The 144179-nt window shown below is 32.8% G+C and overlaps 4 protein-coding genes and 1 long non-coding RNA gene across 6 annotated transcripts in view; 4 read left to right on the top strand and 1 right to left on the bottom strand.

Annotated features, from left to right (window-relative positions):
• LOC132731980 (uncharacterized) overlaps positions 1–9757 on the top strand; it is a 10585-nt gene extending 828 nt beyond the window's left edge. Inside the window, exons 2-4 of the mRNA XM_060718282.1 lie at positions 272–487; positions 5456–5525; positions 6660–9757. Of these exons, the coding sequence (XP_060574265.1) occupies positions 272–487; positions 5456–5525; positions 6660–9376 (3003 nt within the window). The 3' untranslated portion in view covers positions 9377–9757. The remainder of the gene's footprint in view (positions 1–271; positions 488–5455; positions 5526–6659) is intronic.
• Positions 9758–17328: 7571 nt separating this feature from the next.
• On the bottom strand, positions 17329–18990 carry LOC132731979 (uncharacterized). Its single transcript, XR_009625964.1, has 3 exons — positions 18875–18990; positions 18263–18376; positions 17329–17953 (listed from the first exon to the last, which is right to left on the bottom strand). It is a non-coding gene; the product is annotated as an uncharacterized LOC132731979 (long non-coding RNA).
• Positions 18991–54397: 35407 nt separating this feature from the next.
• LOC132731984 (uncharacterized) lies at positions 54398–57635 on the top strand. The gene is made up of 2 exons (XM_060718285.1): positions 54398–54749; positions 56418–57635. Exons 1-2 carry the CDS (start codon positions 54435–54437, stop codon positions 57315–57317), a joined length of 1215 nt encoding a protein of 404 aa, XP_060574268.1. The 5' UTR covers positions 54398–54434; the 3' UTR covers positions 57318–57635.
• Positions 57636–67961: 10326 nt separating this feature from the next.
• LOC132731982 (uncharacterized) lies at positions 67962–142387 on the top strand. Its single transcript, XM_060718284.1, has 6 exons — positions 67962–68559; positions 71938–72096; positions 128941–129156; positions 137700–137769; positions 138630–141329; positions 142245–142387. Exons 1-6 carry the CDS (start codon positions 67993–67995, stop codon positions 142385–142387), a joined length of 3855 nt encoding a protein of 1284 aa, XP_060574267.1. The 5' UTR covers positions 67962–67992.
• On the top strand, positions 78637–84158 carry LOC132731981 (uncharacterized). Of its 2 annotated transcripts, XR_009625965.1 has the most exons (3): positions 78637–78706; positions 79525–83003; positions 83050–84158. XR_009625965.1 is itself a non-coding variant. In XM_060718283.1 (2 exons), exon 2 carries the CDS (start codon positions 79597–79599, stop codon positions 82249–82251), a length of 2655 nt encoding a protein of 884 aa, XP_060574266.1. In that variant the 5' UTR covers positions 78637–78706; positions 79525–79596; the 3' UTR covers positions 82252–84158. The 2 variants fall into 2 exon arrangements, 1 of the variants encoding a protein (XP_060574266.1); XM_060718283.1 differs by having other exon boundaries at positions 79525–84158.
• Positions 142388–144179: the final 1792 nt, after the last annotated feature.

Genomic DNA, 144179 nt, shown 5'->3' with positions numbered 1-144179 from the left:
TTTTTACTATCAAGCACTAAGAATAGTCGAGCGTTGTTGTCCTACCGACAGCTCTTGTTAAGTTTTAGGTTAAAGAAGGAAAAAATAAAAATAGAAAAAATAGTCCATAAATCCTGCCTTGATTTGAGAAGTCATAACATTAAGTAAGAGAGTAAAGATTAAAGAAAAATTGAGATGATTTTGAAAAATAGAGTTTGACCTTATATATGATATGTTATAAATATAATAAATCACATAGCAGCTACATTTGAAAATTGTTTCTTGTTATAAGCTAAAGAAGAAGGAATTCATTATTACCACTGAAGACTTTGAAGAAATTCTGACACAAATCAAAGAAGAAATGAGAACAGAAAATGCTTCAACTAAAGAGGAATTTGAGGTGCTCAAAAGTAAATTAACTGAACTTAAAGCACAGATGTCGGAAGCTGAGAAAGAACGTACAGAGTTGAAAAGAAAAGTTACTGTTCTTGAGACAGTGCAAGAAGAGGTAGAATATTGTGTTTAATTGTTTGTTTCTATTATATATATTCCGGTACATGTATTACTGTTTGTTTATGTGTTACTGTTCAAACCAGAACAATTATATTACTGTTTTTTCAATTCTATATATACCAGTGCATTGTATTACTGTTTGTTTGTTTCCAGTTGATATACTAGTGATTTGCATTACTGTTTGTTTCCGGTTGATATACCAGTGCATTGTATTACTGTTTGTTTCCGGTTGATATACCAGTGCATTGTATTACTGTTTGTTTCCAGTTGATATACAAGTGCATTGTATTACTGTTCGTTTCTGGTTGATATATACCAGTGCATTGTATTACTGTTTGTTTCCAGTTGATATACCAGTGCATTGTATTACTGTTTGTTTCCGGTTGATATATACCAGTGCATTGTATTACTGTCTGTTTCCAGTCGATATACTGTGTTACTGTTTGTTGCCGGTTGATATACCTATGTGTTGTATTACTGTTTGTTTCTGGTTGATGTACCAGGCAGTACATGTATTACTGTTTGTTTTAGGTTGATGTACTGGTACATGTATTACTGTTTGTTTCTGGTTGATACATCAGTACATGTATTACTGTTTGTTTTAGGTTGATGTACTGGTACATGTATTACTGTTTGTTTCCGGTTGATATACCGGTACATGTATTACTGTATGTTTCTGGTTGATATACTAGTACATGTATTACTGTTTGTTTCTGGTTGATGTACTAGTACATGTATTACTGTTTGTTTCTGGTTGATATACTGGTACATGTATATCTGTTTGTTTCTGGTTGATATACTGGTACATGTTTTACTGTTTGTTTCTGGTTGATATACCAGTACATGTGATAACTTATGGATGTTTGATACACCAGTATTATTAGCTTGTCAATGCACACAATAAGGTTAGCAAACTTTGTCACTTCATGATGGCAGTTGTACCCACTTTTTAGCTCACCTGTCACAAAGTGATGGGGTGAGCTTTTTTGACCGCTTTTCGTCCGGCGTCTGTCCGTCACCCGTAAACTTTTACTTTAAATGACATCTCCTCATAAACCGCTGAGCCAAATTCATCCAAACTTCACAGGAATGTTCCTTTTTCGGTCACCTTTAAAAATTGTTCAAAGAATTGAATTCCATGCAGAACTCTGGTTAAAAAAACTTAAAATATCTTCTTTTAAAAACCCCAAATAGCTAGAGTTTAGATATAAAGGATGACACATCTTCAAGTGGGTGTTTACCAAGTTTGTTCAAATAAAAACCCTGGGCTAAAAATTGGCCCCCACCCCAGGGGTCATTGATTTTCCTTAATTGTATATGTAAAAACTTAAAAATCTTCCTTTAAAAAAAACAAAATGGCTACAGCTTAGATATTAAGCATGACACATCTTCTAGTGGGTGTCTACCAAGTTTGTTCAAATAAAAGCCTTGGGGTTAAAATTGGCGCTGCCCCAGTAGGTCATTGTTTTTCCGTTTATGTTTATAGTAAAAACTTAAAAAATCTTCTTCTTTAAAAAAACCCCAAAGAGCTTGAGGTAAGATATTTAGCATGAAACATCTCTTTATGGGTGACAACCAAGTTAACCCTTTACCTCATATATACGCAAAACAATGCACTTTCGACCCCCCCTTTTTATTATGCCTGAAATAGTGAAAAAATGTCCTATTTGGGCCCCAAACACATGTTTTCTTTTGAGAAATGTTGCTATAAAAAGTGAGCACCTTTTCGGCGCCGCCACCCATCCAAAAGATACATCAGGGGGTTGCCAGAAGGGAGATGTGCCCCCTTCTGTTTGAAGGGGGGGGGGGCGGAGTCCCCCTCATCGCCAAGAAAATTTTGGAGTTGTGAGAGGCTGAAAATGACCCCAGGTCGATCATAATGTAACGTGTAACCAACGCTGAAAAGCCTTTGACTCTATCTCAATCCCTTGAGAAGTTGCAGCACTTTGAAATAAATTTTAATGGAAAAAATCAAGGCAAAATATGGATTTTTGGCAATTTTGAGATGTCCCCTCGTTGCCATGGTAACAGGAAATTTAAGACTGAGCATGTCGTTACAAAGGCAATGGTCCAGTCCACATTTGTGCCAAGTTTGATTAGTATTGAAGTATTTTTCATAGTTTCATAGCATGAACTTGTAACAGGAGGCTTTTCAGTGAAAACGGCCATTTTTCGCAATATGCTCATGAGGGAAAGGGTTAAGGGCCTTTTGGGTTAAACTTGGCCCGCCCCGGGGGTCATTGACTTTCTTTAAATATGTATTGTAAAAAACTTAAAAAATCTTCTAATGAAAAACCCAAAGAGCTAGCGTTTAGATACTAAGCATGAAATATATTCTAGTGAGTGTCTACGAAGTTTGTTCAAATAAAAGCCCTGGAGTCAAAATCTTAGACCGCATCATAATAATTGACCTAGAGTCATACAATTGACAAAACAGTGGAGTATGGGCAAAACAGTGGAGTGTGGGGACACCCGTGTCCTATATGGACACATTTCTAGTTTTCTTTAATTTTCTGTTTAATTTTAGAAAAAGAGAAACAGGTTGAGTTTTGCCCCTGTCTGGCAGTGGCTCTTGTTGAGTTATTGCACTTTGTTATTTTTCTTACTTAATAATCTTGTCCAGAGCATAACTTGGTCAGTATAAGTTTGATTGACTCCACATTTGGTATGTAAGCTTTATTCATTGACCTGAAATGCATTTGATAAGAATCCATCCCATAGTCCTTCATTTGATCTGTCAGTGAAAAACTGTTCCATGATATTTTTATTTTTAGCTTACCTGTCACAAAGTGACAGGGTGAGCTTTTGTGATCTCTTTTCGTCCAGCGTCCGTCCGTCGTCCGTCCGTAAACATTTACTTTAAATGACATCTCCTCATAAACCACTAAGCCAATTTCATCCAAACTTCACAGGAATGTTCCTTTGGTGGTCACCTTTAAAAATTGTTCAAAGAATTTAATTCCATGCAGAACTCTGGTTGCCATGGCAACCGAAAGAAAAAAACTTTAAATATCTTCTTTTATAAAACCATAATAGCTAGAGCGAAGATATTTGGCATGAAACATCTTCCAGCGAGTGTCTACCAAGTTTGTTCAAATAAAAGCCCTTGGGTCAAAATTGGCCCCGCCCCGGGGGTCATTGATTTTCCCTATATGCATATAGTAAAAACTTAAAAAATCTTCTTTTAAAGAACCCAAAGAGCTAGAGCTAAGATATTTAGCATGAAACATGTACTAATGGGTGTCTACCAAGTTTGTTCAAATAAAAGCCCTGGAGTCAAAATTGGCCCCGCCCCGGGGTCAAAATTGGCCCCGCCCCGGGGGGTCATTGATTTTCCCTATATGCATATAGTAAAAACTTAAAAAATCTTCTTTTAAAGAACTCAAAGAGCTATGGCTAAGATATTGAGCATCAAACATGTTCTAATAGGTGTCTACCAAGTTTGTTCAAATAAAAGCCCTGGGATCAAAATTGGCCCTGCCCCAGGGGGTCATTGATTTTCCCTATATGCATATAGTAAAAACTTAAAAAATCTTCTTTTAAAAAACCAAAAGAGTTAGAGCTAAGATATGTAGCATGAAACATGTTCTAATAAGTGTATACCAAGTTTGTTCAAATAAAAGCCCTGGGGTCAAAATTGGCCCCGCCCCAGGGGGTCATTGATTTTCCCTAAAAGCATATAGTAAAAACTTAAAAAATCTTCATTTAAAGAACCAAAAGAGTTAGAGCTAAGATATGTAGCATGAAACATGTTCTAATAAGTGTATACCAAGTTTGTTCAAATAAAAGCCCTGGGGTCAAAATTGGCCCCGCCCCGGGGGGTCATTGATTTTCCCTAAAAGCATATAGTAAAAACTTAAAAAATCTTCTTTTAAAGAACTCAAAGAGCTATGGCTAAGATATTTAGCATCAAATATTGTTGAAAGGTGTCTACCAAGTTTGTTCAAATAAAAGCCCTGGGGTCAAAATTGGCACCGCCCTGGGGGTCATTGATTTTTTCGTATATGTGTTTAGCAAAAAACTTAAAAAATCTTCTTTGAAAAAACCCAAATAGCTAGAGTTAAGATATTAAGCATGAAACATCTTTTAGTGAGTCTCTACAAAGTTTGTTCAAATAAAAGACCTGGGGTCAAAATTGGCCCCGCCCCGGGGGTCATTGATTTTCTTTATATGTGTATAGCAAAAACTTAAAATCTTCTTTGAAAAAACCCAAATAGCTAGAGTTTAGATATTAAGCATGAAACATCTTCTAGTAAGTGTCTACAAAGTTTGTTCAAATAAAAGCCCTGGGGTCAAAACTGGCCTGGCCCCAGGGGTGTCATTGTTTTTAACTATATGTGTATAGTAAAAACTTTAAAAAAATCTTCTTTTAAAAAGCCCAATGAGCTAGAGCTTAGATGTTAAGCATGAAACATCTTCTTATGGGTGTCTACCAAGTTTGTGCAAATTAAAGCCCTTGGGTTAAATTGGCCCTGCAACGTTTGGGGGGGGGGGGGGTTTGGGGGCCTATATACAGGTGAGCGAACTCAGGGCCATCATGGCCCTCTTGTTGATAATATAACAGATTTATTTAACATGATGTAACATTTTTACAATCAGTTTAAATGCCACTAAGTTAAAGGTACATGTACAGTGAAAGAGCGATGGTAATAAATAACCTATATTTAAGAAGAAAATGCCTAACTGACAGCTATACTGTTGACAAGGCAAGACATTCGACTCGTGGAGTACTAGTCTATAAAGAATATAATGGGTAAAAAAATCAGGACTTTCATTTGACTTCAACACATTCAGAAAATCAACTTATCGAAGTTTGTCTCGTAGAAATTATACTGTATATTTGGAAGCTGTATGTTATACAAACCGACTGAATATACAAATACATGTATTACTTTATACAATAAACATTTTTGAAAATTTAATAAATAAAACACAATTGTTTGTATTGTATTTTATGTTGTAGGAGATAAAAAAACTCAAGGTAGAAGACTCTCCTCAACAAAAACAGTTAGAATTTCAAAAGGCCAAATCAGGTATGTTATATAGAATATGAAAAGGTTAAATTAGGTATGTTATATATAATATGAAGGGGTAAATTCAGGTATGTTATATATAATATGAAGGGGTAAATTCAGGTTTGTTATATATAATATGAAGGGGTAAAATCAGGTTTGTTACATATAATATGAAGGGTAAAGTCAGGTATGTTATATAGAATATGAAAAGGTTAAATTAGGTATGTTATATATAATATGAAGGGGTAAATTCAGGTTTGTTATATAGAATATGAAAAGGCTAAAACAGTAATGTCATATAGATAATGAAAAGGCATTTTGTTAAAAACAATACAGTCTTCGAAATAAGTGCCAGTCCAAGGCCATAGGCCACTAAATTTAGCACCGGTCCGGTGATTTAAGATTATTGCCAGGTTGGTAGTCTGAAAAAGAAAAATTTCATCAAAATAATGTGGCAGGGTTCTCAAAAAGATCAATTTTTAGCCTTTTTGCAAACAAAACCCACCAATTTCAGTCCTTAATTTACAAAACACAGCGAGGGAAGTCTAAATTGTATTTAGTAATGGAGGCCCCCATTTTTTTCTTGGATGTTTTTTGTACAGCACCGTACAGTTACGGAAATTAAGCCATTGGTTATCATGATCATTATTTAGCTATGATTTTGTGATAATTGAGTTATTAGTAATATATTTTATATGAAAGTCATTTGTTTGAAGCAAATTGTGTCATATATTACGATTTCACCATTTATTTAAATAAATTGTTTACAAATAATAGTTAAGGGACAAAAACATTTATGACCTAGTATATGACCTAGTAGGCTTACATAATTATGTAAGAATTACTTTTATCAAAACCTGTTATGTTTTTATCACCTTTATAGTAAATATGCATTTTCGTAATTCTAGATATCTTTCATAGAATCAAAAAATATGTAAGCTTTTATTTTGTTTTGCTCACAATAACAATAACATATATTTTTGTATTTAATTTATACTTTAACAAAACAACACTTACTACAAAATCATCATTTCAATGTCTTGAGATTTCTCTAGATTGTCTGTATTTCACAAATTTCTTGTGAGGGAATCTTGATATATTTAGATAATTTGTAAGCATGCCTGATTTTATGGGCTGTTTATTAAATTTCAGATTGTCGTACTCAATTGATAGAACATTATTGCAGTGATGTACTTAAGGTATCGGCAATACCTTTACAACCAGATGAGGAAAATTGTAACTTCAGTGACATTTATATAAGACCCACTATAACAAGCAAGATAGAAAAGAACAGAGGGGAGTCTGAGGAAAAAGAAATAGAGTCCATGTCAGAGATTTTCACCAAGAACGGGGAACCACAGAAATTTATTTATGTTATTGGAGATGCAGGGTCTGGTAAGAGTAGTTTCTGTAAATATTTGATCAACTGTTGGTGTATGGCACACAGTGATGGACACAATGAAGATGATGAGTTTGAAGGAGTCAAGGAAATGAACAAATTTGATTTTATGTTTTATATTTCTCTTAGACATAACATAAAGATCCGAAGTATCCAAGAAATGCTTGAAATGCGATATGATAAGATAAAAAATTTAAGTAAACTTCTGGAAAATGATTCTGAAAAGATAATTATTTTGCTTGATGGTTTAGATGAATGGTCTTTTGACAGTGAGACTAGAAATGAGTTCCAGGCAGGCCTTCCTGAACGTGACTTTACAAAGAAATACACCATTGTTACTACATCACGACCATGGAAAATTCACAGTTTGAGAGTAAGTAATAGAGAGATTCATCAATTATTGAAATTAAAAGGGTTTGATGAAACACATGAAAAAGAAATGATTAAGAAAACAATAACAGCATTGAACGAATCATTAGATCCTAATGTGTGTGAACAAAAACTTAAGGTACAGTCTCTGGTTGGCCTGAAACAGGTACCAATTATGCTGCAGCAATTGGTTTGTCTATGGTGTGATGGTAAACTCAATAAAACCTCAAGGTGTGCTATTTATACTGGTATGTTAGAACTTTATTTCACCTGGAATTTCAATAAAACTTTAGGAAAGAATACAGAATGTATGGAAAGTTCTCAGAATGTTGAACTCCCTCAGTATTTAACAGATGTAGAGATATGTAGATTAAATAGTCATCTTATATATGGTGTGTCACGCTTGGCTTATGAGACACTGTTCAATTATCCTAAGGATAAGTCCTTAACATTTGACAAATCTATGTTTGATCATTTAAAAATATCACAAGATGTGCGACAAACATGTCTGAAACTAGGGATTTTGACAGAAGATAAATGTCCTTCTTTTTCTGTATCCAAACCTAAAAGCTCATTGTTCTCTTTCATTCACAAATCAATGCAAGAATTTCTGGCTGCAGTGAATATTGGTATAAATTTCAATGCAAAAATGTGTTCATCAGATAGTACAGGAAATGTTGAATTAGTCAAAACGTTTATATGTGAGGTTTTACGGAATTGTTCAACAGTAAATGACATATTAGAGCAGTCAAATGTCATCATTATGCTATGTGGTCTAGAATCTAGATTAGCAACACATGTTTCAAAATACATATATGATACTGTGTCGGAAGACTCTCGTGTTCAGGAACACAGGAGAACAATAAGTAGTCATCATAGTTGTATTACTGATATTCAAAAGCTTATATTTGAGTCAATGGAAGAATTCAATGCAGCATGTAGTATAGGAAGTAATACTGTGTTTTATATAGGAGATTTGGTCATTGATAAATGGGGTCAGTATTGTGATATTGTTTGTTCAGGTATTGATCAACATCAAATTGTTCCTGACTCTGTTCTGTCTATTCATGTAGATGAAATCAGCACAAAAAATGTTAAATTTACAAAATATTTACCAATGTTTCATCATCTTGAAAAAATTGTAATAAGATATGGATATGAATCACAAAGTGATACTAGTAGTACACATAGTAATGAACAGTTGATTAATGAGATAAACAATTGTGTTGCTGAGACAATTAAAGTAAACACTTCAACATTAAAATCTCTGACTCTTTATGATGTCTCTAACACTGGCAAGTATAACCCGGTGTATATTAAAACAGTTGTTAGTAACCTACCTAGTATGATCAATCTTGTAGCAATAAGTATGAGTAATATAACAATGAGTCATGATGATACTAATACATTTTGTAATTTTCTTGAGGGAACCAGTCATCTTGAACAAATAGAACTTTGTTATGTTAAATATAAGTGTAGGAAGCAGCATGATGTAAATTTATCAAAACATCGACAACTTCAGTACCTTTATTTGTATCATACTGTTAGTGTGATAGATGCTGATACTACAAACCTTGAAATATTTAAATTTGGTAAATTGAAAGATAGTAATTATGAGAAAATATTTGATATTATTAGAAAATCTAACAAATTAAAAGAACTTCAATTGTATGGAAATTCTGACAATAAATCTCGATTATATCATACCAACATAACAAAGAGACTAGTCACAGTATTACTATTGTTACACAATCTCAGTAAGCTTGAGTTAGGGTGGTGTAGGTTAACTGACAATATAATACAGTCACCTTTAGAGATGAAGAGTTTAAAGAACATTAAGCTTGTTTTTGTCATAATGAGTTTGACAACATGGCAGAAGTTTGTTGATAGTCTTCCTGGTATTCCTCATACTGTAGATGTGAGTGTATTTAACTGTTATATAACAGGAGATGGTGAGGAGTTTAATGATGATAGGTTAACATTGACATCACAAGGAGGAGGGAAGGGAAATGATGCTATACAGTATGTAAAGGATCAGGATCAGTTATTTCATGTTGAACATGATTATGGTAATTTGTTTATATTTTCAACAAAAAAGTGATATAGGATGCATGAAGTGAACATAGTGAGATGATAATAATTTGGTTTTTCATTTTCGACAAAAAAACTTATCCGAAATTATCCGAATTGTTAACATAGTGAGGGAGAATACATGCAGTAAACGTATGTTAATCTTAATTATTTCATGATAAAAGACATATAAAAGTAGACTTTTCATTATCAGCAAATAAGTAATACTAAAGTTACATATTGATAAGTTAAATAATGAATGTAATGCAATATGATAGATAACAATCATTAAAAACAGTTGAACTGAAATATTAATTTCTGGTACATTGTAATAATATTGAAATTGATGAAAGTAATATTCAAATGTGTATTTCACTAAAAAATGAAAGTAATATTCAAATGTGTATTTCACTAAAAAATGAAAGTAATATTCAAATGTGTATTTTAAATAAATAATGAAAGAAATGCAGTGACATATAGGTAACTGTTTTTTTTAAAAGATCAGGGATAGTTTGTGAAAAGTATAATTTGAAAAAGTAATAGGTTCTTTGAATAATAAATACATAAATAGATAAATAGATTAGCAAGTAGATAAATTAATGAATAAGTAAAATATAATAAGTAATTTGAATGGAAATATCATAATGTACAAGGTCAGAAAAAAGTAAAAGATAAATATAACATTCAAAATACCAGTTATATTATATAATATATGATAGGACAAGGGAATGGTATATGTAATTACCGGTCATATGAGAAATATGTCAAGGGAATGGTAATATATCAATACAAGTTTATAATGATATATAGGACAAGGGAAATGGTATATTTAAAATACCAATTATAATTGATATATAGGACAAGGAATGGTATATATAAATAGCAGTTATATTATATATAGGACAACTGAATATGGTATATGTAAATACAGGTTATATGATATAAAGTACAAGGGAATGGTATATATCAATACCAGTTATATGATATATGGAACAAGTGTTTGGTATATAAAAATACCCAGTTATATGTTAAATGTGTAAAGGAAATGGTATATATCAATACCAGTAACTGTTAAAATATATAAGGGAAAATGGAATGGTATAAATTGATATCAGTTCTGTTATATGACACAAAGGAATGTTTTACAATATTTAGACGATTGAATTATTTATAAATATCAGTTATATGATATAAAGGACAAGGGGAATGGTATATATAAATACCAGTTTTATATGATATATATATGATAATTGAATGGTCTATATTAATACCAGTTATATGATATATAGATCATGGGAACAGTATATTTTATTACCTGTGTTATGATATACTAGTATAGGATTATATGCTATAGAGGAATTGTAATCTTATATATCTGAATACCTGTTAGATGATATATAGGACAAGTAAATGGTATACATAATTTATTTCATTGAGGTGAGCACCATTTACTTGTTATATTTTAGAGATTCCTTCTTTTGATTGTTTTATATTGTAGAGATTGTACAAAAGTAATAAAAATTAAAATTATGCAAAACGATAAATGTTTACAAGTTAATACTGTTAGTCAGTATTTACTCAAAGTGTAAAGTTAAAGGGACTCCACTAAGGATTATATTTTCTTGGGGTTTTTTTTACATGAAAAGAAGGGAGTTTTTTGTTTTTTTGGTTTTAAATATTGACGAGGATCTTGCCCTTTGACGAAAGTCATTCTAAAACTTGTGTGGGAAAAAATCAATTATTTGTTCTTTTTAATTTCCCAAAAAATAAGTTTAATTTATTTTAGCCCCAACTATTCAGTTAATGCTATACTTACCCAAGTGTCGCATTGGTGTCAAACTTATGTTACTTTTATGTGTGCAAGTTGGTATCTGAAGAACTACTGAAGGCAAAAAATGACATGCTTGTTCACTTTGATTATTGACTAACACAAATCCCATGTCTCTGATATTTTTTTCTCATATAAATTTATGCACCTTTTCCGACTTAAAAATTCTTGGTTAAGTTTTTACGTATATAAGTATAAGAGTGGATTAGAACTTCACAAACGTATATGAGAGTAATAGGAAGTCACTGTCCGAGCATATAGATATTCGACAGAATTATTTCCTTTTTTAAAGCTTAAACATTCTGCAATATCCATCACTGTGGATAGTTGAGGGCACTTTGCTGTCGACAGCTCTTGTTGTTCAAAATTTTGTTTAAATCTTTGTAGGTTAACTTTGTTTGAAAATAATGCTTAATGAATATCGATTTTCAATTTAATTCTGAGTAATTTTCTTAAGTATTATTTTTATATATTTTAGCTCACCTGTCTTATAGTGACATGGTGAGCTTTTGTGATCGCTTTCCGTCTGGCCAGTCTGTCCGTCAGTAAAATTTTACTTTAAACGACATATCCTCATAAACCACTAAGCCATTTTCATCCAAACTTCACAGGAACGTTCCTTTGGTAGTCAATTTTAAAAATTGTTCAAAGAAAATTTAATTCCATGCAGAACTCTGGTTGCCATGACAACAAAAATAAAAAAACTTAAAAGATCTTCTTTAAAAGCCGGAAGAGCTAGAGCTTCAATATTTTGCATGAAACATTGTCTAGTCAGTGTCTACCAAGTTTGTACAAATGAAAGCCCTGCTGTCAATATATTGGCCCCGCCCTATATACAGGTGAGTGTTTTCAGGACCACCATGGCCTTTTTGGTTTAGTATTAAGTACACAATTTGATCTCTTTTGGGATTTTCTATTTTTATTCTTTTAGACCTTAGTGGAGCTCCTTTAAAACAGAACTTTAAATGTGTATTATTTGTAAATTGTAAAGATAACCCTTAGAGGGAAAAAATAAACTGTTAATTTTGGATGTACTAGTATATACTGTTATACATATTATGTATCCTTTTATAACTTTACCCATTATATATCCTTAAATATAAAAAATATATTTACAATGAATTAACGCATGGTTGTCAGGTGCAAGTGCATATTGCAAACCCTTCAAACTTTCTTTTTTTTTGCCTCTCTGCTGTCCCATAGGGGATATATTTACCAGATCTCTGCAGTCCCTTTGGTATATATACACGTTTGCAGCAGTGCAGCGTGTGGATAGGATATATACCAGTTCTATGCTGCACGTTGAGGATATATAGCAATTCTCGGCTATTGGCCTTTTGGATATGTATCGCCCTTGAGGATATATACCACTCAGTCTGTTCTCCACTTACCCTTGGGGGAAATATACCAGTTCTCGTCTGCCCCATTGGCAAATACCAGCCCCTTCGTCATCAACATGTGTACCAGTACTTTGCTGTCCCTTGCAGAAATATACCAGTACTCGGCTGCCCTTTGAAGAAATATGCCAGTTCTCAGTGGCACCTCAGGTATATATACCAGTTTTTGGTTACACTTAGGAAATATGTACCAGTTTATGAATGCCCCTTTGCTGTTTACAATAAAATTTTAAAGTGTTATTAAATTAATTATGACATAAATATCTGTCAGTCTATAATTACTCAGCTTATTTCAATATTTCAGTAAAAAATGTTTACATTTGTTCTTCTTTATATTTTGATTTTTTCGCACATTTAAGTACCATTACTTTGAAATAAAATTACCATTAAAGGATTGCCTAGTTTTTGAAATATTTTGCACTGAGAAAATGTATATTTTAATTGAATCAGTATAAATGTGAATGGGTAACCCATGCATATAAACAAATACACTTCATTTGTGATGATTGTAGTTCAGCCCAGTACCTGTGGATACATATGATGTTAAGACTGAAAATTAAATGTTTTCAGACAGTAAAGATATAATTACATTTTATTAAAGATTAGTTAGTTTTTGATGCTTGCTGATGTTAGTATATACATGTACCAGGATTAAGATATGTTATATATAAACATATGGTACACTTGTCTGTGCCTTTATTCTGAATGAATGAATGAATGTATCAAGTGTAAATGTAAACATATTATCACATATATATACATGTTTGTTGTTTAAGTTAGTTTTTTATGCTTTCTGATTATTTGTTATATGTTAGTATATACATGTACCAGGATTAAGATATGTCATATATAAACATATGTTACACATGTCTTTGCCTTTATTCTGAATGAATGAATGTATCTAGTGCATATGTAAACATATTATCACATATATATACATGTTTGTTGTTTAAGTTAGTTTTTTATGCTTTCTGATTATTTGTTATATGTTAGTATATACATGTACCAGGATTAAGATATGTTATATATAAACATATCTTACACTTGTCTGTGCCTTTATTCTGAATGAATAAATGAATGTATCAAGTGCATATGGAAACTTATTATCACATATATATATATACATGTTTGTTGTTTAAGTGACATGCTATTGCAATGCTTTTATGAAAATAAGATAATATTTTTTAATATAAAGAAATGTTGTTTTGTGACATGTGACTATATGTACATTTTAAACTGTTATACCCGTTTGCTTTAAAGGCCCATTAAGCCTTAAAAATGCAATCACTTTAATTTTTCAAAAACTTATTGTTTGTGTCCAAAGAGTTAGTCATTGTCCATGTACCAGAGCCATCCTTTATTCGTGTTTGTTTAAAGGCCCATTAAGCTTAGAAAATGCAGAAAGTTATTTTTCAAAAGTTTTTTATTTTTGCTGTCCTTTTTTATAGGCCATATATCTAAGCCAACTTTTGTTTCTTTTGCATTTTAGCAACTAGTACAATTATGATGAATACGTTAGTATTACATATGGAAGTAAAATAACATTTTTTAACATTTTGCATCTCGAATAACTTTTTGGCAGGTGATAAAAATAGCACTTTTTCTAAATATATTATTACAACATTTTAAAACACATATTGGCCGTTTTACAAAAATAAAAATCTATTCATTTCTGAGGCGAAATGTGCCTTTAAACTTTAAATGTATACGTAGAGTAAATTCATCTGGTATATAAGTAAACATATAATTACATGAAGATGTTATTAATTGTTAACTAGATATATGAATGTTTATCTTTTTTCATGCTTAGACTTGTTATGTCTTGTGAACATATGCATCAGATATGTTTGTTTGTGATTTGGAATATAGATTTTACAATTCTAGTAAATTTGTAAATATATATATTAATTTACATGTACTAATAACAAATCTATATTGGCCATATTTATGCTTAAACAATTCTATATGAAGTTAAGATAAGTTCATGCTGTAATATTTTATGTCAATTATACATTTTATATATTAACTATGTCTGTTTAGTGAATATTGTATGATTAAATCCATCTAGTACATTTGTAAACCTTAAATTACAACCCAGCAAACACATGACGTTGTTTCAACGTTGCTCAGACGTTAGAGTCCGACGTTGGATAGACGTTGGAATTTAGTTGTATATGAAAATTTTTTAGACGTCAGAGTCCGACGTCAATCCAACGTCATAAAATGACATAAATCCAACCTCTATTCAACGTATATACAACTACTTTCCAACCTATTCCCAACGTGAATCCAACCAGTTTCCAACATGATTCCAACCAGTTACTGACGTAATACCAACTAGTTTCCAACGAAATTCCAACCAATTCCCAACATAAATCTGACCCGTTTCCATTAAATAATTCCCAAATAAAGAGAAAATACAAAACTTTCTATACTAGAAAAGTGATTTTATCATTTTTAGAAAATGATCATAAAAACAATTAAACAAAATGTAAAACACAGTTTCTGATTTATCTATTCATGTAAAAATTAATATACAGTAAATATATTTATAACATGACCAACGGTGCAGGAGTGTTGTAAACCCATTCATTATTTCACGTATTAAATGGGTCAGTAATACACTAGTGTAATAAATATGCTAATGAGCCGAATCACTATCACTACGCGCTGTCAAAAAACATAAACAAATATGGCGTCGAATGTCATTTCTGTCAACGATCAGGTTCGAATCGACGGTCACGGCCTTGGAATCGTCACTGAGATAGTTTACCGCGGGTTCACCACGAGCTACATGGTCAGGCTAGTTGACAGTAACTTTGAAGTTGAACTTGAAAGGGAGAGATTGACGATTGTGCCTACCGACGAGATGAACGCTATGTCCGAACAGACTCCACGGCCAAGGTCCAGATTTAATATTGTCTCTGACTCTGATGTTGACGCCTTTAACCACGAGCAAAGTAATAAAAACACTCTCATAAAAACTGTTAATGATTTGAAAATTCTGAAATCTTTCTTTGAAGAACCTGAGATAAACGAAAATCGTGAAATTTATGAAATTCCAGAAAATGAATTGTCCTCATTACTTTGCCGGTTTTTAGTCAGTGTCAGAAAGCAAAATGGAGACGAGTATGAGCCTTCAGTCCTGCGTGGAATGATATCTAGTTTTGATCGGCAGTTACGTCGAAAAGGTTATGAACAAACCATTGCTTTGGGCCCTGGATTTGCTAAAGTTCGAGAGACACTGTCTATGAAACAACGACAGCTTAAAAAAGATGGGAGGGGTAACTTGCCAAAAAAAAAGTGAACCGCTGTCTAACAAAGATATAGACCATTTATGGAACTCAGACCAACTTGGCACAAGAACACCGGACACTATACTTCAAACACTTTGGCTGTACAATACCATACATTTTGGACTTAGAAGTTGTCAAGAACACCGTGATATGTGCTGGGGAGATGTTTCATTAATGGCCGATGATAACGGACATGAATACTTGCAATTTTCGGAGAGACAAACCAAAACAAGGTCCGGTGAAAATCCGAGAGATGTGAGGGTAATAAAACCTAAGATGTGGGCAAATGTTGTAAATCGTGATCGATGCCCGATTGCCGTTTACAAATTGTATGCTGAAAAACGTCCAATGAATTATTCTGAATTTGACCATCCATTTTATAATGCAACTACAACTATCCACTTACCTTCACCCCGTGACACCTGGTTTAAACGAAATCCAGTCGGAATCAACAAACTAGGATCAATGATGAAGAGAATGGTCCAGCATTCTGGTTTAAATTCAAGTAAACGCCTTACTAATCACAGTGCACGAAAATACCTTGTTCAAAAATTGAACGACAGTAACATTCCTCCTAACCAAATTATGCAAATATCCGGTCATAAGAATATAGCATCCATCAACAATTATAGTCACATAAATCAGAATCAGCACAGACAAATATCCGACATCCTTCATTCCAATGTAAAAGAAAACAATCCAGCGAATCCCATTCCATATCCGTGTTCAAATTCTGCACAGTTAAACCATAACACAGCACATGTCAACACCGATTCAAGGTCCAATCTTCATGTATCCGGTGGGTTTCAGAGTATTTTCAGCGCTCCAATACATGGTGGAACATTTCATGTGCATGTTCATCAAAATGACTCCAAATTAAATCAAAATTCAGGCCACAAACGTGCACGATACATAGACAGCGATAGTGATTAAATTCGAGTTCATATGCAAGATGCCGGTTATCAAACTTTACACACATGAACAGTGACGTCATGAGTAAGATGGTGACAATGTGATATTTTTACAAATGAATGATATTAAGTCTTGTTATTGCTATAAAAACATGTTATGAATTTGACGAAATAAATGTGATATTATATGTCAGTAAGCACAATAGTTTTTCCTTAAAAAAACTGTTTTAACTAGTACTACTTTTTTTAGCGCATGAGGGTCAGAAACCGTATAACAACTTCGACCCATTTCTCCTTATATAGAAAAAGGCACAGCAATTTATTTTCTTCGTTTATCAGAGCGCTTTTCTGGTCATGTTATAAATAGAATCTTAATTTCGTATTTATGTTGTATTAAATTTATTAAACTCGTCATCTGAAAACGATAAAAACTCGGCAGAGCCTCGTTTTTATCGTTTTCAGATGACTCGTTTAATAAATTCAATACAACATAAACACTCATTCAAGATCCTCTATATTTCCAACACATTTGTATAACATAACAAAAATGACTCACTTTTAATCATTTATAGTGATAATAAAATAAAGTTTGATATTTATAAATTGTATATAAAAATAAGAGCTACATGTCTTTTCAAAATTGAAGTTCAACATTTATCAGACCTCTTTCAGTCAATACAATAATACACATTTTGTAATCCAAAATTATAACAAACAACAGTCAACAAATCATTTTCATTTAAAAGTCTACAGTATACATTAACTAATATACACTATTACAATATATGTCAATTAAAGTATTCATGTTTACAGCATGCTTAAAAAGGTTTTCTTTTAAATAACTCATAGAAAATGGAAATCATGGCAATATAAAGCTTTCTTTAGCAGTTGATTTCATCGGTAACAAATCGGATTAGTGAGGGAAAATATTCCCTTCTGTCAAAATTAAGTGTAACACACAAAACAATAAATAAATATTCACATTAAAAGAAAGTAAGTAATTTTGAATCTTTATTCTTTCAAAACTAACTTAAAAGTATTAAATTTGGAGATATACTCCTCCGTGTGAATAATTCTGGTATACTAAACGTCCACCACTGGATCCTGATTATTTTCATCTACGAAGACACTATGTCAAACTTGTTTTGAGGTTCAACTTGTTTTTTTTTCTTGAAACTGCAAAAAGGAAACAGAAATAAATAGGTGTACATATAACAACCAAAATGGTCAATTAAATTATATTAAATAGAAATATTATTACCAATAGATTACCCTAGCATATCATAAATTAAAATCAGATGTCGATTGATGATGTAGAACAATAAAAAACTGTAACTTCAAATATATGTAATTTGCAAAACAGTTACATGTAAAGGTGCAAATTTAATCATAAGACATGTCACGTAATTATTTACTTTTGATTAACAGTTAATTATGACAAAACAGAAATTACAGTAAATAACAAAATCAAAATCCATATTTTACCTTAATTTGATGCACTTATCATTCTTTTAAGTCCAAATGGTGTTTTCTGTCGACTGTTTTTCATGTATACAATCTTATCAGCTAATTGTCATCACACAAAAATTAAGTGTCAGTCTATACAAAAACAAAACCCAATGATTATTGACAAAAAGTTATAAATTTACTTTGACAGTATACTTATGTATTGATAGATCCCTATTTTGACATTTTACATGTAGATCTATTTGAATAACAATAGATTAAATCTCAAATATTGACAAGTGTTCCTTTGTTAACAAATACGTCGTGGTGAATTACCTATTGTTATCTAGTCTACTTATCTGATAAATCGAATTAGAGAGATTTAGGTCATGTAGGGATCTCGGCTTAAAATGGCAACACAAATAAAACAAAAAGTTTGACAGAATTTCATACAATTTATATATCAATTGAATCCCAAAGTACGAGTTAAATGAGGGCGAATCAGACTACATTAATTAACTGGTTTAGAACTGAGATAATTGAATGTCATGAAAATATAATCATATTCCAAATGTAACTAATAATTTTTCAGTTATTATACTATGCATGCAGTAAGTTTAATACTAATCTACCTTCAAAAATATCACTTACTTTTCACTATGCGAGTTGTCTTCTATGATGTGCATAATTAATGTCCTTACTTTGTCTTTGTTTGAATTTGAAAACAAATTGTTGTTGTAGCCTCGTTTTGAAATTCATCAAGTTTCCATTATTTTTTCAATTTATTTAATTGAAATACTAATATTGTTCCTGTTTATGGTCTAGTATAACAATTTTTGTAGTAAAAAAAAATACAATGGATGTGAAAGAAAAATGAATAACAAAATTAGAATGATTATATTGACCTGAAATTAGAGCCACCTATCGGGTTTATAAATCAGAACAAAGGGAAGTAACACATCAAGACTACTATGTTGGATTACACTGAAATCTGACATTGTATCGACGTAATTCCAACACGTTGATACGTCGTCGCAAATACAACGTTGTTTCAACGTTGTATTTAGGATTTTGACGTCGTGACATAAATCCAACTTAGATCCAACGTTGAAACAACGTCAGGTGTTTGCTGGGAAGCACTTGATAAGACATATATTTTGGCCATGTTTATACTTATAAACAATTCTATATGAAGTTAAGATAAGTTCATGCTGTAATATTTTATGTCAGTTTACTGTTATACATTTTATTTATCACATAAACCGCGGCGCAGGAGTGTAATAAAGCCATTTAATAAAAACGATATTACACTAGTGTAATAACACTTTGACGTGATGTCATTTGCGCTATATATAAACATAGCGTTAAAGCGCGCTAATGTTAGCGTTACACTATAGACGCGTCGTTGAAAAATTACTCATTTTAACAGTTTACTGTTCTTATTTTATAAATGTGATAAGGAGAATATTATATTTGTGTAGATTCAATACTAAATTTATTGAACTCGTTGAGTAAAACAATATCATGCTCGCCAGAGGCTCGCATATTAGGATTTTATTCAACTCGTTCAATAAATTTAGTATTAAACTACACTCATTCAATATCCTCTATACATTAACTATGTCTGTTTAATGAATATTGTATGATTAAATCCATCTAGTTCATTTGTAAACCTTAAATTACAAGCACTTGATAACACATATATTTTGGCCATGTTTATGTTTAATTAATTCTATATGAAGTTAAGATAAGATCATGCTTGAATATGTCAATTATACATATACATACATATAAAACATGACTGTTTTAAACTTGAAATGTTTATGGAAAACAGTATTCAGTATATGATCTTATCACATAAACCGCGGCGCAGGAGTGTAATAAAGCCATGTAATAAAAACGATATTACACTAGTGTAATAACACTTTGACATGATATATAAACATAGCGTTAAAGCGCGCTAATGTTAACGTTACACTATAAACGCGTCGTTAAAAAATTACTCATTTTGACAGTTTACTGTTCTTATTTTATGTATGTGATAAAAAGATTATTATATTCGTGTAGATTCAATACTAAATTTATTGAACTCGTTGAATAAAACAATATTATGCTCGCCAGAGGCTCGCATAATATGATTTTATTCAACTTGTTCAATAAATTTAGTATTAAACTACACTCATTCAATATCCTCTATTTATCATGGAAGCTTCATAGACAGAATTGTTATTATACTGTTTTTGTTATTAATTTAGTACTTTAAAAAAAATAGATAACATGTTTTGTAATGGTTTTGATAGCATGAATGTGTGACTTTTCTTAATAAAAAAATTTACAAAATTGATTTGTGAATCATTTGTTTTTCCTCTCTTACAGAACAAGTTGAGGGTATAGAACTTTTTAAAAATGTACTTCCCACCATTTCCATATATAGCAAAGACTTAGCTGCCAGTACATACCGGTAACGTTTGTAAAGTGACATGGTGAGCTTTAGTGATTGCTTTCCGTCCGGCGTCCGTCTGGCCGTAAACTTCTACTTAAACGACATCTCCTCATAAACCGCTAAGCCAATTACATTCAAACTTCACAGGAATGTTCCTTTGGTAGTCAACTTTAAAATTTGTTCAAAGAATTTAATTCCAGCAGAACTCTGGTTGCGATTGCAACCGAAAGAAAAAACTTAAAATGTCTTCTTTTACTAAACCGAAAAAGCTAGGGATTAAATATTTGGCATGAAACATTATCTAAACAGTGTCTACCAAGTTTGTTCAAATAAATGCCCTGGGGTCAAAATTGGCCCCGCCCGGGGGGTCTTCTTTTAAAGAACCCAAATAGCTAGAGCTTAGCAATTAAGCATGAAACATCTTCTAGTGGGTGTCTACCAAGTCTGTTCAAATAAAAGCCATGGGGTCAAAATTGGCCCCGCCCCAGGGGTTGATTGTTTTTCCCTTGATGTATATAGTAAAAACTTATAAACGCTTCTTTTCAAAAACCCTAAGAGCTAGAGCTAAGATATTTAGCATGAAACATCTTCTTATGTGTGTCTACCATTTTTGTTGAAATAAGGGCCCTGGGGTTAGAATTGGCCCCGCACCAGGGATCATTGATTTTCCTTATATGTATATAGTAAAAATTGAAAAAATCTTCTGTTAAAGAACCCAAAGAGCTTAGATATTAAGCATGAATTGTCTTCTAGTGAGTGTCTACCAAGTTTGTTCAATAAAAGCCATGGGGACAAAATTTTCTTCGTCCTGTAGGGGGCGGATCATTGTTTATCCCTATATGTGTATATAGTTAAAACTTAAATAATCTTCATTAATTATCATGAAACATCTTCAAATGGGTGTCTACCAAGTTTGTTCAAATAAAAGCCTTTGGGTTAAATATGACCCCGCCCCGGGACCCTATATACAGGTGAGCGATTTCAGGGCCATCATGGCCCTTTTGTTTTGTTATTGAGTCTGTACAAGAGGAATGGTGATAAAGTACAACATCCCTCACGCTCCATAGCACCGGCTTGAGCGGTATTAATTTTCAACACACAAAAGTGTTGGAAATCATAATCTCGAAGGATAAAACAAAACAACACTGAAATAGTACGGCTGCTACACAGAACTTGACACCTGTTGATTTGAAGTATAAAAAATCAGCAAAAAGTTTGATCTTTTGGAAGCATTTAATCCACGGATTTATATTATCCGTGATTTAATCACAACACATTTGAAATAGTAAAAAATTTTACATCCCTCACGCCTCTTGGCACCGGCTTGAGTGGTACCCAACTGGCAACATTGTTGGAATCATTTGGAATCAAGTTATACAAAGTTGGAATCAAGTTATATTATCATCACTATATAAGTGATACATGTACCTCTTTAGCCCACTCAAGGATTGTTTTATGGCAGGTCCAGTTAAATCAAATATGTAACTGTGTTTATTTTATGATACAACAGAAAAATACCTTGTCATATATATACTTATAATACCATTAGGAGAAACACTGAAATAAATTACATTATGGATTTAGGTTGTAAAGGCGATAAAAATAATCCAGGGAGACAAATACTGTTCGTATACATGTATGTATCAAAATACGAGGGAGACTAATCATGCATTTAGTTCGTGTTCATTAAAACAAATACTCCACGGAATAATAGCAGGTTTTGTTGTTTGTTTGTTTCATTTCACGCTTTTTTCTAACAATATTTCAGTCATATAGGCGGGTAGTTTCCTAACCATCGTTCCTGGATAGTTACACCAGTATTAAACTATCTTCCTCCGTGCTAAACTACCAAAGCATCTCCCGGGGATCGAATCCACGCCAGAAAAGTAACTGGATTAGAAGTCATCGACTCTAACCCCTCGACCACGGAGGCATTGTAATAGCAGGTACTAATTTCTAAAATTATAGTTTTGTGAAGGAAATGCTAATGAATTTTTATGTAGATACACGTGTATGATGATAATTATTTCAGCATGATAATGATAATTATGTATTGAACAATCAGTGGTCATAAAACGAAAGAATCGGTATGATAATGAAGATATCAGTATAATAATGAATATATCAGAATGACTATAAAAATATTGGAATGACAATGAAATATCTTCATTATCATTCTAAAATCTTCATTGTCATTCTGGTATGTTTATAATCATTCTTATATCATCATTATCATTCTGAGATTTTCATTTCATTCTAATATATTTATTAGTCCCCTACCGGTTTACCGGAGGGGACTTTAGGTTTACCCTCCGTCCGTTTGTCTGTCCGTCCGTCAGTCCATCCGAGCAAACATTTTGGGTTTAGGGGCTATATAACAGTAAAGAGAACAAAAGAGAACAATAGGTTCAATCCGTGATCAAAGGGTTTATGGGCTAGTAGCCCTTAAGAGAACAAAGAAAATAACAAAGAAAATAGCCCCTAAACCCAAAATGTTGGAACGTCCGTCTGTCCGTCCGTCAGTCCGTCCGTCCACAAAACTGGATCCCGCGATAACGCAAAAAGTACTGAAAATATTTTAATGAAACTTGATATATATGGATAGATGGCAGTATGGAGATTATGCACGTCTTTTTCTTTTCTTCCTATGTTGAAAATTCTGGTTGCTATGGCAACAAATAGACTGAAAATATGGCAAATTTTACACACAACCTGGATCCAGTGATAACACAAAAAATACTGAAAATATATTTATGAAACTTGACATATGGGTAGATGGCAGTATGGAAATTATGCACATCCTTTTCGTATCTTCCTTTGTTGAAAATTCTGGTTGCTATGGCAACAAATAGACTGAATTTCAAGATTTCTGATTCTAGTTTTTAAGTTTTTTCACTATAAGTTCTTTATTTCTTAAGGTATTTTCTTCAAACTTTAAATATAAGTTGCTTGTCATCAACCACATCATATGTGACAAGGTTTACAACTCTAGCACAAAATTTATCAGAATTACCTCCCTTGAACTTAACATTTTCATGAAAAAAAAACATTGTTTTTTTTATTAACTTTCTTTTTCTGAATGTATCTACTTCAAACTTCATATAAATGTTTCTTATTATCACTCAACATTTGTGAGTGTTCAATACTCTAGCAAGACTATTTCCAGAATTATGCCCCTTTTTGAACTTAGACTTTTTTTTGAGAAATTGGTAATTTTTACTCCAATTTCTTCAATCATGATATGATTTTTAAAATGTTATATTTTGATAACAGGGATGTTTAAAAAATAACTTTAGAGTGTCCTTCAGTCCGTCTGTCTGTACATAAAAACTGTTTCCTGTGATCACTTTTAAAGAACTTTTTCAACAAATTTACTTAAAATAAGAACCTAAGTGAATGGCCAATGGCCCTTTAGAATGTTGCTTGGGCTCTTACCGGTAGGGGACTTATGGATTGCTTGCAATACTGTGATAATTGCTTGTTGAAATTCTGATATCTTCATTATCTTACTGATATATTATCATTCTGATATATTCATTATCATTCTGAGATATTCATTGTCATTCCGATATCTTTATTATCCTTCTGATATCTTCATTATCATACCGATATCTTCATTATCATAATTACACATAATTATCATAATCACATAAACTGCGGTGCAGGAGTGTAATAAAGCCATTTAATGAAAACGATATTACACTAGTGTAATAATACTTTGACTTGACGTCATTTGCTCTATATGCTATAGCGTTAAAGAGCGCTAATTAATGTTAGCGTTACACAATAGGCGCTTTAATGAAAAATGACTCTTTGTAACAGTTTACCGTTCTTTATTTATATAAGTGATAAAAGAATATTATATTCGTGTAGATTCAATACTAAATTTATTGAACGAGTTGAATAAAACAGAGGCTCCCATAATATGAATTTATTCAACTCGTTAAATAAATTTAGTAAATAGATATCAATTCTGAGTGCATTGTTGTAGAATAATGCACGGTTTGAGTTCAAATGCGTAGTAATATAATTACAAAGCATTTGAACGAAAAAATGCACGAAGAATTAATATCTATTTCCATTCTAACACGTCAAGAAAAAATATAATTATTATTATAAAGTTGGACTCTATGTTTGGTGGTTTAATTTGTTTTCGCCTCAGAGTTTCCCATAGAAACGTTCTTTAAGAGCTGTCCCAGTTGGTTGAAAAAGGCTGTCGATAAATTTACCGTGTGTAGAAACATTTTGAGAAAAACAAATTTTGAAAACGTTGGTAAAACTTTGTTTGTTTATTTTATTTCACTCTATAATTTTTCAAGCGAAATACAAATTTTTAAAAGTGAAATAAATGTGGAACTTAACTTGTTTGCGATATTAAAATAGCGTACTCGATTTGATTGTTTTGCACGTGCTGTTTGGCGCTATATTGTGACGTCACGTAAACAACACTTTAAACGTCTGTACAGCGTTAACGACTGAATTAAAGATATTGGTGTTCGGATTCATTTACTTAGTTAGACCATTTTCTTTCATTCTAGATAGCTTTCACAACAAAATTCGACAAAAAATGTTTTTATTTATCAGATTTTTTAAACAAAATGGCGTCCTCAATGTGAAAATACACAGGGAGATAATAAGAACGGCGAGTGCATTGTTGTAGAATAATGCACGCTTCGGGCCTTCTTTGTCTATATAGAAAAAAAATCCGATAGTGTTAGAATAAATATTTGTATCTACATAAAAATCCATTCACATCAGAGTGAAAATGGTGATATTTAATGATTATAAAGACATATAATAATGACAATGAAGATATCAGAATGTGAATGAAGATATAATAATGACAATGAAGATATCAGAATGTGAATGAAGATATAAGAATGACAATGAAGTTATCAGATTGTGAATGAAGATATCAGATTGATGGTGATATTAGAATTATAATAAAGATTTGTAATACATAATCTATGGATCATAAAATTGATCATCGGAAGAAAATATTTTAATTTCTGTTGATCCAGAAGTGTACTTGAACACTCAAATGAAGGCGAAAGTTCATTCACAAGGTAATGTTTTCTTCAAAAAAACTTATAAAATTCATTTTATTTTAATATCGAAATTCAGTTCTACCCCTCTGACTTTCCTCTATATCATTTTAGGATTTCCACACAGTGTGGATATATTTTTTCCTGTGTTGGCCCTGATGTGTCAATGGGTCCTTGTGTGGCGAAAACAAAGAAATGTTAATGCCACACAAAGAACGGGCTCAAAACAGAAAGATTTACGAACACAGAACGCGGAATGATGCTAAATATTATTCAAACAAACCTTTATTTCAACATTGATTGATAATTTTCTTTAAAACATTAAATCTGCGATCAAAATTTCATCGGAGTTTCATATAAAGAAGATAAAGAGATCATGTTCAATGGCTGTAACATTTTTGTTTTAATCAAGGTGTCCATATTGCAGAGTTGTATTCAATGTGTTCTAACATGTAATTTGAAAAGTTGTAAAAACATTTCTTTATTCATATAGGTAACAAAATAACCATAAGTCCTAGGCTCCTAGTAGCCTTATATAATTTATCTATTTATCTGATTACTAAAGATTACACTCAGGTATTTTAGTATTTCATAAAAATAGGGCACATTTTACTTTGTGTGGAAAGTTTTGCTGTTTTAGTCTTTTTGTAATGGAAGATAGTTTGTCATTTCCTTGACTATAGTCACTTCAAAAATGTTATCCTGAATTTAAAAAAAAAATATTTTAGTGTCTTCTGTAAAAGTTTATATGTATAGGATATTGCCTCAGGAAAGTCATTAATAAAATATTAAAAAGAAAACTGGTCATATTATATTTCCCTTTGGAGCTGAACTTATAACAGTTTGCTGACTTGAGAAAGTTCCGTTTATCTGACTCTTTGCTGTCGATTTTCTAAATAACTGTTTATCCATCCATACTAGTAGATTTTGCCTCATTCACCTATAAGCTCCAGACCTTATTTAATTAATACCAATAAATAACTGTTTATCCATCCATACTAGTAGATTTTGCCTCATTCACCTATAAGCTCCAGACCTTATTTAATTAATACCAATAAATAACTGTTTATCCATCCATACTTGTAGATTTTGCCTCTTACACCTATAAAAGCTCCATACCTTACTTAATTAATTGATACCAAAGCTCAATTCTGAGATCCATATGTAGTCCCGGAAGTGTAAAGAATTTAATGCATAGCCTCTTATCCCTCAAAATTCCATTTTATTCATATCGCCCATCGTTTTCTTGTTTAGTGCACACGCATTGTTTTACGACACTTTTCATGGAAAGCTCGAACATACCATAATGAAGGTTCCATGATACCCGCCATATTAACGCATTTGCGGACCTTTTTAAATAATTTCTTTCCCTGTTTTCATGTTTAAATGTTGAATTTTGCTTTAGCGATGCTAGAGGGCGTGGGCGTAGCTTGCACTTACCAGTACTTTCCTTGAACAGATTCAATCAAACTGAGCCTGCAACGTTTTTTATTTTGTCGTTTTGGGATTTCTTTAGGGATTCTGATTTTCGCTATTTTAATAATGTATTATGGGTTTATTTATTAAAGATCCTGTAACACATTATTTTTATGGTTTTATAAACAAATGATGATGCTCAAATTAAGATTTATCGATATTGTAAGTTTCAAAAAACATTATTTATAATGATATTACCGAATTTAATATTTCATGTAAATAAAGGGAGGTAATTAGAATTTAGTTTTCTATTAAATTCTAAGTCAATTTTTCCAATAAGAAATGAATGCATATAATTTAATGATTACCTTAAATATGTACAAATATTTGCAATACATATTTTACATATTCTTCCATGTTTGAAAATTGACAAATTTGCATAATTACATACATATATAATTCAATGAAGAGTGGTATGCAATGTGGGGCCTCCGTGGCCGAGTGGTTGAAGTCGTTGACTTGAGATCACAGGTCCCTCACCACTGTAGGTTCGATCCTCGTTCGGGTCGAAATCTTTCATGTGAGGAAGCCATCCAGCTGGCTTACGGAAGGTCGGTGGTTCTACCCAGGTGCCCGCTCGTGCCAAAAATAATGCCCGGAGGGGCACCTGGGGTCTTCCTCCACCAATAAAGCTGGAAAAAAATCGACGAAAAATCTTGGCGGGACGCTCTAGGATGACCCGACTTGAGTGTACGGTCGCCCATATGGGCTTTCCGGCGGCGACCTTAAATAAACGCATTAAAAAAAAAAATATGCAATCTCAATTACAAAACATACAGGATCTTTAATATACACAGAGCGTAATATATAATTATCACATATACGTGATGCTATATATATAGTTCTGTCGTTTTATGACCACTGACTGTTCAATGTATATATGAGTTGCGGGAAGATAATATTTTTGTTTGTTTAGGGTTTTACGTCACATCGACACAGTATAGGTCATATCGCGACGTTCCCGCTTTACTGGTGGAGGAAGACCTCAGGTGCCCGTCCGTGCATTAAATTTCAGGCACGAACGAGCACCTGAGTAGAACCACCGACGTTCCGTGAGCTAGCTGGATAGCTTCCTCACATGAAAGAATCCAAAAACCCTGTCTGGATTCGAACCCACAGCGGTGAGGGGCAAGTGATTTGAAGTCAACGACCTTAACCACTCGGCCACGGACGCCCCAGGGAGATAATATGGACATGCGCATTACAGTACATGTATAAGATAAAAAATGTGAAATATAACACAAATAATTACTGTTATTTCTGTAACTTACCAATAAGAAGCTATACTATTTGAGGCTGAAACACAAACAATTGATACTAGTTATAACCAATTAACTCATATATACGCGTTGTTTTCACCCCTTATTCACCCAATTTCAGTGACAAAATACTCTATTTAGGCCTTAAACACTTGTTTTGAGAATGTTTTATGAAAATATGATCACATTTTTCGGCGCCGCCCCATCAAGAAAATTTTCGATTTGTAAGAGGCTAAAAATTTTCTGAGGTCGATCTTAGGTAATGTGTTACCAACGGAGAAACGCCTTTGACTTTATTTCATTCCATTGATATTTCTTATTATGTTACCATCATGAAATAAAATGTTTATTATTATTATTATTATTATTATTATTATTATTATTATTATTATTGTTACTATTATTATTATTATTAATATTATTATTATTAAATTATTATTAATATTATTATTATTTTATTAATTTTATTATTATTATTATTATTATTATTATTATTATTATTATTATTATTATTTATTATTATTATTATTATTGAGAAGTATTGCAGCACTTCGAAATCAGTTGGCAATTTTGAGATGTCCCATCGTTGCCATGGTAACAGGAAAATTAAGAGTCAGCATGCCGTTACAAAGGCTATGGTCAAGTCAACATTTGTGCCAAGTTTGATCAATAATGAGTATTGAAGCCTTTTGTATAGTTTCATAGCAATTTTAATTTGTAACAGGGGGCTTTTCAATGAAAACAGCAATGTTTTACAAAATGCCCATGAATACGGTGTATAATGGGTTAAGATGAAATACAGTTGTTTTCCTGCTCATTGACCAGTTCCGAACAATCAAGCGAGCCATTCATATAAATAATTTTGTTGTTTATTGACATTAACAAATAAATATTTTAGTCACTATTCTATTTCGGCTTCTAATATTTTTTTGTCCGATTGAGGCAAAAATGCCGAAATCTATATCGGCATTTTTTTATCGGTACATGCTATAATGTAAACTGAAGGAAAGGGACACATTTTATTTATCGATGGAAAAGTTGTTATTTGCCATACAACTTCATCCAACAATATTTGCAAAAAAGTAAACATAAAGATATGCATACCTGTTTAAACCAGGAGACCTATTTTGACCTATTCCGAACACGTACATGTATATAATATTTTTGATGACGGGATTGTTATCAGACTGAACCCAAATGAAAACGTTTCGCGTTTTATTATCAGAAATAAAATGTTCTTTAATGTTGAAATATATGAATGAGTATTTGTGAGAAAGTGTGCCAACATTTTATTTGAGGTATATGTATTAAATTATAATCATTAATTTAAAATGCGCTTACTGTAGGCCACTATAAATATAAAAGAAAGTCGTTACTTAAAATATCCTACAATGTTATTATTTTAAAACAAGTACTGTACATGTAGTGTAATATTAATATACATTTATCTCTGAAAACTGAATAATGAAATAAAATGCAGGCTATAGAGCAAAACAAAACATGGACATGGATGTCTGTGTCAGTGTTGACAGATATTATTCTTAACTAAAGATGTTTGTCAATATGGATAAAATAAAAAAAACATAGATTATCTATAAAGAGTATTTACCAGTAATGGGACTAGAATAAGTGTTGTTCAAGCATATTTGCAAAACAAAAACTTATTTTTATCTTGGACATTGTATACGATCCCTGTTTTAAACAGAACTTACCAGAAATAATGACAAAAATCAAATGCATGCAATGCAATTGCAGTTCTGCTTCATCTCACGCCAAGCATGGTGGTGCTTTAAAGATTACAATACCATATGCATGTATACCCAGAATGAATATTAAAATAATAAATCAGACTTAAAAAGTTTGGCTGTGTACTTACTTAGTTTAAAAAATAGTCAAATTTTACGTAGGTAATATTACAAATGGCATTTGTAACGTTAATTATGTGCACCGGACCTTGCTTCGGAAATGGTGAAACCAACCAGATTCAATCAAGCAGTATTCTTACTAATAAAAGAAAGATAATATACAAAATGTATTTTCCGATAATATTGTTAGGTTTGAAGTCGAATCAAATATCAACTAGCTAGCAGGTACATTTTTTAAACCAACTATTCGGAACCGGTAAAACAACAGTATCACATTTTATTAGATTTATTTTATAACAAAGTAAAATATACATTGTATTTTTTTAAACCAAAAAAAATGCTGAAGCCATTATCATACTTAATTTTATTGCATTAAGAACACATAAATTTACGGAAACGCTATATAATTTTATGTAAATCATTATATAATACATTTTATCATTGAGTTTTTTTAGTTAATATAGAAAAACAATCAAAACAAAATCTATTATTTATAAGTCCAAAGTTTTCATGCTATTTTTGCCTCATCATTTAGAAAATTAGAAATATATATAGCCATAGAGGGAAAATACATTTTACTGGTAAGTGAAGGACAATATTTAGTGTTTTGAGGCCTTTATGAATCGCGCATGCGCTGTTAAATTGAAGCAAATATCAGTATGGCGGAGCTTAGTCCCGGATAAGATTTTTCTTAAAATTTGAAGAAATTGATGTAAGTATCTTTTAAATCTTGTAGCCGTTATGTTACATATTTTATACTGAAACGAAATGATTACTTCATGAACCAGAAATAACTAATGTGCCAACACAAATTACAAAAAGTTAATAAATAAAAACGAAAGTAGATTTATGAAAAACTGGGGGAATTCCCACAGGGGGAAGACGCTGTGATCTGACATTATCCCGGGCCCCCTCCCCCCGAAGGCCCTGCTACAACCCATAAAAAATATCAATGCAAGAATGTTATAACATATAGTATAGGGATATAATGAAAATCGTCGAAACGTGTCAGAATATGTTTTTATGAATTTTTATTGTGCAAATCAACTTGCATTGATATTTTTTATGGGTTGTAGCAGGGCAATCCGGTCAACTCGTCCCCTGGTCAACTCGTCCTCTGGTCAACTCGACACCTTTTTGGTCAACTCGTCCCTAATATGGTCAACTCGTCCGCTACTTTCGATCTGTCTTTAAAATGTCTTTAAATAATTCTTTTATGTAAAATATGTAAAATTAATACTGAATTTGATTGATATCGAAATATTAATAAAATAATTACGTCTTTTTACGTTAAATTTTAATGATCTTTATCTAAGCGCACGTGCATAGCTTTGATGTCAAACTACAAAGACAGGTAAGTTTACAAACATTCAATTAATTAATGTTTTATTAATCGGAGTTTTAATGATAATTAAAACTAAAATTAGGTCCAACTCTCTGATTTTTACCGCCTCCCTGAATGGATTAAAGACTGACGACAGATTAACAGGAATTAGAAGCGCTAAAACTTTATGTCGGTGCGTATTGATCTCATTATAGAAGGATCGTGTTAATTAAATGAAAGTGTGAAAGTGAAAGTAAATATATACATGTTGTTACGTCATGGGTTTATGAACGACATAAATATATATGTGCTCTAACTATGTTTATTATCTAAACTATATTATATGATACATGTGTTTACATATCAGTGTCCGCGATGGTAGTATATTAAGATCTAGGGAACTCTCTATTATAAAGGAGCTGTACGCACCTAGAGTATCATGTTACAGTTTACTCATCATGCTACATCTTCCATCTTTTACAAAATTACTGTTATATTTAAACATAATTTTATCATAAGTATAACCGCATAGATTATTTGAATAACGCTTAAATAAATTTAAGGAAGAAAAACTTTATATTAGATGATGATTACAGTAACATGTAGTTAATAAATGTTCATTATCATGAGTCGTTTACAACATGTACTAAACATGATTAATACTGTAAATTTCTTCATTACAAACAATCACTGTCTATTTACAAGTCTGTTACAGCACGTGGCTTCACCTTTCTGCCTGCGCGAGTGAAATAATTAGCATTATCCGGAGGATTTAAAACCGCAGGCTGTTTATTGCTATCGGTACGCTCTGACCCTACGTTAATCATTCTGTCATTAACTGACATTTCAAGGCCAGAATTCAAAGCACCATGTGTCAATAAAGGCGATTCTTTAGATTTCAACAAATCTTTACGATTTCTGCGATATTGTTGTCCGTTTTCTGTTTCAACAATATAGGACCTATCGCTGTGATTTTTTATTACAACAGCGGGACTCCAGGACTTGTCTAGACGTTGAATTCTAGCGGAATCTCCAACATTTAAGGGAGACAGAGGTTTAGCATTTTTATCATAGTAATGCTTAGATTTGACCTTGGATTCTGCGATTTTTTGTTTGACTACATCAGGGGGCGGTACTCGTGGTATAAGGTTTTCCCTTACAGTGGGAAGGATAGAACGAAGTTGTCGTGATTGGACTAACTGCGCTGGACTGAAATTTCCTATATCAGCGAGAGGAGTAGAACGATATTCTAAAAATCCTATTCTCGGATCAGAATTATCATCCTTTGCCTTTTTAAGTATACGTTTGGCAACTTTAACCATCGCCTCAGCCAAGCCATTTGTTTGGTTATGATATGGACTACATTTTACATGTACAAAATCCCATGACTTTGAAAACTCCTCAAATTCTTGACTAGAAAAACATGGACCCCCATCAGTGACTATTTTCTCACATATGCCCCAATGTGACATGATATCTTTCATGTGGGAAATAACAGTTGAACTTTTTATGTTCGAAAGTTCATGAACTATGGGATACCTAGAATAGTAATCGGACATGACCATGAAATTTTTCTCATTAAGTGAGAACAAGTCACACCCTGCAATTTGAAACGGATAGTCTGGGATTTCAGAGCTGATTAATGGCTCCTTCTGTTGCGATGACCTGTATTCCAGACAAATCTGACATTGATTTACCATTTCAATTATATCATTTGAAATTCCCGGCCAAAACATTATTGACCTTGCTCTACTAAGACATTTTTGCGCACCCAGATGACTGGAATGCAGCACCTTTAACATTTCTGATCTGAGTGACTTTGGCATAACGATTTTTTCTCCTTTCATTATTAAACCATTAACCTCAGATAACTCATCCCTATAGTTCCAAAAGGCAGCAATTAACTGATGACAAGCCTTTTTGTACTTAGGCCAACCAAACTTTATTGTTTGTTGTAATGTACATAATTGTTCATCTTGTTTTGTGTGTAACCTGATTTCCTCAAGTTTTCTATCTGACACGGGTAAAGATGAGATAACCATGCAAACGTGTGCCTCAATACCCTCATTAAGTTCTGGGCTTGTTTCCGGACTGGCGTTTCTGCTAAGTCCATCTGCTAATGGGATTTTCTTACCGGACATGTGACGAAACTGAAACCTATATGGAGTTAATTTCAAGACTAAACGCTGCAACCTAGCAGGTATTGAATGCATAGGCTTTTTCAGCAATCCCTGTATAGGGAGATGGTCATTTTCTACAATGACATCACGGCCATAGCAGTACTGATGAAATTTCGTAAATCCAAAGACAATAGATAATAATTCTTTAGAAATTTGACCCATATTTCTCTGTGATTCAGTTAAGCTACGGGACGCAAATGCTATGGGACGTTTTTCCTGAAGGATTACTGCCCCTAAAAGATTTTTGAAGAAGAATCAACTTGCAATGTCAAGGATTTGTTTGGGTCATAATAAGCTAAACATGTGTCCTTACAAATGACTTCTTTCATTTTTTCAAAGGAATCACTTTGAGGCTTTTGCCACGTGAATATAGTGTCCTTATGCAATAACTCTCTCATAGGAGCGGTAATCTCTGATAAATTGTCAGAGACATAACGACTGAGATAATTAACCATGCCTAATACCACCTGTAGTTCACTTTTTGATGTGGGTGGTTTCATATCCTTAATGGCCTCAATTTTGGCGGGATCGGCCTTTAAGCCTTCTGCAGTTAACACGTGACCAAAATAACTAATCTCGGTGAGACCTACTTCCAACTTTCTGGAATTGAAACGAATGCCTTTGTTCAAAGCACGTTCAAGGACAGCTACTAAATTTCGGTCATGACTTTCCCTCGTGGAACCCCATACACAAATATCATCAACAATTGTAGCTACTCCTTCGAGACCTATCAGTGCCTCTTCAAGGGCGCGAACCAAAAAATCACCTGATACGTTTAATCCGTATGGACATCGAAGATACCTGAAGACCCCCAATGGACTGTTAAATGCAGTCAAATATGACGACTCTTCAGATAATTGTATTGACCAGTAAGCACTAGTTAAGTCCAATTTAGTGAAATACTTTGCATTACCAAAACTTATGTAATACGTCATCAAGTGTTTTGAGCGGGTAGGGTGTACGCTTAATTGCACTATTAAGCGAACGAGGGTCTAAACAAAGACGTATATCGCCATTACTTTTTTCAGTAACAACTAAATTATTACACCATTCGGTGGGTGTTGAAAATCTTAGCAATTACTCCCATTTTTTCCATTCGTGTAAGTTCCTGTTTCACTTTATCTTGTAAAGCAACTGGAATCCTACGGGGAGGATGAACAACTGGTGTAGCATTTGGGTCAACATGAATGTTACATTCCCCAGGGAGTAACCCTATGCCATCAAAAACCTGGGCATAATCCGTCAAAAGGGACTCTTTAGTAAGAAATGCCTCTTTATTTCTATGATTATAATCATTTTGTACAGAATGAGCGAATTCTATGAGCTTAAAGCCCAAGCACGACTCGCAACCTAATAGTGGTGGGGATTTCGTGTCTACGACATGAAACGTGACATTTTTTGCTTGACCTGAAACAGCATGAGAACAAGGGATAGTGATTTGCCCTTTGCTATGCAAGGAATTGCCATTGTAGGCGGTCAATTTAGATGTGGGCTTTTCAAGTGGTGCCTTGATTCCTAAACCTTGAAAGGTAGATAATGGCAAAATGTTAACCTGAGAGCCAGTGTCTAACTTCATTTGCACAGCCTTTTTACTATTTCCAATTAATATTTCTGTAAACATCTGTCCATTTTTAACTGTTACACAGTCAAGACTGTCCACATTTTCTACACAGTCAATGTATAATTCAGAACTTAAATTTGAAATTTCATTCACTGTTCTAGATTTACAAACATTGCTCCAGTGGTTCCATTTTTTACAATTGTTACATTGTGTGCCTTTTGCTGGACAACGCTGCTTGTCAGTATGTTGATTTCCACACCTATTACATTTTGTACTGTGTGAACGTTCCCCAATGCGACCTGGATTGCTTGATGTTTCTGTATATCGACCTGGATTCATCGATGAAGGGTTCCAAGACGAACGACCTTGGATGCCCGATGAACGGCTAGGCATCCGTCCCTTCGGTCTTGATACTGCATGTACCGGAGCACTTTCTTGGACGTTATTGAACATTTTTATCTGAGATGCAGCATATTCAAATTCTTGGCAAATTTTTGTTGCCTTGTCTAATTTCAGATCTTTCCCTACTTGCAAAAGCCTTTCTCTTAACTTCGAACATGACACGCCAAATATAATTCTATCTCTGATCATGTCATCTTTCATTGTTCCAAAATCACACTCTGTAGCCTTGTTTTTTATTATTGTGATGAATTGTTCCATAGTTTTTTCGCCTTGTGTGATATTATTGAATTGATAGCGGTTAAATACTGGGTTAATTATGGGAGCGATGTGTTCTCGGACTTTTTGGAAGATCTTTTTTGTTTCTTTTTTATCTGCATTAGATAAATTGGCGGCTCTATATATTTCTCTTCCCTTGGCACCCATATAAAGCAATAGCATTGTAACATGGACATCTTCTTCTTGCTCTTTCAAGGGTCCTTTAAATACTAATTCACAGTGCTCTTGAAATTTTGCGAATTCTTCTACAAGATTGGTTGATGTCCAGTCCATTTGAGGTTGCGGGATACCACTTAAATTCATTTTTTTTTATAATATTCCAGCACTTAAGGAAATGTTAATGTAATATTCCAACAAGAAGGAATTATAGTTAATTTCTGTCCTTTTTTTAAAGAATGTTTATTGCACATTTGCTAATATTCCGTCATTAGGAATGATTTACCTTTTAATATAATATTCTTTCTATTCTTTCCTTAGGAATTATAATTAAACTATTTAAAATATTCCGTCTTTAAGAATTATTATCTTTCCAGTTCTGACACCATGTTACGTCATGGGTTTATGAACGACATAAATATATATGTGCTCTAACTATGTTTATTATCTAAACTATATTATATGATACATGTGTTTACATATCAGTGTCCGCGATGGTAGTATATTAAGATCTAGGGAACTCTCTATTATAAAGGAGCTGTACGCACCTAGAGTATCATGTTACAGTTTACTCATCATGCTACACATGTATGACATAATATTGACAAAAAAGACATACTTTAAGATATTTTATCTTTGCATATAAACATGTTTTTATACATTAAATGTTATTGCTATTGATCGTCTTCGTGTTTTTTTTTTCTGTATGTAATTTAATCAGAATTATGCATATATATCCTTATTATAAGATGAAACTCCAAATATTCGCATACAAAAAGCGTCAAAATATGTCCAATTCAGTAATTTTATAATATATTATTTTAACAGTCTATAATGATTTATGAACTATATGAAAAACAAGTAGTAATAAAATATAAGGGACGAGTTGGGGACGAGTTGACTAGAGGACGAGTTGTCCAGGGGACGAGTTGACCAAAAAGGTGACGAGTTGACCAGAGGACGAGTTGACCAGAGGACGAGTTGACTCTGAATCGTAGCAGGGCCTTCGGGGGGAGGGGGCCCGGGATAATGTCAGATCACAGCGTCTTCCCCCTGTGGGAATTCCCACATTAGGCTAATACTTATAGATGTGCTTCTCATTCTCCGTTCTCATTTGTTACAATATAAAATACATGTTGTATTGAATTCAGAACTTGAAATGAACAATATGATCTCCTTTTTGTTTATTAAGCTAGTCATAATTGTATTTTTATATTGTGATATTAGTGATTTTTGACTGTTATTTTTCTGTTTGTTTGTTGTTATAACCAGTTGCATATTATATGCCTTGGTTTAATAAAAACTGAAACTGTTTCAACATTCGGAACTGCCTGGGCTATTAATATTAACCTCGGAAACAATACGGATTGAAAGTAGTTCTACCACGTGGTTTACAGATGTAAACAGAAACAGAGATAATGTAAAACGAATGTATATATTTGACATCTAATGTCTGTTCCGGTACTCATATGCTTGAAAATATGTCTGGCAACAATTTGTAATTTAAATATGCCCACTGATATTAAATTTTAAATAAATCGGACCAAATGTCAACAGGTTGGTTTTTTGTACTTTCAGTTTCTACAGCCATATTAGTAAATATATAAATAATGTATTGTTTGCTTTTGTACCTATGAATTCTCTTATTTTAGGTGGACTTTTACTACATATATTGGAAATAAACGTGTCAACAACTCCAATCATTAAATTACTATTTGTTTACATGTTTAGTTTCTTAGCGTAGGTTAGACCGGAATACCGCATCCGTTCTGTGTATTCATACTATTGTGTTCGAGGTCCTTATCCGAAGACTGATGGAAAGGGCCGAGTAGTTGCGATTGATGTTTCAAATGGAAAGGCAACACCCATTTATTAAGCATTTATAAATCATATATGTTATCTGAAATCATAATTTTGATGAATACTTTATTTAACTAATTTTATTAGGATACAGTAGATCTATGATAATTTTCCAAAAGGTGTTCAGCGAAAACGAAAGTAGAAATTATTAACCAATTATTTCGTTCTAAATTATTTCGAATTCAGACCTGAATCTAACCAGTTTCTGACCTCAATTCAACCAATACAAGGGGCAGGACGTGAAGTGGTTGCACACTTGGTTCAAGCGAGCGAATTGGTTGCAAACTTGACATTATGGCAAACACGGCGTGAGTTTTTGAAATGGGTAAACGAATTTTTGCCAGGCAAATGGGTTTCTTTGATATTTTAAAGTTCATTAGTATGTCTATTCCATAATTCAATATATATGAATATAAATAATATCAATAAATAAATTTCAAATTCAATAAATATCACATGTCAAATTTCAAAATATCTACATGATCAATTTATATCTTCAATAACTTCGTCAAAACAGAATCAAGGATGCTGAAACCTTTAACCAAGTGTGGCATATATATTGCATTATGGAACAGACATACCAATGAACTTCAAAATGAAAAAAGAAACCCACTTGCCTGGCAAAAATTCGTTCACCCCGTTTCAAAAAATCACGCCATATTTGCCATTATGTCAAGTTTGCAACCAATTCGCTCGCTTGAACCAAGTGTGCAACCACTTCACATCCTGCCCCTTGCAATATATAACAATAATGTAACTAAAATATGTCCATAATCTGACCAAATTCAGACATTCCGAAAAGTAACAGGTAAATCTGTTCTTATTTTATTAAATCTATATACAATAAAAAAGTAACATGTACATAATATAAACAATAAATACAAGTTGTGGCCTCCCATTACCAGCACGGGTTCCTAAAATGCATTCACACGTGTAAACTGTATAAAATATCCTCCATTGATTCCATCAAAGTTATTGTAGAAGTTAATATATGAATCAGGGATCATCGATCCTGGGGGGAAATTTTAGGGAGAAGGGAAACAACCCAATGTGTATGCATTAACGAATTATAGACAGGGTGGGCCGTATCAGGGCGGACCGTATGTTTGGACGGGCGGACCATATTTTTGGACAGGGTGGACCGTTTATACCGGGAATAAACTTTAACCTTTACTTAATGCAGTTTATTGATTAAAAATATTTTTTAGAATATTATTAATAACCACATTGAGTTGGATATTATGCAGGTGATAATTGACCAATATTACATGCCATTGTTTGTTAAATATAAGATGGAAAGCCGCTAAAATTGAAATTCTTTATTAAACAATATGATACAGAAAATACTTGTTATTCACATCTGATAATGTGAAACACAATACAACACAATAACGTAAAAAATTTCTTTAACGAAATGCTTGTTTGAGGGGAAGGATTGCTATTTTGTTTATAGTCTGTAGAAATACACATAGACAGTATAAGTCAAAATATATCCTTTATTGACAGTCCAAGAAATTATGTTACAAATACAATGTATAATAATAAGAATTCTCAATACATGTACATCAATATATAAAATTCTTGACAATTTATTTCAATATAATAACAATTATTTATTAAAATCAAAATTATTCACTTAGCATTATGAGAACATTTTGATAATTAAAATAGGTAACAGGTACCATGTCAACAAAATGTATATAATAAAATACTTAATTTACATTACAAAAATCAATGTTCAATCACAGTATTCATGTGTTCCAAAAATACAAGTCAAACTATGAAAAATATGTTGTAAGTAAAACATAAAGTTACATTTTAACAAGTCAGAGACTAAAGTAAGTCTACAAAATTTCATGTCCTATAGATTTTAGAAAAAGAGTTAAAATATAAAATAAAGTTTAACATGAGTTAAAATATAAAATAAAGTTTAACATACCTGTAGAAATACACATAGACAGTATAAGTCAAAATATATCCTTTATTGACAGCCCAAACCAAAATGCATGCCTGCGACAAGCTTGCTGCAAGCTTGTCACAAGCTTGCCGCAAGCTTACAGCTTAAATACAAGGTTGCTGCATGCTTGCAACAAGCTTGCGCAAGCTTGCGATGACTTTTGAAATATATTGCAAGCTTGTTTAAAATTCATGCAAGCTTGCAAAAATTTGATGTAAGCTTGCAATGCCGCAAGCTTGCAATTAGTAGACACTTAGAAAATTTTTGTACAAATCTACACTTAAAAATTTCTTGTGAAAGTAATTGAAACACTTAGAAAATTTTTGTCAAAAGTGTACACATTAAAATAAAAATTCCAAAAAATGATAGTATCAGTGATAATTAACTAGTTTAAACTAAATTACCACACTAAAGTTTATTATTAGTTATTAGTTATTTTATATATTCAGCTCAGTATTGTAAATTTACTAAGAAAATATAAAATCATCAATTATTTTAATGCAAGTTACTGTAAATGATTTGAAATTTAACACTTTATACATTTCATGTAGTTGGAAAAGGGTATCTCAGAAAAAATGTCTGTGCAAAAGAAGTAAATGAATTGATTGTTAAATACATATTATTATTTCAATAAATCTACATGAAGTTGATGTACAATGAAATAATATCCATTTAATTACAGGCTTTAAGTTTAACTATAAATTAATTAAAGTCTGTGATTCAATCATTCAGACACTATAATAATCAAGATGGGATTGCATTGCTTGCCATTTTTAAATTCTAAGAATTCATGTTTTTGGATAACAATAAATAAATAAATAAACAAAACAAAAACAGTGCATGAAATAATCTCATATTATATTCTATATTAAATTAATCATATATATTGCTTTTATTTAGGAAAATAAATACTACATCACTGGAGATTTTACGCTACACACATCAGAGCCTTGATAAAATTCATTGACCATCTGTGCATGACTAATTTACTCCCTGGTCATTCCGACAGATCAGGCTGTTCCATGTGATTATTTTGGGAGAGATAACATTATAAAATTTCATATGCAGAATGTGTCTAGATGGACATTGCAATCTTTTTGTACAAAAATTTGTAATGATTTTTTAAAATCTATATATCTATTAGCTATTTGATATTTTCTTTTACGCTCAAAAGAATGAAAGTTAAAATGATGAGTAGAATTAACCCTGCTTTACATAATGATAGACCTGTCCAGTTTTACAGTAACTGTTGTAAAATTTGAATTCTAAGATATCTGGGTCAGCAAAGAGAGCAGAGGATGTGCTTGATATTTAAGCAGTTTTGGAGATATTGTTTTGTTTTAACATTTTTAAGTGTTTTAAGTATTTGTATGATAACAATCAGAATTTCACCTGGGGACAAGGAGATATACACAGAATCAGGTATTTATAAACCTTAATTACATTAATGCAGAAACAGGTTATATATCAAATTATTAACATTTGTAACAAGAGATCAAGGTTGTTTTTTATATTTTCAACTTCATGCATTTTTTTTTTTTTTTTTTTTTTGATAACTCTTTTTAATCTATACATGTATAATCTGTAAAATATAAATTATTCAATGATTTCTTTTTAATGATTGTTTATATTGTTTAAATGGCATGTTAGTAGATCTTTTTCATTTCCTGCAAATTAAACAAATTAAATCAATTTGATTAAATAGGACTAAATGGTACAATCAGTAGTTAAGTTGTACAAGCTGAACAGGGTCAATCATAATCATTTGTTATTTACATGTATGTGTTGTGTTTTCAATGGAACAATCTAAAATTACATTATACATAAATAATTTGCAGGCTGGGACATAAGTGCTGACTGTGAGAAATAGCGGCAGTGTTTAATAATGATGTGCAGTATTAATCCTGAAAAGGTATATTATTAAATCTCAATACTTTTCTATTCCACATCTTTTCTTGAAAAAATACATACTGCAATTACTGGTAATAAATATTGTCACACAAATTTACTTAATTCTCATACAGAGAAATTCTTAAACATGTGTGCACATTGAAATAAGATATACTGCATTGCTTTAGTATTTTTTGAAAAATGCATTAGCATAGTTAATATTTAATAGTTAATACTGTTGAAACATTAGATTCGATGTTTATTAAAAGATATGTAATATAACTGCATTTATTCAAATAGAACATAGTTTCATTACTGCATCTGTATTTAATTAATTTAATTATGAATTTTATCTTTAAAGGCTCAGCACAACCATAAGAAGTTCTAGAAACACAGGCAGAGGACTAAAAATGGGACACCGATAAAAGAAATAGTAATTTAAATAATCAGAAACATTTAAAACAAATTTAAGGTTGAATAGTTTTCCCTCACTGACAGACTAAGAGCAAAATAATTGCTTAAAACAAAGTGTTGGATTCTAAGAAAACAAGAACCTTACCAAAACCTGCAGCTAGAAAAAAATTGTTTGTGTTATAGTGAATGCAGGGTGTTCTATCTGTATTTGGACTAAAGGATATGTATTAAATTTTGTGAAGGAAATATGTGATCATGTTAAACTCATAAAAATTTTACCCGCAAACATTCCTGTGCTGAATTCCATCCCAGAATTTTACATTTTAAGAACATTCAGGGATGCTGGAATTAGGCTGGATTTTTTCAATGTCATTCCATCAAGGCTGGACTATTTACCATGGTAATTGGAAGAAAACATTAGTATATGAAAAACTTAACATCAGCTTCTTTTTACAATTTATGATTAAATAAGTTTATCATGGTAATTAATGCCTTTTTTTTTTGCATGTTATATAGGATTCAGAGACTGTTATACGTAGCAGCTCCCTTTCCAAATAGGGTTTACAGTTTTTGCAAGCCTGCGATTAAGCTTGCGCAAGCTTATACCTTAAGCTTGCGCAAGCTTATACATTAAGCTTGTAGTCATACATGCACAAGCTTGCGACTTAGCCTGTGCAGGCTTGCAGATAAACCTGCGCAAGCTTGCAAAAAAGCTTGCGCAAGCTTACGATTAAGCTTGCGATTAAGCTTGGGCAAGCTTGCGATTAAGCTTGCGCAAGCTTGCGATTAAGCTTGCGCAAGCTTAAATATTAACTAGTTTGCAGTCAGATTTTTTTTAAATAACTGATCGCAAGCTTGCCGCAAGGTTCCAATTACTAGCCAGTAGCAAGCTTGCAACTTAAGCTTGCAGCAAGCTTGTGACAAGCTTGCAATGTTAGCTTGCGATTTTGGTTTGGGAGTCCAAGAAATTATGTCTGTCTAACTTAAACTGTCTCTTTTATCATGTTTATAGGTATGTTTTGGAATTGTTTGAAAAGTAGAATTAATTTATTAATGGGTTTTCACTTATAAATGTCAAAAACTAAGAAGGAAACAAAGCTGTGATATTTTACTCAGCTATTATTCTGTATTTGTTTGTATTTAATCTATAAAAAAACAGTCCATCTGTTAAACTCTATAAAAAAACAGTCCATCTGTTAAACAAAGAAAAGTGCTAAAAAGACCTAAAGTGCTTCCTAGGCTTAAGCAAAATGTGTTGATTAAACAATATCTTAAGTATGTTTGACATGTTAAGAATGATGGTTTCTATCCCAAAGTTTGAAGAAGTTATTACTGTAAAAAATACATGTTATTTTAAGGTTTAAATTTGAAAATACAAACAAGTAAACTATAGATACAAAAATGTACAAAAATATGCATTATGTAATATAAAAATATAACTCATATTTGGGGTTCCTTATAATATGATACAGAAAATACTTGTTATTCACATCTGATATTGTGAAACACAATACAACACAATAACGTAAAATTTTGATTCTTCGACAAGTTAGTTTATATTAGAATTTGTTTAATTAAGATGATGTCTGTTTAGTGAATTACATGTGATATACATGTATACATTGTATATTAATTTATTATTATTTCTTTGTTTTCATATTGTAATTAAGTAATATAAATAATCTATTTTCTTCTATACAGCGAAATTTAATGTTATGAATGGTATATATAAAAAATAGTACAATGAAGGTAATTATACCCCCGCACAACAAAGTTGTAAGGGGGGTATCCTGGAATCAGCTTGTCCGTCCGTACAGCTGTCCGGCCATCCTTTCTTTTTTTTCTTCTGCCCAATAACTTAAGATTCCTTTGACCCTTAGTCTTCATATTTGGCATGGAGGTTAGTCATGATTAGTAGATGACCCCTATTGATTTTGAGGTCAAAGGTCAAGGTCACAGGGGCCTTGACTTCAAAAAGCTTGTTTGCCCAATAACTTAAGATTCCTTTGACCTACAGTCTTCATATTTGGCATGGAGGTTAGTCATGATTAGTAGATGACCCCTATTGATTTTGAGGTCACCAGGTCAAAGGTCAAGGTCACAGGGGCCTTGACTTCAAAAAGCTTGTCCACCAATTAACTAAAGATTCCTTTGATCCACAGTCTTCATATTTGGCGTGGAAGTAAGTCATGATTAGTAGATGACCCTATTGACTTTGAGGTCACCAGGTCAAAGGTCAAGGTCACAGGGACCTTGACTTCAAAAAGCTTGTCCGTCCTATAACTTAAGATTCCTTTGACCCACAGTCTTCATGTTTGGCATGGAGGTTAGTCATGATTAGTAGATGACCCCTATTGGTTTTGAGGTCACAAGGTCAAAGGTCAAGGTCACAGGGACTTTGACTTCAAAAAGTTTGTCTGCCCAATAACTTTAGATTCCTTTGACCCACAGTCTTCATATTTGGCATGGATGTTGATCATTATGAGTAGATGACCCCTTTTGATTTTGAGGTCACTGGATCAAAGGTCAAGGTCATAGGGACCTTGACATCAAAAAGTTTGTCCACCCATTAACTTTAGATTCCTTTGACCCACAGTCTTCATATTTGGCATGGATGTTGATCATGACTATAAGGTGACCCCTATTGATTTTTAGGTCACTGGGTCAAAGGTCAAGGTCACAGGGACCTTGACAAAAAAAAAGCTTTTCTTCTCAATTGCTAAAGAATGTCCTGTCCGCAATGTATTGATTTTGACATTTTCACATTTGAAGCATGTAGAATACATAACTTAGCAATGCACTGGCTTAGTAACCTCAGATTTGGCAGGGAGGTTGTCCTTGAACTCTAAATGGCCACTGTTGATTCTGACAAAGTGGTATGTGGGGGTATTCACGCCATGATAGTGGCAGTTCAAGTTTATATTAACATTGAGGGCATAAGGAAAATATGTTTTATATATGAGATTTTCTCAAACCATTCACATTAGCTTATACAACCTATTTTATACTTATAATTGTATGGGTCAATATCTATAATAATGAATATAAAGTTAGATTAATCCACAATGTCCACCTTATGTTGTGTGCACATGATTAAAATATTAATATCATATGAAGATTTAACAAGTTTTAGATCGATGTTAATTTTTTAAATTCAAATCTGTTCAATATGAAAATGCTTATAATTATGACATGTTTAGGATAATAATGATGCCAAAATATATATAGAAAATTAAATAGCAATATTTAATTCGAAAATATACATTGTCAGCCTCGTCTCGAGTCACGGTCCGTCCTGTCCCAAAATATGGTCTGCCCCGCCCTGGTACGGTCCGTCCTATCTCACTGCCCTTCCCTGGTACGGTCCATCCTGTCTCACGGTCTGCCCTTCCCTGGTATGGTCTGTCCTGTCTCACGGTCTGCCCTTCCCTGGTACGGTCCATCCTGTCTCACGGTCTGCCCTTCCCTGGTACGGTCTGTCCTGTCTCACAGTCTGCCCTTCCCTGGTACGGTCCGTCCTGTCTCACGGTCCGCCCTTCCCTGGTACGGTCCGTCCTGTCTCACGGTCTGCCCTTCCCTGGTACGGTCCATCCTGTCTCACGGTCTGCCCTTCCCTGGTACGGTCTGTCCTGTCTCACGGTCTGCCCTATCCTACATGTACCACCGCATTATCATGCATGGCTAATTGGCTGTACATCCTTTAACTATAATATAAAAACACAATTAACAACACTTAGAACATTTCCACAGTTTATTTTTTATTAATAGTAGATCTGGCAATGGCCTCTAAACGTTGACCTGCAATATGGATAAAAACAAATAATTTATAAGATTTCTCTAAATATTTGTTTCTATATTTTCATGTAGATTTGTTGTTAATGTCACGGATTTATATTACAGGGATCGGTCAAGTTAACCATATATAAATTTCCCAAATATCTTGTCGCTCACCCGATTAAGGTACATCGATCGATGAATTTACTGCCACTAAGCGTAAATGCCTGTTCGCAACGAATACCTACTTTACAAAATACCATACAGATTTTCCATTTATTATTCGATTTTGGAAATTTAAAGTTTATTTTGAAGAAAAATGCTTGTTTAATTCAAATATCTTAATTTATTTTTTAAAGATACAGACTATCTGTCCGCAACAACAATTATAAAATTAATTTGACGAAATCTGCGTTGAATTTACCTTTTTGTGTCGCCTCTACGGAGTAGTGGCAACATATAGGGATCACTTCTCTGTCGTCTGTCTGTCCGTCTGTCTGTCCGTCACAAAACTTGTCCGGACTACTCCTCATAAACTACTGGTGCAATTTCATCCAAACTTTACAGGAATGATCAGTACCAAGTCTAGTTGTGCACTGTTCGTCTGTCACAAAATTTGTCCCATAATGAAATTGGCCATTATGAGGCGACACATGTGATTACTGATCGCTCTTGTTTATTTTAAAAGCAGATATTTGAAATTTATTATTACGGTAACATAATTAATTCAATTTCAAAATATAAAAGAAGCAGATGTAAGTTTTTCACAGATGATCAAAGATGTAATATTTAAGATTTATTGGGTTATGTAGTCAAATTTATTGACGCACAATTGTTTTACGGGTAAATGTATTGCGGGCTTAACATTTATTTGCTCAACATGTAATTTAAAAAGTAAATTTACTCATTTTTATTTAGTACAAAATATTGTTGATATTGTCAATTTTGTCATTTTCATAGAATATTTAAATTTCCTTCATCATTTATATCATCATTATTTTTTTGTAAATCTGTTTTCAAATGTCGATGCAGTGAAGTAGACAATCAGCGTAACAGTAAAGTCGTAACTCCCGTGTGGCTGTCTCGATTTCGGCCTTTTTTAATGTCACTCGTATACATGTATTTAAATTATTCTTTTTTTTTTGAATGCCTGTAGAAAGATATCTTTTCTTTACATTAAAATGATGATATTTTTTTGTGATCCAAGTCTCGGCACTTCTTTGGTAGGGAATACACATGTGTCAACATCAAAGATTGGCAGATTCTTTTGAAGAGCAGACTAGTCAATTGTCAGAGGTCATCATGTGTGTAAATTTTGCGTATGTTATTTAAGTTGGAAACATAATATCTCATTTATTTATTGATGCTACTTTGTTGGCGAGTGTTTTCGTGTATTTTCGCACAATTGAAATACAGAATACTGACAGTCTGCGATGAATTTTTGTTAAAGTTTAAAATTTTTAAAACAGGGGGCAATTGTCTGCCCTTCAGATATTTAAGAGACAAATGCTGGGTGTTTTATTTTTTTTCAGACGTACATATGTATTTTAGTAAATTACCGTATGTAATAAATTGATCATTGGTCACCCGAGAGAGCGGAATGTCCCTGCAATATTTCACAGTGATCAACGGTGACGATATTCCGCAGCAGAAATTGCACCCGATCGGGTGATAACAGAAAGTCAAAACTGTAGCAGGGACGTTTCCGTGACAATCCAACCGTAAAATAATCGCAGGGATTGACAGACTTTAGTAAATTGTTTAAGCTGTACAGTACATTTATGGAAAGTAGATTTATAATTGATATCGAGATGTGTTTCTTATTTCTTTTATGGTTTGTAAAGTTTCCTTGCTTATAATTCCAAAGAAAAAAGACACACAAATCGTCTCGAGACGATGACGTCTAACATACATGTCTTCCAAGTTCTACTTGAGATGTAGAAATGGTTGAATTGATTTTGGCTGCTCAATGAGGAACAATTAATATCTACTTCTGTATAATATGTGATGACCGTTTCTAACAGTGAAACTTAGATGAGCAATCTGGGGCCAATATGGCCCTCTATTGATAGTAGCAATGCCTTCATTGTAAGTCAAAGTTTGTGTTCACTTAACTGGGGCCAGCTTTCAGGGCATACATGTACAAGTGTTTGTGATCAGTCATAGATAATAATGGTTTTCCTTGGATTTTCACAAATTGTAGCTAAAAATAAATTTTGTTTGTTTTAGAAATCAAGATGGCACATGAGATACATTTAAAGAACAACAAATACCGGCAGTGGGTTAAGGCTGGCCTAGGCTTGGGTTATCTTAAAGAGGGACTTGCGCCATTTTGTGATGACATAGGAAGACAGCAGCACAACGATATTATAAACAAAATACAACAAACAAAGACTCCTCAACCAAACATACCATGCAGCACCTGTCAGATAACAACTCTCCAGCCAGATCATGTCCGAGTCTCAAAAGGGATATGTCCCCTCAATCAAGATAAATGTAACTGTTGCTTTCCAAATAATAAGAGACCCTGTTCAAACAATATATGTGGTGCCATCTATGACAGCATTATACAGTATCATGCATCAATGCCACCAGCACCTTTTTGGAAAAACAGTGATGTCCAACAGTGGTCGACAGAACCGTGGGAGGTTTGCAAATGTTTTATAAATGCTCCTGGGAACAAGGACAAGACATCAGCAGTCGACACTGATTGCACTGGGTTGCTTCATGTTATCATAAATAACAAGTACTTTCATAGCCATATTGGATGCAAAGTTACAGGACCAAACAATCTTTTTTCAAAGGTAACTAGATTTGTATACTATACTTATTATCCTGTCACTTGTATCAATTTCGGCCCGATAACAAGGTGCCGTATATTTTTACTGTTCTACGGCACTTGATCACGTGGTATGCATGTTTGCCGGACTACTTTTCAAGAAAAAATATAAAAACTGTCGTTAAATCTTCTGTGTGTAGAATAACGAATTTTGGAAACGTTGATAAAACTTTGTTTGTTTATTTTTTTCACTCTATAATTTTTCAAGCGAAATAAAAATTATTAAAAGTGAAATAAATGTAAAACTCGTTTGCGACATTAAAATAGCGTACTTGATTTGATTGTTTTGCACGTGCTGTTTGGCGCTACATTGTGATGTCATGTAAACAATACTTTAAATGTCTGTACAGCGTTAACGACTGAATAAAAGATATTGGTGTTCGAATTCATTTTTTTTAGTTAGACCATTTTCTTTCATTCTAGATAGTTTTCACAACAAAATTCGACAAAAAATTGTTTTTATTTATCACATTTTTCAAACAAAATGGCGCCTTTGATTTTCAATGTGAAAATACACAGGGAGATAATAAGAACGGCGAGTGCATTGTTGTAGAATAATGCACGCTTCGGGCCTTCTTTGTTTATATAGAAACATTTCCGATAGTGTGATTAAAGGTAGTTTGCCTAATAAAATTCTTTAAAAAAACGGTGATAGGATAAATAGAATAATAGATTGGTGCCGTGGATGGAGAAAGTTTATCTGGCTCTGCTCCGGAATTTATTGGGTTCGCCTTCGGCTCACCCAATAAATTCCTCCGCCTCGCCAGATTAACTTTCTCCATCCACGGCACCAACCTATAAATTCTCTATTTATGTTTATTTTAAATTTTGTAGAATATTAAGCTTTACTGTAATATTAAGTCTGTTAATAAAGTATAAAAGCAAAAGAGAATATTTTTACCTTAGTGCAGTTATTGGTTAACTCTTTATTATACCCCAAAAACGAAGTTGGCGGGTATATAGGAGTCACCCGGTGGTCGGTTGGTTGGTCGGTCCAGCGGTCCGTTGCATTTTCCTTGTCCGGAGCATAACTTGAAAACTAATGGTTGGAAGTCAATATAACTTAATACATTGGTCAAGCAAATTGAGAGAAAGTGCAGTGCACAAGAACCATAACTCCATCTTGACTAATTACAGAGTTACTGCCCCTTGTTACTTTTCCTTGTCCAGAGCATAACTTAAAAAACTACTGGTTGGAATTCAAAACAACTCCATACAATTGTCAAGCACAATAAGGGGAAGTGCAGTTCACAAGAACCATAACTGTATCTAAAGTAATTACAGAGTTATTGCCCTTTGTTACTTTTCCATTGCTTTCTTTTGTCCGGACCATAACTTGAAGACTAATGGTTGGAATTCAATATAACATCATAGAATGGTCAAGCACATTGAGAGGAAGTGCAGTGCACAAGAACCATAACACCATTTTGACAAATTACCGAGTTATTGCCCTTTGATACTTTTCGTTGTCCAGAGCATAACTTAAAACGTACTGGTTGGAATTCAAAAAAACTTGATACAATGATCAAGCACCATAAGAGGAAGTGCAGTGCACAAGAACTATAACTCTGTTCAGAGAAATTATAAGAGTTATTGCCCTTTGTTGATTTTCCATTGCTTTTTTCTTGTCCAGAGCATAACTTGAAAACTACTAGTTGGAATTCAATACTATTTCATACAATGGTCAAGTATATTGAAAGGAAGCACTGTGTACAGAAATCATAACTCTTTCTGGACTTATCTAAAAGATTTTGCCCTTTGTTACTTTTCATTGTCCAGTGCATGATTTGAAGATTAATGGTTGGAATTCAATGAAACTTCATACAATGGTCAAGGGCAGTGAGATGAAGTGCAGTACACAAGAACCATAACTCTATTTTGACTAATTACAGTTATTGCCCTTTGTTACTTTTTTGTCCTGTGCATAACTTGAAGACTTGTAGTTGGAATTCAATACAACTTCATACAATGGTCAAGTGCAATGAGAGGAAGTGCAGTGTTCAATAACCATAACTCCATCTTCAGTATTTATAGAGTTATTGCCCCTTTTTTCCTTGTCCTTGTCTTTCTGGACTTATTGCAGAGTAATTCAATTAAACTTCATCAATGGCCAACCACATTGAAAGGAAATGCAATATACAAGAACCACAACTATCTTTAATTGCCCACAACCATAAATGTATTTCAATTGTTTTACAAGGTATTCTGTTACTAGAAACATCCTCATTTCCGAAGCAGTCTTGCGGGGGTATTAATCAGATTTAGTGATAGTACTAGTTGAATTTTTATAAGAGTTTACCCATTACTAAGATGAAATTATATAGAACTATGAGGTTAATGCAGTTTAAATTTGCCAGAGAAACAATTTGCAACAAATGAATAATGATTCAAAATTGTTACGCATAAAGTTGTATTCTTAAATATATTTCAGCAATACAATCTTTTCGCTAGCTCTTATTTTTGTGGGAAGGAAACAAAAACTATTTCTATTTTAAGCCTCACTGTAAAATGTACAGAAGTAGGTTATTTGTGCTTTTTAAGTAAATGCAACACGTAAATACCATAACTTCAGTAAAATAATTATAAAATTTATCAAAAACCATTTCTTTTCCATTTGCTTTTATATAATATGCAGTTTAAACACACTTTGTCTTGCATAAAAGGATTTTAAAATAACTTGGCACAAATGTCTACCACATCAAGACAATGTGTCGCGGCTAAGGCTCATGTCCGTCTGTCTGTGTGTCCCCACTTACACAACAATCATGTCCAGACTGTAACTTTATCATACATTGAGGAATTTTGAAATAATTTGGCACAGATATTTATCTCAAAACAACATTTTGTTGTGTCCAGGAACTTGGTCCCTTCTTCAAAAGTCAAGGGCACACTATTTTGAAGCATCAGGCTATCACAATTAGAGATTACAGGTACAATAATGCAAAGAACAATATTCAGCAATTAGTTACTTTCATTCTCTGTTCTTTTCATAATACCTACATGCTTAAGAAACCTTTTTGAGGCATTCGTCACTTTGGTGACAGCTCTTGTTTCTGTCATAATTATTTTTTCAATTTTAATGAAAAAAAATAGGTTATTGTTTTAAGATAAATCTCACAAAGAGTGGAAAAAAGTCAAGCTACTCTTTATTGAAATTTTGTACATTGACTTAAACAGAAGTAAACTATATAAATTAAGCAAAAAGTAGGTATTGTGCTCTTTATATAAGCAAACAAGTCTAATTTTGTAGCAGATAACTCAATAACAAGGATGGTGGCCCCCATTTTTATAACCCCCACAAAGAAGGGGGTATATAGCAGTCCGCTTGTTGGTCGGTCTGTCGTCTGTCGGTCGGTCCACATCATGGTTTATGGACGATAACTAGAGTTTGGAATAAGGTATTGTAATCAAAACTTGGTGTATAGCAAGCTTATATGCCAGACCGGTCACCCAGGCTGGTATTGCATTTGGATCCCTGGGGTCAAGATCACCATGACTAAAAATAGAAAAATGGTTTCCGGACATAAACTAGAGTTGTGAATGGAATATTTTAACCAACTTTGGTGTATAGCATCTTATATGAAGATCTCGGTTGGTAATGCATTTCGACCCCCTGGGGTCGAGGTCAAGGTCATCGTTACTAAAAATAGAAAAATGGTTTCCGGACAATAACTAGAGTTAGGAATGAGATATTGGAATCAAACTTGATGTAAAGCAAGCTTATTTGAAAACACCGGTTGTGATTTCAATTAATTGAAATAATTCTTTGTACACTTTACTATTGGTTGAGTTCAAATATTTTTTTCAGACCACTTAATTTTCAAAAAGTCAAAGTTGCTGATGGGGGTTTTACTCATCTTCAGTGATGGTTCCAGTTTAGCTTTATCATAGCCTAAGAACATGCCAAGTTTTAAGGAATTCTATTGTACAGTTATAATTTTGCCTATATATGTATAAAAGTCCTAAAACGTCTTTAAAGATAACTTTGATCTGTAACTGAGCTTGACTATCTACAATTCCTTTTAACAACATATGGGCCAAAACAACAAAATAGATTTTGAACAACCTTTACAGAAGTGATCCCCTTATAGTCCTCTCTAAAAGTAAAATTAATCATGCCCCTTTGAAATCAATGGCCTATCCTTAGGCTACATGGCTAAAGTGAAACATATTTAGTGTGAAGCATTGCCTAAGTTATGAAAATCATTTTATTACGTCATACACTCCTCGGTTCTCAAATGAGATGCGCGCGCATAATCAGTGGTGATAAATCAGTGCGTAGCAAAATCTTGTCGAGGTCGGACGTGGTCTGACACTCTGGTGATAAATTATTGCACTAACTTTTTATTTAGTAGCTACGAGGTAGTTACGATTGAATAAATTACTACGTGGTAGTAATTATATAAAAGCAATTTACAATAATTTATTTTGTGATAAACACAATATAATTATATTCTTTCGTTAAATATTTATTTCTATAAATATTTTCGTTTAAATTTGACTGTGTCGCCATTTTAAGTTGTCGGTAACTTAATTTATCGATAATAATATAGGTACCCGTCTCGCACGTGTGTCAGTAAAGTACCCGTATTACATGTGTTAGAATGGCGGACGCAATGTTGCCAAAAACGAAAGAAAACGACGGTAAAGTCCCAAACCCAAAGCCTCAGTCGTCAAAATCTGTTGAGGGAAATAAAGGTCCTTCGGGTAAAGGCCCTATGAGTGGGAAGAAGACGTCTAGTAAACCGTCTGTTGCGAGTACATCGCAAAGTTGTTCCCAAGGTTCTGCTTCCATGCCTTCTACCGGCACCGGTCCGGATGTAAATTTAGTGACTTTCACGCAAGAAATTGTAGGTATAATGAGAGAAATGAGGGATAATCAGAATCAACTGTCGCAGAGAGTTGAAACAATTGCCGAACGTGTTGACAGTTTAACCTATGATTTTGGCCAGTGTGGGCCTAGTTATGAGCCTAGTCAGGCTAGTGATGATGATGATAATTGTCAGCTATTTTCTGATAAGTCCCAAGATGATTGTTCCTTGTCCGGTTATTCTCAGTCACAGCAGGTTCATGATGTTGCTGAACAGGGTCTGTTTAAAGGGTTATTAAACAAGTTCAAACAGACAGAACAGGTTGATAATGAAGTGCATGGGGATTTGGCAAATTTTATAAATGAAAGCTTCCGAGGTGGAATGTCAGATGAGGCATACACTAGTTTAAGTAAAGACATCCATAGGCCGTCAAATTGTATGAGTCTTACCAAAACCACTGTTAATCCTCAAATTTGGTCTTACATGAAACCATGGACACAAACAGCGGATGTAAAAATGCAAGCTATTCAAGTGGCAGTTGTAAAGGCAGCTATTAATTTCACTAAAATGATGGATAAAATTGCCAACTCTGTGGACAGTGATATATTAGAGTTTGGTTCAGATGCCTTAGGTATACTAGGACATGCACACAAGTTAATAAAATGTGCGTCGTAAAGAAATGCATCAGGCGGATTTAGACAATAGGTATAAACAGTTATGTTCTGCCAATGTTCCTTTTACTGACAAACTATACGGTGATGATGTATGTAAAAATGTCAAAGAGATTCAAGATATGAGTCGTGTTGGGAAACAGTTGTCTGTACTGTCAAGATTTAAGGGTCCGAGAAGAGGCCGTCCATATCCCTCAGGGCCTTATGGCAATTTCCGAGGAAGAGGCCGTGGTCGTGGTGGACGTTACCAACCATTGACGAGTAGTTATACTCAAGCGCCAAAAAAACCCCAAGATGGGAGTCGGCAAACGTTAAATTTAGAGGTAAGTACTTCTTCTTCTAAGTTTGAGGCAGGTAGACTAAAAAAGTTTGAACAAAATTGGAGAAATATAACTTCTGATCCGAAAATCTTAGATATAGCTCTTCATTGCCATTTTGAAATAAACGATGACTATAAACTTGAAAAAAAACATTTATTATTGGATCAAAATTTTCTGAGTCGGAAAGTATTATTGTTGATAAAGAAATAAAGAAATTGCTAGAGTTAAAAAGTTATCAAGTTAGTACACCACGAAGAAGGTGAATTTATATCCCAATTTTTACCAGACCAAAAAAGGATTCTGGTGAATATCGTGTTATATTAAATTTGAAAAAATTGAATAAATATGTATCATGTCATCATTTTAAGATGGATTGTTTTTGAATCAACATTAACATTAGTTACAAAAGGTTGTTATATGGCATCTTTGGACATCCGTCATGCTTATTATTCTGTTCCTATTGCTGAAGAACAGCAGAAATTACTTAGATTTATTTGGAAAGATAATCTGTTTCAGTATACCTGCCTCCCTAATGGCATTTTGTTGTGCTCCCTTATTATTTACAAAGTTGTTAAAACCTGTTTATGCAACTCTAAGGAAGCAAGGTCACAAAAATAGTGGATATATTGATGATTCTTTATTAGTTGCTGACAGTTTTCAGGGCTGTAAAAATAATATAGATGATACAATAAAATTATTTGATTAATTGGGATTCATTAAACATCAAGAGAAATCTGTACTAATTCCAACAAAGAAAATAACTTTTTTAGGCAATGATATCAATTCTGAAGACATGACTGTCACCTTACCACAGGACAAAGCCAAAAAGTTGATTCATGCTTGCTTAGAGTTGCATAACAAAAATGTATGTTCAATAAGAAAAGTTGCCCAAGTCTTGGGGTTAATGGTATCAACTTTTTCCGCAGTAGAATATGGACCACTTTTTTATAGAAATATTGAACGAGAGAAAATAGAAGCATTAAAAAGGGCGAATGGTGATTTTGATTTACAAATGAATGTCTCGTATGCCATGAAGCAAGATCTTTCTTGGTGGATTGAAAATTTGTATTCTCAAAAGAGATGTATAGATCATGGAAACCCTGAAATAATTATAACTACAGACTCCTCGTTAATTGGATGGGGTGCTGAATGTTCAGATGAAAAAATTCAAGGAAAATGGCTCGTTGAAGAGTCTTGCAAACATATCAATTACTTGGAATTAAAAGCTATTTATTTTGCTGTAAAACTATTTTGTAAAAACACAAAAAACACTCATGTTCAAATAAGGTGTGATAATACTTCAGCAATTTCTTACTTAAATGCAAAAGGAGGAATCAAATCATATGACTTAAATGACTTGTCAAAAACTATTTGGTTATGGTGTATAGAAAGAGATATTTGGTTATCAGCAACTTATGTTCCTGGAAAAGAGAATATTGCTGATCAAAGTTCACGTATCTTCAATGACAATGTAGAGTGGACTCTTGATAAGTCTGTTTTTCAAAAGATTATATCTATTTGGGGAATTCCGGAGATTGATATGTTTGCATCTAGAACAAACAGACAATTACAGAGATTTGCTTCATGGCATCCAGACCCAGAGGCTGAATTTATAGATGCTTTTAAAACCAGTTGGTCTAATACATACTTTTATGCTTTTCCCCCTTTCAGTTTGGTAGGCAGATGTCTGCAGAAGGTACTGCACGACAGAGCAGACTGTGTTTTAATAGCTCCAGCGTGGGAAACGCAGAATTTTTATCCAGTACTGATGAATATGTTGATAGACAACCCGGTTATGCTTCCACAAGGGAACATTTTATCCATAGTGAACACCAACAAAGTACATCCGTTAATGAAGAAATTACGTCTGATAGCTTGTCGGCTTTCAGGAGATCTTTCCAAAGTAAGAACATATCAGTTAAGTCTACCAATATCATACTTGCATCATGGAGAAAAGATACGAAAAAACAATATGTGTCTTATATCAATCGTTGGACCAGATTCTGTAATGACAGACAGATTAATTCAGTTCAAACAGATTTAAATTTTGTCTTAGATTTTCTTACAAGTCTCTATGACAGTGGATGTGGTTATAGTGCTATTAATACAGCACGAAGTGCTCTTTCAGCTATAGGTATTGTTAAAGATGGGTTTTCCATTGGATCTCATCCAATAGTAATCAGATATATGAAAGGTATTTTTAACCTTCGACCTTCAGTTCCAAAATATTGTGAAACATGGGATGTATCGTCAGTTTTAGCCTATTTGAGGAAATTGTCACCTGTTAGCAAACTTTCATTGAAGCTTTTGACTCTAAAATTATGTATGTTAATCGCATTGACTTTGGCAAGCCGGGTTCAGTCTATATATTTACTTGATATAAAAGACATGAGGAAATGTTCTTCATCATATATTTTACAATATAGTGGGCTATTAAAACAGTGTCGTGCTGGGTTAAGTAACCCTGTTGCTGAATTGAAATCTTATCCTCCAGATAGGAGATTATGTGTTGTTTTTGTGCTTAACCCTTTCCCCCATGAGCATATTGTGAAAAATGGCCATTTTCACTGAAAAGCCTCCTGTTACAAGTTCAAACTGCTATGAAACTATGAAAAATGCTTCAATACTAATCAAACTTGGCACAAATGTTGACTGGACCATTGCCTTTGTAACGACCTGCTCAGTCTTAAATTTCCTGTTACCATGGCAACGAGGGGGCATCTCAAAATTGCCAAAAATCACTTTTTTGCCTCGATTTTAACCATCAAAATTTATTTCAAAGTGCTGCAACTTCTCAAGGGATTGAGATAGAGTCAAAGGCTTTTCGGGGTTGGTTGCACGTTACCATATGATCGACCTGGGGTCAATTTAAGCCTCTCACAAGTCCAAAATTTTTTGCCCTCCCCTTCTCCCTCCCTTATTATTTGATTGTTTTGATAATGGAATTTTTAGCAAAGCTAGATTTTTTACTTTGAAGACTGATTTATCACCACTGATTATGCGCGCGCATCTCATTTGATCCCCTTCGAAGTGTATGACTACATAAAATCCCAACCAAACTTCAACTTAACCAAGGTAAGTCTCGTTTATTTGTGGGATTATACTGTAACTTACAGCATTTCTTAAAATAGCAACACTTGTTTTTCAGTTTTTAAATATTAAGTAGTTGTATAATTTGTTTGTTTGTTTTATTGGATTAAATTTACGGTAGTAGAAATGAGTATCTGTGTGGGAAAGGGATTATGACAAGAAATGCGGTAAGTAGATAACATGGACAAAAGCTATAGGGGAATGGATAAACTCATGAATATGCGTAATTACAGGAGCATGGGTAACATGTTGCTGTTGGTACCAGTTTTGACTGGATGACTAAATAACCCAGCAGACAGTTTTGTTTTCTTATAAGTCTGGCACAGATTTTAGATGCGCCCATGGCCCTTTGCAGCCGATTTGCCTGCGCCATTCTCATTTTTTTAGCGCCAATGGCGCAAAATCGCGTCCTCGGCAGATCTCTGTAAGGGCAATATTATACTCTGATCAAAATGACTTAAAATCTATAATTTGTTGTTCAAATCAGGGACAAGAGATGTAAATCCAATGTTCCTTCTCAAATCTTACACCAAATAACTGATACATTTTTAGTGAATTACATGTACTGAGATTTGTTGGCATAAATAGTAAAAGTTTTTGTGACATTTGCTCTGTTCCATGTCTGACAAATAAGTTTATAGAATTTATGACTAACACATTTAGGTCCTGTTCAAGCTTTTAACTTCAAAATAAGAATCAATTTTAGGATCAGGATCAATATTTGGATCAACTGTAAAATTCCCTTTTCTTACAAAAATAACAATAAATTTATCTAAAATTTCATAAACTTGCCATCGCAAACCTAACTTCATCAAATTAATATTTGATATATAATCTATGAGGATAAACAATGAAGAATATTAGTTTTTAATTTGATCCTGATCCTTAAATTTTTGTGAACACTCAGCCTGTTTTGATTTTGTAAACATAAACTGTACATTGATGTATATATGTACATGTGAAACTGTAAGCTCTATTGAAATCTTGTTAGTGCCATGTCTGCAGCTTGACAGGCAACACACAATTTGCTTATTTTTATTTAATCATTTAATGCCAGGTGAGTATTCACATAATTGGCAAGTCATTTTAAAATGCCCTTCTGTTCAATGAAAGCGTTAATCCCTAAAAAATGAAACACAATGATTGGCATCTGGCACATGATATTTTATTATTGAATAAGAGTGATTTTTATGCAGTAATTTTCTAATATTTTTCTCCTGTCATCAATTAATGCCCGACATAACTGTATTGGTCCAGTATTTTAAAATGAATTGCCGGATTTGGTGTTTCATTAAGTTTAAAATGAATTAAAAAACAGTATTTAAGGCAAAACTGCACTTTTTTTCCCAATTAATCAGAATTTAATAGTGTGAGAAATTTTATATAGTTTTTTTTTCAAATTATGCCTTTACATTTGGTCTTCTGTAATAGTTTTTACCATGCAACTGCTGTGGTAACTGCCCGATAACACTTGCCTGATAATTATTTTTGATATCAGGTCAGTAACCTGATATCAAAAATAAGCCCCGCCCATTTTAACGGACTTTTTTCAATTGCTTATATTCTTATTTTCATCAGCATGTGAATTCTACAATGTAATCTCATACCCTTACAAGTCTTGAATCAAGATGCGAGATTTTTTATTAATTATAATTAATATAAATTAGATAGCGAATAGTTTTAGCACCAACTAAATGAAGTGACGTCATAATTTATATTGCAAATGACATCATCGATGTCCACGTCATACTATACATGTAATCATAACAAACAGGCTGGAGATTTTCTTTGAGAACTTGTAACTGTTTACTTTATTTCGCCGGATTATTATTTAATAAGTGAACAAATTGTTTTGTTTAAAAAATAAGACGCATGTTTGTGTAGCTTGTGTTTGATTGCCGATTTGACTTTTCTTTGATGAACTTTTGAATTTGCACAATTCAAGACAAATATTGCAGTAAAGTTTAGTTTTTGCGATTCTAAGTGAATTTTTGGATCGATGTTTAAATTAAAGGTAAGAATTTTATCGTATTAGGCCTACATTCTGTTGCATCTTTTATCCGAGTCGAAAGAAAAAATGGCGGCCATTTACAAATTCTAAGTTTCAGGGGCGGAGGAATTTGTTTTCAAGAATTATTTCTTTGAACAAAAATCCCCCTTTTTAACGAAATTCGCTATTTAAAAGTAGATTATTTTGTTATTTTGACAGTTATTATGTGATACATGATAAATAGAAAAACATGCTACTGTCTTTTGATATCAATTTTATCAGGCTCAGCTGATATGGGCAGAAAGGGCTCGGCAAGCCTCGCCCTTTCTAGCCCATATCAGCCTCGCCTGATAAAATTGATATCAAAAGACAGTAGCATGTTATTCTCTATTAAACTGCCAAAATATGGCCTAGAATGCAGGAAATCAAGTGCTTAATTTCAAAATGTTCCGGGGGGGGGGGGATGGGGGCATGCCCCCGAAACCCCCCTAGGAGGCCTGCTAGAATTCAAATTTGGCCTGCTGAGCTGAAAGTTCAGGTCTGAAAGGTCATTGATTTTCCCTATATGCATATAGTAAAAACTTAAAAAATCTTCTTTTAAAGAACCCAAAGAGCTAGAGCTAAGATATTTAGCATGAAACATGTTCTAATGGGTGTCTACCAAGTTTGTTCAAATAAAAGCCTTGGGGTGAAAATTGGCCCCGCCCAGGGGGTCATTGATTTTCCTTATATGCATATAGTAAAAACTTAAAAATCTTCTTTTAAAGGACTCAAACAGCTAGAGCTTAGATATTTGGCATGAAACATCTTCTAGTGTGTGTCTACCAAGTTTGTTCAAATAAAAGCCCTGGGGTCAAAATTGGCCCCGCCCCGGGGGGTCATTGATTTTCCCTATATGCATATAGTAAAAACTTGAAAATCTTCTTTTAAAGAACCCAAAGAGCTGGAGCTAAGATATTTAGCATGAAACATGTTCTAATAGGTGTCTACCAAGTTTGTTCAAATACAAGCCCAGGGGTGAAAATTGGCCCCGCCCCGGGGGTCATTGATTTTCTTTATATGTGTTTAGCAAAAACTTTAAATCTTCTTTGAAAAAACCCAAATAGCTAGAGTTTAGATATTAAGCATGAAACATCTTCTAGTAAGTGTCTACAAAGTTGTTCAAATTAAAGGCCTGGGGTCAAAACTGGCCCGGCCCCAGGGATGTCATTGTTTTTAACTATATGTGTATAGTAAAAACTAAAAAAAATCTGCTTTTAAAAAGCCCAATGACCCTTGCAGAAATTACTGGTAATTTACCAGGATTTTACTAGGATTTTACTGGGAAATCCCAGGAATATTTACAGGGATAATTCCTAGGAAATGCAAGGAAATCTGAGGAATTTCCAGTTACTGGCTGGCGGTAATTGGAACGACTGAAAACTACTGGTAATAACTAGAAAAAAAATGTGAATCCAGGAATGCCTTAGATTGACTTGTACTGGATATCCTAATTACTGAGAATGACCTGCCCACGGTATTTGGAACATTTTTCTAGTCCATCCCAGGCATTTCAAGGCATTTCAAAGACCTATGATAATACCAGTAACTCCTGGTATTTTTACAATCTTAGGAATGACTGAGAATGACTTGCCCACGGTATTTGGAACATTTTTTCTAGTAATTCCTTGGCAATTCAAAGAACTTGGATATCCCAGACGTTCCTGGTATTTCCATGATCTAAGGAATGGCTGGAATAGCCTAGGATTGCATTGTACTGGAAATTCCTAGCAACTGCCCGTATGACTGGACCACAGCTGAATTACTGTTACTAGGGCCACCAAAGGATCATTATGATTAAAATCAAATTATCAGTTTTGTAGAAGATATCATTACAAGAAATTGCTGACAATACAAGATGCCATTGGACACAGGGCAATCACATTACTTCACATAAGCACATTGTACTGATGTGAACTAAAATGTGCACTTTTAAATCCAGTTAAATGACAAGCAGTTCAACATCAGTCATAAGCAAACTATGAAATTTAATAAAAAGCATGATTGCATATGAAACAAAGTATTTTCCTTACAGTTTAATTGTTTTTGTATTGTTTAGACACACTTCTTTAGATATATCATTGTAGTTACTGGAATGCAATGAGCTTTGGCAAATAATTAACACTTGACTTGAGATTCCTTTTTTAAAAAAGTGTAACATGTGACACCTCTTTGAATTTAGCACTAAGTTAAAACATTATAATACTTGACTAGGTCACTCCTAGATTTTAATTTGCTTTTCATCATTTTCTTAACTGATTGAATGAGGGACATCACTTAAACAGTCTAAGAAATGTCACTGAAATAGTACAAAACATGACACAAGAAACCTCCAGTATTACATGCAACTCCTACATTTTCTATTGCTGTCTTCTGAAATGAGTAAATCCTTGCTGTAAGATCCAATTTTTGCCGGTTTAATAATTTTCTTGTCATCAAATCTTTCATACAGAGAATCTCAGTAATCCAGTGAATTGATGATCTCTGGTAATCAAATGAAATGTTGATCTTTGGTAATCCAACGACTTCTTTGCATTTTCACAGATAATTTATACACACAACAGATAGGAAGCTCTAAAAATAGATAATAGTCAGATTCAGACCCACAATCCTTTGCAGGCTTCGGTGATAATTGGGTTTTCCCGATAGTCTCCAATTTTCGCACTCTCGTTAAACTTGAACGATATCCATGAATTATTGTTTACATACCCCTACATAGATTTTCATCAGAGAAATATTTGTATAGAAAAGTGTGTATAGTACCTTTTACAATAAATAACTATTGCTTCTTATTTAAGCAAAAAAATGTTTCATCTTCCTCCGGGAATTCAATATGACGGTGTTTTGGCTATTTTTACCCAGGATGCATCAAATCTCTGAAAATCCCCGACATATGATAACTTATAAGAACACAATTCTGCCACAATTCTGAACACAATACTGAATTTAACTGTGTGACATCACAGTTTCATCTCCATGTATATTTAGCTCCATGGCATTTTGTACAACTTGCCCTCTTTCAATTAACTGAAGAATTTATGACAGTTTCTATATCAAAAGTTTTTGACCCGTTTTATAGATTTAAGCTCTCACTCTCCTCAGCTTTGAACATCATCCACGAGTAAGTTGAACTCCTCCCTTTGTGGCCTTGTGGTACCAATTCTTATCTGAAATCAAACAAATACAATTCTCTACATATGGAAATATACCAAGATATTTGAATACGAAATAAATACAAATCACTTGGCAGGACGTGAAGTGAATGCACGCGAGTAAAATCATTGCAAACTTGACAAAATGGTTTCTGTGTCTTAAATATTTACAAAACTCTCACATATATTTTCAGGTAAGTGGGTTTGTATGTTATTTGATTTTCTTTTTAAATGGCCATTCATGAAGGAAGTGTTTATGACACACAGTCTGTTCTGGGCCTCTGATTTGTAGCCTTTGGTTATACAAAGCTATTGAAGTTATAAACTGGTCATGTACATATTTTGAAATTTGATAAGTGAAAATCCAGGGCGGTTTTTATGCTCATTTATTCACATATGTAAGTTTTGAAGTTCACCAAAAAAGGCAAACTTATGAAAATATACTGTGTATTTTTTTATTATTATTTATTATCATTGTTATTCCTGTAATTTAGTGATGTTGATCATTATTTCTGTAAAGTTGGTTGATTCTAACTCAAGCACTCAAGGAACAAATAACACAACATAATGAAACGGTTTTTACAAAGTCAAGGGAAATAACTCTACAAATACGGGTTAAATCCACAAGCGGAACCCAAGGTACACAACTAGTCATATGCTGACCGACCTTCCTGTAAGGCTTAATGACTAGGTCAAATCCTTTTTGATTTACATGCGACAAGTTGAAAATTGCAAAAATTTTCTAAGTCAAGGTCAATAACTCTAAAAGATAATAAATCCACACGAAAATATCCAGTGCACAACTTCACATGCTGATCAACATTTCAACCATATCTGTGATATACATTTTTATTGCAATTGATCTTATTTAAAATTATACTTTTACAACCATATCTGTGAAATAAAACATGTAAATAAAACATGTGTATTTCAATTTAAGGTTCAAATGACTAGAATTGCAAAACAGTGACTATATTTAGAAAATCAGCACAGTCAGTAGAATATATGAACACCAAAACTGTAACATTTGATATCTGATATTTAAAAAATGGAATCAATATGGAATCGGATAACAAAGATCGTTGATACACCGATATCGATTGAATCGATGACACCCCTTGGCCCTATATACATGTATATAATATAAACAAGGCATACAAGTTGTGGCCTCCCATTACCAGCACCGGTTCGTAAAAAGCATGGACACGTGTAAAATACCATCTATTCCATCAAAAGTTATTGTAGAAGTTAATCATCGATCCTGGTGGGAAATTTTAGGGATAATTAGGGCTCATCAAATGGATGGAAGTCATTTGAGTGTCGGCACTTTTTTGGTAGGGAATACACATGTGTCAACTTTAAAGATGGCAGATTCTTTTGAAGAGCAGACTAGTCAATTGTCAGAGGTCATCATGTGTGTAAATTTTGCGTATGTTATTTAAGTTGGAAACATTATATCTCATTTATTTATTGATGCTACTTTGTTGGCGAGTGTTTTAGTGTATTTTCGCACAATTGAATATTGACAGTCTGCAATGAATTTTGGTTAAAGTTTAAAATTTTTAAAACAGGGGGCAATTATCTGCCCTTTAGAAATTTAAGAAGACAAATGCTGGGTGTGTTAATTTTTTTCAATCGTACATACATGTATGTATTTTAGTAAATTACCGTGTGTAATAAATTGATCATTGGTCACCCAAGAGAGCGGAATGTCCCTGCAATATTTCACAGTGATCAACAGTGACGATATTCCGCAGCACAAATAGCACCCGATCGGGTGATAACAGAAAGTCAAAACTGTAGCAGGGACGTTTCCGTGACAATCCAACCGTAAAATAATCGCAGGGATTGACAGACTTTAGTAAATTGTTTAAGCTGTGTACTGTACATTTATTTTATGGAAAGTAGATTTATAATTGATATCGAGATGTGTTTGTTATTTCTTTTATGGTTTGTAAAGTTTCCTTGCTTATAATTCCAAAGAAAAAAGACACACAAATGTCTCGAGATGACGTCTAACGTACATGTCTTCCAAGTTCTACTTGAGACATAGAAATGGTTGAATTGATTTTGGCTGCTCAATGAGGAACAAATAATATCTACTTCTGTACTATATGATGACTATTTCTTCAACGAATCTTAGATGAGCAATCTGGGTCTAATATGGCCCTCTAGTGATAGTAGCAATGCCTTCATTGTAAGTCAAAGTTCATGGTCCCTTAACTTGGGCCAGCTTTCAGGGCATACAAGTGTTTGTGATCAGTCATAGTAAATAATGGTTTTCTTTGGATTCTTACAAATTGTACAGTACAGCTCGCGCGGAATGTACATTTTTTATGCTTCCTCCGCGATCGACGTTTAAGCAAACTCCTTAATCCACCGCGTTTTTCTGAGCGTAATCGCGGAGAAACAACCTGGACCACAATCGCGGAGTTTTAGAGAGTGTAAAGGTATTACCGCGGAGATTCTCCAAGAAAATCACGATTTATAAGTTGATATTATATTTTAAAATTATCCCTTTTCATTAAAGTAATTTTCATTTTTCATTAAAGAAACTACATTTGTAATTATCTTAATTGTTATTTATTTTTGTTTTGAAATTTGTAGGTCCACTTGATTAATCGATCGTAGTATTTCTTGTGAACAATCTTCTTGAACACCGTACCGCTGAATCATGTCTACATCGTATTTTGTTTTTATACTTTATTTGGCATTTTTTGTTGCTGTTTTTAGGACAAGGATACTGTAGGTGTATATAAGTTTTTTTATGTTTTGAAGCGCATTGGAAATGTTGGCATATGTTGGAAATAGGCCTCGGAGCTAGATATACATGTACTGTAGATATATCCGTTATTTCAATCACCCGTAAATGCAGAGATTTTTATAACAGATAGCTCCGGGGTAAATGTGTCAACATGAAAAACTATAACAACCCTATTTATATTTTGTAAAGAAATAAGATCAACAGTTTTGAAAATTTGACGTGTACATGTAATACTACACCTGTATTGTTTTATATTTTACATGCATGTTTTTTAAAATACGTCGGTCTCCATGCTTTGCTCATGACTTCACATATTTAATTTGGTCAACAACACAAATTATAAAGTTTCTTTTTCTTTAAGATTTTAAAGTTTATAAGACATTGGTTACCTGTTTATATACATGTAGTTCTTGACCTATACGTTTCCCAACGCGTACACAATGTCTATTTCAAATGTCCACAAATTTGTACAACAAAACTAGTACGTCCTCACTGATAATTTAATGTGTCAACAGCGAAAATTATAATTTCACCTTTTACAATTCTCTATAATAATTTACGATAAAATATATCTGTGTTTTATACAGTTTCTCTTCTCAATATAAATGTATACACACTGGTGAAAAACTATACCGACTTCATTTTCAATAAATAAGATTAAACGTTCTTTTTTCTCATTTAGTGTATAATGATATTGGTTTCAAAATACTTTTTATTCTATCAATCATTGATAATCATTAACGTTTTTTTTTCAGCGAGATGACCATGCATGGAAGATTTCAAGAGTTTCCAGAGACGATGTGCCTTATCTAAATAACTTCTTACTTGAAGTATAAGTAATACTAATAATATTTGTTCTACAAAGGTTGACAAATAAAAGAAGTGAACAAAGAATATTATGAATGTTATACTGTGTATCATTGTTCTTTGCCTTCCCCCCCCTTTTTTTTTTAAAGCCGGCAAACATACATGTACAATATATTCAACATTTGCATAGATGATATATTTGGTAAGTGAACATTTTTTGAGTATGTTGTTTGACGTCAACGCCAATGACTGAGCGCCGTTTGCACATACTTATCTTTTTGCTCAGATGTGCACATGCTTGTCAAAAGTTGTTTGTTATAATTCTTTTTTTTTTGTAATGAGGATACATTGTGCATTTTGATAAGGACCATCCGTCAAATCCTAAGTTTTATCATTCAGAAAGTCTGTCTTGACATCTTCAAAGCTTACAGTACATATCTTCCGAAGATCGACGCAGCCTTAATCCGTGAAATTTCTCCACCGAACTTCATATAATATGTAGATAATCTCAATCCAAAAGTACAAGATTAAGGAAAAGAAAAGGGAAGAGAATGTGAAGTTGAACTCTTAAGGAGAATACAACTCGCTTCTTTTTCTGAACTATTAAAACTGCTATTAGGTCCTGAAATGAAAACAAATATAGAAATTATTATTATTACAAACACGAGTGTACAATCTATTTTCAAAGATGACTGGTTAGAAATAAAATGATGGGAAGAGACGATGGATCTAAAGATAAACATGTATATAAATGTATTGAATTTGATGATACACAAAAACAATTAGGCCTAACATTAAAACTGTACACAGTTACTACAAGAACAACAACAACAATCACTTTTACAAAAGTTTAGATCTTCTGTTAACATGAATTGTTTGAAATAAATTCGTTGAAAGACAACGCATAATAGGTGTCTCATAAAATTATGAACAAGTCTGCATTCATCAAGTTTAAATAATATACATATGCATATGATATACATGTTTTAATATACGCTCATCTCTATTATTATGTCATAGGTATAAATATAAACACGTGTGCAATGGTCCGGAATACCGGCCAGGTAACAGATAATATCCTTGCTGAAATCGAAAGTAGATCTACAACATACATTTACAAGAAACAATTTCTTTTATTTTGATCATTTTTACGAATTTTATTTGCACCAATTGAAAGAAAAGTCACAGAGAATCGCGGAGGACTGAAATACACCGTTTTTTTTAAGTAAAATACCGCCGCTTTCGGCGAATTTCTGTCTCCGCGACACCTCCGAAAATTGCGGAGTTTTGTGGAGTTTCTCGGCGATTTTCCTCCCAAGTTCCGCGGAGGGAAAAGGAAAAAAGTACATTCCGCGCGAGCTGTACTGTAGCTAAAAATATTTTTTGTTTGTTTTAGAAATCAAGATGGCACATGAGATACATTTAAAGAATAACAAATACCGGCAGTGGGTTAAGGCTGGCCTAGGCTTGGGTTATCTTAAAGAGGGACTTGCGCCATTTTGTGATGACATTGGAAGACAGCAGCACAACGATATTATTAACAAAATACAACAAACAAAGACTCCTCAACCAAACATACCATGTGGCACCTGTCAGATAACAACTCTCCAGCCAGATCATGTCCGAGTCTCAAAAGGGATATGTCCCCTCAATCAAGATAAATGTAACTGTTGTTTTCCTAATAATAAGAGACCCTGTCCAAACAACGTATGTGGTGCCATCTATGACAGCATTATACAGTATCATGCATCAATGCCACCGGCACCTTTTTGGAAAAACAGTGATGTCCAACAGTGGTCGACAGACCCATGGAACGTTTGCAAATGTTTTATAAATGCTCCGGGGTACAAGGACAAGACATCAGCAGTTGACACTGATTGCACTGGGTTGCTTCATGTTATCATAAATAACAAGTACTTTCATAGTCATATTGGATGCAATGTTACAGGACCAAACAATCTTTTTTCAAAGGTAACTAGATTTGTTTACTATAATTATTATGTTTATTTTAAATTTTGTAGAATATTAGGCTTTACTGTAAGATTAAAATGTTGTCTGTTAATTGCGTATACATAAAAGTAAAAGAGATAATTGTTACCTTAGTGTAGTTATTATGCCCCCACTTCATAGAAGAGGGGGTATATTGCTTTGCATTTGTCGGTCCGTCAGTTTGTAGACCAAATGGTTTCCGAGTGATAACTAAAGAACCCTTAGGCCTAGGAACTTCACACTTGGTATGGTGATTGGTCATGACCAGTAGATGACCTCTGTTGATTTTGAGGTCAAGGGGTCAAAGGTTAAGGTCACATTGACCTTGTAGGTAAAAACGGTTTCCGATCAATAACTAAAGCACGCTTAAGCCTAGGAACTTCAAACTTGGTTTTGTGATTGGTCATGACCAGCAGATGACCCCAATTGATTTTGGGGTCAAGGGGGCAAAGGTCAAAGTCAATTTGACCTTGTAGGTTAAAAAGGTTTCTGATCAAAAACTAAAGAACGCTTAAGCCTAGGAACTTCAAACTTGGTATGGTGATTGGTCATGACCAGCAGATGACCCCTATTGATTTTGGGGTCAAGGGGTCAAAGGTATAGGTCACATTGACCTTGTAGGTAAAAACGGTTTCCGATCAATAACTAAAGAAGCATAGGCCTAGGAACTTCAAAATTGGTATGGTGATTGGTCATGACCAGCAGATGACCCCTATTGATTTTGGGGTCAAGGGGTAAAAGGTCACATTGACCTTGTAGGTAAAAACGGTTTCCGATCAATAACTAAAGAACGCTTAGGCCTAGGAACTTGAACTTGGTATGGTGATTGGTCATGTTCAGCAAATGACCCCTTTTGATTTTGGGGTCAAAGGTCAAGGTCACATTGACCTTGTAGATGAAAACGGTTTCCAATTAATAACTTAAGAACACTTAGGCCTAGAAACTTCAAACTTGGTATGATGATTGGTCATGACCAGCAGATGACCCCTATTGATTTTGGGGTCAAAGGTCAAGATCACATTGACTTTGTAGGTAAAAATGGTTTCCGATCAATAACTAAAGAACGCTTAGGCCTAGGAACTTCAAACTTGGTATGGTGATTGGTCATGACCAGTAGGTGACCTCTATTGATTTTGGGATCAAGGGGTCAATGTCATTTTGACCTTGTACTTTATGACGGTTTCTGACCAATAACTCAACAACTCAAGTTGATATTTTTATATTAAACTAAAAATGCTTTTGGTATACACATTTGAAGGTCTTATGTAACAACTTGGCTGTCATTAATGAGGCCTGCATGATTCACAAAATTTATGCATATATTATTTGTTAAGATTTGTAATAACTTAAATTGCTGCACACAACCTATGGGGTCACAATGATTATTATTACCTTGTTACCTTGTGACTAGTCATAAACAGTAGATACTAGATAACCCTTATTAATTGTTTGTTCACTCTGGGTCAGAAGTCATGCATAATAACCTGATCACATGACTAATTGGCTGCCGATAGGGGGCATACATGTTTTACAAACTTCTTTGTTGGTTATAAACTCTATTATATAACTTTATAGGAGTTTACCCATTACTGCACTAAGGTGACTATGAGGTTAATGCAGTTATTTTGTCAGAGAAATAGTTTGCCACATTATGAATAATGATTCAAAAATTGTTATGCATAAATTGTATTCACAAATATTTTTTGTTTGCAATACAATTTTTTGGCTAGCTGTAATTTTTATGGTGGGAAACAAAAAATATTTTGTATTTTAAGCTTTACTGTAAAATGAACAGAAGTAATTATTTGTGCTTTATAAGCAAATGCGACAAGTACCGTAATAATTCTATTTAGCGCCCAGGCTTTTATTAGAATCATAGACTTTTCGAAAGTTGGGGATGGGCGTTAATTGGAGACGCATCTTCATAAGAGTGTTAGACAAACTAATTTTCTAAGCAAGGCTTTATAAATCCACTCGCCCCTCATAACTATAAGAAGAAATCGAATCCGAAGATAGAGCGGATGTTGATTTATAATTGCAGACAACGCTAAAGTCGATTTCGGTATCGTAACGTACCGGCTTAAGTCTGTTCTTTTTCCGCACTTTAATACCGTGCATGTAGAGTCCGGTATCCGAGCACGGGAATAAAAAATGAGCCTCACGCATTTTTACTGCAAAAATATTATGATTTTTCCCAACGAAATATTTATGTAAGGTTACCAATTAACTCTGTAATCTGGGATGTTCTATACAATTCAAAAAGTCAATGGAATATTTCGAGTCCGATCATTATGCATTTTTTACCCGCCAATATAATTGTTAAATAAAAAAGTAAGAATAGTTCTGACGGATTTTACTGACACAAGCATATATGTTCTTAAAGGGATTGATGCGGGATTTTGATATAAAAAGATAATCGTCTATTGTTCAAAAATAATTTTAATCAGAACTAATCTCCCATGTTGGGCCCCAATACATTGAACCACGCACGTTGACCTTGCTGACGTAATGAAATAGGCGCGTGAGTTTTGGCATCTCGGAATGGTAATTTCTTATACATGTATATATATCTTATACACAAAACACATTGAATTATGGCAACACCTATGCTTGTGTCTATAAAATCTGTTATTAAGGGATATCACGTTTACAAATATACATGCCCAGTCGGAACTATACTTCAGTGTAATTTGGAACCAGAAAATGAGCATAGTGATAGCGCAATTATCGTAAAAAATAATGGATCTCTTGTTGGACATATACCGGAGGGATTATGTCAGCCTCTTACAAAATTATTCAAAGATGGACTTATTGTAGAAATCAGTGCCCAAATACTTGGAGAACCGCGTTCGTCATAAAAAGGAACTTTTGTAAAAGGTGGTGGCATTTAAATACCGTGTACATATAAACTTTACGGAAAAAAAGACAAGAAAAGGGAAGTTCGTTGCTACGTGAAAACGGAAATAAGGAAACTTGAATTGTAAAGGTAAGCTCAATTGTACTCAAATCGGGGGATGGGCGTTTAAAAGGGGCAGTTAATTTTTCAACTTTGGGCTGAAAAGTGGCCGCTTTTTGGGGTGGGCGTCTATTAGAGGATGGGCGCTAAATAGAATTATTACGGTAAATACTGTTACTTCAGTAAAGTAATTATAAGATTTATCAACACACATTTCCACTCCCTTTGCTTTTATATAATCTGCAGTTTAAACACAATAATAATAATGATTATTATGGTAAGTACTTTAAATTAAGTTAACTCCTTTATTACAGTTTTAATTCTCAAATTAAGAATTGTGTTTAGTCTCATTGCTGAACACTGTATTTATGTGAATGTTGTATTATTTGTTTTCTTTATATTAGGTACGGCAGTACCGAAACGAAATTTTTCACTCGAGCAATATGGAGTTAGAGGAGAGCAAAGCTAATTGTTATATTGATGACATGATAGCTGTTCTACAAGATGGTAAAGAACTTATACATCAACAAGATGCACAACAAGCTGTCGGGAAACTCCAAGATGTAAGTGTACATAATAAATTATAAGTTTGAAATCTTTAAAGAGTTAAATTATCATAACTTGAATTAAGCACATTTTACTAAATTTACAAAAAAGTGCTCTAAAGCCCCAGTCACATTAGAGCTTACGACCAGTGAAGACTAGTTCACGATCACCAGTGACCTCTGGTCGCGGACAATCTATAAAACGTCTAACGACGGTCATCGGTGATCTTTGACAGTCGCAGGTTACCTTATTTAGGTCCCACGACCAATTTCAGTCGTAGAGAGGTTTTTGAGCTTGCACAAAAACCTCCTTGCGATCAAACAGGTCGCTAGTGATCTTATAAGGTCTTAAGGCTGTCGCACGATGGTCGTTCGGAAGTGCGACAATCTTACGACAGTCTTTACAAATTGCCACTGGTCACTGATAATCTTAAGAAGTCTTTAGTAATCGTGTGATGGTCGTACGACAAGTTGTAGGTGATCGCATTTTATGTCACGGGTAGTCGTAAGTAATCCCAGGCAATCTTGAGACCATCGTACGTTTACTTATGACCTGTCGTGCGATTGTCAATGATGACTTGTCTTACGATACTCACAAAAGTAAATTTATCTGTGCAAAAATGGTTTTGGTCGCTGACAATCGCTGATGATCGTCAGTTTTACAAGTCGCCGGTGGTCGCAAGTAATCGTAAGCTCTAGTGTGACTGGGGTTTGAGTGGTTACTTCATTTTAGTCAAATTTAAGTAACAACTGCCTTAAGTTAACTTATATTGATGAAATCAAATGAAATACCTACAAATACAAAAATACGGATCTAAGCTTGTTAGTAACAGGTAAGAAAAACAAATGTGAAGAAAATAGAGAATTCTTGCAATCAAATGACTATACCACACATCCTGCCTTAAGAGAAGATTTTTGAAGCCCTCAGAAAAAGTATGAGAATTAAAATAAAAAACATTTGTGGTAATTTTGAAATAAAAATGTTGCTATATGATATAGCTACATTTTATCTCTGAAAGAAAATCGAACTTTTTTTTTATCCATCAGCTAAAGCAAAAAGACTTTGTTATCACTACTGAATGCTCTGAAGAAATTTTGAAACAAATCAAAGATGAAATGACAAAAATGCGGGAATTTACCGAAAATGCTGCAACTAAAGATGAATATGAGGAGCTTAAAAATAAAGTTATTGAACTTGAAAGACAGTTGGCAAAAGAAAAAGAGGGACAACTTGAGGCTGGGAAAGAACAGAAAAGAAAGTTTACTGAACTTGAGGCAGTTATAACAGAGCAAAAACAGGTGAAAAATGTTTTCCTTTTGTTTGTTTCAGGTTGATATACCAGTACATGTATTCCAATACAACTGCGTCCGTCCGTCTGTGCGTCCCCACTTCATTCGTGTCCGGACTGTAACTTTGTCATACATTGAGGGATTTTAAAATAACTTGGCAAAATGTCTACCACATCAAGACGATGTGTTGCGTCTAAGAACCACGTCCCTACCTCAAAGGTCAAGGTCACACTACCATTTTGAAGTACACTTTATCACAATTAGAGTTTATAGGTACACACATTCATGTCCGGGCTGTAACTGTACATTGGAGGATATGTGGCAACAAAGACCCATGCCCCTACCTTCAAGGTCAAGGTCACACTTATAGATTGAAGGTACTTGTTTTTTGAGAAGAGTTTGAGGATACACATTTATGTCCGGACTGTAACTTTGTCTTGCATAAAAGGATTTTAAAATACAGTAGAACTTCTATGAGTCGAACTTCCATTAGTCGATTTTCTCGATGTGTCGAAGAAAAATGAAAGTCCGGACTTCCCCCCTATATATTCATTATAAAAACCTATTTATGAGTCGAAATTTTATGTGTCGAATTTTTCGATGTGTCGAGGTTTTTTCGTGGTCCGTATAAAGTAAATCTAGTGCAATTTACAGCAAATAAGTCGAAGTCCTTGGATTGTTTTGACACCTTTGATCTCGAGACATTTTTCACACCTTATCTGGCTGCGAAGACAATTTCGAATCAACTTGTGTGATAGGTGTTAATAACACAGCCGTGTGTTCAAACAGCCTTTGTTTGCGATAAAATGTGTGATAAAATGCTTTAATCGTAACTATTTAATTGCCGTAGTGGTATTTGAAAGTAAACAGTAAGAACTACTTTCATTTGAAAACATCCTTGACCCGGTGTCGCGTGAGAATAACACGCGTAATATTTACTATAAGCTGGTTTAGTTATCGCCCTTTCGTATTCATACGCCTTTTGTAATTCTTTTGAATATGTCAACGGGTAGTCCAAATAATTAGCCGTGAAAAACGTTATTTAACATGCTATATTTATCATTGTAAAATGTAAATATCAGATTAATGTTGGAAAAACATGAAATAGGTTTCGTTATAGATCTTATAATTAGGACTAGTCACAGGTTGAAATTTTGTCATGGAATTGAGAGCAATTCATCAGTCGAAGTCCCGATGTGTCGAAGTTTTTACGCAAGTCCGTTCAACTTCGACTTACCGAAGTTTTACTGTAACTTGGCACAAATGTCTACCACATCAAGACAATGTGTCGCGGCTAAGGCTCATGTCCGTCTGTCTGTGTGTCCCCACTTACACAACAATCATGTCCAGACTGTAACTTTATCATGCATTGAGGAATTTTGAAATAATTTGGCACAGATATTTATCTCAAAACAACATTTTGTTGTGTCCAGGAACTTGGTCCCTTCTTCAAAAGTCAAGGGCACACTATTTTGAAGCATCATGCTATCACTATTAGAGATTACAGGTACAATAATGCAAAGAACAATATTCAGCAATTAGTTACTTTCATTCTCTTTTCTTTTCATAATACCTACATGCTTAAGAAACCTTTTTGAGGCATTCGTCACTTTGGTGACAGCTCTTGTTTCTGTCATAATTATTTTTTCAATTTTAATGAAAAAAAATAGGTAATTGTTTTAAGAAAAATCTCACAAAGAGTGGAAAAAAGTCAATCTACTCTTTCTTCTTTATTGAAATTTTGTACACTGACTCAAACAGAAGTAAACTATATAAATGAAGCAAAAAGTAGGTATTGTGCCCTTTATATAGGCGAACAAGTCTAATTTTGTAGCAGATAACTCAATAACAAGGATGGTGGCCCACATTTTATAACCCCCACAAAAGAAGGGGGTATATAGCAGTCAGCTTGTGGGTTGGTCCGTCTGTCTGTCCTCATCATGGATGCTGGACGATAACTAGAGTTTGAAATAAGGTATTGTACTTGGTGTACAGCAAGCTTATATGCAGACTCAGGCTGGTATTGCATTTGGATCCCTGGGGTCAAGGTCATCGTTACTAAAAATAGAAAAATGGTTTCCGGACATAAACTTGAGTTGTGAATGGAATATTTTAATCAACTTTGGTGTATAGCATCTTATATGAAGATCCCAGTTGGTATTGCATTTAAACCCCCTAGGGTCAAGGTCAAGGTCATGGTTACTAAATATAGAAAAATGGTTTCCGGACAATAACTAGAGTTAGGAATGAGATATTGTAATCAAACTTGATGTATAGCAAGCTTATTTGAAGACACCGGTTGTGATTTCAATTAATTGAAATAATTCTTTGTACACAGTTGATACTTCCTTTACTATTGGTTGAGTTCAAATATTTTTTTCAGACCACTTAATTTTCAAAAAGTCAAAGTTGCTGATAGGGGTTTTACTCATCTTCAGTGATGGTTCCAGTTTAGCTTTATCATAGCCTAACAACATGCCAAGTTTTAGGAAATTCTATTAAACAATAACATACAAAAAGTATGTATCACAAAGTCTTCATATTTCACATAGTGATTGGTCATCACTAGTAGATGACCCCTATTGATTTTGGGGTTACTAGGTCAAAGGTCAAGGTCACAGGGGCCTTAAATGTCAAAATGGTTTCCGCTGATTATCTTGAAAAGTATGTATCAGAAAGTCTTCATATTTCACACAGTGATTGGTCATCACTAGTACATGACCCCTATTGATTTTGGGGTCACTAGGTCAAAGGTCAAGGTCACTGGCTTTAAATGTCAAAATGGTTTCCGCTGATTATCTTGAAAAGTATGTATCAGAAAGTCTTCATATTTCACATAGTGATTGGTCATCACTAGTAGATGACCCCTATTGATTTTGGGGTCACTAGGTCAAAGGTCAAGGTCACAGGGACCTTAAAATGTCAAAATGGTTTCCCCTGATTATCTTGAAAAGTATATTTATCACAAAGTCTTCATATTTCACATAGTGATTGGTCATAACTAGTAGATGACACATATTTATTTTGGGGTCACTAGGTCGAAGGTCAAGGTCACAGGGGCCTTAAATGTCAAAATGGTTTCCGCTGATTATCTTGAAAAGTATTCATCACAAAGTCTTCATATTTCACCTAGTTATTGGTCATAAGTAGTAGATGACCTCTAACGATTTAGGGGTCATTTGGTCAAAGGTCAATGTCACATGGGCCTTAAATGTCAAAATGGTTTCTGTTGATTTTTCCATAATTGAACACTTCCATGTACCCATTTTTGGCAAGTTTCTGTAATAAAATTACCAATTATGTGAGTCAATTGCTAGAAAGGGGGGTATATGTGTCGTTCGACATTCTTGTTATAACACTGTGATCATCTCATTAGATGTTCAAGTAAAAAAATAACTTTCTGATACTTATTGACAAAACAGCTTTGATCCATTACCTACATGTTTTACATTTTCTGAAATTTTCAAGCTACTGTACTACGTTACTTTTCCTTGTCCTCGGCACGTAAAATCTAATTTGTGTAAATCTTTTCTGTCGTGATTTTCTATTCAAAGAAACTAACTACAGTCTGTACATGTAACTGTAACTATTAATTTAATTGCTGATTATAAAAGTTCAAGGTCAATTCAACGCAGTCAAAATATCAACAGTGAAGTGTATACACCATCTCAGTAAGGACAGGGCATTGTTCTATCGATTTTATTCGATCATACATGTCACATCTTAAATTAACTTCATTTGCATACGCTAAAAACTGTTTGGGAAATACAGTTTTTCACACATTTATATATTTTGTTATGATTGTTGACACTTGTGAAATCACGAGGCGGCTTTCACTAAAAAGACAAACATTTGACTGGTAGGAGCACTTTTAGAATATGCCTGCAGTAAAATCTGTGTTTTACCATTTAAAAGTGGTTGTTTGATGAAAAGATTAATATCAAGTATCTGACTAATTAGCCGTCGCCAATAGCGTTGAGCAAAAGTCGCTTTGAAATACATTAAAGATATATAGGAAATGATTTTGGGGGGTGTTTACAGTGGTCGGTTCACGACTCGGTTGAGACAAAATTTGCTTAATACCCGGGTCACATGGACAAGTTCAACCTATTACTTCTTGAGCATTTTGTGAAAAATGGCTGTTTTCATTGAAAAGTCTCCCGTTACAAGTTCAAATTGCTATAATACTATAAAAACTGCTTCAACACTAATCAAACTTGGCACAAATGTTGACTGGACCATTGCCCTTGCAACAACATGCTCAGGCTTAAATTTTCTGTTACCATGGCAACGAGGGGACATCTCAAAATTGCCAAAAATCACTATTTTGCGTTGATTTTTTTCCATCAAAATTGATTTCAAAGTGCTGCAACTTCTCAATGGATTGAGAAAGAGTCAAATGCTTTTCAGCGTTGGTTACACGTTACCTTATGATCAATCTGGCGTCATTTATAGCCTCTCACATGTCCAAAATTTTCTTGGCGATGAGGGGGACTCCGCCCCCCTTCAAACCCCCCCAAACAGAAGGGGGCACATCCCCCTTCTGGCAACCAGCTGATGTATCTTTTGGTTGGGGGGCCGCGCCGAAAAAGAGGTCACTTTTTTTAGTAACATTTCTCAAACAAAAACAAGTGTTGGGGGCTAAATAAGGCATTTTTTCACCATTTGAGACAACAAAAGGGTGGGGGGTAAAAAAGGGGTTAAAAGGCGTGTATATAACGTAATGGGTTAAAGACTGTATTTTGGCTGATCAAGCTCAAATGCAAGTTTTCATAACTTTAATTTTTCAAATGTAGCAACTAAAGACATGACTGCAAATAAAAAATCTAAAATAAAAAAGGGGTGTATCAATGGGGTAAAGGTAGCATAAATAAGTATGGACTATAGACTGTTTTTTAGCACACCTATCACAATGTGACATCATTGTGAGCTGTTTTGATGGCCTTTTGTCCGGCATCCGTCTGTAAACTTTTACATTTCATCATAAACTGCTACGCCACATTTTTTTATTGTCCCTCAATTCCAATACCGTGTTGAACTCATTTGTTAAATTTTGTATGATTGCACCAAAAATGTTGAAATGAACAATTATTTGCTTTTGCAATGAAATTGATTTTCATTGAAGGAAATTTGATTCAGATGTTTTTGAGATATATTGGGACACTGTAAAATGGACTTACTTAAATTACCAATATTACTGTAAACAATAGACATTTTAGAAAATTACTGAATAAAACACATTTATTTGTATTATATTTTATGTTGCAGGAGATAAAAAGACTCAAGATAGAAGACTCTCCTCAACAAAAACAGTTAGAGTATGAAAAGGCTAAATCAGGTATGTTATATAGAATATGAAAAGGCCAGATCAGGTATGTTATATTGAATATGAAAAGGCTAAATCATGCATGTTATATATAATATGAAAAGGCTCAATAAGGGATGATATATAGAATATAAAAAGGGTAATACTGGTATTACAATGTATATAGAAAATGAAAAGGCTAATTCTGGTATGTTATAAAGAATAGGAAAAGGCGAAATCTGGTATGTTTATTAAATATGAAAAAAGATTGAATCAGGTAGGTAGTATTTAAAATGAAAATACTAAATCTGGTAAGGTATAAAGAACATTAAAAGGCACAATCAGGTATGTTATATAGAATATTAAAGGGCGAAATCAGATATGTTATATAGAATATGAAAAGGCTAAATGAGGCATGTTATATAGAATATGAAACGTTAAATTAGGTATGTTATTTATAGAATGGAAGGGCTAAATCAGGTTTGTTATATAAAATTTGAAAAAGCAAAATCTGGTATGTTCTATAGAATATGAAAGGTTAAATTAGGTATGTCATATATAGAATGAAGGGGCTAATAAAATTTTAATCAGAAAAGGCTAGATATCAGGTATGTAAAGGCTAAATCAGGTATGCTTCATATAATATTATAAGGCTAAAACAGGTGAATTTTGCCCTAATTGTGATAATTTTATCATATATTTTTGTATTTAATTTAAACTTTTACAAAACAACACTAACTACAAAATCATCATTTCAATGTCAGGGAACTCTCATGTGTGTGTGGGAATCTTGTTATGTTAAGATAATATGTGAGTATTGCTGATTTTAATGGCTGCTCAACAAATTTCAGGTTGTCGTACTCATTTGATAGAACATTATCGCAGTGACGTACTTAAAGTATCAGCAATACCTTTACAACCAGATGAGGAAAATTATAATTTCAGTGAACGTTTATATTAGACCCACTATAACAAGCAAGATAGAAAAGAATAGAGGGGAGTCTGAAGAAAAAGAAATAAAGACCATGTCAGAGATTTTCAAAAAGAATGGGGAACCACAGAAGTTTATTTATGTTGTTGGAGATGCAGGGTCTGGTAAGAGTAGTTTCTGTAAATATTTGATCAACTGTTGGTGTATGGCACACAGTGATGGACACAATGAAGATGATGAGTTTGAAGGAGTCAAGGAAATGAAGAAATTTGATTCCATGTTTTATATTTCTCTTAGACATAACATAAAGACCCGAAGTATCCAAGAAATGCTTGAAATGCGATATGATAAGATAAAAAATTTAAGTAAACTTCTGGAAAATGATTCTGAAAAGATAATTATTTTGCTTGATGGTTTAGATGAATGGTCTTTTGACAGTGAGACTAGAAATGAGTTCCAGGCAGGCCTTCCTGAACGTGACTTTACAAAAAAATACACAATTGTTACTACATCACGGCCATGGAAAATTCACAGTTTGAGAGTAAGTAATAGAGAGATTCATCAGTTATTGAAATTAAAAGGGTTTGATGAAACACATGAAAAAGAAATGATTAAGAAAACAATAACAGCATTGAACGAATCATTAGATCCTAATGTGTGTGAACAAAAGCTTAGGATACCGTCTGTGGTTGGCCTGAAACAGGTACCAATTATGCTGCAACAATTGGTTTGTTTATGGTGTGATGGTAAACTTGATAAAACCTCAAGGTGTGCTATTTATACTGGTATGTTAGAACTTTATTTCACCTGGAATATCAATAAAACTTTAGGAAATAATACAGAATGTATGGAAAGTTCTCAGAATATTGAACTCCCTAAGTATTTAACAGATGTAGAGATATGTAGATTAAATAGTCATCTTATATATGGTGTGTCACGCTTGGCTTATGAGACATTGTTCAATTATTCAAAGGATAAGTCCTTAACATTTGACAAATCTGTGTTTGATGATTTGAAAATATCACAAGATGTGCGACAAACATGTCTGAAACTGGGGATTTTGACAGAAGATAAATGTCCTTCTTTTTCTGTATCCAAACCTAAAAGCTCATTGTTCTCTTTCATTCACAAATCAATGCAAGAATTTCTGGCTGCAGTGAATATTGGCATCAATTTCAATGCAAAAATTGGTTCGTCAGATAGTACAGGAAATAATGAATTAGCCATGAAGTTTATTAATGAGGTTTTTCAGAAATGTTCAACAGTAAATGACATATTAGAGCAGTCAAATGTAATTATTATGCTATGTGGTCTAGAATCTAGATTAGCAACACATGTTTCAAAATACATATATGATACTGTGTCAAAAGACTCTTGTGTTCAGGAATACAGGAGAACAATAAATAGTAACATTTATAGGGATCATGATTGTATTACTGATATTCAAAAGCTTATGTTTGAGTCAATGGAAGAATTCAATGCAGCATGTAGTAAAGGAAATAATCCTGTATTTTATTTAGGAGATTTGGTCATTGATGATAGTGATGATTGTGATATTGTTTGTTCAAGTATTGACCAGCATCAAATTGTTCCTGACTCTGTTTTGTCTATTTATGTAGTTGCCATCAACACAGAAAATGTTAAATTTACAAAATATTTACCAATGTTTCATCATCTTGAAAAAATTAAAATAGAATATCAATTTGAACCACAAAGGTTATCAAGTACACAACGTGATAGTACACAGAGTAATGAACAGAGGATTGATGAGATGAACAATTGTGTTTCTGAGACAATTAAATTAAATACTTTAACATTAAAATCTCTGTCTCTTGATGTCTCTTACACTGGCAAGTATTACCCAGTGTATAAAACAGTTGTTAGTAACCTACCTAGTATGATCAATCTTGTAGCAATAAGTATGAGTGATATAACAATGAGTCATGATGATACTACTACATTTTGTAATTTTCTTGAGAGAACCAGTCATCTTGAACAAATACAGCTTATTAATGTTAAATGTGAGTGTGAGAAGCAGCATGATGTAAATTTATCAAAACATCAACAACTTCAGTATCTTGATTTGTATAATACTGTTAGTGTGATAGATGCTGATACTACAAATCTTGAAATATTTAATTTTGGAACTTTGAAAAATAGAAATTATGAGAAAATATTTGATATTATTAGAAAATCTTACAAATTAAAAGAACTTGAATTGTATGCAGATGATAACAATAAATCTCAATTATATCATACCAACATAACAAAGAGACTTGTCACAGTATTACCACTGTTACACAATCTCAGTAAGCTTGAGTTAAAGTATTGTAGGTTAACGGACAATATAATACAGTTACCTTTAGAGATGAAGAGTTTAAAGTACATTAAGCTTTATAAAGTCATAATGAGTTTGACAACATGGCAGAAGTTTGTTGATAGTCTTCCTGTTATTCCTCATACTGTAGATGTGGGTGTAAGCTGTTATATAACAGGAGATGGTGAGAAGTTTAATGATGATTGGTTAACATGGACTTCACTATGTGGAGAGAAGGGAAATGATGCTAAACAGTATGTAAAAGATAGAGATCAGTTATTTCATGGTATACAGGATTATTATTGGTTTGACTTTTCAACAAAAAAGTGATAAAGTATCCATGTAGTTACATAGTGTTTGAACTATTTTTTTTCAATATTAACAATAAAAATAATGGTTTGAATCTTTAACACAGTGAAATAGGATACGTGACGTTAACATAGTGATTAAACTAAATTATTGCATGTTAAAAGAGATAATTTATTTGTTCATTTTTGACAAAAAAGAAATGATCTGAAAATTTAACATAGTGAGATAGAATACATGCAGTTAACATAGTGCTTCATTTAAATTATTTCATGATAAAAGACATAATTATTAAAATAAACATTATCAGCAAAATAAAAATATAATAATAAAGTTACATATTGATAAGTTAAATAATGAATGTAATACAATATGATAAATAACAATCATCAAAAACAGTTCATTAAATATCAATTTCTGATCATTGTAGTAATATTGAAATTGATGAAAGTAATATTCAAATGTGTTTTTCAATAAAAAAAAATGAAATTAATGCAGTGAAATATAAAGACAAAATATATTAATCTGGATAAAGGTAAAGGTTATTTTTTAAAGAGCACAGAGGTAGTTTGTGAAAGAAATATGATTCGAAAAAGTAATGTTCTAATAAGAATGCATAAATAGATTTGTAAATAAACACGTAAATGTAATGAAAAAGAAAATTTAATGGAAATATAAAACAGATGCTTAATGTAATTTACATGGTCAGAAAAGTTAGAAGAAGTAAAAGATAACATGCAAATACCAGTCATATAAATATGTATGGCAATGGAATGGTATAAATAAATACCAGTTATATGATATAAAGGACAAGGGAATCAGGTATATATAAATACCAGTTATATCATAATGTACAAGGGCGGAAGAAGTAAAAGATTAATGTAACTGAATGAAAAGATATCTGTTATATGATATATTGGACAATGTAATGATATAAACAAATACTAGTTGCACGATTTATAGGACAAGTGAATGAAAACCAGTTTTATTATATCAAATACCAGGGAATGGTATAATGAATTATAAATGAATGGTGTTTACATATATAAATACCAGTTATATGATAAATAGGACAATGAAATGGTTTATATGAATACCAAATATTTGAGCAGTGTCATGACAAAACCAACACAGTGCGTTTGCGACCAGAATGGATCCAGACAAGCCTGCGCATCCGCGCAGTCTGATCAGGATCAATGCTGTTCGCTATCACTTTCTTTATTTGTAATAGGGTTGTAAAGCGAACAGCATGGATCCTGATCAGACTGCGCGGATGCGGTCGCAAACCCATTATGTTGGTTTTGTCGTGACACGGCTCATATGTTATTTAGGACAAAGGAATGGTAAAAGTTATATGGTATGTAGGATAAGGGAATGGTATTTGTAAATATTGGTTATATGATTATATGTCAAGAGAATGGTATTATTAAAAACAAGTTATATGGTATATAGGACAAGGGAATGGCATTTCTAAATACCAGTTATATGATATATAGAACAATGGAATGTTAATATACAAATACCAGTTATATGTTATAAAGGACAATGAATTGTATAATTAATACCAGTTATATGAGATATAGTACAGGGTCACAGTATATGTTATTACCAGTGATATATAGGATTACATGTATATGTTATAGAGGAATAGTAAATTTTATATGTGAATACCTGTTAGATGATATATAGGAAAAGTGAATGTTATACATAATTGTTTTATTCATTGAGATGAGAATCATTTACATGTTATATTTTAGAGACTCCTTCTTTGATTGTTTTATATTGTAAAAATTGAAAAAAGTGAGAAAAAATTATGATTATGCAAAACGATAATGTGTACAAGTTAATACTGTTAGTCAGTATTACTCAAAGTGTTAAAAGGGACTCCACTGAGGATTTTTGATGTACTCAGAAAATTATATTTACTTGATTTTATGAGAGTAATATAATGAGAGTAATAGGAAGTCACTGTCTGAGCACCATGGACTAATAACATAGATATTTGACAACAGAATTATTTCCTTTTTTGAAGTTAAAAAAATCTGCATTATCCATCACTGTGGAAAGTCGAGCACACTGTCCTGTTTGAACAGTGTTTAAATGTTTTAATAGCTAAAGTCCGTCCTGAAAAATTATCACTTCATTAATATCGATTTTCAATTTATTAGAAAACCGACATATTTTCTTTAGTAATCATTTTTTCCCCTTTATTGGAATATCAGTAATAATTAATCCAGTTTTTTGGCTTTTCTATTTTTATTCTTTATTGTTTGGGCTTTTTTGGACCTCAAGTGGAGCTCCTTTAAGTGAACTCTTTGTTGTTTAATGTTAGAATGATAAAATTTTACAACACTAGGCAAAGTATAGATATACCTTGCTGTAAATTTATATGTACTTGTTATATAAGCTCTAACTACATAGACAGTATAAGACAAATTGTAAGTTAAAAACAATTGATACATCCATAGATGAAAATATGGATTTCAATGATGCCTTCATACATATTCTCAATAGAAATGTACAATTGAGGTAAAAATATACATGGCTGTCGGATGTTAGTGCTAATTAACTCTTCAACTGGCTTTATTGCCTCTCGTTTACACCTTGGGGATATATACCAGCTCTCAGCTGCCCCTGGGTATATACAAGTTGTCGGGGTCACTTCGAGATATATACCAGTTTCTAGCTCCCCTTAGGTAATATACACCAGTTCTAAGCTGCCCCTCGGATATATATATATACCAGTTATCTGCCCCTTGGTTGATATGTACCAGTAATTGGCTTCCCTCTTAGGGATATATACCTGTTGTCGGCTACACCTCAGAGATATATACCAGTTCTCAGCTCGCCCTTAGAATATATACCAGTCTGTTCTCAGCTACATCACTGGGATATATACCTGCTTTTGGCTGTCCCTTAGGGATATATACCTGTTGTCGGCTACACCTCAGAGATATATACCAGTTCACAACTCCCCCTTAGAATATATACCTGTTCTCAGCTACATCACTGGGAAATATACCTGCTTTTGGCTGCCCCTTGGGGATATATGTTCGTTCTTGAATACACTAAATGGGGAATGTATTCCAGTTCTCGGCATAAGTCAGTTCTCAGTTGCCCAACAGGGATATATACAAGTCTCAGCTATACCTGAGGGATATATACCAGCTCTCGGATGCCAATATGCTCTTTCACACAGACAGCCATGTTTTATAAGTTTATATACTATCAGATATTTATGTTCATAGATAATTTATGTAATGGTTGAATTAGAATTTTTTAATAAAACAATTTGTCATATTTTAGTACCAAGACATTATTACATTATAGGCATACATAAGTTATATTTCTGCTGATGTTAACATAATTAGTATATACGTGTATTGTAAAACATATGTTACATGAAATTACTCAAAAATTATGTTGTAATCCTGTGTCTAAAATGCATCATGGGTAACCAATGCATACTTGTTGCCTATACTCTTCATTCGTAATGAATATAATTCAGCCAATTCAGTCTTTTCAGACAATAATGATAAATCTACATTTTATTAACTGTATGTTTTGTTTTTTATGCTTGTTGATGTTATTGTATACCAAGATTTAGATTATGTTATATATGAATATATGTTACACTTGTCTGTTTGTTACATGAAATTCTGAATAAATGCATCTAGTACATATGTAAACATAGTATAAAATCAATTAATGTTTATTATATAGTAAGTTACTTGCTATTGCAGTCGTTTCATAAAAATTGTATTTAAGAAATAATATATCCCAAACAGTGATTTTATCGCTAAATAACACCACTGTTTGGAGTTCGGATGCGAAGAATTATATCACGAGGGCGTAGCCCGAGTGATATAATGATCCGCATCCGAACGACAAACAGTGATGTTATCAAGCGATAAAATCACTGATTTTGGATATATTATTTCGATTCTAACACGACATTAACAAATAAATGTTGCAGTACTTAATAGTTAAGCAAAATTGCGCCTGATTTGTTTCCGAACTTATTTCGCGTCGGATTTTTAGTGGTTACGGCACGTGTGTAATGACTACGTCACATGTCTAAATATAGAACGTCAAACTGTGCATCTGTTGCATAATAACACACACTTTCTGTTCTTCTATGTTCAATAGGGAAACAATGCGGGTCGTGTTAGAATATTTCATTTTATATAAAGAAAATACATTTTAAACAGTTGTACTAGCTTGATTTAAAGGCCAATTAAGCTTTAAAAACGCAATCTCTTTTATTTTTCAAAAGTTTTAATTTTGTATGTCCAAATGGTTAGTCAATGTCCATATATCAGATTCATCTTGGCAACTGGTACAGTTATGGTGAAAATAACCATTTTGTTTATATTTTGCTACACTTATCATATTTTCTTTTCAAACTCCATTTTTTCGTCAGTTGTCAGGTGATAAGAAAATCACATGTTGGAAATCTATTACTACAACATTATAAAACACATATTTGCCCTTTTTACAAAAATAAAAATATAGTCATTTCTGAGGCTTTATATGCCTTTAAACTTTCAATGTATATGTAGAGTCAATTTATATAGTATATAAGTAAACATATAATTACATTGGAGATGATATTGATTGTTTACTAGGTATATGAATGTTTATCTTTATTTTATGCTTATATATGTTAGGTCTTTTGAAAATATGCATCAAACATGTTTGTTTTTGATTTGGAATATAGGTTATATCAGTCATGTACATTTGTAATCCTTTTATGTACATGTACATGATGACAAGACTTTATTGTCCATATTTATGCTTAAACAATTCTATATGAAGTTAAGATAAGTTAAATGTGGAATATGCTATGTCAATTTTACATATACATTTAAAATGTATAATTATCTTGAAATGTACATTGAAAGTATCTAGATAAGTAGACATTATTCTGTTTGTATGAATATAAACTTGTCTGATAGGACTTATCAATTTTGAAACTTGCACAATTCTATTCTCTTTATTTATTAGAACTTTGCTTGTTTATGAGAATAAGTTGGTTTTAATAAAGAATATGAAGTTAATAAATGATAAAAAAAAATCGTTTTTTTGTCATAAGCAATGTGATGGAAACAAGAAAATTTAACAGTTCTATCGGTATTATATCAATTATAACGTTGTTAAAGTGTTTTTTGATTTTGTATTTCTGTTTATTGATCATGATAAAGCTATGGCGAACTATATGGGATTTAAATTATAGCAATACACACTTTTGTAAGCCATTGATTGACTAAGATTTTGTTCTTGTGTCATGCCCAACATTTTTCTTTTTAACTTGTAGACTTTTAAATTTCCTCCCTGTATTTAGAACAAATAGACACAACAAGAAAATAACATTCTAATGTTTAATATGCGCAAAAATGGTGTGGACGTAAATTGTTATTGATTAAGGACTATCTGAACGAAATTTTTCAAATGGTGGCATATAGTATTATATCAGTAAAGAGAAATGTTAACAATATATAACCTTTAAATCTTTTCACAAAAAAATTTAAAGAGATAATTATTTTTCTACTTGTTATGTTATTGATGTAATAGAATGTTACTTTTATATTAGTAAAATGTATTTGTTTGCTTGTTTTGATAGCATGAGTGTGTGACTGTTCATAATAAAAAAATGTACAGAATTGATCTGTTAATTATATATTTGTTTTCCCCACTCTTACAGAACTAAATTAGGGCATAAAACCTGTTGAAACTTTACTTCCAAATATTATCTCATTAATAAAGACAAAGCTGTTAGTACATTGATAGCGTCAAGCATATGTACAATATATGCACAGTACTAAGAATGAGGCCCTGTCTCGTAAAATAACGTGTGGGACAAAACACAATCATTAGGAATGGAACTGCAATTGGAACAATTTCCACATTACATAGCATCACCAAGTCTGCATAATGCATAGATATTACCGCCTCCGTGGTGGATGGGTAAGAGTCGATGACTCGTAATCCACTTTCCTCTCTGGCATGGGTTCGATGCCCGGGAGATGCTGTGGTTGTTTAGCGCGGAGGAAGGTAGTCTAGTACTGTTGTCACACTCCAGGAACGATAGTTAGGAAATTACCCGCCTATATGACTGAAATACTGTTGGGAAAAGGCGTAAATGGAAACAAACAAATATGATATATTCAAAGTGTTTAGAGTTTACCAATACTATTTGAAGTTATATATGACGATATACAAATTCTTTCAATTTGTAAATATTATACAAATATGGACTTTATAGCTGGTGAATATGATGTGATATGTACTGTAAAAATTAATATTGACTGAGGCGATAGCCGAGGTCAATATTAATTTTTCAGTACATATCACATCATATTCACCAGCTAAAAAGTACATATCTGTTTTATTATATAATTTATAAATAGCTTTTATATGGCTTATTAAATCTGCCATTGCCTACAACGGAAATCAACATTTTTCAGCTTGTCTAATTTTTCCATAAATTGGCCTTATCTTTTAAATGAGCGCATTTGCAAGCTTTTTATCATAGTGTTCTTTAAAATGTGAAGAAGGTAACTAAAATAGACTAATTTGACTCTTATTTAAAAGTCATCACACATTTTTTCCAGAATGATATATACATGCACATGTAACAACAAACTGACGTGACGTCACGTCATAGTCTCGCGTCTTTCGGGGAATTTCCATAAAATCTATTTTTAGAAGAAAAACTGGTGAATATACTCTGAAAATCTATTTTTAGGGAAAAAAACAGTGAATATACTCTGATATTGACCTGTTATTTTTTACAAAAACTTGCTTGTTAGCCAATCAGGGAAAGGCATTTCAAAGCTATTTATAGATTATATAATAAAAGTTGTAACCGCACGGGATATGATTCCAGTTTCTGCCTAATTTTATATGAAATAAAGCTGTATTTTGTTCTTTGATCCGGGTGCGTTATATGCTAAATAGAGAAAACAGTATCCTCCTAGTTGTATATGAAATAAAGCTGTATCCTATTATTTGATCGGTGTGCATTATATGCTAAATAGATAAAACAGAATTCCTAGAGTAAGCCTCACCAGTCCCGGTAAATTTGCCTATTTTTTCTGTTTATGAATAATTATTGATAACTGGTAAAAGAATCTGGACAAAGTGTGATCCCACTGCCTTGAGCGGTACTAAATATGCAACACTTTAAATTGTTGGAAATCAAGTTATACCAAGTTGGAATCATGTCATATCATCACTTTATATATGCGATGAAACATGTACCGCTATAGCCCACTCAAAGATTTTTTTATTTTTTTTTTCAGTTTCGGGCGCCCAGTTAAGGGGTAACCCCATTTATTTTCCCCGTCATTGGCATAATAGGGGTCGAGGAGCATCCTCCTATCAGCCTTACAATAATACAAGTATATATATTTGATTTCTTACAAAATAAGAAGCAGTATAGATAATGTAAAAAATATACAATTCGCAAAGGTATCATTTACTTGTCCGAAAAAACGAAAAATGACAAGGTTGAAAAAAGCGAGTTAACTCTTTATGACTTAAATCTATAATTTCAATTGAGTTGCGTCCCATACATTAAAGGTAATGTTCATACAAATTACAAAAATTTTAAAAATTCTGTCACTGAATCGTCTTTATTTCTACATTTGTATTCAAATTGGTATTTTATATCATTGAACAAATTTCTTAACAAAATAGGTATTGGTTGATATGAATAATTATGCTTACAATTGTTACGATATTTCCAAATTGCCCATTTGGTTTCGAATATAACGGTATTGATCAATTTATCATTAATTGCGTGTTCAAAAGATCCAAAAAGTGCAGTAGATTGGGAAATTGAAAAATCATTTTCCAAAATTTTAGCAGACTTAAGTTTTTGAATTACATATTTCCAAACATTCTTAGAAAAATCACATTCCCAAAAGAGATGAAACAAAGTTTCTCTGTGAGATTTACATATACAACATTTACCGTCAGATAAATTCATAAGAGACAGCTGGTGTTCTGTATGAATAACATTGTGTAAAAATTTCCACTGAAATTGTACAGCTTTGCATGAAGAAAAAGAATCATAAACGTGGCACCATATTTTACTCCATGGTAACTCAATATTAAGTAAAGTTTCCCATTTTCTTTCACTTTTCAATTTACCAGTCTTTTTTTTCCATATATGAGAAATTTGTTTTATTTTAATATTTTCAGGCAATATTTTTGTTTGCGTCTTGCTCGTTAAGACAATATCGTCTAAGTGAGTGTAATTCGACACTGTTTCATAATGATGTTCTTTTAAAGCAGTTATATACATTTTAGGAATGCTCGATTTGAGAATATGCCATTCGGCAATCCAGTTTCGCTTACATTTTAATTTCCTTAAAAGAGTGTCTATGCTAATGAAATTATTATTTTCAAAGTCCCAAATATCTTTTAAAAACAATATATTACTTTTAACAAATGAATTGAAGTAAAGTGTTTTCTTGCGAAAACGAATTTCAGAGTTACAAAAAAGAAATATATCTTTTACATCGGACAGAGACTTTGGCTTAAACTTCGCTTTAAACCGACACCAATTTTCGAGTGCGGATTTGTAAAACGTACTTATGTTCAATTTGAAAGGTAAATTTTCTAATGAGGAACATTTACATAGAAAATAATCAATTTTATCTTCTCCATTAGTATCATATTTTTGTAAAAAATATTTTCCTATTGCGTTCCAGTTCTGTATGTCAGAGTGTATAATTTTGTAAATTGTTTTAACATCCAAACTGACTTGAATATTTTAAATATTACAATAGTTAAGGCCTCCGTCTTTCAGGTCAAGGAGAATTGTGCTTTTTGAAACTAACGGTCGCTTATTGTCCCAAAGAAAATCGCTCATAGTTTTTTCTATTTCTTCTATGTATTTTGTCGGTATACCGCGCGTTTCAATTTCAAAATTAATAATAGAAACTACATATGTTTTCAGAACAAGAATTTTCCCTTTAAAAGTCAGGCCCCGAGCTTTCCATACTTGAAGACAATTTTTGATTTTGTTTATCTTTTTCATCCAAATTTCGTTCGTATCTATATTATAGCCGTGACAAATTCCTAAAGTTTTTTTTTCTTTCTTATTTTATATCTTTAAATTTCGGAGTCCTTTCTTTTGATTTTCCAATAAAGATGCCTGTTGTTTTATCCTTATTCATTTTGGCCCCAGAGGAAACTTCATATTCTTTTAAAGTATTAAATATTTCTGGAACTGAAGACTCATTCTCACAAAAAAAATTGTGTATCGTCAACAAATTGACATACTTTTAATTCAAGCTCATAGCCATTTAACGAAGGCAATTTAATGCCGTGTATATTAATATTATTTCTGATTGCACAAGCCATTGGTTCTGCTTGTAAGATATAGAGAAACGGCGCTATTGGACAACCTTGTTTAATAGAGCGGGAAATTTGAAAATATTCAGAAATAAACCCGTTTGTTTGTATAGCTGTTTGCGAGCCAACTAAACACATTTGAACCCATTTTCTGAATTTGTCTCCTATACCATATCTTTTTAAGCAGATATCTAGCCAATCCCATTGTACCCTTTCAAAAGCCTTAGTTTGATCTAAAAAAATTATAACACCATCTTTCTTTTCTAGATCAGTGTAATCAATTACGTCTTGTATGAGTCTGTTTGCCTCTGAAATTTGAATTTTGCCCACTCAAAGATTTGGTTATGGTAGGTCCACTTAAATTTAAAAGGTAAATGTGTTTATTTCATGATGTGACAGAAATACCTTGTCTCATTTATAATTATTTTATAAAACAAAAGAAAAATCCCTTGTCATATATATAGAATTATAATATTATTTAAAGAAACATTGAAATAGAGCATATTATACATTGTGCAATTGAATGAAGATAAAAACGATAAAAAGAAGAAATTATGCAATTATAGGGAGACTAATACTGTAATTATATATCAATAAACTTGTCAAGAGTGAATTCCCTTTTGTCATAATGAAGGGAGGGTTTTTAAAAAAAAATAGACCAAATTATAAATTGTATATTCGGCTGTGTACACATAATTCATAATTTCAAAATCATCTTTTTTATATTAATTTGAGAGAGACTAATCATACAGTTATTTGATCTTCTTTACAAGTGTAATTTATCTTTAAAAATAATTAACATAAATCAGATAACTATACGGATTCAATAGATAGAGGGGTAATATTTTGAACATTGGGCGACTATAAAACAAGGTTTTCGTTTTCTTACAATTGACATTTATCGTTAGATCACATGACTTGATGCTATATTTAAAAATGTTACATTCATTAAAATGATACCTTCGCGCATTCATTGTTAAACTTCATAAATGTGTATTTTTATAACTTAAATAGTTGCGCATTTAAAGACAACATGCAAACATTTAAAGTCACTGTGGCGGATTTTTCTGTCCTAGAGATGTGTTACATATAAGAGAGAATATATGAATTACCTCTTTGTTTGTGCGATTTCCAATTAGATCAATTCAATCGGATACAGACAAAAATCTAAATTAATCTAAATTAACATCTTATTTTCTATGTATAAATCAAATGGTTATTTAGAGATAGCGCTAGAATAAAATCAGGGTCTAATAATTGAAGGGGGTGTTAAGAAAGATCAAATAAATGCATTGTTGAGTTCCCTACACGAATAACTGCAAATACACAAACACTGCCCGATCCAATCTCAATGACAAATAATATTCATGTTTTAACTCGGGTGTTTTCGAAACTATGACCATTTAGAAACATACATTTAACAGTAGAATTAAATGAAAATGAACCTTTAAAAAGAAAAAGAAATGAAAGCTAAAAAGCTGATATTGTTAAATAAAATCTTTGATAAGAAGAAAAGATTGATCTTTTATTCAAAACCGACATGTTAACTAATGAGGCGGGCAGTTCATTTGCGGTCTAGCGAAACAATGCACTATGCCATATGACGCACTAATCAGGCCAAATGAAAAACATTTTTTTTCACAGCAGGTTCACAGCAGTACTCGTAAAAAATTATGACAAAAAAAGTTTCTTTGAAAAGAAATTAAATTGTTAAAATCTTCTGATTTGGTAAAATAAAACATTCTACGAATCGGCTAAATAATATGAAAAAACTGCTGAAGAGAGAGGATAATTTAGAATTTCATTGCACGATAATATGAATAGCTCTAAACCTCGTGAATATTTGAAAAACAAATTAAATAGTAGAAAAGTTAAATACAAGTCAAAATAGAGCCATACCGCCGCGGCCCCCCCCCCATCCCCCTTGAAAATATGATTCCTCGAAAACTTTAATAACCAAAAAATGTCATGATAATTGCAGACTCGATTTCAATGAGTCTGTATATGAGGGATAATAAAAGTTCTGCATCTCTCAGCATCGGCTTGATGATAATTATTATAATAACACTTTCTTTTTACATATAGATATAGATGAGGAAACTACCGGTATCTTAAATGCGTTTTCTTTGTACAATATTATGTGTTGATGAAACAAAAGATAAAATTCCCATATTTTCTTTTAAAACTAATTCATTTCTTGAATATTTAGATTATAATGAACAAGGAGATAGCGAATACCTTATTAAACTTCCCGCCAAAAAAGCTTCTGGTCAAGATAAAAACTGAAAATAATGAAGAACAGCTAGTTTGCTAAAACCGCTTGAAGACGGGACGAATGACGTTACCAAAGAATGAATATTCCGTTTAAGACGGTGCTAGGTTGGTGACAGATATTACCAAAAGCTATATTATGCTTCAGACAGTGATTGATGTGCGAGAGATGACACCATAGGCAAATTAATTTCCTAAGACAATGCTATGTAAACAGAACTTGTAAACAGAGGCGGAATATACCGTTTAAGACAGTACCAGGTTGATGAGAGTTGCTTACATAGAGAATGTATTGTTTAAGACTGTACCATGTGGACGAAGATGTTAACAAACACTTACATACCGCTTTAGATGACGCTAGGTTATTGAGAAATGTTAACAAAGACTGGATTTATTGCTTCCGAGGGAGCTAGTTGGTAAGAGATACTTATAAAACCTGAATGCTAAGTGAGTGACAGATGTTGACAAAAGCTGAAATATCATACTGCATAAGACGGTTATAGAAAGGTAAGACATCAGACTACCTAAATACGGTTCTAGTTTGGATGAGAGATGATGACAAAACTGAATATACTGTGTAAGACGATGCACGTGCTAGGCGGGTGAAAGCAATGTTATCTTAGACGGAATATATGGCTGAATACATGTGGGTGAGAAATGTTAACAAAGACTGGATTTATTGCTTCAGACGGTGCTAGATAGGTAAGAGATCGGATATACTACTTATATTGGTACTAGGGTGGAAAAGAGATGTAAACAAAACTGAATATATATATCGTTTAATACGGTGCTAGGTGGGTAAAATATGTTAACTTAGACTGAACATAGGACTTAAGGCAGTGCTAGGCAGGTGAAAGGTGTTAACCAAAAAAACAAAAAGGTAAATAAGACCAACAAGGATAGGCAGCGTTCACAGAACGCAGCAAGACTGAAATGCAGTTTACAATGAATATACCGGGATAAAGAAAGACTGAATATAATGTTTAAATGTGCTAGGTCTGTGACAGATGTTAGTTAATAACTAATCATTATAAAGCCGGTAGCTGTTGAGTGAACAATGTCAACAAAGACTGAATGTTGCTAAAAGTTGGTGTTAGGTTGGTAAGAAATGTTAACAAAGAGTGATTAATACTGTTCAAGTGACAGATTTTTATCAAATCCAAATACAGATTTTAAATACTGTAAAAGACGATGTTAGGTGGATGAGAGATGTTGACAATGTCTAAATACTGCTTAAGTCTGTGCTAAATTGGTTAGTTAGGTTAAAAAATGACTATTACTGCTAAGGACGGTGAATGTGGGAGCTTAAAAAAGATAACGGCTAGGAGTAGCAGTAACATTGAATTCTTAAAGGTTCGTTTCTAACCATGTAAAAAAAGAATTGTCTTTAAAGGGATATTCAGGCAAAATAAGGACAAAAATATAAAAATGATCTTATGTACTCAAAACACGCTAAAATGACTTTTTATGAAGTTTCAGCATGAAGTTTGTTTAAATTCTATATATTTTTGGTTTGAAGCGTAAATATATCTATATACAGGTATGTTGAACAAAATTTAGACGCCAATAGAATCACTAAATATTTTTTAAACAAGTCGGGTGACTTGAACAAACCCTTGAAGTTACAATAACAGATATTGTGGATATTGTATGATTGAAACAAGCCTTAGTCATTCATTTGACATGTTCTTTAATGTTTCCAGATTTCACTTTGACAACTTTTGTGAAATGCTAGCGCTCTAACCAACTAAGAAATGAAAATTTTGCCTGTGTCTCCCTTTAAGCCATTAATTACAAACATTTCTATCACTGGATAAAAAATGTATTAAATTTTATATATAAAAAAAAAATCAACATCCTTTATATATGCAAAGGTATTAAGTGAAAACGAATATTTTAGAAGGATAAGTTGCGTATCGCACTAAATGTATGCTTTCAATTTGATAAATGTGCATGAACTGTTTTATTTAAGATGTTACATGAAAATGTGACTTGCAAAGATAATCAACGAACTGAACGTTCTAGTTAAGGCAATACCACAGAAACATGCAATTATCTTACTTAGTTATTTTCTTAACTTATTCTGAAAGTAAACATAATCAAAATATGTGAAAAATTAAAGCGTGATTTTATTGGTCTGTAAATTTTCTAATATTGTTAGCTACTCTTAAGAGATAATTAAATGTGGATACGATCCCTTAGCAGCTAATTGAATACACTACCGTCACTCCAGTAAAGTGAACGGCGGTGAAACAATTGACGAGTAAAATATTGAATGAGCGATGTTCAAATTATTTCTAAGCCAACAGTTCGTCCACTCAATAATAAACGAGGGTGAAACTCAAATTCTGAATAAACAAAATACATGGGCTTAGATAACTTATACATGTATTAAGTAGTTTTATCTCTTATTTAGCAATTTAAACATTACTTTCATTTAATAGATTGCAATACAATTCAATATCTCTTTATTTAGTAAAGGTTACATAATACATATTATGTGACAACATAACAACTGTCATTTTCATTTAAGTTTTATGGATCGAGTTCGGGGAATTGTTTTAAGCGAATTGTGGTGAGGAAAGTAAAGTTTTTCCTAGATTAGATTTCTTACTAGAAATCAAGAATTTTACAACACATGCTTAGGTTAGAAGCTAAACTGTTTTGCTATATATATAATAGTTTCTTGTTAAATTTTTACGAAAAAGGCCGCGCCGGAAGATCACGCAAAGGCTACCGGGTCGTCCTTTTAGTCAATTTGAAAGTTAAATTAAAAAAAATAACTTAGGTTCTGAAGAAAAACTACAATGTATATCTCAACTATATATTCATTGTAAAATAAACTACTTTTCCTCCTTTTAGAGTGATTCGACATTCTTTGAAATTATGTGACTGAAACATGCATTCAACGTAAACCAGTATTTTTGTGTATATATGAATCATTTATTGTAATTTGTTTGTAATACCTGTATAAGCGTTTTAATGTTTTTTCTGTAAAGTGCAATGTTTTCATCAAATATTTTTTTTTTTGCTTAATCAATGCATCAATGCACAAGTAGTACAATAGATCGCCGCATTGTAGAACAACACCCTATAAATACCTGTGTATATATTTATCTATATTTATAACTCTAATGTTTTATACATTTTTGCAACTTTATTATGAAGAAATATTAAACCAATAGGAAAGATCCCCAAGGGTGATATTACTCCATTATTTCAAGCACAAGCGGGACCCTGAGTACCGTTTAAGCGGGATTCGAACCGAAAGCGGTCAAGAGTAAGTGCTTTTGATTCAGTAACCACAACCACTGTATCATGTATCTGATTCTAAATGATAATAGAATTATTGTTATAATGTTTAATTTTGAAAATATGACCATTGTTATAAAGGTCAATTATATGTATTTGTTAGACAATACATTTTTATGTTTGTGTGTTAATAAAATACTTCATGTGAATATTCTCTCAAAATCTCATATATTGTTAATAATAAACTGTCAACTATATCACGCTAAGCATTTTTTTCTTTACTAAAAAAAGGAATGACACCTGTATAGTACTTCAGAAAATTTGCTTTAAACCTTTTTGACTGGTTGAACTAGAGGACCGCGTAAGACCTAGATCAAGAAAAAACAATGGATTAAATGTCATCTCCGCCTCATCAAGACAATGCTTCGATCATTGTATTGACAGGATGATAAAATCTTGTAAATCCTAAGTTTAGCGATATATGGGTATCATTACCATGCTGTTTACTATTTAATGTTAAAATTCAGGTATTTAACCAAAATTGATTAATGAATGTGTTTAAATGATCTTTGACATTAGCTGCATTAATTTTATACATGTTATATGACATTATTATGTTTCTGTTTATATTTAGTATAATGGATGTCGTTTCATCTCCTAGTTTTATACTACATGTACAAACAACTTAACAGAGATCAATAAAAGTAAACTTTATTAAGAAATTGAATATTGTTTGGTTCCTTTCGATATATAAACTTAATTTTGAATTTTCGATGTTCATTTTAAGCATCTTAATTTCAAACTGGTACCTCATTTTACCCTACAAACTTACCTGTAAAATACGCAACAAAACATAGACAACCACTAATATGTATATAATATTTATGGTACATACATGTTTATAGACATAGGTTAAGCCGTGGGAATATAGTTACAGTACTGAATTATAAACAGGTGGCAAATTCTTTATTACTTTATATACAATCAATTTAGAGCTGTCATCGATATCATTAATATCGATGCATCGTTGATATTTTCTGTCGATTAATAATCGATAAAATGTTTACAAAATTGGTCATTTTGACTTATTAGTTAAGTGTTCAGAAATTAGGGGGCAAAAATGGTCTGGATAAAAAACATGCAATGGGCTTTTATAAACAAGATGCTGAACAGAACATGTTTTCAATTGAAAATATTCAAACAGATATAAAAGTGAATGACAGACAAGCTATTTAAGGTATATCGATGTGTATCGTTGATATTTTTCATCCGATATTAATATATCGTTGATAACCTTTATCTTGACTCAATGACAGCTATTAATCAAATATTCAATGTCTATCTGTCACCTTTGTTATGTTTAATTTCCAAATTTGAAATTAATTTTTAGCTCGTATAATTAATGATATTCGTGTACATTACAGGATATTATCTTAAATCATGGAGATGGCTTTTAAATTTTGTTGTAACAAGATACTCTTAGCAATTAGTTCTACTATATTTCAAGATGTATTGGTCTGTCTTTATTAAATTTAGTTTGTGAAAAATACCACCTGCGCGATACAACACCTTTTATCACACAGACAAATAAATTTATTAAATGGATTGGAATATATTCGTTTAATATTTAAGCAAAATCTGACCTTTATAATCATGAAATCAATATTTTATTATTTTATTTCAATATGTTTTGATGTTTTTATGAAATATGTGATACAATTGTGATCTTAAAGATTTATCAAATACTTAATCTTATTGTTCTACACGCTAACAATGTGTGCCGCCGCTTATCTAGACAGTCGTAACGTTATACAATAAATACAACATTAATTAATTGAGGAATGTAAGCAGAGGACAAATTCGTCAGTAATGATCCAAAATATTCCACGTGAGAAATATTTTGAAATATAAACATTACAGAAAACTATTGTTTAAGCAATGAAAAGAATTGGACTAGATCCCATATATATTCAATCGCTTTAGCAAATACAAATAAAGAGTGTGCTTATTGTACAACACTTAATAATTAACTTTAATATAAGATAGGAAAACATAATTAACACAAGAAAGAACATGACACATCTTAATCATACAGAACAACACCACCAACTTATTGTAAAATATTTGGTGCAGTTATACCAATATTTAATTTCAACCAACTTGATCACAAAAACAACAACAATACACAAAAATATTCATTCATTATATATATTGTTCAAATGATTGGCATTTGGTTATGTTATTTTGATCATAAATAAAATATGAAAAACAAGATCATCAAGGAAGAGCGGCGTTCATTAGCGGCGTTCAATGAACGCAATCACCAAACGACCAATCAACATATGATCACCAGCAAGGAACCCACCAGGACACGAAAGAAACACAAGTATGACAGGACACAATTGAAAGCAAGGACGGGTATTGTTTTTAGGTTATGTTTTTCAGTTGAGTGTAAGTAATAAGGTTCCTGTAAATCAGTAATCAATTAACAATTTATTTTCAATATAATCGACATGTTAGTTATCAACAGGTTCGGATTTAATATCTGGAATTTTCTTGGAAGCACTGACAAATACAGTGTTAAAATATATACTGAAAATGTTCTCCCCTCATTCCGTTTCATCAGACTGATACAAAAAAATCATTTGATATGTTTTAAATGTACGCTATGTTTAAGTTCACTTAATACAATATGAGTTGGGCATTGATAATATACCGTTATATGCCGTAGTCTACAATCAATTAGCAATTTATTTTGCATATCAACAACATGCTTATTCATTGTTTACAGACAGGTTCAGATTAAATATCTGAAAATGGGTAATATGTTTGAAGCACTCAACATATGACAGTTTTCGTTTGAAATATTTACCGAAAATGTCAACACTCACGTCATCAGACGGACATGAAATTATCTTTTAATATATTTTATATACATTTTATGTTAGCTATGTTTAAGTTCGTCATAATGCAGTAATTATTTTGTTTGTTTATTTTTATTCATGGCGTTGCCGCACTGTGATATTTTTAAGTTATATTGATTCCATGCCGGCGATATTGAATTATCGTATTAATAAACGCCGTAAAGTTATTGTCCTTTTGACTAAATGCGCAACGATTGGTCGATTTTTATACAATGAAGTCACGAGGTAGTTTGAGAGTACTCTGCTCACGTTTTGAAACACATTTTGAATGATCAATAACGAGGTATCAATAAGATGTTAACCTAAAGTATGAAAACCTTTTCAAAAGCCATTACATTGGAGACACGTCAAGATGGCCGCACAAAGCCCAGGATAAACATTAAAAACTAGAGGAGAAGAACTTACGGTATGTTTTATATTATCAGAAATATACGCATTTTGTGATAAAGTAATTGTAAAGATTTTATAAAAAATGAAAGGCTTACCTGAAAATAACATATGGAATGTTTGATGAACAAAAAAAGTTGAAAAGAAGTGAAAATAAGGTTGGTATATTCAGCTTGTAATAGAGTGTGACTTTAACCGATTTACGGTTCAGTTATAAATGAAACATATGTATGTGTTTAAATCTTATGTAGTTAGAAAGTTTTGTTTTTGAATGGTTTTGGTCTACAAACAATTGGATATGAAGTTATACCTATGAATATCATATCATATTCAATTGATTGATAGTCAATAATTGTAAAGTATTAAACAACAATAGTTATAGAATAACACGATTTGATAAAGTAGTATTGACTTTTCATTGTATCAGTCAGTAGATGTTTTATTTTGTTTAATGAATAGAAGAAAGAACTTGAAAGCCATATAGGTTCATACCATAAAATATTTACCGGGCAGATAAAGGCTACTTCAGCACAATTAAAAAAAACTCAACGTTACAGCGACACTATCACTGCTAATGCAAAGGGTATTCAAAATATTATTTCTCAACTACTGTTGTCAAGAGAGATTGTATATTTTTATAATTGACGAGTATATATTGTTGCAGTATAACTGCTTTGGAAATAAAAAAACTTTGGGGACAAAGGTTTAGTTGCTGTTGCCCTTTTGATGTTAAGATTATTGTGAAAGTTTACCTAATGAAATTAAAAGAAAACTGTTGGAAAGAAGTTTTTGCACTCCAAAAGACAACTCAGCAGAGGTTACACAGTATTTCAATTTTTCATGGGAAAATATTAATCATGAGAAGTTTGACCGCTTTATCATATTTGTAAATTGATCTGTGGTGCCTTTTAAAATGAATTTTACTATAAAAAGTTTGACTATATTGTCAGGTATGTCAGCGAAGCGTTTACTTCTTTATCATATTTTACCCAAGGATGTTTATCTTCTTGATCCTATTTGTCATCAGGTGTTTGCCTGCATTATTATATTTGTCATGAGTGGCTTGTCTACTTTATAATGTTAGCTATGAATGATTTCCCTGCTTTATTATATTTGCCATGAGAGGTTTGTGTACTTACTCATGTTTGCCATGAGATGTTTGTCTACTTTGTTAGGTTTGCAATAAGAGGTTTGAAAACTTTATCATAGTTGACATGAATTGTTTGTCTACTTAATCATGTTTGACATTAGAGGTTTGACTGTTTTATCATGTTTTTCATGAGATGGTTTGACTGCTTTATCATCTTTGTTATAAGAGGTTTGACTTCTGTACCGTAATTGCCGATTTCTATCATGTTTTCAATGAGAAGTTTGACTGCGTTATCATGTTTGCAATGAGATTTGTTACTGCTTTATCATATTTGCCATGAGAGTTGTGATTTTTGTTTTATGTTTGCCATGATAGATTTCACTTTTTCATTATGTTTGTCATGAGAGGTGTGACTGTTTATAACGTTTGCCATGAGAGGTTTGGCTGCTTTATCATTTGACGTTGAGATGTTTGGCCAGTTATCACATTTACTTAGAATGCATGCCAACTTTAACATTATGGCCAAGGTAGGTTTTACTGCTTTACCATATCAAGGAAATAATGTTTGATTACCGTTAAACATTAAACTGTAGATTTGACTACTATTTACTACTTTTAGTATTTTCCAAGGGAGATTTGACAAATGTTTATATCATAAGATGTTTTTATTTGTCAGTGATTTACAATTCTTTATTACACAGACAGAGCATGTTACATGCTTAACGCAATGAATTGTGAAGATTTGGTAGAATTTATTGAATTCAGTTTTGACGTTAAGGAACTATTTATAATTCAAAGTTAGAGTCAACGTTTGTCATGCCTTTAAATAAACAATCAACAACAAAAAAACATACAAACTTAAACAAAACTATCATGCAGGAGTATTTTCTTAAGCAAGAACTTAAAATAAAATATCATTTACAAAATCCATTTAATACAAGAATAATTTATTATTTGATGTAAGTTACCTTATTTTTAATGAAAATCATTATTTTAAGATAAATATATATTTGCATGTCTTTGAAAATAACGAAAAGGAAATTATTTTCTTTAGATGCAAAGGATGTTTTATATATAATGAACATGTCTTTAGCAAATACAATTTAAATAGAAATAAAAATCGATCGTAGTTTTGTTACTATATGTTATTCAACATACTGTTTCTTAACGATTCTTTTATCAAGGCCATTATTTACTTTCATTTTGATTATCTAAATTTTAACATAAATGTGTTATTCCGATGAATTGAGTTGATTGTAAAAATGCTGTATTCTAAACGTCTCGTAGTTTTGTTACTACATGTTATTCAACATATATAATCGAGGTTTGATGGTAAAGGAACTATTGATAAAGTCAATGATTGCCATGTCAAGTAGTCCAAAAATAAATAAAGATGAGTTGTAAAATTTACAAAGCAATTCAAAACTTGCATTCTATATTATATAAATCATGATTTCATCCAACACATATTCCTCCAAATAGATCTCTTCTAGTATTAAATTACTGATGTATCTGTAAATGTACATTTCTAAAATTTGTCAACTATCGTCGTGGGTGGATTGGACACAAGGAATAACAAGAAGGAACATGAACATGTTCTATCCTGTACATCTAAAATTAAGGTTCACGAATTCAAAAGATAGTAGAATTCACACATTAAACATGTAAGTTTTTCTTGGTGTTGTACTTCTAAATCCTACCGTCTTTAAATGCCTTAACGAGCCTGTAGTCCATCAGGAAAAGTAGTACAATCATGAAAATTTTCCCTTTGTGTTATAACTCAAGTACAATAATTTTGATATATCTGAACAAAAAAGTACAATAACTCCAGGTTGCTATCTGTATATGTTTCTTCCGACCAATTATGAAAACATGAATCAAGATTTGCTTAAACTTTTGACGTCAGTCTTAGCCTTGTTTATTTATGCTTATCTGTAAGCAAATGAGGGACACAACGCACATGAATATCCCGGTTAAGATGTTTGCGTAATATATGTAGTACCTTCGAATAAATGCGTAAAATATCAACATATTTTGTATTTATGTCGTTCACCTTCATCAATAAATGGTTTTGTTGGCGTAAGGAAATTCCTATGACGGCTTTTATTTGTAAAGAAATTTGTAAAGAAATAGATAAAGAAAAAGCTGTAAAGATTTTATTATGAAGATTTAAAGACAGTTTAAAGGAGATAGCAATTGTAATGATTGGTTTATATATTTACAGATATAATTTTATTTTTCGACACTATATATCTACGGTAAGGTCGGTATATCTTCAGAGAGATAACAAAAAATAAAAATATTAATTGGTGTTATGTTCGTTTAAAGTACACAGACCAATAACATGTCCGTTTTGTTTAATATCGCGAGAATTCTTCCACAAATAAGAACTATTTTAGGATGATATTATTCTTTCTACATAATTCGGTCAATTAAACAATTAACTCGATCAATCGAGTGTAATACAAAACCCTAGATCACACAAAGGAAGTATGATATATTTTAACCTTGTGAATTCAAGTTTTTCAAACACTATAATTTGTACAGGTAATAAACAGTGCAATTGACACGTGATTGAAAATATGATTTTCTTGTTTTGTATTCTTTTTTTTTTCTTTTTACCTTTCTTTTTATGCAAAAATAAGGCTGGTAAATGTCATTGTCAAAATGTAATAAATAAAACGAGTTTTATTTACTAGTTAGTTACAGTTGGCAAACGAAGATGTTAAGCTCACATATAAGGATTTATTTTCAAAAAATTATGCCAACGATTAACTATTCATATATTTTTACTTCTTTGGTATGCGACATTTTAATTCTTTTACAAAAGGTCTTCCTAGATATTTAGATTACATTTTAAATCGCCGCCTACTTTGTATTAATAAAGTTTAAAATGAGCAAAATGATACCCAGCATAATTACTTCTTTTATTCCCAGGCAATTGTTTTAGCCGTTCGACAATAGACAGGGTACTTGTTTAAGTGGATATAACGCAAAACAATTCAATGCTTTATGTTATCTAAACATAAATCAGAGTTTATAAAGAAGCTAAAACAATTATTGAAACAAGTTGTTATCTTAATGATATCTATTGTTTTACTACAATCATCTTTATAATAACGGCAAATATTTTAAAACTTTAAAATTAAAAGACGCATTGAGTTTTGCACACAAATATATAAACCGTTTTATATTTACTTAAATCAATCTATGTTAAGGCCCAAGTTATATATATAAATCCATTTGATATTATACTACACTAAGTCTGTTAAGAGAAGACCATGATCAATATTTTTAAGTTTCCGAAAGTGTTTCAGAACGTTTCTGAAAATGCTAGAAATCGCCGTTTAGAGGGGTACTCGAGATATACTCAATATAGTTAATCTTTCTTCTTTAAATGGACTCCACTGAGGTTTTTTTGACATTACGGGACTGAATTTTTTTTGCAAGATAAATGTATCATTTGATGTAGGTTTAGACCACTAATCTTTGTGCAAAATTTTCAGATCATTGGCTCACTTCCTTTCTCCAGAATAATTATTCAAATTATAAAAATATGACCCAAAATGAAAAGCGTTTAAAAACGCTTTTCACTCAAATCGGGCTTAAGAAGCAAAAAGTTACGATTTTCAATTTATTTCAGAGTATATTTTTTTTAACTATGTTTGCATATATTTCTGTTTAAAGTGCCCCAGCTGATTTATGTAAGAAATTCAAATGTTATTTTTAGGCTTTAAAACCTCAATGGAGTCCCTTTTACGGGAATTTCTCCAAATCAAGTGGACTCTTCACACTGGCTTCGAGCTTTATACATGAAGATACTATTTAAATTCTAGATATCGATAACCCGACAACATGGCGGATGGCGTACCCCATAGGCGCTCCTTTTTTGAGATATTTTGTCATCATACCTTTAATCATGTGGTATTAGATTCTCCATTTATTCTGGTTGACATAGCATAGAACAGACGGTGAACGGGTAGAAAAAGTCAAATATTGTTAATTTTATATGTCGACGTTAAAAAACATTTAAATATAAGAAAGTTAAAACGCCAAAAACATATTGGAAATCAAGCTGAAATTAAAGCAGGATGCAAATTTGTATAACTATTGACGTTATTAAATTAGCAAATAAGCATGAAAAGGCCGATGAAGTGTATGGGTTTAAAAAGCAAAAGCACTATTTCATTGTGAGGAAGCTATGCAGCTAGCTTACGGAACGTCGGTGGTTCAACTCAGGTGCCAGTTCGTGACAGAAATAATGCACGAAAGGGCACTTGAGTCCTTCCTGCATCAGTAAAGCTGGAACGGCGCTATATGACCTATACTGTATCGGTGTGACGTAAAACCCAAGCAAACAAAATCTTGAAAATTTCTATATTAAACTATAAAAGCGATCAAAAATTTAATATATATGTAAACCTGAAAATTTTAAGGCAAAAAAAAAGATACTTTGGTACAGGGAAAACCGTATATCGTACAATATTTGTTGACTTTATTTTTTTTAAATTAAGAAAAAATTTGCTTAAAAAAAAGCCAAAGGCCCATTAAGCCCCAAAATGCTATTATGTTTTTTTCTTATTTTTTCAAAAACTTTTAATGTATTTTTTTGTGCTCTTGGGTAACGTAGTGATTAATTTAGTAGTTTTGTTTGAGAGTCAAAGTACTCCTTTGTGTTATATTTTACCACATATGCGACACATATAAGTTACTGCATGTAATAAGTAAGCGCTTATTGTGCAGTTGTTTAACATCTAACATGCTCTAAACACATTGACAACCTCATCTTTGATGCTTTCCGTAGAGGTTTACAGATATGACTTTCATAGTTTGTTCACAATTAATGTAGCATTAATTCTATTGTAGATAACAAACAGAATAAAAAACAAGCTTTTACGCTACGAACTAAACTTGGCCAAAATATAGCACACAAGTTCGATTTTCAATTTATTTCTGGGTATATCCCTTTATTATCCTTAGCACATTTTTGTAACAGTTCTAGTTTTATAATTGTAAGAAATTCAAATGATATAGGTCTGTCGCTCTTTTTCAGGAGAGTTCTTTAATATTGATAAGAATATTGTATAAATTTATTTTAATACTTTCAACAATGATTAGGTTGGAACATAGACATAATTTGAATTATCGTTTTTTTCTCCACTAAATTTTATCACAAATTTATCGTTAATAGTATGCTGAGATATAGTTTCCAATATATTTTAGTTCTGAAAACTGCTTAAACTGCCTTTGTTAGAAACTATATTATCTATACTGAACTATCATAAATAGAAGAACAAACAAGCAAACAAACATAAACATAAACATGATTTAAATTGTGTATACTTTCCCTGTTTTAATAGTTTTTTTAAAGGATTTCTGATATGGGACTAAGGGACTGCATAGTTATACCGAAGCATTTAGCTAAATTTTATGATCATATATTAATATGTGTTGAATTGTTATTCCATTAAGCATCATTAAATATATTTTGATGGAATTTTGGTTTAATTAAATAATGTTATCGTTTATAAATTATTGATCACTCCTAAATCAAATTGTGGTATTTAACGGGCACACTTTTTTCAACAGGATCAGGTCAAGACAAGACATGTTTGTTTTGAATATTACAACACCGGATAAATCTCTCATCCACACCTTTCCTCATTTACATATCTTCGTGTTATTTGGCGCGCTATTTACATGTTATAATTTAGCTCGCTTAAATACATAAAACCTGTCTTGTATGGTATTCAATCAATACCTAAATTATTTGAGAAGAAAAGATCTATCGACCGATCTTATATGTAGAGCAAACCTATCATTTATGTTTTACTAAAACATGTTTTTACTTGTTCAATTGCCTACTACCCAAATGATTGGACGTTTGATATACATCAAAGTCACGTGGTAGTTTTACATTCAATTCGTTCTGAAATCCATTATGGATAATCAATAAGGTGTATCAAAAATATGTTAATCTAAAGTTTAAAAATACCTTTTTCATAAGCCATTACATTGGAGATATGTCAAGATGGCCGAAAAAAGTCCGGGATAATCATTTTAACACATAAGAACAACTTGCGGTAAGTTTTAATTGATTATGTCTCATTAATATGCACATTTTGTGATTATGAGAATGTAGATGTCATGTGCATACTAGAGAGCTTATTATATTTAATGTTTGATTGTTTATGATCAAAGAAGCTAGGAAGTGACAAAAATGTTATTATCTATTAAATATATATTTGGTAAAAAAGTGAAAAATGACCCAATGAATGACATTGTAAACGGAATATATTTAATATTTTATACTTTTAAGGTAGATGCGTTGACAACTGAATTAACCTTCTTAATATCATTTTAAGGTAGACTTGACATGATTTTTTACCTCTTCGATCATTGTCGCGGGTCTGCTAACACTTGTTTTGCCTTATGTGGACTTAGTTGGCATACGGCTTGGTTTGCCTTAGGCGGACTAAATTCATATACCGGCTGTATGTTAAATTTCGTCCTGTGATGGTTTGCTTGTCAAACAGTTGCTTATGACATTATACTAGTGAATATCACATCCTATTCAAAGGCTTACTAGTCAATATTTGTTTAATATCAAATAGTATTAATGTTAGAAAAACATTAATTGCTAATATTGTATATATTATTTATTGATATAAGTCAGTTGATGTTTTTAAATGAATAGAAGTAATTTTTTTTAATTTTCATACAAATTAATATACATAGATCATTGCTGTAAAGATTTATCGGGACGATTAGTGTTTTACATATTTATCGGGGAATATTTAATTTAAATATTTTTCATGAAGTTTAAGTCTTCATTTATAATTGACGAGGACAATTCGTTACATTTATAATTGACGAGGACAATTCGTTACATATCAACATCTTCAGAGCAAAACCCTTTGGGAGACAACGATTAAGTTTTTATTGACAGGTGTTGCTCTACTGACGTTAATAAGATTGGAACAAAATTAACATTGGGAAGGTTAGAAATTGTTGTTGGAAAGAAGTGTTTTCTTTACAGTAGGCCATTCTGCAAAGGTTATAAAGTATTTTAAATTGTCAACGAATATTTGACTACTTTTGCATGCATACCATTGATAATTTTAGATATCTGCCTTAATATGTTTAACTGCTTAATCAAATTAAAGTTTGACTGATTTTTCCTATTTATTTCCCCTTGAAAGTTTAACTTTCTTGTTAACATATCGGCCAATAGAGGTTTTATAGCTTTTTTATTATGTTAGGATGGTGATGTTTACTTACTGTATCAAAATGTATTTTATTATTGAATACTTACCACAAATTAAGAACACTGCCATACCCTTTCTGTGTAAAGGTTTTATATCAAATTAACTATTCATCATTTAAAGTTATGCCATATCAATTGTTTCCTTTGTATAAAAATCATTCATGTATATTCGCTCAAGAAGACTTATCAAAAAACGTAATATCGAGAAATGTTAACAAAGACATGGTATTTTATGAGAAAGGTGATAGATAGATAGGAGATGTTAACAAACTGAATAAACTGCTAATGCCGGTGATAGAAGGTTGAAAGAAGAAGGCTTTTAAATGTTTTTTTTTTCATGTATATGGACAAACTAGATTCAGTATGTTTAGTATTTGGAATCTTGTTGCTTAACACGTGTAGCAATTAAGATAAAAAAAGAGTTCAAAGTTGATTATGTTATATTAGGAGCATTGAGTGTATCTATTTTGTCTATAAAAACTAAAAATGTATACATTTGAGTTAGTATTGTTTAATCTGACAAATTTGAATGCAATTTGATAAATAATTTTGAGAGTTGATATCTAGAAGCTATTTGCTACGAAAAAGATGGTGTGGTCAACATTCTTTTTTTTTTTCGAAAAATAATGAATTTAATTAAAAATGATTATTTGCCAAGAAATCAGTTAAGATATACAGTATACTGTAAATAACTGAGAGACCAGCTTGGAAAAGTGTGATGCTTTACCGGTCTCTAGAATTTGCCTGAAAGAACTGGAATAAACTGGCGATCGAATATATATCATATCCCAAACTTTTACTCACAAAAAATATAAAAAAGCAAATAGTTAGAATCTTTTTATCATCCATACAACATAAAATTAAAGTACACCAATTTTTGTTGAAAGTAGTTACGGGAAAACTATGTATAATCTGTAAGACACTTTTGTCAATAAGTTCAATGTCCAACATTCAAGCAAATACAATTCAATTAAAATTGAAATATAACAAATGAATGTACTGTATGCCCGCTATTATTTTCTCATAATTAAGAAACTGCAAATAATGCCTTAATGATATTGCGCCGTTACAATTGTTCAACAAGCGTAGGTAAACATTTAGTGTTCTAAAATCGTTTTATAATTTCGTAGTGTTCTAAACGTAGTTACGCATGCGCTGTAAAGTTGGAGAAGTATCATGGCTGCAAATAGTCCAGGAAAATATACTCGTTGCATCTATTTCAAAAATACTTTAAAATAGGAAGCAATTTCGGTAAGTATCTTATTACGTTTGTACCCAATAAGTTTATTATAGCATACTGAATTGAAATGTTAACAGAATAACACAAAAATAAATAATGCGCTAAGGTAAATTACCAAAGTTTTATCGGTTGAAAACGAAAGTAGAAAGAAGAGTCTTATTTGTAAAATTTTGGGTGTGTGAAGCACATAATCATAAAAAAGCAGCAATCATCAATCTGTTTCTCAAATTAATTCTTTATATTAATTAGTAATTGTAACATCTAGTCCAATTGTATGGGGATATGGTTATTATTCAAATGTCTCTGATAATAGTGATTTTTTCCCTATTCTCAAAGAAAAGAAAGTTATAGCCATACGTGAGTCACATACGGCTAGCCCCGACACACTGTATTGGCTAGCCGCACGGCACTTTTCAAAATTATATGGAAGTCGAAAATGCATGTTATTTTGCGTCTTTAAACAATAATTTTAACCAAGAAACAGCAGTTGTCTACAGAAAAGAAATAGAGAATACATGGTTGATGTTGGGATGGAGAAGATTTATCCGGTGAGCGAGAAAGTGTATCTTGGCAAGCTTTAACAAACTTTCGCAGCGAACCGGATAAACCTTCTCCCTCCCGACATCAACCATGTATTTGTGACGTAATGACTGGAGATAGATAAGTTTATCCGGCAAGGCTTTATCCCGCTGATGATATAGACAGTAGTAGGATAAAGTATGAATATCTAACTTTGACATCTCCAGATGGCGAAAAAAGAGCGTTTGGTTGAACCACAAATATATATACAGCTCCATGGTTGCAGCTTAATAACATCAAATGAAATTGTTTACAAAATTGTGATTATGTCCTTTTTTGTTTCAATAAGTAATAGAAAGAGCATCGAAACACGAGGCAATCTGATTTGTACGAGGGGGCGTAGCCCCCGAGTATTAATCAGATTGCTGAGTGTTTTGATGTTCTTTCTCTTTTGTATCATAGTCAAACATCAAAACACGTTCCCTGTTGTCACAATATGAAACCCCGGCAAATGGAATCAATGATCGAACATCTATATGATATTTCTGTCTCTCTTTCCATTTCTTTGCCGTCGCAATATGTAAACCCCAGCAAAAATGAACCAATCAATGGGCATGCTCTGGAGTGCACTCCAGTTAACGCACTATGCATATATATGTATACGATTTAACTCTGATACATTTTCAACAGAAAGGTCCTTAAACTATGATACAAATTTAATTTCAACACCTTAAAAAATGAAAAAAAAGCACCGGATATAATTGTTGTTGAGCTCTGATAAATGCGTCAATTACCCACACTAGAAGTTTGTCTATCTTTAAGGAAAGTTTGCATGTTCTGTGGAACGCATTTTAAAATTTTATTTTCAGTCCCTGGATTAGCCCAACAAATTGTGCACTTATGGGCTTTATATTAATATAGACGATGGTTGCCCTTCTCGCACAACCAACTTACGATTGAAAACAATGCGGAAAGATTTCTTTCTATGTGTATGTGCCAGGGAGCAGAATCTTGTCGCTAACTTTGACGGCTTCAAAAAGTTATTTAAACTCAATAATTCTTGAAAAAAATACATACCTGCAAAGCTTATTCCAAATATAATTAATTTAAGAGAAAATTGATCAGAAAAAAATATGTTTTAAATACATAACGCTTATGAAATCCTACACATATCAACGTTTTTTTGTTTTACACCGCTAAAACTTATCGATAAATCTCACTAGCATTAAGTATGTACTGGGGGAAATCCGTTGTTAACTCGCCGAATGGTTTTGTGGTTGTAAATAAAAAAAACTGTTGCATGGTTTTTCTTTCTGCAAAAGTTTTATTTAGCCATTTATATAAATCAATATTGAAGATCTGGAGCTAGGGTATCTAGGCAATGACTCAAAAGTTTAGCATAGATTATTACACACGTGAGGCGTTGATACTGTCATTTTGCAATTGATTAATACTGTTTGGTTATCTATATGTATATTATACTAACGTACATTTGACGAGAATGTATACATATTTATTAGAAAGCTTGTCAGTTATCTGTTAAATCTGCGTCAGTTCGTATGAATTGAGGATTTGACAATTCTGAAAAAAAACTGTTTGTTATAGTTACGTATGATGTTTTGATTGAACAGTTATTGCAAATAATAATTTAATTGTATTATATTAAAAACTATATTTGTATGCGCAATACAAAACAATATTCATTCATGCGCAATACTCATTCATTTCGAATAAACTGCCGTTCAGTCGGGTAATTTTCCCAAAAATTCAGCGGTAAGATTTCTGTCGACTTACTCTTGTGGTGTCTTCCAGATCACATATCTTCTTATAACTTGAAGTTATTGTAATGACATATTTATTTCCTTTTAAGAGTAATCAATTCCCTAACATTAGGTATCAATATTTTGAAAGTTGGTGTAAGAGTGTTGAAGTAATAGATTTCATAATAAGATGAGTGCTGAAATATGAGCATTGAGTTGCATACCTTTACTTGATATATATGTATTTATGTTTTTGAGGGGAATGAAGGAAATTGAATTAAAAGTGATTATCAAATATTAAAACATGTTTCAAATGAAAATAGTGCAGTTTATATGGTTTTGGAGAGGTCATAGGGTTGTAGAGTGGGTATGGCGAATTGGGTTTATGACCAATCAAAGCGCCAAACATCTGCTTTCCCAAAAGAAAATAGACAGCAAATTTCCCAATTCACGACTTATAAATTCCTAAAGTAACGCTTAAAACTCACCAAATATCGGTAAATTTAACGATAAACAAAAACAGTAATGGATGCCTCCATAAAGATTAGTGATACACGATAGATACCAGATATAACCTCATGAGTGATGCTCGTACCCACTTCATTTCGTACTTATAGTGTTCACTGTTCACACCTTAGAATAAGTTATGTACAATTGTTATCAATTTTTTATTTCAAACTCTAGTAGCAATAAACAAAATATTAAAAGTTAATGATAGAGTGTATATTGTTTTAATGTTATTTTCATGCATAATTCTCATGTCCCTCTGACAAATAATTTCCAAGTGAATATTTGGCATTTAATTTAAAATTTATAATGACTCTTGAATAAAAATGTGTTGTTTTGTGTGTTGCCAGCTACACAGAATTTTGTCAAGACTACTTTTCATAAACTACTGGTGCGATTTCATCAAAACTTAATAAAAGTGATCAGTACCAAGTCTATTTGTGCATATCATGGTTTTTTGTTATTGTTCATTGCTTTTTTATCACATTTATGGCTCTAAGCCATTATTTTTTATATGCCCGAAAGAATTATAGGCATATAATGTTATACCCCCTGGAGTCTGTCCGTCCTTCCGTCTGTCCTTCCGTCTGTCGTTCCGTCCCTGTCCATTTGTCAGTCCGAATTTCGTTTCTATGCTAGTTCTCTGCAACTACCGGCTGGAATTCAATGAAACTTTATGGAAATATTCAATATCACGAGGAGATGCGCAAATCGTCAGCTTGTTCCAGTCAGACCTTTTAACAGAGAGTTATGGCCCTTGATTAGTTACCTATTATGCATATAGAGCAGAAATTTCCCGGGCTACTTCTCTGCAAAAACTGGCTTGAATTCAATTCACTTTTATTGGAACCTTTACTACCAAGAGGAGATGCACATATTGTCGGCTTGCTCCGGTCAAACACCTAACTCAGAGTTATGGCCCTTGATAAGTTATGCAGTATGCATATAGAAAAAATCTTTTTCGCACTACTTCTTTACAACTACTGGCTGGAATTCAACGAAACTTTATGGGAACCTCTAATATCAAGAGAAGATGCGCATATCACCAGCTTGTTCCGGTCAGACACTTTAAGGCAGAGTTATGACCCTTGATTAGTTATGCAGTTTACATATAGCACAAACATCGTTTCTGTACTAGTTCTCTGCAACTCCTGAATGGAATTCAAAACTTTATGGGAACCTTCAATATTAAGAGTTGATGCGCATATCATAGCCTTGTTCCGGTCAGACCCTTTTCCTTAGAGTTGTGGCCCTTAATAAGTAATGCAGTATGCATATAGAACAAAAATCATTTCCGCTCTGCTTCTCTGCAACTACTGGCTGGAATTCAATGCAACATTACGGGAACCTTCAATACCAAGCATAGATACGCATATCGTTGCCTAATTCTGGTCAAAAACTTTAACTCAGAGTTATTGTCCTTGATTATTTATACAGTATGCATATAGAACAAAAATCATTTCCGCTCTGCTTCTCTGCAACTACTGGCTGGAATTCAATGCAACATTACGGGAACTTTCAATACCAAGAGGAGTTGCTCATATAATCGCATTGTTCCGGTCAGATTCTTTAACTCAGAGTTATGGTCCTTGAGTAGTTATGCAGTATGCAAATAGCGCAATAATCGTTTCCCTGCTACTTCTCAGCAACTACTGGCTGGAATTCAACTAAACTTAATGGGAACCTTTAATGTCAACAGGAGATGTCGTTGCTTTGTTCCGGTCAGACACTATAACTCAGAGTTATGGCGCTTGATAAGTAATGCAGTATGCATATAGAGCAATAATCTTTTCCGGGATTCTTCTCTGAAACTACTGGCTGGAATTCAACGAAACTTTTAGGGAACCTTCAATACCAAGAGGAGATGCGCATATCGTCACCTTGTTCCGGTCAGACACTTACTCACAGTTATGGCCCTTCATTAGTTATGCAGCATGCAACTACTGGCTGGAATTCAATTAAACTTTAAAGAAACCATTAATGCCAAAATGAGATGTGCATTATTTGTTGCCTTGTTCAGACCAGATCCTTAATTACAGAGTTATGGCCCTTGATTAGTTATGTAGTATGCAAATAGAGCAATATTGCTATTTCTTTGCAACTGCTGTATTGATTTCAACAAACTTTTTGTGACAGGGTGAGCTTTTGTGATCGCTTTTGGTCCGGCGTCCGTCCGTCCGTAAAATTGTACTTTAAATGACATCTTCTCATTAACCACTCAGCCAATTTCATCCAAACTTCACAGGAATGTTCCTTTGTTGGTCACCTTTAAAAATTGTTAAAAGAATTTAATTCATGGCAACCGAAAGGAAAAACTTTAAATGCTTCTTTTAAAATACCCTTAGAGCTAGAGCTTTGACAATTGGCATAAATCATCTTGTAGTGAGTGTCTACCGAGTTAGTTCAAATAAAAACCCTTGGGTCAAAATTGGCTTTTAAAGAACCCAAAGAGCTAGAGCTAAGATATTCAGCATGAAACATCTTCTAATGAGCATCTACCAAGTTTGTTTAACTAAAAGGGTTAAAATTGGCCCCGCCCCGGGTGTCATTGATTTTCCTTATATGTGTATAGCAAAAACTTAAAAAGTTTCTTTTAAAAAACCCAAATAGCTAGAGTTTAGATATTAAGCATGAACCATTTTCTAGTGAGTGTCTACAAAGTCTGTTCAAACAAAAGCTCTGGGATCAAAATTGGCTCCGCCCCGGGGGTCATTGATTTTCCTTATATATGTATAGCAAAATCTTCTATGAAAAAAAACCCAAATAGCTAGAGTTTAGATATTAAGCATGAAACGTCTTGTAGTAAGTGTCTATAAAGATTGTTCTAATAAAAGCCCTGGGGTCAAAACTGGTCCCGCCCCAGGGGTGTCATTGTTTTTTACTATATTTTAAAAATCTTCTTTTAAATAACCCAATGAGCTAGAGCTTAGATGTTTAGCATGAAACATTTTCTTATGAGTGTCTACCAAGTTTGTTCAAATAAAAGCCCTCAGGTGAAAATTGGCCCTGCTGGGGGGGAGATCATTGTTTTTCATTATATGTGTGTAGTAAAAACTTAACATCGTGAAACAACTTCTAATGAGTGTCTTCCAACTTTGTTCAAATAAAAGCCCTGTGGGGTAAACTGGCTCGGCTCTGGGGGCCTATATACAGGTGAGCGACCTCAGGACCATCATGGCCCTCTTGTTATGGGAATCATAGAAATTTAAAGGCAACCTCATTGCCATGTCCGGATATAACTATTTAACACTAAATTTAGGCTCTATTATTGCCCTGAATATTTTTTATATTCAAAGAATATTACTGTTTATGTCATGATAAATATATTAATAAAGCCATTTTTTGAAATGTCTTTATTTGTTGTGATAGTAATAATCAGTACTCGGCGGATGATATTTTTTCAATGTTCTATTTTTTAGCTCACCAGTCACATAGTGACATGGTGAGCTTTTGTGATTGCTTTTCGTCCGGCGTCTGTCCGTAAACTTTTAAAATTTAAGCGACATCATCTCATGAACCGCTAAACCAATTTCATCCAAATTTCACAGGGAAGTTACTTTAGTAGTCAACTTTAAAAATTGTTCAAAAAATTTAATTCGAAGCAGAACTCTGGTTGTAATGACAACCGAAAGAAAAAAAAATAAAATACCTTCTTTTAGAAAACCGTTTAGGCTACATTTGTTGCAGAGCTTAAATATTTGGTATGAAACATCGTCTAGTCAGTGTCTACCAATTTTGTTCAAATAAATGCCCTGGGGTCAAAATAGGTCCGTCCCGGCGGTGTCATTTATTTGCTTTATTTGTACATGTATATAGTTAAAACTTAAAAATCTTCTTTTAAAAAACCCAAATAGCTAGAGCTTAGCTATTAGGCATGAAACATATTCTAGTGGGTGTCTACCAAGTTTGTTCAAATAAAAGCCCTCAAGTGAAAATTGGCCCTGCTGGGGGGGATCATTGTTTTTTTTATTATTTGTGTGTAGTAAAAACTTAACATCGTGAAACATCTTCTAATGAGTGTCTTCCACCTTTGTTCAAATAAAAGCCCTGTGGTTAAATTGGCCCGGCTCTGGAGGCCTATATACAGGTGAGCGACCTCAGGACTACCATGGCCCTCTTGTTATGGGAACCATAGATACTAAAAGGCAATCCCATTGCCATGTCCGGATATAACTATTTAACACTGAATTAAGGCTCTATTATTGCCCTGGATATTTTTCAAGTTCAAAGAATATTACTGTTTATGCCATGATAAATATATTAATAAAGCCTTTTATTGAAATGTCTTCATTTGTTGTGATAGTAATAATCAGTACTCGGCGGGGGATATTTTTTTCAATGTTCTACTTTTTTAGCCCACCTGTCACATAGTGACATGGTGAGCTTTTGTGATTGCTTTTCGTCCGGCGTCCGTCCGTCCGTAAACTTTTGCTTTAAACGACATCTCCTCATGAACCACTAAACCAATTTCATCCAAATTTAACAGGAATGTTACTTTAGTAATCAACTTTAAAAATTGTTCAAAGAATTTAATTCGAAACAGAACTCTGGTTGCCATGGTAACCGAAAGAAAAAAAATATCTTCTTTTAGAAAACCGTATAAGCTACATTTGTTGCAGAGCTTAAATATTTGGTATGAAACATCATCTAGTCAGTGTCTACCAAGTTTGTTCAAATAAATGCCCTGGGGTCAAAATAGGCCGTCCCGGCGGGGTCATTTATTTGCCTTATTTGTACATGTATATAGTTAAAACTTAAAAATCTTCTTTTAAAAAACCGCAAATAGCTAGAGCTTAGCTATTAAGCATGAAACATCTTCTAGTGGGTGTCTACCAAGTTTGTTCAAATAAAAGCCTTGGGGTCAAAATTGGTCACACCCCAGGGGTCATTTTTTCCCTTTATGTATATAGTAAAAACTAAAAAAATCTTCTTTTAAAAACCTAAGAGCTAGAGCTAAGGTATTTAGCATGAAACATCTTCTCATGGGTGACTACCATTTTTGTTCAAATAAGGACCCTGGGATTAAAATTGACCCGCCTCGGGGATAATTGATTTTCCTTATATGTATATTGTAAAAAAATCAAAAAAATCTTCCGTTAAAAAAACCAAAGAGCGCAAATTTAGATATTAAGCATAAATTATCTTCTAGTCAGTGTTTATCAAGTTTGTTCAATTAAAAGCCCTGGGGAAAAAAATTGGTCCCGCCCAGAGGTGGGGGGTCATTGGATTTCCCTATATATGTATAATAAAAACTTAAAAATCCCTTAGAGCTAGAGCTTATATATCATGAAACATCTTCAAATGGGTGTATACCAAGTTTGTTCAAATAAAAGCCCTATGGGTTAAAATTGGCCCCGCCCCGGGGGGGCCTATATACAGGTGAGCGATTTCAGGGACATCATGGCCCTCTTGTTATTTAATTATTTTTAACTCCAATCATGCCTTTAAGAAACAAGCTTCTTTGGCCGTTATCATTATTTATTCAATGTGCTTAATTAACAAAAATGATTTAGTAACTCATCTTTCATACAAATGATTTATTTAATCATAAATATAACTTTGCATGTACTTAGTGCCATGAAATTTTGACACTTTAATCAAGATTTAACAACGCTTGCATTACCTAACTTCTGTTCATATTTTAGAAAAAATGGCGGAACATCTTTATTAAAGTGAACACTCAATGACATATGCGGGTATTTGGTTAAATTCCTGGTTTAAAGACACAAAGAACATATACATGCTTGACTTTTATTATAATTTTGAAGGTGACGTACGGCTAGCCAATACAGTGTGTCCTGGCTAATCGTACGTGACTCATGTACGACTAATACTTTTGGCCTGTACGGCTAGCCACTTCCAAATTATAAACCAATTACATTTCTTTCTTTATTTTGGACCTGAATCTAACCAGGTTCTTACAATAACCTTACCAGTGTCTGACCATAATCAAATCATTTCTGACCAAAATCTAAGCAACCAGGCTTGATTTTTTGAGGCTCATTTGTTGCCCTCTGTATAAAAAGGGGTCATTTGAAATAATTAAGGGTCAAATTTAAAATCAAAGGGCAGTCTGTAAAATTAGGGTTTAATAATTGTTGTCATTTGGGCCACCAATTCAAGAAAATCTGGTTGTCCGAAGTAAAGACTGGTTGCCCGAATATTTTTATCAGAACATCTCCATGCAATTAAGTATTGTTCAAATATGCAAATTTATCTTCAGTGAGAAACAGTCATAAATGTAAGCAAACTAATTGTTATTATAAGTTTTGATATCTTGCATTTTATCACTATTTGTTGACATTTTGACGAATACTTTCTGCAAATATTCACTTGTCCATCAGGCAAGTAAACTTTAAATAATTGATTGTCCGGACCAAAAAATGGTTGTCTCAGCAATAGGATAACTGCTAATTTCACTGACTGAAAGGGCTGCAAGCTCTGTGGTATTTTCTGATCTTTGCAATCTTAATCGTACTGTATATCTGTATGTATTTTCCTGTTTAAGTTTAATTTTTACTATGAGTTTGATGCATACGGAATTGTGCATGGCTAGAGTTGCTTTCATTTTTTTATGACAGCCACACTTTATCATTGCATATCGTGGCTACTTCCGAAAAAAAGACACTTAAAAAATAGTTGCCTTGACTGGCATTTGAACCCAATACCTCTCACACTGTAAATGAGCGCGGTACTCTTGCACCATGGGGAAGTTATACAAAGTAAATCCGAATAAAATAAAATAATGATAAATTTAGAATCTCTATTTCGGGTTTGTAATCCTTGTTAATTTCGAGGTATTTTGTTAACGATAAACCTGTTGATAAACACTGATGTAAATAATTTAGCGAAAATCTTCTCGACATGTATATTTTCACTATTCGACAGTCAGATTCATTTGTGTAATATGCCTTCAAGTCTTCGGTAATGGACATCGCTAAAAATAGCATTTTGTTTACATGGATTTAATTATCGGGTGTGAAATTGATTATCGATCGTCGACTGCCCTAAATTCGTCTATGTCCTAGAGGCAACATTATATAAATAACACATGGGTTTGTGGGTAACAGTAAAAATATCATCCCGAGGAAAATACTTATACGAGGGAACATATTTTTACTGTTACCCACAAACCCATGTGTTATTTATTTTATTACCCCGAACAAATACTGTGATGATCTGAATTTGTCAACTAGATCTAACTGTAACAAAAATAAGCCAAGAGAAGCAATAACTAAACTGTCCTTACCTTGCAAGTTTAAGTGCACTGTAGGCCTACTTGAGAAGCTGTTTTTCTTTTATTCTTTAGGCAAGTGATGATATCTTCAAACTATAAACATAAAATAAGCAGTGCATTTAGAAAACAAAACGCTAACACATTTATTAGGTTATGATCTGTGAAATATGATCCTTCTGCATCCAGAATATTCTTCGAAGGGTTTTTGACAAAGTGCATTTAGAAAATAACGATGATATCCTACAGATGTCTGTCCACCAACTCTATCTGTACATAACGTTTCACTGGTTAAAATTATTAAATACTCCTTAGTTGCATGCTTTAATTGTCTGCATGTTCCAGTTTGACACAAAATTATTTACATAACAATTACTTCCGCTGAAAACGGATGTTTCCTGTTGACTATTCAACAAAAAAAATATTTAATACGCGAAAGGGACTCTAGGGTGCAAAGAACTAAATTTTATCAGAGTAATAGTTATTTCGGCGATGCCCTATCGTCGAAAATAAGAATGAATTGAGAAAAAAATGGCGGCCATTTTATTTCATTTTATTTAGAAAATAGACCACGTGACTAGATTTTATACTGTTAAAAATACTGTTACCTATGTAACAGTACAAAATTCGTAGTCACGTGGTACTCTTTCATTAACAGTAAGAATAACTCCCAGAGGCCTATGGGAAATTAGCATTACGAAAAAAGTGAGGGGTAATAAAACATCCTGACTTTTTTCAGAAGTCTAAATACCAAATGTTCATTAAGGGTGAGTTTAATTACTATCACTATAATATGAAGCTTTACAAAAAAGTCGAGCAGTTTTCATTGATTAAAAGTATATTCATCCTTGTAATTTGTGATTGTGCATTTATTGACGATTCTTGAAGCCAATGGTACTTTTAAACTTTGATCGGTTGTAATTATCGGATACTTGTAACAAAATAAAAGTATTTCTTTCTTTTACGTCGCTAGTTTTAAGCTGTTTTGAAAACGTTGTTAGGTTTGTCGTGAAGCGCTGTGCCAGAGATTAAATGTCAATATTGTATTACCTGATCTGTGATCAGAAAATACAAAAAAGTAAGAATTACAAAAGTAAATCTCAGAACTGTTTGAACTTTGATTTCGTATTTTAACATCAATTTCTCACTTTTTTATTTTGTATTTTAACTTCTGTTTCTCACTTTTTTTGCGGTTGCAAAAGAAAAATCTTTAAGATAGAACCAAGGCTTATTTGCACTAAAACATTTAACCTGTTGTCCTTTGCAGATTTTCTCATTTTAATTGCTTCATTTTATATCTTTGAGAACTTCAAATTTTATATTTTTAGGCTATTTGACTTTATCAACCTTTTTTTTAGTGTCAATAAAATGATTCTTACATTTTATTTTTTTTTAAATTACAATATTCAATACAGTTCAACGATTTTTGCACTTTTTGCTTTTTCACCGCACACACTTTTTAACGGCGAGTGGTAAATCTAAATTATACTTTGGTCATTCACAGTGGCAAATCACTGTAAAAAATCCTCGTAGTCTTGCTTGAAAAATCAGTTATACATGTGAATTGCTTAAGTTACAGCAGTAACGTCATCTTTATATGTATAAAATTTGGAAGTTTTGAAATCTATTTGCATAAACAATGTAAATTACTCACAATTTAAATGTACTTACAATTAATAATGTCAATAATTGACACGATAATTAATTAATCCACAAAATTATTTTTCCTCTTGTGCAATAATAAATATGTGTAATCATTTCTTTACATCAAAATGATGGTAGTTTTTTGTGATCCAAAAAGAATGTGAGGAAATCATTTGAGTTTCGGCACTTCTTTGGTAGGGTATACATATGTGTAAACATCAAAGATTGGCAGATTCTTTTGAAGAGCAGACTAGTCAATTGTCAGAGGTCATCATGTGTGTAAATTTTGTGTATGTTATTTAACAATGGACACGTTATATCTCATTTATTTATGGATGCTACTTTGTTCGTGAGTGTGTTTTGTGTATTTTAGCACAATTGAATTTTGACAGACTGCGATGAATTTTGTTAAAGTTTAACATTTTTTAAACAGGTGGCAATTATCTGCCCTTAAGAAACTTAAGGAGACAAATGCTAGGTGTGTTATTTTTTTCAGACGAACATATGTAATTTAGTAAATAACCACGTGTAATAAATTGATAATTGGTCACCCAAGAGAGCGGAATGTCCCTGCAATATTTCACAGTGATCAACGGTTGTTAACTGAAAGTCGAAAATGTAGCAGGGACGTTGCTTTGACAATCCACCCGTAAAATAATCGAGGGGATCGACGGACATTAGTAAATTGTTTAATCTGTACTGTACAATAAATTTTATGGGAAGTAGAATTATAATTGAATTGATTTTGAGAGTTGTTTCTTTTTTTATGGTTTGTAAAGTTTCATTCCTTATAATTCGAAAGAAAAAAAGACAGGAAATATGTCTCGAGATGACGCCTAAAAATATCTTCCAAGTCCTACCTAAAATCTCCCCACTTCTCGAGGGAAGTCACATCTGACCCATCTCAAACTCTGCCTTTGTATCAACCTTTCACTTGACATATATTGAAATGTGATATCAATTATAGATATTAATTGCGGAGACGTAGAAATGGTTGAATTGATTTTGGCCGCTCAATATAGCCCAAATAATATCTATTTCTGTATATTTCCAACAACAAATCTAAAATTAGCAATCTTGGGCCAATATGGCCCTCTAGTGATACTAGCAATGCCTTCAATGTAAGTCAAAGTTCACGTTCCCTTAACTGGGGTCAGCTTTTAGGACATACAAGTGTTTGTGTTCAGTCATAGTTAATGTTGGTTTTCCTTAGATTCTTACAAATTGTAGTTAAGAATATTTATTTTTTTCTCTAGAAATCAAGATGGCACATGAGATACATTTAAAAGACAACAAATACCGACAGTGGGTTAAGGCTGGCCTAGGTTTGGGTTATCTTAAAGAGGGACTTGCGCCATTTTGTGATGACATAGGAAAACAGCAGCACAACGATATTATAAACCAAATACAACAAACAAAGACTCCTCAACCAAATGTACCATGCAGCACCTGTCAGATAACAACTCTCCAGCCAGATCATGTCCGAGTCTCAAAAGGGATATGTCCCCTCAAACAAGATAAATGTAACTGTTGTTTTACAAATAATAAGAAACCCTGTCCAAACAATGTATGTGGCGCCATCTATGACAGCATTATACAGTACCATGCATCAATGCCACCTGCACCTTTTTGGAAAAACAGTGATGTCCAACAGTGGTCAACAGAACCGTGGGAGGTTTGCAAATGTTTTATAAATGCTCCTGGGTACAAGGACAAGATATCAGTAGACGATACTGACTGTACTGGGTTACTTCATGTTATCATAAATAACAAGTACTTTCATAGTCATATTGGATGCAGTTTTACCGGAACAAGCAATCTTTTTTCAAAGGTAACTCGATTTGTATACTGCAATTATTATGTTTACTTTAAATTTTGTAGTATATTAAAGCAGCATGCTTATTTTTATGAACATTTTGATAATGTATTTGAATGTACAATATTGTGAAATAACTAAAAAGAAGCAATTTACACATTTTCAATGGCAATCAAAACCAGAGTAAATTACAAAAAGTGGTCAAAATATGCATAAATAGTCCTTACTGCATTAGTAACGCAGCATAAATATAGTTGTAAATACTGCAAATCAGTCATGCACATAACATGTAAAATATTACTTAAATCATGAATCATTTTACTTTTTCAAAAATATTAGTACATATTTTTCAAGTTTGATTTTATTGAAATATTTTTACTCATCTGGAGGCGTGCAGCTTTAAGCTTTACTGTAATATTTAAATGTAGTATGTTAATTGAATATAAAAGTAAAAGAAAATATTGTTACCTTAGCGTAGTTATTGGTTAACTCTTTTTGAATTTTTAGCTCACCTGAGCATGCTTAGGGTGAGCTTTTAGGATCGATGATGCTCCGTCGTCCAACCACATTTAGTTCGTTAACACTCTAGCAGTCGCATTTATTTCTCAATCATCATGAAACTTTGTCAGAATATCTGTCTCAATAATATCTCAGATGAGTTTGATCATGGGTAACCTCCGGTCAAAAACTAGGTCACAGGAGCTAAAATTAGAAAAAGCTTGTTAACACTCTAGTGGCTTCAGTTTCAATCCAAATATTCTGCAAATTTGTCAGGAACGTTGTTTTGATGATATGTAAGTCAGTTCGAAGATGGGTCATGTCCGGTCAAAAACTAGGTCACAGGAGCTAAAAATAGAAAAAGCTTGTTAACACTCTAGTGGCTGTAGTTTTGATTCACATATTCTGGAAATTTGTCAGGAAGGCTGTTATGATGATTTCTAGCTCAAGTTCGAAGATGGGTCATGTCAGATCAAAAACTAGGTCACAGGAGCTAAAAAAAGAAAAATATTCTAAACACTGTAGTGGCTGCAGTTTTGATCCAAATATTCTGCAAATTTGTCAGGAAGGTTGTTTTGATGATATCTAAGTTCGAAGATGGGTTATGTCCAGTCAAAAATTAGGTCACGGGAGTTAAAATTAGAAAAAGCTTGTTAACACTCTAGTGTCTGCAGTTTACATCAAAATATTCTGGAAATTTGTCAGGTAGGTTGTTTTGATGATTTCTAGGTCAAGTTCGAAGATGGGTCCTGTCCGGTCAAAAACTAGGTCACAGGAGTTAAAAATAGAAAAAGCTTGTTAACACATTAGTGGCTGCAGTTTGGTTAAACAATTCTTGAAATTTGTCAGGAAAGTTGTTTTGGTGGTCTCTAGCCCAAGTTCAAAGATGGGTCATCTCCGGTCAAAACTAGGTCACAGGAGCTAAAAATAGAAAAATTTTGTTAACACTCTAGAGGCTTCAGTTTGAACCAAATATTCTGGAAATTTGTCAGGAAGGTTGTTTTGATGATTTCTAGGTCAAGTTCGAAGATGGGTGATCTCCGATCAAAAACTAGGTCACATTAATTAAAAATAGAGAAAGCTTGTTAACACTTTACTGGCTGCAGTTTTGATTCAAATATTCTGGAAATTTGTCAGGTAGGTTGTTTTGATGATTTCTAGCTCAAGTTCGAAGATGGATCATGTCAAATCAAAAACTAGGTCACAGGAGCTAAAAAGAGAAAAATATTCTAAACACTGTAGTGGCTGCAGTTTTGATCCAAATATTCTGCAAATTTGTCAGGAAGGTTGTTTTGATGATATCTAAGTCAAGTGCGAAGATGGGTTATGTCCAGTCAAAAATTAGGTCACAAGAGTTAAAATTAGAAAAAGCTTGTTAACACTCTAGTGTCTGCAGTTTACATCAAAATATTCTGGAAATTTGTCAGGTAGGTTGTTTTGATGATTTCTAGGTCATGTTCGAAGATGGGTCCTGTCCGGTCAAAAACTAGGTCACAGGAGTTAAAAATAGAAAAAGCTTGTTAACACTTTAGTGGCTGCAGTTTTGATTAAAAAATTCTTGAAATTTGTCAGGAAAGTTGTTTTGGTGGTCTCTAGCCCAAGTTCAAAGATGGGTCATCTCCGGTCAAAAACTAGGTCACAGGAGCTAAAAATAGAAAAAGCTTGTTAACACTCTAGTGGCTGCAGTTTTGAACCAAATATTCTGGAAATTTGTCAGGAAGGTTGTTTTGATGATTTTTAGGTCAAGTTCGAAGATCATGACCGGTCAAAAATTAGGTCACAGAAGCTAAAAATAGAAAAATATTTTTAACACTCTAGTGGATGCAGTTTTCATCCAAATATTCCGCAAATTTGTCAGAAGGGTTGTTTTGATGATTTCAAGGTCAAGTTCGAAGATGGGTCATGTCCGGTCAAAAACTAGGTCACAGGAGTTAAAAATAGAAAAAGTTTGTCAACACTCTAGTGGCTGCAGTTTTGATTCAAAAATACTAGAAATTAGTCAGGAAGGTTGTTTTGATGATTTCTAGGACAAGTTTGAAGATGGGTTATGTCCGGTCAAAAATTAGGTCACATGAGCTAAAAATAGAAATTGACCTAGGTCACAGGATCTCAAAATAGAAAAAGCTTGTAAACATTCTAGAGGCTGCAGTTTGAACCAAATATTCTGGAAATTTGTCAGGAAGGTTGTTTTGATGATTTCTAGGTCAAGTTCGAAGATGGGTGATCTCCGATCAAAAACTAGGTCACATTAATTAAAAATAGAGAAAGCTTGTTAACACATTACTGGCTGCAGTTTTGATTCAAATATTCTGGAATTTGTCAGGTAGGTTGTTTTGATGATTTCTAGCTCAAGTTCGAAGATGGGTCATGTCAGATCAAAAAACTAGGTCACAGGAGCTAAAAAAAGAAAAATATTCTAAAACACTGTAGTGGCTGCAGTTTTGATCCAAATATTCTGCAAATTTGTCAGGAAGGTTGTTTTGATGATATCTAAGTCAAGTGCGAAGATGGTTATGTCCAGTCAAAAAATTAGGTCACAAGAGTTAAAATTAGAAAAAGCTTGTTAACACTCTAGTGTCTGCAGTTTACATCAAAATATTCTGGAAATTTGTCAGGTAGGTTGTTTTGATGATTTCTAGGTCAAGTTCGAAGATGGGTCATGTCCGGTCAAAAACTAGGTCACAGGAGTTAAAAATAGAAAAAGCTTGTTAACACTTTAGTGGCTGCAGTTTTGATTAAAAAATTCTTGAAATTTGTCAGGAAAGTTGTTTTGGTGGTCTCTAGCCCAAGTACAAAGATGGGTCATCTCCGGTCAAAAACTAGGTCACAGGAGCTAAAAATAGAAAAAGCTTGTTAACACTCCAGTGGCTGCAGTTTTGAACCAAATATTCTGGAAATTTGTCAGGAAGGTTGTTTTGATGATTTTTAGGTCAAGTTCGAAGATCATGACCGGTCAAAAATTAGGTCACAGAAGCTAAAAATAGAAAAATATTTTTAACACTCTAGTGGATGCAGTTTTCATCCAAATATTCCGCAAATTTGTCAGAAGGGTTGTTTTTATGATTTCAAGGTCAAGTTCGAAGATGGGTCATGTCCGGTCAAAAACTAGGTCACAGGAGTTAAAAATAGAAAAAGTTTGTCAACACTCTAGTGGCTGCAGTTTTGATTCAAAAATACTAGAAATTAGTCAGGAAGGTTGTTTTGATGATTTCTAGGACAAGTTTGAAGATGGGTTATGTCCGGTCAAAAATTAGGTCACATGAGCAAAAAAATAGAAATTGACCTAGGTCACAGGATCTTAAAATAGAAAAAGCTTGTAAACACTCTAGAGGCTGCAGTTTGAACCAAATATTCTGGAAATTTGTCAGGAAGGTTGCTTTGATGATTTCTAGGTCAAGTTCGAAGATGGGTGATCTCCGATCAAAAACTAGGTCACATTAATTAAAAATAGAGAAAGCTTGTTTACACTTTACTGGCTGCAGTTTTGAACCAAATATTCTGGAAATTTGTCAGGAAGGATCTTTTGATGATTTCTAGGTCAAGTATGAAGATTGGTCATGTCCGGTCAAAAACTAGGTCAAAGAAGCTTAAAATAGAAAAAATATTTTTAACACTCTAGTGGCTGCAGTTTTCATCCAAATTACCTGGAAATTGGTCTGGAAGGTTGTTTTGATGATTTCTAAGTCAAGTATAAATATGGATCGTCTCCAGTCAAAAATTAGGTCGCATTGCCCAAATATGGAAAAAAAAATAAACACACTAGAGGTCACATGTTTGACTCTGTTGTCATCAAACTTGGCCAGGATGCTTGTCTTAGACATTGCTTGGATGTGGTTGATGGGTCAGGGGAGTGATTCAGGGCCATCACTTCAGGGCCATCATGGCCCTCTTGTTATAAGAGTTAACTGATTACTGCACTAAGCTGAATTTATGTCCATATAACTATGAGGTTAATGGAGTTATTTTGCCAGAGAAACAATTTGCAACAAATGTATAATGATTTAAAATTGTTATGCATAATATCTTATTCACATATTTTTTTGCTATACATGAACATTCTTTCGGCTAGCTGTAATTTTTGTGGGTGGGAAACAAAAACTTTTTTTATTTTAAGCTTCACTGTAAAATGTAAAGAAGTAGGTTATTTGTGCTTAGTAAGCAAATGCAACAGGTAAAAACCGTTACTTCAGTAAAATAATTATAACATTTATCAAAAGCCATTTCTATTCATTTTGCTTTTATATAATCTGCGGTTTAAACACACTAATAATAATGATAATTATTAAGTATTTTAATGTAACTCCTTTATTACAGTTTTAATTCTCACTTGAAGAATTGTGTTTAGTCTCATTGCTGAACACTGTATTTATGTGAATATTGTAATAATTGTTTTCTGTATATTAGGTACGGCAGTACCGAAATGAGATTTTTCACTCAAGCAGTATGGAGTTAGAGGAGAGTAAGGCTAATTGTTACATTGACGATATGATAGCTGTTCTACAAGATGGTAAGGAACTTTTACATCGACAAGATGCACAACAAGCTGTTTGGAAACTTCAAGATGTAAGTGTACATAATCAATTATAAGTTGGAAATCTTAAAGTAAGTTATAATAATTAAACAAGCTCACCTCTAAATTTATGGTAAATTTTATGATAATAGAAAAAAGAGCTTAAATTTGTTTCATTATAATCAAATTTAAATAACAACTGCCCTAAATAAACTTATATTGATACATATTTTTATTTGTGAATATAGGGTTAAAGAAGAAAACAATGAAAATAGATAAATTTGACGGTAAATCCGGCCTTGACTTTAGAAGTTGTAACATAAAGTACAAATTGAGATGATTTTGAAATATAAAGTTTGACCTTATTTATGTTATAAATATTATAAATCACATAGCAGATACATTTGAAAATTGTTTCTTGTTATAAGCTGAAGAAGAAGGAATTCATTATTACAACTGAAGACTTTGAAGAAATTCTGACACAAATCAAAGAAGAAATGAGAACAGAAAATGCTGCAACTAAAGAGGAATTAGAGGTGCTCAAAAGTAAATTAACTGAACTTAAAGCACACATGTCGGAAGCTGAGAAAGAACGTACAGAGTTGAAAAGAAAATTTACTGCTCTTGAGACAGAGCAGAAAGAGGTAGAATGTGTTCAATTGTTTGTTTCCCTTTGATATACCAATACATGTATTACTCTTTGTTTCTGATTGATATACTGGTACATGTTTAACTGTTTGTTTCCTGTTGATAAACCGGTACATTTATTACTGCTTGTTTCTAGTTGACATACCTACGGAAGCGTCCTGGTGCAAATTTAACATGTTCTATAAAAAAGATAACTCCTACGTAGGAGATAAACAAAAACCTAATTAGGAGTTTATAACTCCGTTCGTAGGACTTTATAACTCATACGTAGGACTTTATAACTCCTACGTAGGACTTTATAACTCCTACGTAGGACTTTTTAACTCCTACGTAGGAGATAAAAAAGCCTAATTAGAAGTTTATAACTCCTACGTAGGACTTTATAACTCCTACGTAGAAGAACACTTAGTCCCAAGTAGGACTTTTAAACTCCTACGTAGGACTTTAAAACTCCTAATTAGGTTATGTATCTCCTACGTAGGAGTTATAAAGTCCTACGTAGGAGTTTGTAAGTGCTACGTAGGACTTTAAAACTCCTAATTAGTTTTTTTTATATCTCCTACGTAGGAGTTATAAAGTCCTACGTAGGACTAATTAAGTCCTACGTAGGACTAACAAATTCCTACGTAGGAGCTATAAACTCGTAATAAGGCTTTTTTTATCTCCTACGTAGGCTCCTACGTAGGAGTTACAAAGTCCTTCGTAGGAGTTATCTTTTTTAAATTGGCACCAGGTCGCTTCCGTACGTACCGGTACACGTATGTACATGTTTAACTGATTGTTTCTGGTTGATATACCGGTACATGAATTACTGTTTTTTTCCTGGTTGATATACCTGTACATGTATTCTTGTTTGTTTCTAGTTGATATACTGGTACATGTATTTCTGTTTGTTTCTGGTTGATATACCGATAAATGTATTACTGATTGTTTCCGGTTGAAATACCGGTACATGTATATACAAGTTTATTGTACTGTTTGTTTCCGAATGATATACCGGTAAATCTATTACTGTTTGTTTGCAGTTGATATACAGGTATATCTATTAATGTTTGTTTCCTGTTGATAAACCCCACTTTGTGTATTACTGATTGTTTCTGGTTGATATTTAAATCTATTGTACTGTTTGTTTGTGGTTGATATACAAGTATATCTATTACTGTTTGTTTCTGGATGATATACTGGAACATGTATGACTGTTTGCTTCCAGATGATATACTGGAACATGTTTTACTGTTTGTTTCCGGGTGATATACTGATACATGTATTACTGTTTGTTTCGGATGACTGCTCAAATATGGAATATCCTTATTAACACTCTAATGGTCACATTTTTGACTCACCTGTCATGAAACTTGGACAGGGTGCTTGTTTAGGTAATTGATGGATAAGTTCGATTGGTCAGGTGAGCAATCTAGGACCATCCGGGCCCTCTTGTTTTTGTATTACAATTTTGGATTTTGACAAAATTATGCCCCATTTTTTACGTAGAATTTCATGTACAACCACACTCATATCCTATACACTTTGACTATTGCTTTGAAATGTCAAACTCTTCTGCTGTAAAGAATGTTGGTCATCATCTGTTTTATGCTCATTTGGCCTTTGGGTTTGCTTGTTGATTTATTTAGTTTTGTAAAGGGAGATAAGATTTTTAGTTTTAGACTTGTGTAATGTGTTACTAAGCCCACCAAATATTTGCCCTAAAGTCATAAGATTGACAAAACAGTGAAGTGACTGGCGCCGCATGTGTCTTATATGGACACATTTGTAGTTATCCCCCGGTGATGGAATCGGGATGGGGATATTGTTTTGGCGTTGTCCCTCCGTCCATCTGTCTGTTCAAATTTCGTTTCTGCGCTAGTTCTCTGCAACTACTAGCTGGAATTCGATGAAACTTTATGGGAATCATCAATATCAAAAGGAGATACGCATTATTGTCGGCTTGTTCCAGTCAGACCTTTTTAATCACAGTTATGGCCCTTAATTAGTTATGTATTATGCATATAGAGCAAACATTGTTTCCGCGCTACTTCTCTGCAACTGATGGCTGGAATTCAACGAACAATTATGGGAACCTTAAATACGAAGATGAGATGCGCATATCGTCGGCTTGTTCCGGTCAGGCACCTAAACTCAGAGTTATGGCCCTTTATGTTTAGTTATGCAGTTTGCATACAGTTGTATAGAGCAATAATCGTTTCCGCGCTACTTCTCTGCAACTACTGGCTGGAATTCAACGAAACATTATAGGAACCTTTAATATTAAGAGGAGATGCGCATATCGTCGGCTTGTTCCGGTCAGACACTTAAACTTTGAGTTATGGCCCTTGATTAGTCATCCAGTATGCATATAGAGCAAACATTGTTTCCGTGCTATTTATCTACAACTACTGGCTCAAATTCAATAAAACTTTATGGATGGGAATTTTCAATACAAAGAGGAGATGCTCATATGGTTGCCGTGTTCCGTTCAGACACTTTCTCTCCGAGTTATGGCCCTTGATTAGTTATACAGTATACATATAGAGCAAACATCGTTTCCGTGCTACTTCTCTGCAACTACTGACTGGAATATGGGAACCTTCAATATCAAAAGGAGATATGCATATCGTTGCCTTGTTTCTGTCAGACACTTATACTGCAAGTTATGGCCCTTGATTAGTAATGCAGTATGCATATAGCGCAATAATCGTTTCCGCACTACTTCTCAGCAACTACTGGCTGGAATTCAACAAAACTTTATGGGAACCTTCAGTAATAAGAGGAGATGCACATATCATCTACTTGTATAATAATCACTTAATATCAAGACGAGATGTGCATAATATGTTGCATTGTTCAGACCAGAACAGTAAAACTTCTATGAGTCGAACTGCGATTAGTCGATTTTCTCGATTTGTCAAAGTAAAATGAAAGTCCCGATTTTTTCCTTTATATATTCCTCATAGAAACCTATTAATGAGTTGAAATTTTATGTTACAAATTTTTGATGTGTCGAAGTTTTTTCGTGGTCTGTATAGAATAAATCTAGTACAATTTACCACATATAAGTCAAAGTTCTTCAATTATTTTGACACCTTCGATCGTGACACATTTTTCATATCTTTTCTGGCGAATTTTGTTGTGAAAATTATCTAGATTTCAGATCAACTTTAGTGGCAGGTGTTAATTACACAGCCCAGTGTTCAAACAGCCATTGTATGCGTTTTTAGATATGTTTGAAAAATGCTTTAATCGTTACTATTTAAATTGCCTTAACGGTATTTGAATGTTCAGGTAAACAGTAAGAACTATCATTTGAGTACTTCATTGACCCGGTGTTGCTAGATAAGCACACGCGAAATATTTACTTTATGCTGGTTAAGTTATTGCCCTTTCATATTGTTACGCCTTTTGTAACTTCATTGTTTACATCAACATGTAGTCAAAATCAATTTAGCCGTGAAAAGTTGCATAACGTCATATTTATCATTGTATAATGTAAAATATTAGATTAATGAATGAAAGAAAAACATGAAATAGGTAACGTTATCGATCCTATGATAAGGGCTACTCACGGGTTGAAAATTTGTTATGAAATTCAGACGAATTCATGAGTCAAAGTCTCATAGATACGGTACAAAAAGGCAATTTACATCTCATTGCCATGTCCAGATATAACTATTTAACACCCAAGTTAGGGCTCTGTTATTGCCTTGAATATTTATTATGTACAACGAATATGACTGTTTATGCCATGATAAATATATAAATAAAGCCTTATGTCTTAAGAAAACTGTTGTTGTGTAACTAATAACCAGTACTCGGTGAGGGATATAAATTCAACGAATTCGTTTGTTTTCTTTATTTATTGTGTAATTTGAGATTTGTTTAATCCGTTTATTTGTTTGCTTGAGAAAAAGTGAAAATGTCTAGTGTTGCCCCTGCCCAGTGGTGACTCTTATTGACTTATTGCCCTTTGTTAGCTCACAAGAGCCGAAGGCTCAGGATGAGCTATTTGTATCAAAGGGGGATGCTCCGGCGTCCGTGGTCCGTCGTCATGTGTCAACAATCGTCTTCTTCTCTGAAATTACTGAGCAGATCTACTTCAAATTTGGTCTGTAGAATCCTTGTGAAAGTCACACTTGAATTTTCTTATGACATTCCAATACGCCCCTTTTAGGGGCCAGCAAAGGGGCCAGCAGAGTTAAAAATATAAAAACCTTCAAACACCTTCTTCTACAGAACTAATTGATGGAAACTCACCAAACTTGGTCTGTAGCATTCTTGGGTAGTGTTTTATCAAGTTTGTTCATATTAATTTGATTGGCCCCTTTTAGGGGCCGCTAAAGCTAAAAATAGAAATATCGTAAAATGTATATTTCTAGAGAACTAATTGATGGATGATCACCAAACTTTGTCTGTAGCATTCTTGTGTAGTCTTTTATCAAGTTTGTTCATATCAATTTGATTGGCCCCTTTTAGGGGCCGCTAAAGCTAAAAATAGAAAAAAACCTTTAAACATCTTCACCTACAGAACCAATTGATGGATGATCACCAAACTTTGTCTGTAGCATTCTTGGGTAGTGTTTTATCAAGTTTGCTAATTATTATTTTGATTGGCCCCTTTAGAGATTTCTAGGGCTAAAAATAGTAAAAAACCTTAAAACATCATCTTCTACAGAACTAATTGATGGATAATCGCTAAACTATTTCGGTAGCATTCTGGGGTTGTGTTTTATCAAGTTTGCTCATATTAATTTGATTAGCCCCTATTAGGGGCCGCAAAAGCTAAAATAGAAATACTTAAATGTCTATTTCTAGAGAACTAGTTGATGGATGATCACCAAACTTTGTCTGTAGCATTCTTGGGTAGTCTTTTATCAAGTTTGCTAATATTATTTTGATCGGCCCCTTTGAAGGACCGCAAAAGCTAAAAATAGAAATACCTTTAAATGTCTATTTCTAGAAAACTAATTGATGGATGATCACCAAACTTTTTCTGTAGCATTCTTGGGTAATCTGTTATCAAATTTGCTCATATTAATTTGATTAGCCCCTTTTAGTGGTCTCTATAGCTAAAAATAGAAATACGGTTAAATGTCTAGTTCTAGGGAACTCAGTATTGATGGATGATCACCAAACTTTGTCTGTTGCATTCTTGGGTAGTCTTTTATAAAGTTTGCTCATATTAATTTGATAAGCTCCTTTTAAGGGCCGCTAAAATTGAAAATAGAAATACATTTAAACATCTTCTCCTACAGAACTTATTAATGGATGATCACCAAACTTTGTCTGTAGCATTTTTGAGTAATCTTTTATCAAGTTTGCTCGTATTAATTTGTTTGGCCAGTCAAGCTAAAAATAGAAAAACCTTGTAACACCTTCTACACAGAACCAATTGATGGATGATCATCAAACTTTGTCTTTAGTATTCTCGGGTAGTCTTTTATCAAGTTTGTTTATATTAATTTGATTAGCCACTTTTAGGGGCCACTTAAGCTAAAAATAGAAAAAAAACCTTCGAACATCATTTCCTACTGAAATAATTGATTGATGATCACCAAACATCATCATTCTTAAGTAGTTTGCTCATATTAATTTGATTAGCCCGTTTAAGATAAAGCTTAAACCCCCAGGTCATGGCATTTTTTCAAATTATTCTTTAAACATATTGTATGCTCAAATTTAACATTTGAATTTATTGACATTCCAACATTGAAAAGCAGTTGTTTCTGGTGAGTGACTCAGGGCAATCATGACCCTCTTGTTTATGTTCTTACTTAATAATCTTGTCCAGAGCATAACTGGGTCACTATAAGTTTGATTGACTCCAAATTTGGTATGTAAGCTTTTTAGCTCACCTGACCAAGAAGTGGTCGAGGTGAGTATAGTGATGGGGCTATGTCCGTCGTCGTGCGTCGTCAACAATTGGGTTGTTAACAGCCTAGCAGTCAGTTTTGATTGGATCATTGTAAACTTTGTAAAACTTGTCAGAATATTTGTCTCAATGAAATACAGATCAAGTTCGCACACGGGTTATCTAGAGTCAAAAACTAGGTCACAGGAGCTAACAGTAGATAAAGCTTGTTTACACTCTAGTGGCTGTAGTTTTGATCCAAATATTCTGGAAATTTGTCAGGAAGGTTGTTTAAATGATTTCTAGGGCAATTTTTTCCGATCAAAAACTAGGTCATAGGAGCTAAAAATAGAAAAAGCTTGTTAACATTCTAGTGGCTGCAGTTTTGATACAAATATTCAAGAAATTTGTCAGGAAGGTTGCTTTGATAATGTTTAGGTCAAGTTAGAAGATGGGTCATTTCCGGTCAAAACTAGGTCACAGGAGCTAAAAATAGAAAAATTTTGTTAACACTCTAGTAGCTGCAGTTTTGATCCAAATACTCTGGAAATTTGTCAAGAAGGTTGTTTTGATAAATTATAGATCAAGTTCGAAGATGTGTTACTTCCAGTCAAAAACTAGGTCACAGGAGCTAAAAATAAAAAAAAAACTTGTTAACACCCTAGTGGCTGCAGTTTTGATCCAGACATTCTTGAAATTTGTCAGGAAGGTTGTTCGAAGATGGGTCATCTCCGGTCAAAAACAATGTCACAGGAGCTAACAATAGAAAAATATTTATAACACTTTAGTACCTGCAGTTTTGATCCAAATATCCTGGAAATTTGACAGAAAGGTTGTTTTGATGATTACTAGGTCAAGTTTGAATATGGGTTGTCTCCAGTCAAAAATTAGGTCACATTGCCCAAATATGGAAAACCTTTTCAACACACTCCATGTCACATTTTTGACTCCATTGTCATCAAACCTGGCCAGGATGCTTGTCTAAGACAATGTTTTGATGCGGTTGATGGGTCAGGGGAGCGATCCAGGGTCAACATGGCCCTCTTTTTTAATTGACCCGAAGTGCATTGCATAAGAATCCATGACATAGTCCTTCGTTTGTTCTGTCAGTGAAAACCTTTTCCATGATATTTGTATTTTTGATAATATAAATGTTTTATTGTGCCCCAACTAACGGGGGGGCATTTAGATTTTTTCTTGTCCTTCCATCCGTCCGCACTCAAAAGGAAGTGATTATGTGGCTAGTGGGACAATATGTAACTATTCTTTCTCTTTGATGTCATTCATTCAGTAATGCTTTTATATGGCTAGTTTCTTTTGTGTGGCTAAATGAACAATAGAGAGAACAATAGAGTAGCCACATAAGTATTGTCCTGTGAGAAAACCCGTCCATCCGTCTATCCGTTCCCTTTTTGTGTCGCACGTAGCTCAAAAAGTAATTGACCTAGAGTCATGAAAACCTTACAGGACTGTTGATCAGCATGTGAAGTTGTGCACCTGTGTATTTTCATTTGGATATATTTAGAATTTTTAGAGCTATTGCCTTTGACTTGGTAAAAATTTGCAATTTTCAACTTGCCTCGCATGTAAATCAAAAAGTATTTGACCTACAGTCATGAAACCTTACAAGAATGTTGCTCAGCATGTATAGTTGTGCACCTGGGTATTATCGGGTGGATATATTTAGTATATTTAGAGTAATTGCCCTTGACTTAGTAAAAAATTGCAATTTTCAACTTGCCTCGCATTTAACTCAAAAGTATTTGATCTACAGTCATGAAACCTTACAAGAATTTTGCTCAGCATGCATAGTTGTGCACCTGGGTATTATTGTGTTTATATATTTAGTATTTTTAGAGTTATTGCCCTTGACTTAGTAAAAATTTGCAATTTTCAACTTGTCTCGCACCTAACTCATTAAATATTTGACCTAGAGTCATGAAACCTTACAGGATTGCTCATCAGCATGTGTAGTTGTGCACCTGGGTATTTTTGTGTGGATATTTTTTTCATTTTTTAAGTTATTGCCCTGAACTGAGTAAAATTTACAATTTTCAACTTGTGTTGCACGTCTCTCAAAAAGTTTATGACCTGTAGGCCTGAAAGTTTCCAAGAAAGTTTGTCAGCATGTGTACTTATGCACCTTGAGGTTCTTTTTGGATTTATTTAGTATGTGACTATTTGTAGTATTTGCCCTTTACCAAATACAAGATCTTTAGTTTTCAACTTAGGCGGATGTAGCAAAAAAAACAACATTTGACCTAGTTGCATAAGATTGACAAATAGATGGAGTGTGGGGGCACCCGTGTCCTATGGACACATTTCTAGTTTATCCTGATGTAACATTTTACACTAAGTTAAAATTACATGCACAGTGCAAGAGCAGTGATAATAAAAACCTATATTTAAGAAGAAAATGCCTAACTGACAGCTATACAGTTGACTAGGCAATACATCCGACTCGTGGAGTTCTAGTCTATAAAGAATATAATGGGTAAAAAATCAGGACTTTAATTTGACTTCAACACATCCAGAAATTCAACTAATTGAAGTTTGTCTCGTAGAAATTCTACTGAATATTGGGACGCAGCATGTTATACAAGTAGACTGAAAACACCTATATTACTTAATACAATAAACATTTTTGAACATTTAATGAATGACACACAATTATTTGTATTATAATTAATGTTGTAGCAGATAAAAAGACTCAAGGTAGAAGATTCTCCTCAACAAAAACAGTTAGAATTTGAAAAGGCTAAATCAGGTATGTTATATATAGATATGAAAAAGCAAAATCAGGTATGTTATATAGAATATGAAAAAGCAAAATCAGGTATGTTATATAGATTATATAGAATATGAAAAGGCGAGATCAGGTATGTTATATAGAATATGAAAAGGCTAAATGAGCTATGTTATATAGAATATGGAAAGGCTAAATCAGGTATGTTATATAGAGTATGTAAAGGTTTAATCAGGTATGTTATATAAAAAATATGAAAATGCTAAATCAGGTATGTGATATAGAATATGAAAAGGCTAAATCAGGTACTAGTATGTTATATAGAATATGTAAAGGTTAAATCAGGTTTGGTAAATAGAATGTGACTATGAATATGTTGTACACAATTTGAAAAAACTAAATCAGGTATTTTATATAGAATATGAAAAGTGCTAAAAAGAAAATAATAAGAATCCCTAAAGAAAGCCTAAAACGACAAAATTGAAAATGTTACAGGGTGGGTTTCGTTGAGCCTGTTTATGGACGGTACTGGTAAGTGCAAACTACCGTCCACGACTCCTAGCACCGACTTAAGCAGAATTCAACATTTAAACATGAAATGATAAAATATAGTATGTTATATAGAATATGTAAAGGTTAAATCAGGTTTGGTAAATAGAATGTGACTATGAATATGTTGTACACAATTTTAAAAGACTTAATCAGGTATTTTATATAGAATATGAAAAGTGCTAAAAAGAAAACTAAGAATCCCTAAAGAAAGCCCAAAACGACAAAATTGAAAATGTTACAGGGTTGGTTTGGTTGAGCCTGTTCATGGACGGTACGGGTAAATGCAAATTACCATTTGATTGGATTTCATATAATCATTTAAATTACAGAATGGCGGAAAAAGCTGATAGAAGAGTATCACAAAATCCTGCTGCAAGTTCCTACAACACCTTTACAACCAAAACGTGAAAAATGTAGCTTTAATGAGATTTATATTAGGCCCAAAATAACCAGGGAAATACAAGGAGAAAAGGGAGAGATAACTGAGAAGGAGTTAACATCAATGTCAGAAATCTTCACAAAGAACGGAATTCTCCAAAAATCTGTATATCTTGTAGGAGATGCAGGTTCAGGAAAAACTAGTTTTTGTAAATACCTGGTCAACTGTTGGTGTTTGGCACACAGTGAGGAACATGAAGCTGACAATGAAAACGAAAATGGCAGAGGTAAACCTGAAGGTGACAGTGAAAAACATGGATGTGATGGTGAAAAACATGGAGCTGGTAATGAAAATGAAGGTGGCAGTAGTAAACCTGAAGGTGACAGTGAAAAACATGGAGGTGATGATGAAAAATATGTCGGGGTCAATGAAAATGAAGATGGCAGTAGTAAACCTGAAGATGACAGTGGGAAACATGGAATTGACGATGAAAAACATGAATCTGGAGGTGTCAATGACAATGAAGGTGGCACTGAGAAACAAGGAGGTGATTTTGAAGAACATGAAAAAAAGGGAAGTGACACTGTTAATGAAGAGGTAAAGGGGACACATAGTGGAGACATTGAAAACGAAGAGGGCAGTAAGACACATGGAGTTGTTATTGAGAAACGAGGAGATGAAAAACATTTGGGTGGCATTAAGAAAAATGGAAGTGACAGTGATGACATTCAGGATAACAGTGATGGCTTAATACACTCCAAATCTCACAATGATGACTCTGATGATATCTTAAATGACTCCAAATCCGACAATGATGACTCTGATGGTGAGTCAATGCATTCCAAATCTGACAGTGACGACACTGATGATATCTTACGGGGCAGTAAGACACACGGAGGTGTTAATGAGAAAGGAGGAGATGAAAAACAAGTGGATGGCATAAAGAAAAATGGAAGTGACAGTGATGATATTCAGGGTAACAGTTTTGACTTAATACATACCGAATCCCACAATAATGACTCTGATTTCCATAGTGACGACTCTGATGGTGACTTAACATATTTTGAATTTGACAATGATGACTCTGATGATGACTCAATCCATTCCAAATCTGACATTTATGACTCTGATGATATCTTAACAGGCTTTAAATTTAATAGTGATGGATCTGGTGATAGTTTAAATGACTACATAGTCAAAGACATATTTGACTCCGATGCTGACTTAACACACTCCGTATCTGATAGTGTCGACTCTGTTACTGACTTAACAGAATTCTACAGTGATGTCTCTGAATATGATAGCAAATATTATGAGCTGAAATTCAATGGTGTAAAAGAGATGAAGGAATATGATTTTGTATTTTACATCCCTCTTAGACAGTATCAAAAAATTGACACTATAGATGAAATGCTTCAAAACCGTTATCAAATGAAAATGTTAAACACACTTCTTGAAGAGGAATCCTCTAGAGTTATGATTTTGCTTGATGGCTTAGATGAATGGGCCAATGAAAATGTCCCAGAACATAGTATCTTTAAGGAGTACACAATAGTAACTACTTCGCGGCCATGGAAATTTCATACATTAAGATCAAGTGATGTGGAGATTGAACAGTCACTGAAACTAAAAGGGTTTGATTTTAGATGTGAAAGGGAAATGATAAACAGGACAGTTTCACAATTAAATGTAAAGAGACATGCTAATAAAGAAGCTGGAGATTGTAGGAAAAAGCTAGAAGAAGAGTCTCTGGAAAGTTTAAAACAGGTACCAATTATGCTACAACAACTGATATGTCTATGGTTTGATGGTAAACTTGATAAAACCTCAAGATGTGCCATCTACACAGGTATGTTAGAATTATTCTTCACCTGGAATGACATGAAAACTACAAGAACAAGTACTAGACTCATGAAGGGTACCCAGAAAGTAAACCTCCCTCAATATTTAGTAGATAAAACCAAATTAAAATTAAACTGCCATTTCATTTATGAAGTATCACAGTTGGCTTATGAGACACTATTTAATTGTCCGAAGGATAAATCCTTGACATTTGACATTTGTATGTTTGATGAACTAGAAATATCAGATGAAGTAAGAGAAAATTGCTTGAAACTTGGAATAATGACAGAAGATGAATGTCCAAGTTTATCTGTATCAGAACCACCAAGCTCATTGTTCTCTTTTATTCACAAATCAATGCAAGAATTTCTAGCTGCAGTGAATATTTGTATCAATTTCAATGCAAAAATTGGTTCATCAGATAGTACAGGAAATGTTGAGTTAGCCAAGAAGTTTTTTTATGAGGTTTTTCAGAATTGTTCAACAGTAAATGACATATTAGAACAGTCAAATGTTATCATTATGCTATCTGGTCTTGAACCTAGATTAGCAACACATGTTTCAAAATATATATATGATACTGTGTCAGAAGACTGCCGTGTTCAGGTATACAGGAGAACAATAAGAGGTTACATGTATAGGGATCATAGTTTTATTACTGATCTTCAAAAGCTTATGTTTGACTCAATGGAAGAATTCAATGCATCATGTAGTGTAGGAAGTAATCCTGTATTTTATATAGGAGATTTGGTCCTTGAAAGATGGGGTCAGTATTGTGATAGTGATGATTGTGATATTGTTTGTTCAAGTATTGACCAGCATCAAATTGTTCCTGACTCTGTTCTATCTATAAATGTATATGACCTCAACACACGAAATTATAAATTTACAAAATATTTACCAATGTTTCATCATCTTGAAAAAATTAAAATAGTATATTACCCTCTATCTCAAAAGTTATTAAGAACAAAAAGTGATAAACAGAGGATTAACGAGGTAAACAATTGTGTTTCTGAGACAATTAAAGTAAACACTTTAACATTAAAATCTCTGACTCTTGATGTCTCTTATTATGATTTGCATTATTACCCAGTGTTTAAATTTAGTTACCTACCTAGTATGATCAATCTTGTAGCAATAAGAATGAAGGGTATAACAATGAGTCATGATGATACTACTACATTTTGTAATTTTTTTGAGAGAACCAGTCATCTTGAACAAATATATCTTGATCATGTTGAATGTGAGTGTATGAAGCAGCATGATGTAAATTTATCAAAACATCAACAACTTCAGTACCTTAAGTATTTGTATAATGCTGTTAATGTGATAGATGCTGATACTACAAACCTTGAAATATTTAAATTTGTTGAATTGAAAAATAGTAATTATGGGGAAATATTTGATATAATTACAAAATCTTACAAATTAAAAAAACTTAAATGGCACGGAAATGAATACAATAAATCTCAATTATATCATACCAACATAACAAAGAGACTAGTCATAGTATTACCATTGTTACACACTCTCAGTAAGCTTAACTTAGGCAATTGTAGGTTAACTGACAATATAATACAGTCACCTTTAGAGATGAAGAGTTTAAAGAACATTAAGCTATTTTTTGTCATAATGAGTTTGACAACATGGCAAAAGTTTGTTGATAGTCTTCCTAGTATTCCTCATACTGTAGATGTGAGTGTAGAGTGCATTTTTATAACAGGAGATGGCGAGGAGTTTAATGACGATATGTTACAAGGAAATGGCGGAGGGAAAAGAAATGATGCTAGACAATATGTTAAAGATAATGTTCAGTTATTTCATGTTAAACGTGATGATGATTGTTGGTTGAACTTTTCAACATAAAAAGTGATGTAGAATATATGTAGTTAATATTGTGGTTAAAGTAAATTATTGCATATTCAAAGACATAAATTTGGATTTTTTTTTTCATTTTCTCTTAAAAAAGAGATTTGAAATTAAAACAGTTAGAGGATACATGCCTTTACATTTTCAACAAAAAAGTGATAAAGTATCCATGTAGTTACACTGTGTTTGAACTTAATTAATGCCTAATAAAACAGATGATCAATGTGTTTGTTTGTTTTTTTGTTTGTTTTTTTTTTCAACAAAAAATGGTTTGAAATTTTATCATAGAGGATACACACCTTTAAATTTTCAACAAAAAATTTATTTAGTATCCATTTATTTGCATAGTGTTTGAAATTAATGTTGTTTTTTACCTTTTCAAAAAAATGGTTTAAATTTTTAACATATTGAGATAGAATGCATGCACTTAACATAGTGTTCAGTCTAAAAAAATCATGTTTCACACAAAAAATTTATTTTGTTTTTATTTTAAATCAAAAAGTAATCTTAATATTGTAGTAAACAATCATCATAAACAGTCCATTAAATATTAAATTCTGGACAATGTAACAAAATGTATTTATAATATTGAAATTGAAGAAAATTATATTCAAATTGTGTTTATAGATAGATAAATGAAAGAAATGCAGTGAAATATAAAAGATATATTGATCTTAATAAGGGCAAGAGGTATTTCTAAAGATCAGGAATAGTTTGTAAAAAGTAAAACAACAACAACAGATTAGACATATAGTGATTTGAAAAAAGTATAAATACATGAATAGGTCAGTTGATACATTTATAAGTGAATTTATTGAACATATGCTTTATGTACAAGGTCAGAACGAGAATAAGTGAATTAAATTAAAATGTGCTAAATGTACATGGCCAGAAGGAAAATAAGTGAATTTAATGAAAATATGCTTTATGCACAAGGTCAGAAAGGAGAATAAGTGAATTTAATGAAAATGTGCTTAATGTACAAGGTCAGAAGGAGAATAAGTGAATTTAATAAAATGTGCTAAATATACAAGGTCAGAAGGAGAATAAGTGAATTTAATGAAAATATGCTTTATGCACAAGGTCAGAAAGGAGAATAAGTGAATTTAATGAAAATGTGCTTAATGTACAAGGTCAGAAGGAGAATAAGTGAATTAAATAAAATGTGCTAAATATACAAGGTCAGATGGAGAATAAATGAATTTAATGAAAATATGCTTTATGTACATTGTCAGAAAGGAGAACAAGTGAATTTTAAATAAAATATGCTTTATGTACAAGGTCAGAAAGGAGAATAAGTGAATTGAATGAAAATATGCTTAATGTACAAGGTCAGAAGGTCAGAAGGAGAATAAATGAATTTAATGAAAATGTGCTTAATGTACATGACCAGAAGGAGAATAAATGAATTTAATGAAAATATGCTATATGTACATGGTCAGAAAGGAGAATAAGTGAATTGAATGAAAATATGCTTAATATACAAGGTCAGAAGGTCAGAAGGAGAATAAATGAATTTAATGAAAATGTGCTTAATGTACATGACCAGAAGGAGAACAAATGAATTTAATGATAATATGCTTAATGTACATGCCCAGAAGGAGAATAAATGAATTTAATGACACTATGCTTAATGTACATGGCCAGAAGGAGAATAAGTGAGTTTAATAAAAATATGCTTTATGTACAAGGTCAGATGGAGAATAAATGAATTCAATGAAAATGTGCTTAATGTACAAGGCCAGAAGGAGAATAAATGAATTTAATGATAATATGCTTAATGTACATG

This window comes from Ruditapes philippinarum, unplaced genomic scaffold (assembly GCF_026571515.1).
Source record: "Ruditapes philippinarum isolate M1 unplaced genomic scaffold, ASM2657151v2 ctg4617_1_1_1_1, whole genome shotgun sequence".
NCBI classification, from domain to species: domain Eukaryota; kingdom Metazoa; phylum Mollusca; class Bivalvia; order Venerida; family Veneridae; genus Ruditapes; species Ruditapes philippinarum.
The sequence above is the reverse complement of the archived record's forward strand: the minus strand, read 5'-3'. Positions and strand labels throughout refer to the sequence as shown.

Coding starts and splice junctions, on each gene's coding strand:
- LOC132731984 (XM_060718285.1), top strand. CDS start 54,435: ATGCATCAGGCGGATTTAGACAATAGGTATAAACAGTTATGTTCTGCC. Junction 54,750..56,417: donor GGCAAACGTTAAATTTAGAG/GTAAGTACTTCT, acceptor TCCCCCTTTCAG/TTTGGTAGGCAGATGTCTGC.
- LOC132731981 (XM_060718283.1), top strand. CDS start 79,597: ATGAGGAAAATTATAATTTCAGTGAACGTTTATATTAGACCCACTATA.
- LOC132731982 (XM_060718284.1), top strand. CDS start 67,993: ATGGCACATGAGATACATTTAAAGAATAACAAATACCGGCAGTGGGTT. Junction 68,560..71,937: donor CAAACAATCTTTTTTCAAAG/GTAACTAGATTT, acceptor TCTTTATATTAG/GTACGGCAGTACCGAAACGA. Junction 137,770..138,629: donor ATTTGAAAAGGCTAAATCAG/GTATGTTATATA, acceptor TTTAAATTACAG/AATGGCGGAAAAAGCTGATA.